Genomic DNA, 138,297 nt, shown 5'->3' with positions numbered 1-138,297 from the left:
ACATTCCCAGTCTTGGTCCATGGGGTGGACAGCCTCCTCCACAGTGGCACCTGAGTGGGGGCAGCAGGGGCCACTGGCCCTATCCAGACTGGAGGGCTGGAGACTTTGCAGCCACACGGCCCTCTCTGTACGCCCCAGCAAGGACAGTGCTCGGGGGTCTGTGCCCGGGGGTCTGTGCCTGGGGCTCAGCAGTCCTGGTTGCTCGGTCCGTGTCCGGTCCGTGTCCGGAGCAGCTGGCCCCCTGGAGAGGGAGCGCAGGCCGTGGAGGGGGTGCTGAAATGGGGTGACCCTGAGTTCTTGGCACACCCCACCTCTAGAGCCTCCCGGTCCTCCAGTGAAGGTGACCTTGAGGGTGGCTGTGAGGTGAAGTGGCAGACAGTGGCACGCACCCCACACCCCAGCTAACGGCCTCACTCTACAAGTGCCCTCGGGCTCCTCCTGCAGCCCAAATGATGTTCCAGTTTCTTCTGCTTCTGGGTCAGCGTCCACTAAGTGACCCAGTGACAGAAGCAGACCCAGAGGGAACTGTGGTCTGGGCCGCCTCGAGCCGGGACTTGCCACCCCAGACACCTCACAGGTGGGTGGGAAGGCCGGTCCCCACTCCGCCCCCACGAGCAGGCTCAGCATTCCTCTGAGCTCCCCACGCCCTGCTTCCTGCCCCACTCACACCCCACGGAGCTGCTCCCGGCCACCACCACCCCTGCCCCACCCTCGCCCTGCGCACCATGTCCAGCAGGGGCCTGTAAGTCAGGCCCAGCCCGGGGCTCTGCTCTGCCCCACCCCTGCCCCGCCTGGCCTCTCCCCTACCTGGCGTCCCATGCTTAGGAAGAGCTTTCCAGGACCATGTCCCACTGTACCTGGACCCCACCGTGGCACCTGGCCACAGGGCAGTGTCACCTGGCCAGGCACCCACGTGTCCCTGGAACAAGCTCCCCCAGGAGGGGCTTCCGCCCTCATCTCCTCACACTGAGCGCTCTAGTGGGCCGAGTGCACGGTGGAGGTCGAGGGCATAATCCAGCAGCCTCGAGGCCCTGGTGTTGGAGGACAGCGTGGGTGACCAGGACCCGGGTAACTGCCCGTGGCTCTGCCTTGTCCAGGCCCTGCAGCTGGCTCCAGTGCCCCATGTGTGGGATTCCAGAGGGCATCAGGGAGGAAGTCTAGAAAGGGGAGAGGGGCTCAGTCTGCGTCCTGCCACCCCTGCCCCCCAGAGGAGAGCTCCAGTCCTGACCTGGCGCCTTGGAGAGGACCGTACTTGGAAACAGGGTCTGTGCTGGTGTGATTAGTGATAACAGGTCACGCTGGTGTCCTGTAGGAGGGAGACTCGGCCACAGACCCCAGAGCCGGCCTCGAGCCGACGGAGGCAGAGCCGGGCAGCCAGGAGGAGCTGGGGCAGGGCAGAGCCCCGGCCTAGAGGTGTGGCCTGCCCTCTGTCCTCTGGCTCCGGCACCAACACCATGGCCCCCTCAGTCCTGAGAAGCCACTACCTGGCCACGGCAGCCCTGGAGTGAGGCTAGTGCCCTGTGCCACGCTGGTGCCGCCCTGAGCCTTCCCAGTCGGGATCCCTGTCCCCCGTGACGACACCCTGCAGGGACACACACCCGGGATGTGCTGCTGCCGGTTGCTGATCACAGGGTCACAGTGGGTGGCAGGTGCTGCCCAGCGCACCTGCCTGACAGAGTGCTATGTGCCTGGCCTCGCTGGGCACGGTTGAGGGGCCCAGTGGCACTGGGACCAAACCTACCGGGCTGGCAGAGACCGAGAGTGGGGACACTGGCCCAAGTGGGACACGCTGGCTTGGGGTCCTGGTGTCATGGCTCTTGTGTCCTGTGGTATATGAAAGGAAGACGGCCATTTATCTGTGGAGCCCACGCTAGAGAGCCACGGCTTGCTGAGGCCATGCGGGTCAGGGACAATGGGCAGCGGGAGTGGGAGAGACAGCAGGAGGGGCTGCGGGCCCTGCCCCCAGGGAGTGACCAGCAGCAGGCAGCTTGGAGCCAGCCAAGCCCTGCCCTGGGCTTCACAGCCGGGGGTCCCGGGGGGCTGCGTGGTTCCTGGAGTCAGTGCGGCTGGTGAGCACACGCCGCCCCTCCCCACGCCCTGTGCCTCTGACGGTCTGGAGGCCAGAAGACGCGGGGCCTAGCAGGGCCGCAGCCTCAGAGGCTCCCCCTGACTGCCCAGCTCCTGGCGGCTGCTGGCCATTCTCGGTGTCCCCAGCCAGGGCACATCCCTGCAGTACCTACCCTGGTTGCCACACAGCCTGCTTGCTTCCCGGTGTCTCTGTGCCTTCTCCTCAGGACACCAGTCATCGAAGGCAGGGCTCACCCTGCTCCAGCATGACCGCTCGTGGCTTCCTACCCCTGCAGCCACCCGCTTCCCAAACATGGTCGCAGCGGAGGTCCCGGTGCACGTGCCCTGGGGAGCATGGGCTGAGCCTGGGCCTGGGCACACCCCAGCATCTGTGGCCAGCAGAGCCTGAGCAGGTGTCCCCAGGCCTCAGTCCCCAATGCTCCAGGAAACACAGGTTAGTCTCCGACTTGGCAAAGCTCTGTGGGAGTCCAGCCCACACAGTGGTTGGCCTCACCCTCGCTGGGCCTCCACTCTGCCTCCTCTCCTGCGGACGACTCCAGCAGGGCCAGGACTCTGCCCCAGGAGGAGTGAGCACGGGGTCGCGTGATCTCACGGGTCCCGGGAGGGGTTTGCCACAGCTCACGAGTCCCCAGGGAATGGACGACTTGACACGTGTCCCGGTTTGGACTGGAGGGTCTCTGACTCGGCCCGTGGTTTCTCACCTGTGCCATGGAGTCCTGCCGACAGGGCTGAGCGAGTGGGGAGCCGAGGTCTTCAGCATCCTGTGCTGCAGCTTCCTTCCTCCTGGCGTCCACTCCCTGGTCCTCCGTGGCCCTCCGTGGCCAGTGTGCTGTGGCAAGACTCAGCCCAGGCAGCAAGCCACCTCAGCCCCTCCCTGTCCTTGTTGTTTTTATGTAATTTCTAAAGGAGTTTTTGGAAACTGAGAGGTTCACAGAACACAAAATCAGCCATTTTAATCTAAACAACTCAGTGGTATCTCTACCTTCACAGGGTTGTCGCCTCTGTCCAGTTCTGGAACATTCTCGTCACCCCAAAAGGAGACACACCCCCTCAGGCAGCACCCCGTGCCCCAGCCCTGGTGATGGCCATCTGCGTTCCGTTGGATCGGCCCCTTCTGCACGGCTCCCCAGGTGGAGGCTCAGGGGGGCGTCCGTGAGCCAAGCCTTGGGTTCACCTGTGCTGGGTGGACCCCCTTCAGCGGCTGGCCTCCCCCAGCATGTGGCGACGCACATGTCCTCCGCCTGTTCACACCTGCTGCACATCTGCCCAGCTTCCACCCTTCCTGAGTGTGGGCAGCGGTCAACAACCATGCCCAGGTTCTGTCCACACCTCTTTTCTATTCTGTGGGTCATGAGCCTGGGGACAGAACTGCTGGGCCTCTTGGCTGTCCCTGGACCTGACCTGAAGTCCTAAACGGGTCCCTCAGCCCAGTTCACCGCAGTCACCTCGTCCAGTTCACACCCTGGCGAGGCTGGTTCAGCCCGGGGCAGAGCAGGACGGCTGGGAGGCTGGGGGAGGGTCAGGGTGCCCTGGACTCTGTTCCTAGCACCGTGGGCCAGGGGGAGTCAAGAGGCATGGCCTGGGCGGGAGGCTCCTGCACCTGAGGGGGCCACACCAGGTGGGCACACCTGAGCCTGCCACCACTGCCGCACACGAGAGCACGGGGGAGTGTGGCCGCTCGCCCGGGGCCCACAGCTGGGGTGGCACAGGCTTTCCCACGGGACCCAAGACGTGGAATAAGGTGGCCGGCACTCCCTCCAGGGCACTGTCCAGGAGACTGCTCAGGATCCCTCATGGCTTTTCTGGGGTCAGAGTGAGGATGCGGGTCATCATGGCCAGTTGTCAAACTATCCTTTTCCTCGATCCTGCTACAGGGGTCTTAGATGGAACAGGTGGCCACAAGGGGGGTGGCTGAGGAGTACCAGAGTCAGGGACCGTCCACAGCCCATAGTCAGCAGCATGGCCAGGATGGCCAGTGCCTCCCACTACCCCACCACCCCCTCGGGCCACTCAGACTCCACGCTGGCCCAGCTCTGCGGCCAGCTCTGAGCAGCCCGGTGTCCTCGTGTGCTGGACCCTCGGGGCACCCTTTCTGTGGGAGTGTGCTGGGGAGGGAAGTGTCAGCACACCTGGGCAGCCAGCTCCCTGCTCCCCTGGACCGGGAAGTCCGTCTTCTCTTGTGGCCTTGACCACAGCCTAAGTGCCTTAAACACAGAGGTCCTCTTACAGCCCGGGGGGCAGGTTCCCAGACCCCGACTCATGGCCGCAGTCACCGTGTGAGCAGGGCTGGCTCTCCAGGTCTCCGGGGAGAGGCCACTTCCCACCCCTGGCAGCTGCTGGCGGCCCTTGTCCCTGGGCCCACCCTCCACCTTGGAAGCCAGCAGCAGTGGGCCTTCCCTCTGCACCTCTGCCTCTCTGATGGCACACAGGGCCATCCAGGGCCATCTCCCCTTTCCAGAGCCTTGACGTTTGCACCAGTCCAGTCCCTGTGGCCCTGTAAGGTCACAGTCCCAGGTCCCTCCTGGGGACCAGCGCGTGGGGACCTCGGGTGTTGTTCTGCCCTACCTCCTGCTCCCCATCACCCTCCAGTGGCCTGACTCTTTCTGACAGGGTCCCTGGCATCACTGCCTGCCCACCACCCTGCAGCAGCCCCGTGGCACTCAGAATAACCCAGAACCTTCCCCCTGCCCACCCCCTGAGTGGCGGGCCCCCCTCATGTCACCACTTCTCCAACACCATGGCTACCCATGGCCAACCCTGGTGGGGGCCTGCCACCTAGAGGAAATCGCCTTCTGTCCAGTTAGCTCCTCAGGCCCTGGTCATCAGCCTGCCCCTCCTGCCCTCTTCCCCAGCAGCCTGCGGGACCATGCAAGCAGAGGTGCCCGCAGCACGATGGCAGCAGCAGACCTTGGAGACGGCCACCGGTGGCGGACCCTAGAGAGTTAAAGTCAGCCCTGCCGCTTCTTGGCCAGACTCGCTGTCCAGTGGCCGACCAGTCGGCTATTCAGAAACACAAAGCCTTGGGCACAGTCGGGGAGAACAAAGGGGCTGTGTGCTGGTCCAGGCGAGTCCTCGGGCGAGAGTCCTCAGAGTGCTCATTATGGGCTTCCGCAGACGGAGCCTTCCTGACCGGGAGACAGGGCCCTCGCGGGGTGCTGGCGGGGCCTTCTCCACCGGGGGTTTGGAGTCTCGCTTATCTAACCTGCCCTTTCCCCATCCCAGTTTGGCCTCGGCCCTTGGCAGCAGAGAACAGCATTCCTGGCCCAGCGCCAGCGTGGGCCTTGGCAGCAGGACACAGGCTGCTCCTTTGGGGAGCAGGACCTCTGGGAGCCTGTGATGAACGGACGGACGGCAGAGACACAGGGAGCGCCGAGGCCAGCCAGGCCCCAGCACGCTTGTCATCTCTGATCTGGTGGGCAGGAAGTTCAGAGGGCTCTGGCGTGGCTTAACTACAGCAAAACACGGTTAATTACCTCTGGGGAATGTGATGGGGCCTTATTTTACCCAGGGCTAGAAGGTGTGGCACAGCCAGGTAGATGGAGAGCCAGGGAAGCCGAGGCTCCCGTTTAGTAGGACGAACAGACTGGGGGAGTTTATTTTCATTTGCCCTGTCAGGAGCGTCTCCCAGGGACCGTGGAGACCAGAAGCGTGGCCTGCAGAGGCAGCATGGGTCCGGCTGGCTGAGGGAGAGCATCTGGGGGTGCTGTGGGGCCAGCAGGGAACTCGGAAGACTTGGGGAGGGGGCAGAGTCAGGAGCCCTGCCCCCCACTCCCAGCAGAGACGCGGATGTTTGGGGCAAGGCATCTGTGTCCCGGTTAGCTTGCTTTCTACGGCCTCCTGCGCGCCCCCGACCCCATGACCCTGCAGGTTGGCTGGCACCTCGTGCACAGGGAACAGTTCCCTCCACTCTGGCACCGACACCAGGACTTTGCCAGCTCATGACACATCCTGTTCCCCAGTTCTGGCCTGGCTTGTTAAAACCCTCAGAGTCCTCTGTGAACTCCCAGGAATGAAACAGCCGGAGGGGCCCAAAGCAGCCAGGACTCATTCCAACGGATCAGCGACTCCCGCCTGGCAGAACAGGCCTGCGGAGCAGCTCCCTCCTCCCGGCTTCCACACTGTCCTTTGTTCCTTGTGCCATGTTTTCAATACTTGGCCAAAGGTGGTGCCCATGTGCCCTGCACGCATCATGGGCTGGAAACACAGCTGCCACTGCAGAGCCGCGGCTGTCACAGCAGTGCTGCCCTCAAACAAAATCACTGATGACTCCTGACACTGTGCTTTGATCTGAAGACTCACAGTCCTTTTCTTTGTTTTTTGTTTTTTTGGTACTGGGGATTGAACCCATGAGTGCTCAACCACCGAGCCACATTCCCAGCCCTTTTTTTGTATTTTATTTAAGGAAAAGGTCTCACTGAGTTGCTTAGGGTCTCACTAAGTTGCTGAGCTGGCTTTGAACTTGAGATACTCCTGCCTCAGCCTCCTGAGCCGCAGGGACAACAGGCGCGCCCCTGTGCCCATCTCACCAATCATTTCTTAGTAAAAACGACAAAGCCTTGCCCTCAACATGGAGTCTCCCTGCTACTGGACAAATCCCCCTGGAGGACCCAGGTGACCCCCAGGAGGCTGTGGGGAAGGCAGACACGACAGCCAGTTTGTCTCAGGAGTGCAGGAGGTGGCTGGATCAGGACCCCCCAAAGCCAATGTCCCATAGACCCTGAGTAGTGACACAGAGGGGGACTACTCCTGGCCATGCCCTGCTTTCCTCTTGGCCCTGGAGTAGAACTTGGGAATGGGCCAAGGAACTGTGATTGCAGGAGCACCACTGGCTCCCTGTGAAGTCACCTCCCCACTGTCCTCCTTCCTAGACACTGAGAAGCTCAGCCCGCCGTGACTCTTTTCCTTTGCATGTCCATGAAACCAGCTTTCCTATCTGTGGGAGCACATGCGTGTGTCGCGCGCGCTCGCACACACACACACACACACACACACAGAGAAAATCGGAGATTTGTTGAAAATGGCACTGAATCCAGAGAAAATGTGGAGATAATTGGCACCTTTTTATACTGAGTCTCCCCTCAATAATTGAGAGGTATCCTTCCTTTTATTTATGCCTCCTTATATTTCTCTCAGTACTTGGCAGTTTTCAGCATAGAAGTATTGCACATCTCTTATTCAATTTGTTCTTAGGTCTTTGGTGTGTTTTGCTTCCCTTATAAATGTTGGCATTTTTTCTTTCAATTTTAATGTGCTGGGGATGGAAGCCAGGGCCTTGTGCACGATTGGCATGTACTCTATCACTCAGCCACATCCCTACCCGCAAGGGAAACTTTCAAGAGTTTACTTTCTACTCGTTCATTGCTGGTACATAACCAAAATTTTAATGTTGATCTTGTATTCAGCAACTCAGCTAAAGTTACTAATTAATTATGGTAGATTGTGAGTCAGTTATTTGAACTTTCTGCATTATATCGTGTCTGAATAGCAACAGTTTAATTCCTCTTTGCTAAACCTTACACCCTTTATTTATTTTTCCTGCCTTATTGCTATGGCTAATTCCTCTATGATGATAATACATGTGGCAATGAGGGAGATATAGAAGGGCTTAGCCAGCCAGGACAGATGGCAAGTGAGGAGGTCAGGGCCAGGGCCACGTGGAGAGGATCTTCTAAGAAGGTCAACTTTCTGCTTGACAAAAGCACTCCTGGACCCAGGCGGGGGACCCAATCAGACAGATGCTTTTCTAGTCTGTGCTGCTAAGCAGGGGATTCAATAGAAAAACTAAAACAGACACGTGGATAGAGGGAACACCAATCAATAATAGTGAAGAATGCAAGGACAGGGGAGGAGATAAGGAAAGGAGGAAATGCCGGAGACCACAAAAAGAACAAGCCCAAACTTCCCCACCAGAGTCCCAGCTCTGAGCCCCCTTCTTTTTGGAGAAGTCTATCCCTGTCACTTTTGCAATAAACCTGCTGCTTGCTCGCTGTCTCCGTGTCCCATTCTTCAACTCTTTGCTGAACGGAGACAGCCAGTTGGGCAGCCCTAGATGGTAACAGCGAAGAGGACAGAACAGCTTTGCGTCCTGGTCTCACCCCTCCCACCACAAGCTCATGGAGGATTCGTGGGAGAGGCAGTGGCAGCATAATCCCAAACCCCCACATGAAAATAGAGAGTCCGGGTCTCTGGCAAGACAAGGACCCAGGGTTCCCCTGTGGAGATGGGTTTTCCAGGGACTGTGTGACAGGCGACAGGCCAAAGATTAAAGGCTGGAGCAGAGGTACGAACCCAACCTCTTCTGTTAATGCAGACAAACGGAGATTTGCAGGAACAAAACAAGCCACTGTCCTCACTACATATTGTGTTTTCAAAACTATAGCCACTTTTCACTTAAAAATAAGTTGTTTATGTGAAGATGTCACAGGACCTGCTGGCCCTGTGTGTCTGAGGGACACAGAAGTGGGTGGGAGTGAACCAGGGCAAAGACAGTGGAGCAAGTGAAGGAAAGTGTTTAGGTCAAAGTGAGGGAGAATCCTGGACCACGAAACCCCAAGGCAGGCACCCTCCTTGCTGAAAAACAGCACAAGGACATCCGTGAGATGAGAGGGCTCCTGTGGCCAGCCTGCTCTCAAACCACGGCCACCACTTCTCCTAGAAAGCCGCAGCAAAGCACCTCCCACGCGAGGTCACCCTAAAGGAAGCAAGACTAAAGAGCAGAGTGACGACTGCGGACCAGGGAGCACTCCAGGAGGATGTGGCCACGGGCACAGACAAAAACGGCCACCTGCCGCTTCAAAAGCCAAAATGTCTGAGAAAATTAAAAAAAAAAAAAAGAAAGGAAGAAAGAAAGAAAGGAAGAAAGACAGAAAAGGCCCAAGTAAAATCCAGAGGAGAGGTGCAGACTCAAGACGTGAGCTGGAAGGTAAGTACATCCTCTATCGGTGGAGACTGGCCTAGAGGAGGCAGAGCAGTAAATTGACCCCATTAGTGACATTGGAGAGAAACACAAGATGATGAGGAGACACCTTTAAAACTCAAAACAACCACAACAAATCCAGAAGGAGCGACGGGAGAGTGAGAGAAAGGGAGACCTCCAAGCTAGGCAGAGGCCCAACGTCCGGATAACGGGGGTCTGAGGAAGACGGCCAGGGCCAGCGGACCCCAGAACTCCAGCCCAGGAGGCCAAGACACACACGGCTGGCCACATCCACCCCCTGGGCTTCCCGTCCACATCTCGGGCTCCGGAGAGAGGAGCCGAGCCTCGGCAGACTTCCTGTGGCACCGCCCCGCAGTGGACATGGAGTGACGGACGTCAGAGGCTCTAGAAAGCACCTCGGAGCTGAAGTCTGTCCAGCCAAACGGCCACCTCGATGCGAGGAGCACAGAGGAGACGCTGTGTGCTGTGAACGTGTCCCCGCAATCCTTCTGAGGAGCCTGCTGGGGAGGGGCTGTGACCACCCGAAGGACCAAGGGGACATGGACACGGGATGGCTGGTGACCTGAAGACAGGCAGGTTGGGAAGTACCAGCATGAAAGGAGATGTGGTAAAGGGCAAGGGCTGTGCGGTGTGGCGGTGTAGACGGTATGCAAACGCACGACAGGGGACAAGGGGGACATCTGCTGAAAGCCGAGTGCCTTTGTCAGCAGTCACACTGGGTGGTGGCATTAATATGCTCTCCTGAGACTACTGTCTGTGTAACCAGAACACAGCCAGCCAGCAACGAGGGGCAGCCGCCCTCTCCCCGTCGGGTCCTCAGAGGGACCTTGTTGTGGAGAATGGAGAGAGTCAAGCCAGGGTCCAGCTGGGGTCTCCACTCCCAGAGCCAGGAAACGGACGCTTCCAGGGCTGGGCAGAAAGTCGACAGGGGAGCCCGCGACGTCTTGGTGCCTTGTTAGGGTCTGTAAACAAGTCAGGATGGCGCCTGGCGTTTTGCAGAGGGAGTGGTTTGTGAAGTTAGGCCAGCGAGCCATTAGGTGTGGAGATTCCGACTGGTTGACTGCTGTATCCAGCTTATGTAAATTAGATCAGCTGTGCGCAATGTATATGTGCCCCTCCTGTCCTACATAAACGGCTCCCGCTCCTGCTGTGTCAGTCTTCACAAGCTGTCCCCAGCCGGACTGTGGCAGTGCCTCAGGAGCCCGGAGCGAGAGGACTGCCGGGGCCCTCAGCAGGGCCTGGCGTGAGTGGGGGGGTTCTCTCTGCTGCAGGATGGGGGGCTCCCAGGCCATGGTGTCGGGAACTGCGACAGACTTGAAGCCACCAGATCTGTTTAAACCCAAAGAGTCCACAACGGTATTTAAAGAGGAAAACAAGTGAACTGATCAGTCACAGCGTCAGGGTGACGGGGCAATTCTTTCTCTTGAAAAAGAGGTCAGTTGGAGTAAGAATTGGACTTCCTGTGCTGTAGGAAGGGCCCCGCTATAATCCCACAGCAAACGCGGGGGAAGACCTCTTTGTAAATCACAGATTATTCCGACTATTTGATGAAAACAAAATGGTCAATTAACCTCATACGCCCCATGGCTCCCGACATCACAGAACAAGGTGCCAGCAGATGCCTGTGTCCAACCCAGGAGCAGACACCGCTGCGAGCCTGGCGGGTGACCGCGCTGTGGTGTGCCAGCCAGCACACCTAGCCAAGCCCAGGCTGTGGGAAATTCCTCTGCTTGAACCGCGTGGGCACAGCACAGATTGCTGGCAGGAGCACAAAGGTGAGAACACTTGCGCCACACCAGGCCGACAAAGAGTGAGCTTCCTGGGCAACGCCCCAGGGTGGGCACGGGACGAGCCTCCGGGAAGCACGAGCAAGAAGTGTGCTCACAGACAAAGCCCCTGGGCGCCCAGAGAAGAGGGCTTGTACTGGGGTGAGGCCGGTGGGGGTTCTAGTGGGCCACAAAGGCTGCTTCTTTGTTCTTTTCTTACCCCTGGTAAGCGGGCGTGCGCGTGTGTGTGTGTGTGTGTGTGTGTCTTGGAATCAGGGTATTTATTCTTGTTTTGCATGGCTTTCTGTATCTGTGTTCTACTTTTACAATATGGAGGTTAACAAGAGTGGGGGGTCCTGTGCTGAGCTGTGTTCTCCCAGCCTTCCTGCATTGAAGCCTGTGACCCAGCGTCTCGGCATGTGACTGCATCTGCGACGAGGCCTTTCAAGAGGTGACTAAGGTACAGTGAGGATGTTAGGGTGGGCCCAAGTGCAGTCTGACTGCTGTCCTCAAAGAAGAGAGAATTTGGGGGATGGGGTCATGGCTCAGTGGAAGAGCACTTGCTGCATGTGTGAGGCACTGGGCTCAATTCTCAGCATGATGTGAAGCAAACACATAAATAAAGTTCCATTAATAACTAATAAAAATATTTAAATAAAAAAAGAGGGAGTTTGGACAGGCCGAGAGACACCAGGGACACCTGTGTGCTAAGGGGACAGCCATGGAGGTGCAGCCGGAGGCCAAGGAGAGAGGCCTCAGGGGAGATTAACCCTGTTGGCTCCTTGACCTTGACTGCCCAGCCTCCAGGACTGTCCCGGAAATTGGTAGCACTGCTTCCTCCTCAATAACTGCCCAGCTATCCTTCAGCAGACTGAGCAAGAGTACTGGGGAGGTGGAGTCTCAGCCCCAGCTGAGGGGGGACTGCAAAGTGGGGCAGAGGGCGGGGAGCAAGAGCCCAGACCCTGCCACTGGGGACAGGAGCCAGCAAGCCGGGGGCCACACTGGAGCTTGCTTGTGTCTTTCAACAGACTTTTAAACTGAGCAGGAAGTACAGAGAGTTTCCACACGTCCTACCCCCAGACCCACACCCCCCACCGACATCCCACACCAGTTGGTCACGATCCAGGAACCTCACAGGTACGTCATGGTCACCCAGAGCCCTTTGCTGCTCTTTAGAACAATTTTGTTCTCCCTCCCGACTCCACGCTGGCGTAGGAAGGCGTCTCCTGGTCCAAAGTTCTGGGGCATGAAGCAGGTGAAACCACAGAGAACAAAAGGAAAGGCTGGGGTGGAGCCGAGCACCCTCCGCGAGCTGGCGCTGGCGAGAGGCAGGAGGCCAAGGGCTGGAGTGGGCACGGGCTGGGACGGCGAGGGAGGACGCCTTCCCTGGGCGGCTGGGCCTGAGGAGAGACGCTGTGGCTGAGGCGACCGACCCAGCAGCCTGAGCGAGACAGCTGGGGGCTGGGAGGAGGCCGCAGACCCCAGCCTGGCCCCACAGCCAGGGGCTCAGTGTCTCTGTGCTGGTTCCCTGAGTTTGCGGAATGAAGCCAGACATTCTGCAACCCCAGCATGTCTGGGAGAAAGAATGAGAGAGGATGACAACTGGCCAGTGCGGGTCGTCTGGGCCACAGGAAAACACCAGGGAAGCCCTCTTCCTGCAGCCGCAAAGACACCCGAGAGGCCACTTGAGCAGGTGACTCAGGTGCCACTGAAGCCTTTCCACCAGGGGGCAGCTGCAGGGTGGTGGGGTAAATGTACCTTGTCTTCTCCTCGGGCCTCGCTGGGAACAGAGCAAGCTCCTCCTGAGAACCAGCGACATCCAGGTGGGGCTAGAGGTGGGCTGGCAGCAACGTCCCTGTGTCGTCCTCTTACATTCAACCACGGTCCTGTGCCATGAAAGGTGAGCTCAGAAGAACTCTCAGAACTTGCTGCCACTTCTCTGCAAACCTAAAATCATTCTAAAAGAAAAAAAAAACCATTATCAAAAACACACAAAAAGGGCTGGGACTAGAGCTCAGTAGGTAGAGCACTAGCCCAGCACAGAGATCCTCGGCACCACATGGAAATAAATAAACAGAATCAAGGTGTTGTGACCATCTACAAAACAAACAGACAAAGTGTGCCACAGCAGGAACCGTGGGGGCTGAACCAGCGGGAGAGGGCCAGGGTGGTGTAGGGACCGCAGAGTCGACTGGGGACTCTGCGAAGAGGACATGCAGCTCTGAGGGGCAGAGGTCAGCCAGTGCCTGCCCTTTCATGCATGTGGATGACGAAGATGATGCTGGTGAAGATTAGGATCGCAGTCAGACAGCCGCCCAGGGCCCTTGGCAGTTGCCACTCGCCTGGGTCCTTGCTGCTTCCTTTTGTCTTCAGGACAAGGAGCAAACAGTGATCCCCTGGTCTCCATGGACACTAGGAGACACTGGTGACTCTGGATGGCAGTTGTCCCTGGTTTCGGACAGGTCCCCTGCTCCTCCTCCTCAGCACTCCTCCTGGGTGGCAAAAGTCTGGCAGGCACCTCCAGCTCCCAAGGTTCCAGCTGTCCAAAAGCTGGCGCAGTTGAGGGCCCACCCCACACAGTCTGTCCAGCCATGCCCTGGGCAGGGAGGAACGAGTCCTTGCTTCCCCAAGGTTGAAGAATAACACCAGAAAAGCACGCCGAGGCAAGGTCAGAGTAGAAATTAGAAGTTTATTAAAGGACGGCAGAAAAGGCTTCTCCCAGAGGAAGAAGGGGACCCAAGACGTGGAATCCTGGAAGTGTGGTTGTCTCCCCTCTTTATAGTTTTGGTGATGGAATGTAGGTGGGAAGGCCCGAGGGGTGGGACACAGGTGGGCCAAACAAGTAATCTGGGCCAGAAGGACTTCATTATCACTTCTTGGGATGGGCTATCTCCCAATCTGTTGGGGGCTGTTTCCTGGGTTCCATTAACATTTCTTTGGGGTGGACTTTGGCCTAGGGCCTTTCCATTCCCTGCTTTTCCGGAATCATTTTAGGCATGGCCTCCATTTTAGGTCTCACTGATATTAGACCCGATTTACCTAACTACACTGACTACCTAACTTTAAATCTGGCTTCAGAACTGCTGGCCGCCCTGGGCTCAAGCGGGAAATTGCTAGCATTGTTTCCTCCTCAATAAATTCTTAAAATGGTCACTAGATCTGCACCAAAGCCACCCCCACCCCCGTTTTTTTTTGGTACCGGGGATTGAACTCTGGGGCACTGGACCGCTGAGGCACACCACAGCCCTATTCTGTATTTTATTAGAGACAGGGCCTCACTGAGGTTTTGAACTCAGGATCCTCCTCTCTCAACCTCCCAAGCTGCTGGCCACCGCGCTAGGAACAAAGCCCCTCTTAAAACACACGGAACAGAAATGCAGCTCCTCAACATTTCAGCCCGGGAGGAAGGAGCTGATTCAGAAAAGCTGCTTTTCAGAGCCATCTCCCCCTCTGGCTTCCTGGGCCTGACTGGCCAGCACAGCTGCACCAAGGGACCAGTCTGTCTTCGTGTCTGGGATGGCCGCGGCAAGCCTCACAGCTGTGACAAGAGAGGCTGCGGAGGCTGTCAAAGCCTCCGCATGGGCTCAGTCCCGCTGGCCCTGGGTCCCTCCTGGTCCTGGAGAGGATGATGCAATGTTTGTGTCCTGTGTTGGCAGAGCTAAGGCCCCTTCCGTGTTGATGGGCTGACCTCTGGTGGCCGACCTGGACATTGCCGGGCGCAGACAGCTTCTGACCAACTTGTATGCCGAGTTGCATCAGCCAAGGAGCCACTAAGAAAGTTGAGATCCGTTCAGCCCCTGGGGCTCCACGGTCCTGGCTTTGTGTGGGGGGTGGGGGTCAAGGGACCTCAGTAAGTCTGCCTCGGATGCTCAGCTGCTCAGCGCTGCGGGGACTGTGACTGACCGCCTGCAGGAGCTCCTGGCTGGTGGGAACTGGTGGCCAGGAACAACCCTCCCAGCGGGTTCTGCCACTGTTGCTGAGCCCCGGCCAGTCTGTGCTGACCCTTCGTGCTTCGGTCCTCTCCGTGCTCATCTTCAGCCCGTGGAAGGGTCACTTGTCTCTGGGCAAAGGCCCAAAGTGCCTGGGACTCAGGCCAAAGCGTCTGATAGGAAGAGAAAACAAACATCCCTCTCCTCTGAAAACCATCATCCCCAAGTGAAGTGTGTGACAGGGTCTCTGGAGCTTCATGGGGGCACGGGCAGGGTGCCCAAGGGTCAGAAAGGGGCAGACAGGAAGGAGCAGGGTGAGGATGCTCAGCTTACTTGGTACCCATGACCGGATTTTTATTTTCTATTTTTTGTAGTTGTAGATGGACAGAATGCCTTTATTTTATTTGTTAATTTTTTTTTTTAATGTGGTGCTGAGGATCCAACCCAGTGCCCCACCCATGCTAGGCAAGTGCTTTGCCACTGAGCCACGGCCAGCCTCCATGACCTGTGGTCGGTTTCTCTTCCCCATCTCTTTGTATGCCTCTCCACCTCTCTATTATCATGCAACGTATATTAACATGACGTTTCATGTGTGCCTCTGAGCAAAGTGGATTCTAGTACATGGTGTGACTGTTGCCACCTGCTGGCAGGCCGTAGCATCGCAATTTCCAGGTCTGGATGGTGGGGCTTGGGAGGCATCACACCAAGTCAAGGTTCATAAGGCAGGAAAACAATGATTTTAATGTCCTTTAATGTCATAATGACAACAGTTAGCCAGTGAACAGGCTGCAAGGTAACTGCGACCCTAGTGTGCTCCCACGTGAGATGGCAGGCTCTTGTCTGCTTCAGATGTGTGTCCCCTAAACCCACCCACACAGCTGTCTCTGCTGTCCTGTGGAGTGATCAGAGGTGCCACAGAGAAATGCTGGACACAGGACAGAGCAAACTGCTAATTCCAGGTGTGTTCTTAAAAAGGCCAGAATACTGAGCCCAGCAGTGCAAGATGGAGATGGTGCTGACAGTGAGTTGGATTTAAAAAATAATTTTTTTTCAGTATTGGGGATGGAATCCAGAGACACTTTATCTCTGAGTTACACTCCCAGGCCCCTTTTATTTTTATTTTAAGACAGAGGCTTGCTAAGTCACCCAGGCTGGCCTGGAACTCGTGATCCTCCTGCCCCAGCCTCCTGAATTGCTGGAATTACAGGCATGGCTGCCCAATCCACCACAGTTTCTAAAATCCCTCTAACATCACCCTTTTGAGCACTTGGTACTTTAATCCTGCTCAGCCCAGGAGCCAGCTCAGTTTCCCTGCCGGTGACCCCATAGCCAGCAACCTGTGCGGAGGGCTTCCAGCAGCAGCCTTGAAATGCCGCTGTCTGGTACAGACGACTGCAAAACTCCCCATTCCCAGGAAGAGCACTTCTCTTGCTGTTCAACCGCAGGCTCCGTTGGAGGCCATCTGGAGGGGCCAGGTGTTGCCTTCATGGAAGCTGGTTCTGAAACCTCCATCCCGGGCGTGGAGCTAACCACATCCTGCTGGTTTTGGTCCAGCTGGTGAATGATGCAATCCACAGAGGACAGGTAAATGCAGCAGAGGCCGTCCTCCACCAGAATCCCGGGTAGGCAGCTGCAGAAGGCATGGCGGGTTCATACCAGGAAACCAGATCCAAGACTTGGCAACCTGTCGTCCAGTATTTCATAGACAAACCAGAAACAGATCGCTGGCCTCTGATTTCCAAGTAACCCAAGATGTTCCCAGTAACAGCACTTCCTCTCATGGCGCTGGTCCACGTGATCCATCCTCTCTCACCCCATCCTCCTTCCTGCCTTGAGTCACTTGCCTTTGTGTCCCCAGGACAAAAACATGGCCCCATTCATTAAATGTAAATAAATCATTAAAAATGAAGAAAGTCCCCAAATGGCTCAGAAAGGCATGCAGAAAATGTGTCCCTGCTATAGTCAGAGGAAGGGAACACGTGAGATGGTCAGATATGGTCTTCATCTGTATGTGGGTCGTCCTCTCCAAGACCAAGAGCCACAAGCTTTTGATAGCAGCACTCAGGTGAGATGCAAATGAAGAATCAAGGAGTGGAGACAGAGGTGCACTGGATCAGCAAGAGCCCTTATAGCTGATGCACGAGAGGCTGGTCGGCTGCCTTCTCAGGGAGGCATGGGTTTGGTCTTGAACTTGTGGAGCTTGAGAGTGGCTCTGCACCTGTCACTCTGGCTCTCACATCCCCATTAAAGACTTTGGAGTCAGTTCTCCTCTCACTCTTTTCTTACCTCTGTCTATTTTTCCTTCCTTTTGATCCATCCTGAGAAGGGAGGGTCAGAGCAGAGCAGAGGGAAGCGCTCAGCACTGGGTCCTGGAAACACTGACGAGGTTATTCCAGGGAACTGGTGGGAAGTGACCCCAGCAAAACAGAGCACAGGTGACATCCCTGCGAGGGCCTCGTGCTCCCTCTGCTCCAGGCCCATCAAGTGTGTCGGGCGTCCCCGTCTCCCACAGGCCCCTCTGCAACAAGCGAGAGTTGACTAGTGATTTTACACAGTGTGCGCATTTCTCCACTGTCCATTATCAGGGAAACACCAATCACAATACTAACAAAACCGTCACCTGCCTGTTAAAATGCCCAAACACCAAAGGCTAGTGAGGTGGGGGGGGGGGTCTTTCCATGTAAGTGGTGTGTTGACTCCTTCCCTCAATTAAGGCACTGAAGAGCAGCCCCCGGTGACCAGGACTGTGCAGAAGTCAAGATGTGGTGGAGGGGGACCTAAAAGCCAGTGCTGATCTTTCAGAAAGTAGGTAATGGACCCACTGACCAGGAAGGCCCGAGTCTGCAGTCTCCTGCGGGCCTTTGGGAGCGCATCAAGCCTCCTGACACCACGCTCGCCTTCAATACCAAGTCAAAGGTTGCTTGTCGGGCTGTGACCAGGTGTCCAGCATGGCTTCTGTCTTTTTTCTGATCTCTGCACGGTTTTCTAGTTTTGGAGTTTCTCTCTTTCCTGTCTTTGCATCTGATGACTTACAAAACGTCCTCATCTTCATGTGATGTCTTGAGATCCAGTGATAACGGTAAGAAGTCAGGAGACTCTGCCCCGAGCTGAGCAGGGAGTGAAGCCACAGAGATCATGGCTGGCTGACAGTCAGAGGAAGTCACCCCAGATGTCATCAGTGGTCTGGGGGAGGGAAGACTCTCAGTGCCTTTGAGGTTCTCTCTTTGTTTCTGTTCACATTTTCTGAAATTTGAAGGTGCAAATGTATTAATGACACACTGAAAAACTCCACTTGAAAATGAAGTAGAGCTGCATTTCCAGGCTCCGGTGACTCCTATGGTGTGGGTATGAAGTGCCCCAGGGACTCAGGAGAGCTTTGTCATGTGGAGATGCTGAGGGACTGAGGGACCTTTAAGAGGCAGGCCTCATGGGAAGTCCTTAGGTCACTGGGAAGCTGCCCTCAGAAGGGATGAAGCCAGCTTTTGTGGGATTTTGAGCTCTTGGGAGAGTACATTGTTAGAAAAGGAAGCCTGACTCTGAGTTGCTCTCAGACTCCCTGTTTTAAAATGTGATCTCTTCCTCCTGTGCGCACTCTGTCCCACCATCCTTCATGGGCTCCTATCAGAGCTGGCGCCCTGATATTTAAACTTTGATCCTCTGAGCTAAACCTCTTTTCTTTATAAAGTAATTTGCCTGTTATTTCACTATGGTAATGAAAAAAATAGACAAATACAACTAGGTTATTAGGACTGTTCCTACCATTTGAAACAATTGAAAAATGTGGGATAAAGACTGAAACAGGTCTTCTTAAAGGCATGAGAAAGCTAAATAGGAAGTAAGGAATTATCAGGCCTGAACATGGGAAGTAGATATCAAGAAAGGTCACTGGGTGGGCTGGGGTTGTGGCTCAGTGGTAGAGCACTTGCCTTACTTATGTGAGGCACTGGGTTTGATCCTCAGCACCACATAAAAATAAAGATACTGCGTCCATCTACAACTAAAAAAAAAAAGAAAGAAAGAAAGAAAGAAAGAAAGACAGGAAAAAGAAGAAAGGTCACTGGGCTCTGAGACCCCTTTTGCTTATAGACACGAGCCAGTCTTAACAGCCTCCAAGGGCAAGGCAAAGCCACAGCCCAGAGAAGGGGACCCCAGAGAGACCTGCCAGGTTCTGTTGAGGTCTCAAGAGCTCTGCCGGAGTGGCAAAGGCCAGGAACCCCGGGGAGGCACTGAGCACTGTGTGCCCGGTGGAGAGGGGATCCCCAAGACACTGACCACACCGCTGCCCTTCCCGGGACTTTCAGCCAACATTAGCCCCACGGGATTATCCAAAGGCCTTACACCACCACCTGGACTGGAAGTGCCTGTGAAAGTGGTTCCTCACTGGAGGGACTGCAACCCTTCAAAGCATACTCACAGACAGTTCTCCAAGGATAATGAGCACAATTACTGAACCACAGAACGACAAAATAAAAGACAAGGTTGAAAATATCCACAGGGAATGTGGAACTATAAAAGCTTCCACCAGATTCAAGAAAGAAAGAAATACGACTTTGTCCCATTTTATCATCAGCTGTCATCAACCAGGGTTGAAATTATGTGGACAGTTAGACTGACTTGCTGAGGCTAAGACAAGAACCCAAGAACCCAGCAGACTGACCAAAAGGCAGCAAGAAGAGACATGGAGCCTGAAGGAGAGAGGCTGAAACCTGAGAGGAAGTGAGAGGGGACACTGCGCGGTCCCTGGGCGACACACAAGGAGGAGACAGGGAGTGGAGGGGACACTGCGCGGTCCCTGGGCGACACACAAGGAGGAGACAGGGAGTGGAGGGGACACTGCGCGGTCGCTGGGCGACACACAAGGAGGAGACAGGGAGTGGAGGGGACACTGCGGGGTCCCTGGGCGACACACAAGGAGGAGACAGGGAGTGGAGGGGACACTGCGCGGTCGCTGGGCGACACACAAGGAGGAGACAGGGAGTGGAGGGGACACTGCGCGGTCGCTGGGCGACACACAAGGAGGAGACAGGGAGTGGAGGGGACACTGCGGGGTCCCTGGGCGACACACAAGGAGGAGACAGGGAGTGGAGGGGACACTGCGGGGTCCCTGGGCGACACACAAGGAGGAGACAGGGAGTGGAGGGGACACTGCGGGGTCCCTGGGCGACACACAAGGAGGAGACAGGGAGTGGAGGGGACACTGCGCGGTCGCTGGGTGACACACAAGGAGGAGACAGGGAGCAAGGGTCCTATGAAGGGAAAATGACTGAGAAGTTCCCAGACATGACACAGCCAAGATTCACAAGAGCAGCCAATGCCAAGTGGGATAAATCAAAACAAACCAGTATCCAGATGTACTTTAGTGAAACTCAGAATAATAAAGACATAATCATGAAAGCATTAGAGGAAAAAATTACTTCCAGGAAGATCTCTGGAAAATCTGCAAATACACACTTCTAGGCAGCCCCTGGATCTAAGAAGAAAGGGAGATCAGAGAGTATTTTTTTTTTAAATTCTTTTAATCTTGAACATTTTGACCATAGGATTATAGTCTTTTTTTTTAATATTTATTTTTTAGTTCTCGGTGGACACAACATCTTTGTTGGTATGTGGTGCTGAGGATCGAACCCGGGCCGCATGCATGCTAGGCGAGCGCGCTACCGCTTGAGCCACATCCCCAGCCCCAGAGAGTATTTTCTACTGAATGAAAATCAAAGCCTAGCACATCAAATTTGGGAAAGAGCTGCAGCAACATTCAAAGGAAAACAGAGAAACACAGAGATCTCCCATCAATGAACTTAACTTCAAGGCTAAGAAACTAGAAAAGGCATCAAATTAAACCCACAGCAAGCTGAAGAAAGGAAATAATAAAGATCAGAAAGAAAACACAAGAAGTATAGGGGGAAATCGGCGAAGTTCTTCAAGAAGACTGATGAAGTTGATAGACCTCCAACTTGACCTCAACAGATCAATGGGGTGTAGGGAGAGAAGGGAATTAATGGTATCAGAGAGAGAGAGAGAGCAAAAGATACCAATATCAGGAATGAGAGAGGGAATATTACTATAGATTTACAGACAGAAAAATGATAATAAAGGATGACCATGGGCAACATTTTGCCAATGAATTCAATGACCCAAGTGAAATGGACAATTTAGCAACTACTAAAGCTCCCTCAAGAAGAAACAATCTGGGCAGCCCCATATCTGTTAAAGAAAATGGATCTGCAGTTAGAAAACTTCCCCCAAAGGAAACTCCAGGCCAAGTTGGTTTCACTGGTGAATTCTCCTAAGCACCCAAGCAGAAGTAGTATTGATTCTGTACCAACTATGGGTGGATATCATTGATTCTATACCAACTAGAGATGCGTGGTATTGATCCTATACCAACTACATGTTCTATATCTACTATAGCAAAACTATTTAACAAAACCCAACATCTATTTCTCGTAAGAACTCTTGAAAAATAAGGAATAACAGAGAACTTTCTCATCCAGGTAACGGTCGTTATCATGCCTCTCAACAGCTGACAGGCGGGATGTCTAGAGGGGGTGGCTGGGCTTCTTGCTCCCGGTCTCACTAAGCTGGCACTGAGGCACTGCCTGCCCTGTGCTCACGATGACTCAGGTCCTCCTCCGAGCTCCTGTGGTGGTGGTGGTGGCAGAACTGCCTTTCCCAGTTGTAGGACTCAGGTTGCCACCCCTGGCTAGCTGTCAGTCCTGGATCTGCCACGTTCCTCGCAACAGAAACACTCAGGGTCACTCCAGGGGAACTGGGCTGCAGGAAATCACCACACAACAGACAGGGACACCTTGTCCTTTGGGGTCCTGTGACGGCTCCTCTGACCTTACGGGTCTGCAGAAAGAGAGAGGAGCACAAGCCGAACCCTTTATTGGGAAAAAGACATTCAAATGAGGCTAGGGGTAAAATTACAAGGGAACAGGTGAGTGAAGCTCAGCCCCTCTGGTGCCGCCTACTCCCAGAGCCACTCCCAGGGTCACACCTTATTATCCGAGTGAGGAAATAAATAAAACAAAGACATTGTGTCCACCTACAACTAAAAAAATTAAAGAAAAAAGTACCAAAACATGAAAAGATACCCAGATATTTAGATATTAAAAACACCCCATAGGGGCTGGGGATGTGGCTCAAGCGGTAGCACGCTCGCCTGGCATGTGTGCGGCCGGGTTCGATCCTCAGCACCGCATATAAAATCAACGATGTTGTGTCTGCCAAAAACTGAAAAATAAATATTTTTTTTTTTTTTTTTTTTTTTCTTTTTTTTTAAAGAGAGAGTGAGAGAGAGAGGGGGACAGAGAGAGAGAGAGAGAATTTTAACATTTATTTATTTTTTCTTAGTTCTTGGCGGACACAACATCTTTGTTGGTATGTGGTGCTGCTGAGGATCGAACCCGGGCCGCACGCATGCTAGGCGAGCGCGCTACCGCTTGAGCCACATCCCCAGCCCCCTGAAAAATAAATATTAAAAAAAAAAAAAAACATCCCATAAAGCTGAGAATTTGCTTCCAGGCACTATGGAGCAATAAGACTGAATTTACCTTTTTCCCTTAAAATACTGAAAAACTGGGTGTAATATATGAAACAATGGCTTTGATTTTGTTTCTCTTCCCCGCCTCCCCTTTTTTTGGTATGGGGGAATTGAACCCACTTAACCACTGAGCCACACCCCCAGCCCTCTTTTTGTATTTTATTTAGAGACAGGGTCTGGCTAAGTTGCTAAGGCTGGCTTTGAACTTGCCACCCTCCTGCCTCAGCCTCCCAAGCCACTGGGATTCCAGGTGTGCGCCACTGTGCCTGGCTCCTTCTCTACTTTCTTATTCTTTGTTTTATTTTACAAAGCATTTGGGGAGCATCTTCATATGTTTGTTTCACTAGAACAGAATCTCCCTGAAGCTGGCAGCTAGGTCTTGTGTTTGGTATGTCATGTGGTGTAGTACATGTCCCACGTGTTGCAGTATTCAACTGATGTTGTTAAATGATTGTCAGTCAAGTCAGAATCATGACCTCACTCAACAGCATGTAGACTCTAAAGTTTGTACATTGCTTTTGATGTTTTGTTATTTCACTTGATTCTCTCAAGATTTCTGTGTGGTAGGGGCTGGTTTATTATTTTCATTTTCCATGTGGGAAATGTGTGAAGAACCGTCTCATCTATCCCACCCCTGGGTGACTCTTCCAGGCTTGATGATCATTGTGAAGGTAAAAAGTTGGCATTTAGTCTGTCCTTAAGAATTTCTTTTGTTTTCTGAACTTCTACTTGGAAGCAGCAGAGGGCGCCTGACCACATAAAAGATAGTCTAAAAACATATTACCCTGGAGAATCCATTGTCAAAAATTGTGACTATCACTAAATTAGGGGCCTGTATTTAATCCTTTTATTATTTCAGGATTCTGATCTCACTTTAGATGTTCCATTCTACTCCTTTCTCAGTAATGAGAATTTCAATCTCACGTAAGTCACCATGACATGTGTAATCCAAGAGTCTTCCAATTTAGCTTCAAGATTCTTTCAGTTAATAAAAGTACTAAACCCTGCATCATCCTAAATCTTCTAAATACAGACTACACTCTTCCTTTTGCAGCTATGAAGAGGGGACCACTGTAATGCATTGCCAACGGACATGCTGTAACTGAAGGGCTGATTTGCTTCAAGTGCGTTGCCTTGAGGTGACCCAGTATTCTCGGAAAGCAAGGAAGGATTAGGGGTGTTCTCCAGGTCACAGCACCCTAGAGGGCATGCTCAGGACTTCAGTCTTCGGTAGTCCGTCTTGGGGATCATATCTGCGGCTGAGGTCAGGTTTTGTGAGTTCTCCGCAGCGCCCCACATCGCTCGTGGAGTGGTGGCAGCCTTAACCCAGCTCCCCCTTCTTCCTGTCGTCTTCCCAAACCTCACCGCCCTTTCTCGGCTCTTCAGTGTGAAGTGGCCGACCGGACCCAGGGCTGAGTCCTCTGGCAGCTCACGCACAAAGGAAGAAACCAGGAAATTCCGGTTCGCGCTTTCCCTTTGCCAACTGTCTTGCGTGTCCTTGTCCTTCGGTCGCCCCATTTCCTCGATTACAGCCCAAAGACGACGCCCGGGTGGAACTCGCTCGGCTCTTCCCACCGCCATTCCCGACCTCCTCGGGCTCACACCCTGGAAGGTTCCCAGCGCGGGGGGCGGACCAGCTTCTCGGCCTCAGGGCGACAGCGCCAGCCCCGCGCGGCCAGCGAGACGGCCCGGTCCCCGAGGAGCGCGGCAGCCCAAGGCCCGGCCCGCGGGGCGAGGAGGGCCGTCCACTCCGGCCGCGCCACCTCGCGCAGGCTCTCGGACCCGGGCGGACGACGGCGCCCCGCCCCGAGCTCACGCTACAGCCCCGCGCCGGAAGCGGCCGACCCACCGGAAGTGACGCCAACCGCGCGCGCGGAGCCCCGCTTCCGGCCGGCCGCGCTCCTTCCCTGGTGTGCTGGTTTCCGTGGCCGCAGCGCCATGGGCAAGAAGGGCAAGAAGGAGAAGAAGGGGCGCGGCGCGGAGAAGACGGCCGCCAAGATGGAGAAGAAGGCGTCCAAGCGCTCGCGGAAGGAGGAGGTGAGCGGACCGAGCCTGGGGAGCGGAGGGCCTGGGCCTCTCCTTCTCCTGAGGGGCAGGTAGTCCTGCACCAGCGCCCAGGAGCCAGCGCGTGGGGCCAAGTAACCGCGGCAGCCTCCGGAAATGTCGGGCATCCCGCCGAGTGGACGGCCACTCACTGCCCTGTTTCCCTGTCCTCCCGCCCCTCACCCGGGGACCTCAGTGCTGTCCGTGGGGGAGACTTGGTGCTTTCTGTTGACCTGTGCTCCAGGCCTCCCTCACTGAGGTGGTGGTCATGGCCGCGGTGTGGCGCGCGTTTGTGGCATGGCAGGACTGGGCTCTCTGGGCTTTCGCCCTCACAGCTGCCTGAGTTAGGTAGCACCGGCTCTTCCCCTGGACCGTTGGGAAGCCCGAGACAACAGGTCACACGCCCAGGAAGTGGTGGAGAGCTGGGATTTGACCAGATACTCCCAATCCAGTCCAGAGCTCTTGGCCACTCCTTCACACCTTTCTCCTTAAGATGCTCATCTCTCCATTTGCTCATTTGTCATATAATAGGTTGGTCTTTTCCTTTCAAATGGCTTTAAGCTCTAATAACCTAAGGTTCCTGACCAATTAGGTGCACAGGCTATGCAGGTCTGGGTTGGGTCTCTCCATTGCTACTAGCTGGACAGCCTCAGAGGAGCAGGACTTTCCTGCCTAGGGTTGTGGTATAGTCAGTTCATCTGTGTGACCTCTGAAAGCAGTGCTTGGTACTCAGAACCTCATCTTTATACATTTTGCTGGGACTCCCAGTTGTGCTGGGTAGATGATGATACCACTGTCTTCCACAGAGAGAGCTTCCCTCGGACCTTCCACGCAGTCTTGATTCTTTCTCAAAACAAACCCTTGGGGTCACTGGTCAGATGATCAGGCCAACCCCACAGAGGATGATCTCCTTGTCTTCAAGTTAGTTGTGCCATATAACACCTCGTTATGGGAGTGATGTCCCATCATTTCACAGTCCTGTAGATCCTCGAGAAGGCAGTGAAGTCTTGGAGGAAGCTGGGAATTCTGCCACGGAGCCCACATGCCTGACCACCTGGCTGATAGCTTGTCTCTGTCCTGGCCTCTGACACTTCTCCAACTCCCTCCCCAGGCTAACTCCTTCAGCCATACCACCTTTATTTTGATGTCTCAATTGCACCAAGTTCTTCCTGATTATGTTTTTTTTTTTTTCCTCACCTCTACCTGAGTCACATTCCTCGTGATTGGCTCTTTTCGACTTACAGCTTATCATCATCACCTGGAGAGACTCTCACTGACTACACTATCTGTACCACCCAGCCCCTGCTCCTTCCTGATTATCAGGAGCCTCAGCTGAGGCTAAGAGGTGCTGCCAGAGTAGTAGGAACAAGTGCTGCTGATGAGGGTTCAGCATGCAGGCATGTGGTGGGGCTGCTGGAGAACTGGGGATGGTGGGAGATGCCCCACCCTGTCCTTATGATTGGTGACACTGCCCCTCCCAGCTGTACACATTTTCCTATGTCTGGGAAATCCGGACAAAGCCTGACTCCCAACAAGAGGCACAGTGGGACTCCTTTGTCCCACTGAGATTGGGTTACTAACATGGGTGGCCTTGGTCTGTGGGGCACAGTGCCAGCTGCACACCAGGGCTACTCCCTATCCCACCCATTTCCCTCTTTGCAGCCCATTCCTTCTTCATCTTCCAATAGTCCCTTCTTCCTCCAGGTCTTCTGTAAACTTCCATTTGTTCAGTAAAATGTCTTGAGTGTAGAATACAGTATATTTTGTCAGGGACGTGGTGGTCCTTGGATGGCTGCAGATAACTGACACAAAGGAGCAGAACCATGGGTGCTTCCATGGCCTGCTGGTGAGCATAGATTGGAGGAGCTACCTTTGGATTCCAGTTTGTATCCAGGAAAGTGAATGCTTAGCTCTCAGTCATATCTGAGAACTTCTTGTGGAAAAACTTCCTTCTCCCCAGGAAGACGGCCTTGAGAATGGTCATGGTAGTAGTATTTGTCAAAGAAAGGGTGGGGAGGATGTTATCTGAGTTGTTCTTTGCCGCAAAGGTGGGCAAATAAGCTGTGACTGAATCATAATGATAGTTTTAGTGTCTCAAATGGAGACAGGGACCACCAGAGAGAGGGCAAAGGTGCAGCGGGCCTTCGATCCTGGCCTGTCAGCAGGCCCAGGAGGCTTGGTGTGAGCCACCCTCCGCCAGTATCAGCTTTGCATTGTTGATGTCAGGGTGCCCTGTGTGTGTTCTCATGTCTTTAGCATAGGGCAAAAACACCTGAGTTGAGTGCGATTACCATTCCCACCCCTGCAAATCACCAGTGAAACCTCTCTTGTTCAGAGAGCCAACCTGATGTCATCTTGTTGGCGCTCAGTCTCCTCTCCTAAATGGTAGCCCCAATATTGCCTGCAGTTCCCAGTCGCCTGTGTGCTTTCCCACCCGACTCAGATTGACTTTTGGTCATCACATCAACAGATCCCAGTTCCAGCCAGGTGTGGTGGTGCACATCTATAATCCCAGCTACTCAAGAGGCTAAGGCATGAGGATCCTGAGTTTGAGGCCAGCCTGGGCAACTTAGTAAGACTGACTTAGGAACAAATAGAAAGCTAGGGATGTCGCTCAATGGCAGAGCTACCCTGAGTACCACGTACCTTTAAAAAAAAAAAAAAAAAAAAAAAAAGGATTCCAAAAGATCCCAGTGTCTGCCTCTGGGCATCATTTTGGTGTCTGGTAGGACACTGTGAGAGGAACATGGAACTCCCTAATGCAATATTACTGTGACAGTGTGGCCACCCAGGTCTTTTTTCCGGAATAGTTGCTTTGACAAGAGATCTGCCCTCCAGTTTTCCCTAGTCACTTTGTTTCTTCCTGCAGGCAGGGCTTCCCCTCCCCTCCTGATCTTGCAGGCATAGCTCCCCATCTGTTTTCTTCACTTCCCTACTCTCCTGCTTTCTCTCTTTTCTCTCTTTGTGTCTTATTCTATTTTTCAGTCCCTGCTCACATCAGGGCACAGGTGTGCAGAAGCCTCTGTGATACTGGGAGTCAGCATCCCTGACACAGGAGGCTCTTATCAGGGCTAAACACCCTGGCAGCTGCTAACTAGAACACAGGTCTGGTCCCCAAAGTAGTTGGCAGGTCCACGTGAAAAGGGGGGTTTGAGTCCCCTGGCATGTAGGAAGCAGGGGAGTTTGAGAGCCCTAGACTCCTCACCTTTTCTTTCTCTAGGGAGAGGAATCCTATTTATTTTTCAAAACTGGGTGGCACCACAAGGACTAGGACCTCTTGGTCATAAACAAACTCTCAATGACCTGCTCTCACAGGTCCTTTCCCATCAAGGCTGAATTCAGGGTCGTCTGCCCTTTCTGCCCCTCTGATGCCTTCCTTCCATTGCCATCTCCTTAGTGGCACCAGTCCCCTCCTGCCCCTCCACTCCACCCTGAGAAACCAGCCCTGACCTTTCCTGGGAGACTTTATTCTTGGACAAAATTAGGACCAGCTAATGGGGTTTATACTCTTGAGAGAAGTACCTAATGGAGAAGGAAGTCTCAGTGGTGTGTCTGTCCTTTTCCTAACAGATTTGGATTATGTGAGGAAAAATTCTGGGATGAATTCATAAAGCTAATTCATCTCGGCTTACCTGGGGAGATGTGATGGTAGACCTGGCTCATTGTTGCCCTGCAGGTGGGAGGCTAGAATTAGATGCTAAGGAATAGGCGTGGCTGATGGGTATGTATCATCCCCCAGGTGGCAGCGTATGCAAGGCAGGCAGCGATGCCATCCTAGGTGTTACAGCTTTGCTGTCCATAGGGAGTAGACAGAGCACTCTGTCACCTGCTTTGCAGAGGGCAGGAAGCGATACACGGTTAAACCTGTGAATTGTGACAGAGTCCAGTTGCATTCTTTTTTTTTTTTTTTCCTTTTTAGTTGTAGATGGACACAATACTTTATTTACTTGTGTGGTGCTGAGGATTGAACGCAGTGCCTCACACATGTGAGGCAAGCACTCTGCCACTGAGCCACAACCCTCATCCTAGCTGCATTCTTAAACAGGCTGACAGAAGGTTTCAGAAAATACACTCTCCCTCTGACTCAGCAGAGAGAGAGACCCTGATAGTCATGGCTTCAATCTCTCAATCAGCCCCAGATATTAGGAGAAAATTGCAAAAATTAGAACAGGGACATCAAACATCTGTAGCTACTCTGGTTAATGAGGCCTTGAAGGTATTTAATAATAGAGACAGGGCAGAAGCAAACTGGGGTAAGTTATTGGCTGAAAAAGAAACAAAACCCCCAGCTTTTAGCTGCCCTATTATAGTCCCCTCCAGGTGACCTTAAGAAACAGGCCTCTCAGAAGGTTGGAAGTCATTGATAGCCCCTGGGGCCCACTCAGTATGCTTACTGACACCAGAAAGGCCATAGGCAGTGGGAGTTCCCTGGTCGTCCAGATCGGGCGCACCTGGGTGGCACCCCAGCTCAAGGCCTCTGTGGGCACTGCTGGAAGATGAATCTGGGGGAGTGATGGGCCTGAGCATTGCTGCAGCTCCACATCAGTCTTGCTCACTGTGGTGGGTAGGAAAAGTAAGTCACTTGTCCACCTAGAGCTGTCTCTTCTGTCCTGCCTCAGCTTGCTGGTCGTCTTCAAGCCTGGATGTTCCATGGTAGGAATAGATGGTGGACCTCAGTGGAGACACTTCACTTTTCTTCTTACTTGCAAAATGGCTCTCCAGCTGCCTCCCATTCCTATCTTTATGTTCCAGAATGTCCTGTCCTTTTGTTAGGAAAGAACCTACTAAAAAGATTAGGAGCAAGCATCTCATTAACTAGAAGCCAGATTCAGGTAGAAGAGCCCCAGTGCCAGGCATTCCTCTGGGGTGGACTCTAGTGATGGCTCTCTCAGTAGAGAGACCTGTACATGAAGCGTGGGAGAGAGACAGACGGAGCTTCCCACTGGGCTCCAGGTGCCAGAGGGTCTGACCAGGTAAAGACAGCTGGTTACACCCCTGCCTTGGCCTTCCCAACTTAGAAGTCCTTTTATATGTGACATTTGTGAAAGGCTGGGTTTAGCTTTAAGGGTTCTAACCCCCAAATTGTGCCTGTAGCCTATTCTCTAAGCAGATCCAGTGATATCATCAGTACTGCAGTCAACCAGACCTAGAAGATGGCCTCTTGACAATGCTGAGGTTGAGCGGTTTGTAGATGGGAGTAGTTTTTAAAAGGGCATCAAAATGACCACCCTGCAAGTATTTGGGCTCTCTGCCAAAAATTCCCTACACTCCCTATGTGTACTTCCCTGTGTGCTCTTCTAGTTACCACCCTCCCTGTCTCCACCATAGCCAGGCTCCCAAATAGTAGTGCACAGCGTCTTCCTGCCTTACCATCATTAGTCAGCCAGCTCTTAATTGAACTCTTAATTGGTCACACTTTGACCTGCCTGCATCTCTCTAATAATTAGTCTTGGCAAAAAAAAAGTTTACCTCATCTCAAACCCAGAAGGGCGGCTTTGGTCCTCTGTTACTTGATTCCTCTTAAATGGTGTGATCAGCTACCCACTTCTTAAAACTTTGGATTTCCTTGGTTTCTGTGACATCTATCTGTTTCCTTTGTTTTACCTTATTTAGTAAACTTCCCTGCTTGGTATTGTGCTAGGTGTCTGGGATGCAAAGATGTTATAGCCATAGATCATTCAGGACTAAGAGGTTTAGGCAGATTTCTGAAATTTTCCTACCCTTTTCAGGTTATTTTGCTGCCTTTTTGTTTCTCAGCACTATGTGGAAATGCTTTAAAGACACTGCTCAGAAAGATGGAGGTTCAGTAAGCCTAGCCTTGGAGACAACAGGGACTGCGCAGAAAGGAGCTTCCAGGGAGAACAGAGCTGAGAGACTGAGTGGACAGTTGACAGATGGAGGTGGCAGGAAAGACAGACCCTTGCATCAGAGCAGCCTCAGGGCCATAACTTGGAAAAATCTCTGTGCATTCCTTGACCTCAAGAACTATCTCTAGTGTGCGCTCTGGGCAGGGTATACCTCTGAGCTACACTCCTGGCCTGAGACTGTTTCTGGTTTCAAAGATTGTGTTTTCCCTGAACAGATAAAGCCTGCAGGTTAAGAAGGTTGAGTGAGATTGGCTTGGAATTTAAGGGATTTGTGTGACCTTCTTGGGTGCTGGAGATTGAAGACGTTCCCTAAAGTGTGCTGGACAGGGTGGACCTCGGCAGTGCTCACTTTCCTGGGCTGTCCCTTAGAAAGAATCTGAGATGATGTGATCCAGAGAACAAGGCACACTTCGTTAACTAGGTCATTGATCGTTGTCCTGTGTCAGCTTCCTGTGTCCTCCTTGTGCTTAGTAGACTTTTTAAAAGTTGCTGTTTATCTGACCTGTGCTGAGGAAAGGGGTTTGGGTAACTTTTGAGGCCCATGGAGCTGTGTGCAGAGGCCAGTGTTGGGTTGGTAAGAGGGAGGTTGCTCTGAAAGTGTCTTAAGTGCTAGAAGGACATCTGAACTTCCAGCTCTGCAGAATGTGGGAACAAAGTGTGCGAGCCGGAGGAATGAAAGAGGCAGATCCCAGGTCTCAGTGCGAACAAGGTGAGGGAGTGCGTTTGCGAGGAGACTGCAGGCCGCTTTCCAGATGACTGGCCTTGCACCAGCTGTGGGAGTGGGGTGTACTTGGTGCCTGCAGGGAGTGAGGGCTGGGCAGGGCGGAAGACTGGCCTCCAGAGCTGCCCAGCTGTGCCAGTGCATCAGCACCTCAGCTTTAGGTCTGCGGCCACAGCTGGCAGTAGGGGTCTCTGAGCCTCTATGCAGGCCCTGTCCCAACCTGACTCTAATGCTTCTCTGTTGGAGCTCATATTTTATCATGGGGGTAGGTGGGGGTGTGAACAGGACAGACAAGATCAAGACAAAGACCAGGTACTGTTATCAAACGGGGCAGGCGGGGGCACCCTGGGCCTGGGTGCTGAAGTTAAGGTGGACAAGTGCTCCACCACTGGGCTGTGTCCCCAGCTCTGTGTTTTCTGAATGTGTTCAGCCCTGTGCATTTCAAACCCAGGGAGAGCAGGTTGTGATTCACAGATGTGACTGGACCAGTCTGATCCAAGTGACCTTGGAGGAAAGCTGGCCAGGCTTTTGGCTCCATGGCAGGTTCTAGAAAGAGTCTCATGTTGGCTGCTTGTGTGCCCTAGGAAGACCTGGAAGCCCTGATAGCCCATTTCCAGACACTGGATGCCAGGAAGACCCAGGTCACCGAGACACCGTGTTCCCCGCCCTCTCCACGGTAAGCGTGCAGGCTTCCCTGCCTTCTAGTTCTGTTTCCCTCTCTTCCCTAAGTTGGAAAGTGACTTGACATGGATACATGTTCTCAGGAATGGTTGAGCACTCTGAACATTTCCCATGAGCACTTGCTGTGGGTCACTTGCCTCTGCAAAGCTGGGGACAGGCTGTGAGCTCTGCTGTCCTGTAGGGGCCTGGGGGTATGGCTCAACACAGCTGCTCCTCTTAGAGTGGGTTTGAAGGCACTATAGTTGGTGGCACCCATGGGTGAGTATCACCCCCCCCAAGCTATTGTTTGGCTTTGAAGGTTTTTAAAAGTGTTTTAAAACATCACAGGTGTTTGTTCTGATGCCTTTAAGTTCTCACATGAAGCTTATTAGATATACATTGCCATTTTTTTTTGAGAGAGAGAATTTTTTTTAATATTTATTTTTTTTAGTTTTCAGCGAACACAACATCTTTGTATGTGGTGCTGAGGATCGAACCCGGGCCGCACGCATGCCAGGCGAGCGCGCTACTGCTTGAGCCACATCCCCAGCCCCCTACATTGCCATTTTAAGTGAGCGTATTAATGGTGAAGGAAATCTCAGGTCTCTTGCAGGACTTCAGACACCCATGGATAGAGCTGGTGTGGGCTGAAATGAGCAGGCATTGGTTTCCCTCTGGCTGCTTCCTCCTAATTTCTGAGTGCTGATTATTTTCTACTTCTGTCTGGGACCCTCTGCTTCTTTGTTGGTTACTCACAGAGCAGAGGCAGGACATTGAGTGCATCAAGCTCTTTAGTTCCTAACCTAGGGAGGCCCAGCATTCTTATGAGAAGATGTTGCAGCCTTCAGAGTAGGGAAACGTGTAACTGCCAAACACGTAACCTAGGCTTGTTTTGTTCACTTGAGGAATGTTTGCTTCAGTCCTCAGAATGAGATGCAGCTTGCAGGTCCCGCCTGGTGGCGTGTCAGCCTGGGCCAGTCTTCAGGAAGTTGGCTCTGCTGTGTGGTCTTTGCCTCAGCAAAGTCAGGACTGGCTCTGTGCCTGCATCCCTGGGCCCTTGGGCTGGTGGCAGGGTGCAGTGAGCCCCTGAGCAGAGTGCTGGTGGTGGAGCAGCCCCAGGCACACATCCTGTTGTTGTATAGTTCATTCTGCTGGGGACTGGGTTTTATTTTTCCTTTAGTTGGTATGTTTTCTTTGGTAGATGGACATTTTCATTTGAGTGGTTGAAGCAGATTGGATATTTTTAAGGCTTCTTTGTGGGTACTGGCGCTCCTGAGGAAAGCTACTTGGAACATGGGTTGTTACTATTATTAGTTTTGATGATGTTTTAGAACTTTTTCTAAAGAAAAAGCTTGTCCCAAAAGTCAGATTAAATGCCAAGTATATAAAGTGCTGGCTGTCCCTGTGCCAGCTGGGCGTGCCTGCCAGGCAGAGGGAGCTGGTGTTGGATCATATGGTGAGATGAAGACCTTGTTTGGTAGCCTTCATAACTTCTGACCTCCGTCCTCTCAGCTGTGTATCATTAGGAACCCTTGACAGTTACAGGTTTCTAAGAAGCATGGCCCTGAGTGTGGCCTAGGGCCAAGGATGCTGCACTCACTGGGTGTCTGTACCTCTTGCTGCCTGCGCCTAGGTGGTGCCTGGGTACAGTGGGGCCTTGTTGCTACTTTCTGCTTTGGGCCTCATACAGATTCTTGTGTTAGATACTTTGCCACAGAAAACTAAGAGATGTTAAGAGAAAACAAAACAAAACAAAACTAGGGGTGAGTGGGAAGCATTGTTCTTTTCTAAAAATGTGTCATTGTAGTTGTGTGTGTGAGACACAGTTTGCCGTTTTAACCTTTTCTTCAGTTCTGTGGCGTAACTCGCATTCACAGTGCTGTGCAGCCATCTGCATGGCCGAGTATCACATCCTGCCCTGTACGAGACGGCTCCCTGTCCTGCTGCCATGCTTGCGTCGTCTCCTGGGCTGTGGAGGCTGTTCAGATGCTGGCACCACACCATGTTGGCACTGAGGCTTGGCCTTATCTACTTTGTGCTGGTGGATGCTTGTGAGCAGTGCTCTGGTGGACATGGCTGCAGGTGTTCCCTGGAGTTTCCACTTGGGGGCTGCCGATTCATGACGTAGCTCTGGATTTAGCTTCTGAGGGATGCCAGACTGTTCCCTTGCAGCTGCACTGTTTTAATACTGGTCTCTTTACTGGGAAATTTCCCAGACTGTGAAATCTTTCTGTGCATAATAAATCTCCAAGAGAAAAATAGAGGTTTCAGATTTCCCCAGTTGCTTGACTTTGAAATAATTTTCCCTTTGCGAAGCAGCTTCTGGAATGAGTAGTGTGGACCCACCTGGGGACTCCACTGTCAAGGATGCTGAGAGCAGGGCATTCTGCCACAGCCACGGCCTCTTGTCCTGCTTTCTACTGAAGTAGTCAGACTGTGTGTGCAGCTTCCCCAATGGCTATTATTTTGTCCTGTGTATGCAGGACATAGAGTTTGACATTTTCTTGGCAGAAGGCCCCTGGGACATACTGGGCTTTAGGAGCAGCTTTGATTATGATTTAAGGGGCTAGGCCCCCAACAGGGTAGGTCTAGCAGAGGCAGCGTGGTCAGAGGTCTGAGCTTCTGCCTGCCTGCTCATGTTTTCAGCCAGTTCTGAGTGAAGTGGCCCAGACCAGGGCTCTTCAGGTACATGAACCTGGTATCTGGCTGATGGCCTCAGGATGGCTCCAGGGCCTGCTGTCTCTGGTAAAGCATGCTCATGGAAAGGAGCCTGGCCTAGCATGGCGTGTGTGCTCATCTCTGCTTCATGTCTATTGCAGGTTAAATGCCTCCCTGTCCGCTCACCCTGAGAAAGATGAGTTAATCCTTTTTGGAGGTGAATATTTCAATGGCCAAAAAGTAAAGTATACCTTTTTTCTTTTCCTCTCAACTTTTCTTGGGTGTCATTTGAAGCATAGTTTGATATGAGCGTCACCTTCACGATCCTCTCTTACATCCTACTTCCTGGGTGTCAGGCCTGGTGCATCCTTGACAGTCACCAGGGCCAGTCGGGGACTGAGTGACTGCAGGCAGAGTTCTGCAGGGTGTTTGTCCCCAGCACTGCCTGCAGAGGTGGGCCTGCTTGGTTCTCTGGTGGTTGCCAGGACTGCTCTTCCTTGTGGTGGCTTTTCACGTTCCTACCCTTCAACTTTGGTTTCCGGTGCTGGGAATGGATCCCACAGGGCTGCGCACGCCAGGCAAGCTCTCTTCCACTGAGCTGTACATTTCCAGCCTTCAAGGTGGTTCCGAATGAAAAATAATGCTAATAAATTGTGGGGCTTTTATTTTTGAGTAGTCTAGAAAGCCCTGTGCATGAAGCAGAAAGCTGTGTTCACTTACCTCTGGCCTGCGAGGAGTTCTGTCAGTTCTTAGCCTTCTCTGCCTTTTCATGCATTCAAAAACTAGATTTGAGCTGGATGCAGTGGCATATGCCTGTAATCCCAGTGACTGGGGAGCTGAGGCAGGAGGATTGTAAGTTCAAGGCCAGTGTCAGCAACTTAGACCCTGTCTCAAAATAAAAAATAAAAACAATTGGGAATGAAGCTTAGTGGATTCAATCCCCAGTGCGCCAGATGAGTCAATCTGTCCCCAAAAAGTTAGGCTTGGGTTTGGAGAGTGAGGGTCTGGCTGATCAGCCAAGGCAACTGGTGCCTCAGAGCAGTAAACTGTGAGCATTTGGCTTCTGTCTGCAGGACCTCTGACTTTGTGGGAAAGAGCACCTAAAACAGCCCTTTTGTTTTCTACTTTCAGAGCAATGTTCAACAGTGACATGAGATGTCGGCACTCTATTATGAAATGGGCTGTGCATTAGATGGTTTGCTCAGCTGCGGGCAGATGTCAGTATTCTGGGCGCGCTTACGGCAGGCTAGCTCAGCTGTGATATGTGGTCGGTTGGGTGTGTCAAATGCCTTTTCACTCAGAGTGGCAAGCAAATTAACCTACAGCAAGTTGTGGGGCGGCTGTCCTATTGTCCCTGCAGATCTCAGGACCAGCGCCCTACCTGCCTGTGTTGGTTTATAGTCCGTTGTTGGAGGGGACAAGCTTTCTGGGGATTTGTCATAGTGTCCTCCCCACATGCTGTCACTTTCTTGGAGCATGTCATTCATGATACTGAGGTTCTTCTTCCTTCCCACAGACTCTTCTGTATAACGAGCTCTATGTCTACAACATTAAGAAGGACACTTGGACCAAAGTTGACATCCCTGGTCCACCTCCAAGGCGCTGTGCTCACCAGGTAACCAGTACTGACCATCCTCCTTCCTCCATCCTTCCCAGGCTAGAGCCAAGGGTAGACACTTGCAGAGTCTGTGGAGGACAGGTAACCTCGTACTGATCTTGGGCTCCGCTGTTTTCTAACCTGAACTCTTTACTAAGGTTCTTTGCTTATAGTTCTTTACATGTGAGAAGGGGAGGTGGGGTGAAGATCATGTGAAATACCCACGTGTGAACAACTCAAGTCTGGCCTGGCACATGATAGGCTAGTAAAAGGCTTGCTTCTCTTGTAAGTAAGAGAACCCTATAGGCCCAAGATCTGAACTAAATGTTGCACAGGAGGAGATGAGATATCCAGGAAAGGGCACTGGAGGAAGGAAGATAATTATTTTAGAATGAAGTGAGTCATGACAAAGAAGTAGTGTGGAGTTAGCCTGTTTCTGCTCTTTGCCTCCTAGGAAGGAGTTCCTGGGCTCCATGGTATGTGGGTCTGTCCATGGTCCTCGCTGCAGCTTTGCCCTGAGAGCAGTGGGGCTCGCTCGCTGCCCAGGAGGAAGGCAGGGAGCGGGTGTGAGGCACAGCTCTTCTGCCTGGACTGTGTCGGCAGATAGCTGGCTGCAGTGGAGACCTAGGAGTGAGAGAGAGTTGGTCTCCTGAGTCACTTGATGGTTGGTTCCCCCAAAGTAAACTGACCAAAACACACTGAAATGAAATTTATTTTCCATAAAGAAAGAATTTAAAAATTCCAGATGGGCCTGGCATACGAATGAACATGGTAATTTATGGGGAAGAGTCAACGTGTACACACTTTTATAAAATAAGTACAATTTCACTGTGTCCATTGAGCCACAGAAACTGTTGGCCTCCTGCTAAGCGACAGCTCCTGCCACTCATCTGTGCAGGCCTTGTAGGAGTCCACTGTGTCCTTGCTAAAGAGAGTTACTGAATGGCTTTTATATGCCAGGCCCCACTGTGGGTGCTGGGTTGTGGCCACAAGCCTTAGCTGTGTTCCTGTTTCTTGCCTCATGTGGTCCTGAGGGTGTGGGGCATGGATGGACTTGGCTGTCCCTCAGCAGAATCCCAGGCTGGTGGTAGAACCCATTCACAGCATGCTATTTTATGTTGGAGTCTATTGGTTGCTGCTTCTGGCCTTTGGGAAGAGGGTTGTGAACTTCAGGTTTTCCATTTATTCCAGTTAAAACCACAAGGAGGTCCAAATGCCTGGGACACAGACTCATGGGATGAGGAGGAAGTGGGTGCTGAAGGGAAGGCCTTGCTCTGTGCTCTGAGTTGTTGAGGCATGTACCAGGCGCTTGGTTCCGAGGCTGTGTTTGGCCTCCACTGGACCTGGAGAGTGGTGGTGGTTAGCTTGAGCAGAGCTTCAGGAGTGTTAGACACCTGTGTGCTACATATACATCCGGAAGGTGGTGTTTAAAACTGTTTGTTTACTTCTGACCAGGTACATAAATGGTCACACAGATGATAGCTGGGGGAGTAAACTCTTATCAGTAAGCTGGACAATGCCGAGAACAGATAGTGGTCAGGGAGCCAACTGTGGTCAGTTCCAGCCCAGGACACCTGGGTCTCCCCAGAAGGGCCAGGTTTGTCCTGAGGGCTGCATGATAGTTCCAACCAGACCTTCAAGTTATGTCCTCTAAAAGGAAAACACTTATCCTTATTTGGGAGGGATATCAGAGGAAACAGTTTTAGTGTGCTTTTAAGTCTTTTAATCCTCAGACTTCCTTCTTGACCCTGAACCTCTTATGTTTTAAGATAAATTTCTTCCTTTGGGTATCTCTTAGCAAATGATTGGTTTTTCTCCTACATCAGCATGATTCAGAGTACTGTGTGCTGGTGGTTAGGTCAGTTTTAACTGGCAGTGAGCTTATTAAGAGGGTCCTTCTGCCAGACAGTGGTCCATTCTGTTTGTTTAATAATTTCAAAATGGAAAGAACATTGAACTTGTCCTCAGTTGAAATTTTGAGGCTGCTTTGTTGTACTGGGGATCCCAGGGCCTCACACATACTAGGCATGCGTTCTACCATGGAGCCACGTCCCCAGCCTTAAAACCTTTGGGTTTGAATTATAAGCTCCTGTTGTTAGTGCTCTAGTTAGCCATTTCATTCTTCTGTTTTTTTCTTAATCAAAAAGTTTTCCTCCATGTTTTTCCTGTTTAATGACTGACAGGTCTATATAATGGTCTTTACCCTAGAGAGTTTGTTCAAGATATAACGGGCCAGATTATTTGAAATAACTAGAATTTCAGTCTGTGTCTTCCTGAACTAGAATTAACATGTGTTTTGAAAGTAGCATGGCTTCTCTGGTGTCTTTGACACGCACACAGACTGATTTCTGTGGGAAATCTGGGCAGGTGCTTGGCTCAGGCGTTCTTGGTGCTTTTGGAAGACTCCCCATGGGTGTATGTTTCTTTTGTGAGGGGGGGAGCTCTGTATTCCTCAATTCTTTTGGGATGACAAGTAGAGATTATGTTTTATCGTGCATTTCCTTAATAAGTAAAAAAGTAGTTTGGCAGAAGTACAGATTTAGTTTGTCATGGTTTATTTTTACTGTGCTCGTGGTAAGGGTCTTTCTGCAGGTGTGAGTGGAGAGTGGTCCCTGGGCTTTGCTCTTTAGTGGCCACTCGACAGCAAGCTTGGCTTCTTGAGCTCAACCGTTCTGCTTGTGTGGGTGGCCGTAGGTGACCACAGTCCTTTCTGTGAACCTTTAGGAGATGGTGCTGAAGTTGTGAAGTTTGTGGACATAATGACTCTATTGCCTTTCATCTAGCAACTCTGAAAACATTCTTTTTTTATTATTAGTTGTTGATGGACTTTATTTATTTATTTATATGTGGTGCAGAGAATAGAACCCAGTGCCTCACACATGTGAAGCAAGCGCTCTACCACTGAACCACAACCCCAGCCCTGAAAGCATTCTTGAAAGAAAGTAGAAAGGTTCCAGGATACTTAAAAATCTCAGCATTACATCCAAACAGAAACAGTGTTTTCTTTAAGAATTTCTTCTTTTTTTAAAAATTCTGATTTGTTTTATATGACAAAGGAATGCATTATAATTCATATTACACATAAAGAGCACAATTTTTCATATCTCTGGTTGTATACAAAGTATATTCAAAGTATATTCACACCGTTTGTGTCTTCATACATGTACTTTGGATAATAATGTCCATCTCATTCCACCGTCTTTCCTATCCCCGTGCCTTCTCTCTTCCCCTCCCACCCCTTTGCTCTATCTAGAGTTTTAATTATTTTTATGTGGTGCTAAGGCTCAAACCCAGGGCCTCGCACGTGCTAGACAATTGTTCTACCACTGAACACAACCCCAGCCCCTGATGTTGGTTGTTTTAATCAATCATAGTAATAACCATTATTTATCAGGTGGCTAGTGTGTGCCCAAATCTGTTAAAACACTTCATGAACTAGATTTCTTTTTATAGTCATGTTTGTTGAGATATAATTTAAATTACAATTTGTCCTATTTAGTTTTATAGTTATATGAATTTCAACAACACAAATATTAAAAAATGACAACATATATAATGGATATATAGTACTACAGTCAAGATACAGAATGTTACCTTGTTCTCCTTTCTTTTTTTAAAATAAATAAATAAATAATAAATTATTTGATATTTATTTAAATATATTTAAATAAATAAATAATAAATAAATTGACCCAATGGATTATCAATATAATTTGCAAAGAAAATAATTGTTAGATAGGTCATGTTCATTTTGTTTGTCCTAATAATTCTTTGGAATGTAATGTCTATTTAACACATAGCACACCTCAATTCAGATGAGACACATTTCAAATACTCAGTGGCCTCATGTAACCAGTGGCTGCCATGTTCCCTCTTTTCTCCATCTTTCACTTTTGGTGAGACATATGCTGTAGGCTGCATGATAAGTCCCCTGTTATGTGGTGTCTTGTTGAGTTCCTTCAGAAAGGGACACCAAAGAGATGAACTTAGAATATTCTAAAGTAGAATGAGGTGATCTATTCTTCCCTAGAAGACTATTAGACTGTTAAGTTGGTTTCTTCATGCTTCAGTTAGGTCACCTCTACAAGGTTTTCATAATGGCTCTCTCTTCTTTCACCTCCTACCTCTCCAAGTCTACAGAAGGAAAGGTGCTTCACAAAATTTGTTGGTTTCCCTCAACCTTGCCCTTATCTTTATAAATACCTTATTAAACAATTTTTACCCTGATTGATCTCTTTCATCCTTGACTCTTGGATAATGGTTTTTTTAATTATAAGAAAGTAAGATATACCTCATCTCATATCACAGGCAATGTATATACACATACCAGATTAATTATATGTTAAAATATTACGCATAGAATGCTAAAACTTTTAAAAGAAAATATTTGGTAACTTTGCGAAGAGAAGTGGAAAATTAAAAAATAAACAAAAACCTGAAAAATCAGATGACATTGTAGTTAAAATTTTTATGTGTAAAAATTTATCAAAAATGGTTGAGAGACACGAATTGTATTGCCGGTCATGTTTGTTTGTTATTTAGCTTGACTTGGTTTCTGCTTTGATGGCTTTTCCTTTACTGTAGTTCTTCCCTTTGCAGATTTTCATTGTTTTCTTCATTTCCTCCTCGTGGAATATTTTGCCAAAAATGTTCTGTACTGCAGGCTTTCTTGCTGTAAATTCTTTTAGCCTTTGTTTATCATGGAAGGTTTTTATTTCATCATCAAATTTGAAGCTTAATTTTGCTGGATGTAAGATTCTTGGTTGGCATTCATTATCTTTTAGAGCTTGGTGTATGTTGTTCCAGGATCTCCTGGATTTCAGAGTCTGGGTTGAAAATTCTGCTGAGATCCGAACTGGTCTTCCCTTATAAATAATCTGATTTTTCTCTCTTGTGGCCTTTAAAATTCTATTTTTAATCTGTATACTGGGCATTTTCATGTGTCTTGGTGTAGATCTGTTGTAATTTTGTACACTTGGTGTCCTATAGGCCTCTTGTATTTGTTTTTCTAGTTCATTCCTTATGCTTGGAAAATTTTCTGATATATTTCATTGAAGAGATTGTGCATTCCTTTGGTTTGAATCTCTGAGCCTTCCTCTATCCCAGTGAATTTAAATCTGGTCTTTTGATGGTATCCCATAATTCTTGGATGTTCTGTTTGTGATTTCTTATCTTCACTGTGAGGTCAACTTTATTTTCAAGATTGTATATTTTATCCTCATTGTCTGAGGTCCTGTCTTCCAGGTGGTCTAGTCTGTTGGTAATACATCTGTTGAGTTTTTAATTGGCTTATTGTTTCTTTCATTTCAAGGATTTCTGTTTTTCCCCCAGTAATCTTTCTTTCTTCAAGTAATCTCTTGCAGCCTGTGTTTGTTCTCTTATCTCTTTGTTTTTGCCTGTATCTGCTCCCTTAGGTCATTCTTTAACTCCCAGGTCACTTTAGTTATGTGTGTTCTGAACTCCTTCTCTGACATTTCACCTACTGCTCTATCTATGGTGTCTATTGTTGTGGTATCTTGGTTTGTTGGGGACACTTTCCTCCCTTGTTTTTTAATGATGTCTATGTGTCTTCCTCCCTTGCAGTGTAGATCCGAGGTATCACAGCTTCTGCCCTATTGTCTTATAGTGTCCCCATAGGTTACCAATACCTCACTTTTAAGGGAGAGATCAATATTACAGCACTCAATGTGCCCAACGTGCAGCCATATATCAGTTAGCTTCTGTTTTTACATTTAGAGTTTTGTCACTATAATCAGAAATGATGAGTCAATAGGTTTGTGACATGGTTTACAGTTTCTGGTGGTGGAAGGGGGGGGCCTAGAGGGTTGGCTGAGATGTTCATGAGGTAGGATGTGGAATATGGAGGTATTAGATTGTATGACTAGTGAGAGGGTGTTCATAAGAAGGTGGCTGTTAGTAGGAGAAACGAGGGAGAGGCCACCCCAAGCAAGACTCCCTGTCACCTCAGCAACAGGATAACTGTTAGCACCCCTAGTAGAGAAACCTCTGGTGCAGCCAGGCCCACAGGGACCTTGGTGACATCTTACCAGGTCCTGATTGTTGTCCCTTGACAGAAGCAGCACTATCCCAGTTACATGGCAGTGGCAGCCTCAAGCCTATATAGGCACTTGATATTGGGCTGTGGAGCCATGCTTTGGTGAAAAAGGGACCCCAGCCCCGGTGGCTGGCTCTCCGGATCTCCAGGCTGCAGGGTGATGGTGGTGCTTGTGGTAGGGAGCAGGCCTTTCCTCTGGATCTTCAAACTGCATGTCGGATTTGTTGATTTCTGTTTACAATTTTTCTTTTCAATAATTCCTACACTTTGTTGTTTCCTTCCTTTCACTCTGAATCTGATTTACTTTTTCTAGGCTTCTAAGGTGGAGGCCTAACTTCTTTCAAATGGTTCCTTAAAGCTGTGCATGTCCCTCTGGACATTGCCTCACTGCTCCTTGTACACTGGACCTGCTGCTGTGTTTTGTGTCACTCTGATTGAAATAAGGTGCTTTAGATGTCTTCTTTGACCCATGGTTACAGAGGTTAGAAGTGTGTTGTTTAATTTATGAATATTTGGGGATTTTTCAAGAGGCCTGTTGTTATTCGTGTCTAATTCTGTTGTGGAGAGCACTTTGTATGATTCAGTCCCTTCATGTTTGAGATTTACTTTTTGGCCTAAAACGTCTTGTCTGGGTGCCTGTCCTGTGCGGGTTGCTGAAGCACTTGTTTTCTCTAGCTGTTATATACAGCGCCTTGTTAGGTGCGCCTTGTTAGGTGGGGTGGCTGGTGGTGGTTAGTTCTTCCCTGGTCTTGCTGACTCTGCCTGATGACCTTAGCTGTCCTCAGGTTCCTTTGTCTGCTGTTACACAGCTGCCTCCTTATCGCTGGGCTGCCTCCTTATCTCAGGCTCAGGATTGCCTGCTACAACTTTTTTCTTCCTCTGACTCTTGACCTTTTTGACCCCTGACTATTTAAAGTGCACTTCTTGTGAACAGTGCTATGATTGTGTTGTGTTTCACATCAGCTCCCAACTCTGTGGTCTTTGCTTTTTAATTGGTGTGTATTCTTCTCATCTTCAGTGTAATTACTGATTCTGTCATCAGGTTCCTGCTGTTTTGTCCCAGCTGTTCTGTATTTCTATACTTTGTGTTTCTTCCTGCCTTCTTTTGCCTTTTAATATCTCATTTTAGTTTTCCTCTTGGCTTATCAGCAGTTCCCCATTTGTTTTGTTTTAGTGATTGCTCTGTGGTTTGCAGTGTACTTGCTCATCTTATGGTGGTCTGTTTCAAATACTGTGCCACGTCTCATAAACTGGAAGAACTATGGTGGAGGCCCACATGTTTCCTTCTGTTCTTTGTGCTATTATTGACAAATATCTTCTGTGTATTTTATAAACCTTACAATGCAGTATTACTCTTTTTGATTTAGACTTGTTTTTTAAAGAAATTTTAAAAGGAGAAAGAATCTTATGTTGACTTATTTACCTTTTCCAGCATCCTTCATTCCTTTGTGTAAATCCAGGTTTTCTGTTGGTAATGTCCCCAGTCTGAAGAACGTCTCTGGTCATTTCTTGAACAGGTCTGCTGCAAACAAGTTTTTTTCAGCTTTGCTAGAGAAAAATGTCTTCATTTTGAAAGTTATTTTTGCTGGATATGGAATTCTGTTAACAGTATTCTTTGAGCATTTGAGAGAGGTCCTGTTTTATGATATTTTTTTCTTTTGAGAGGCTCGTGGTTGTTAGTGTGTGTGTGTTTATGTGTGTGTGTGTGTATGTGTTTGTGCTGGGTGGGCCCAAGCCTTGAGCCTGCTGTGCAGACCTCTACCTTTGACCCCCCACCCCCACCCCAGGGCTCCAGCCTTAGCTTTCCTGTACCAGGCTGCCCATTTGGCCGTTCGTTCCTAACTTGCCTGTGTGTTTCATACCTGTCTTTCCTTCCCAAGGATGCTTAAAAGATTTCTCTTTATTATTGCTTTTCCTTCAGTTCAGTTTTGCTCTATCTTTGATTTTCTTTGAGTTGCATATATGTTAGACTGTTTAATGTTATCCAGCCTGATAATCTTTCCCTCTCCCACTCTTGTTTTTTTAAAAATTTCTGTTTAATTTGGTGTAGTTTCTGTTTGTCGTCTCCAGGATCAGTCTGTGCTCTGAACTAATGAAATGTATTTCATTCTTAGTCTGTATTGAAAAGCCCTAGCACTTGTGTGGTTCTTGATCACAGCTTCTATTTCTCTTATGTTGTTTTCTTTTAAATCTTTGAACGTAGTGTGTATTTTAAAGTCCTTGTCTGCCAGTTCTCCCATCTTTGCCACTTTGGCCAGCTGTGCCGACTAGCCACTTCTAGGGCAGTTCCGTGGACTGAGCTTTCTCCTTCCTGGGTTCACATTTTTTTACTAGTACTGTGTGGTTAGGTGTTGGGCTTTGTAAAAGCTGCCTGTTTCCATCTTTCAACAGAGGGTGAGTATTGTCTTGATGGACTGTGAGAGCGGTGGCCTGCTCAGTCCATCCTGGTTTGAATGGACTGATCCGACTGGGTGGTAACTGTAGGCAAGTAGGCGTGGCTGAGGAGGTGAGTTCTCTGCCCCGTGACCCTTCCCCCTTCTGCTTCCTGATGACCACCATGAACTTGGAGCTGTCCTCTGCTGAGCCCTTCCCCTTGATGTGCTGCCTCACCTTGGGCCCAGAGCAGTGGAATTGGCTTTCTCTGGAGACTCTACTGCCAGAGTCACCAGAGGAGCAAGTCCTGTGGGCCTCACGCCTAGAGCCCGTGTCCTCCTTTTTGTTAGCAGTGTCTAATGACTGTTGAGGAATACCCCTGCTGCAGCTGTTGGAGACCTTGTGGGTTTGCCCCCTGCTATCCTCAGGTCCTTTGCACTGTTCAGCCCAGGGAACGCTTCCCATGGTAGTGGTCCAGAGACCCCAGCTTTCACTCGTCATGATCCATTTTGTGTACTGTAACACAGTATCATAGTCTGGGTAGTTGTATTAAGAACAGAGGTTTATATCTCTCAGTTCTGGGGCTGGGAAGTTCAATGCTGAGTGCCAGTCTCCAGTGAGGACCTAGGTGCTATGTTATAACATGGCAGAGGGCATTGAGCATCAAGAGAGCCCACTGTTTTGACAAAGCCCCCCTGCCATCACTGGTCACTGGTGATGGTGGAGCCCTAGGACCACAGCACCAGAGAGAGCCTGTTTTCAGTCTGTCGTGTGGATGAGGGCCTTTCAAAGCATAGCCACTCCTACCTTTCAGTCTTCAGAAGTGAACGCTAGTGATACTCCACAGATGTTTCTGTATTACACGTGCATTTTTTAATTTCTGGGGGTAGTTTTAGGTGTGTAATGCTAGGAAAGGGTAATGAGGATTGAAACAGCTTTATTGTAGATATTTAATAAAGAGAAAGTAGGGTTGGCTTGTGTTATAACTATTATTATGCTCCATTTTAACAGGCTATGGCATTGTGTGACTTTAAGTGGAAGCTCATTTTGCAATCTAGGAGGGCATGAAAGTGTAGTGGAGTTCTGACTGAGGACAGTGTGCCTTGCAGAGGATTTCAGGATTCTTCCCCCAGAGGCAGGAGATGTTGGCTGGTTCCCAAGCTCTGGCCCTCTGGGACTGGCTAGCTTCTCTTGCCTGGCCTGACTTGTTGCCTTTCTTTTGACAGACCGTGGTGGTACCTCAGGGCGGCGGACAGCTGTGGGTCTTCGGTGGGGAGTTTGCGTCTCCCGATGGAGAGCAGTTCTACCATTACAAGGACCTCTGGGTCCTGCACTTGGCCACCAAGACCTGGGAACAAGTCAGGTAAGGTCCTGGACAGGAGCCGAGCCCTGGACTTGCCCTTCTGTGCCAAGTTCTGCACAAGGGAGCAGGGCTGGTGGGGCCCTGGTTGTAGGCCCCAGTGGTGACCGAGCTGTGGAGGAAAGGCTCATGCTGTCTTTGGACCCCCACAGGGAGGCCTGGATGAGGAAGGCTGCTGGCTGCCCAGTGGTGCCCGGGCTGCACTGGCAGTGTGTTTGAGCCTGTTTCCGTGCTCCTCCCACGTCACCTCTGGTGCTCCTTGCGGTGGGCCCTCTGTCTTTTCCCAGGTGTGGGGTGGTAAGGCAATTCTGGGGCCCAAGCATGCCAGAAACAAAGCCGATCCCTTGAGTGTGCTTTTCTCAAAGGAAGTGCTCCTTCTGAGTGGGGTGGGGGTGGAAATGTGGCGCAGGGACCAGGGACCAGCCTGTACGTTCCTCCTCAGGAAGCTAGGCTGGTTCTGTGGTTTGCACAGCCCTGGCAACTGGGCCTGGCAGCAGCCACTGAGAATGGAGGCTCTACCAGGCTCTTTTGGTAATTTATCCTCTGTCTCCCCAGACAGAGAAAGGTACAGCCCACAGCCGTGTTGGCCAGGCTTCCAACAGGCCGACATTAGTACAGGGCTGAGGAGCCCAGTTGCACTTCCCTTTCTTGTGCGGCACTGGGAAAGGTTACTCGGGAGGCACCACAATCAGGAAATTATTTCATATTAAAAATTGTTTTTGCCACTTATATATTGAACCTTAACTCAAATTTGTGTAGACCCAGACCATGTTTATTCTCTTTTGTTTTGCTTTAATTATTCCTTTCAAAACCCAGTTGTGCTTATTTGCTTGTTGGGTCCTTTTTGAAAAACGTATTCTTGATGTTTAGTGCATTTTATCAGCCTCGGCAGTTTCCATCCATAACTAAAGTGGGCACAGGTAGCAGTCCTCGAGAGCTTTCGCTTCACCTGGTAGCTCCCCTTAGGCCTACCGTTGACTGGCACCACTGTGGGACATGGCTGCAGTGACACTCTGAGCCATTTGTGGCATGAACATTTTCTCCTGTCTGCAGGATTTGCTGTTTCGTTTCTCTTCCAAGGACACAGGAGCACTCTTGAGGTGTGGTCGCTCGGGGTGGCCCTGCCACTGTCCTTCTCACCTCAGTGTGTTCCAGCAGTTGGGCTGGATTGCATCTGCAGGATGCAGAGGCAGCTGGCTTAAGCAGGAGGTGGTACTAGCAAGCAGCTCATTACTTAGATGCTTCCTGTTGTGAAAACAGGAGAGGTTTAAAGTGTATTGCACAAACTGGGGAAGCCTTTTTTTTTAACTCAGGTGAGAGTGCAAACCTTAAATGTAGCTGCCATTTTTTGCTTCTTGGTGGCAGCCTGCAGGACGGTGGCTACTTTATGCGCTTTATTTTTTCAGTATAGATCTCTGTGTGGAGCTAGCTGGTAATGTTTTCTTGTTGAGAGCCACAGCTGAGTCAGAATGGCCCCTGGCATTTTGCCAGTAGTATTGGTTGAGAGGCAAGCCATTAAGATGATGCTGGATTGATTCAGTTGTATATTAGACCTTTACTGTCCGGTAATAGGATGGCTCTTGCTGCGTTGGAGGCCTGCTACGTTGGAGTTCCCATTGAGTTCTCCCGGGGTTCCGAGAGTGAGTGTGCGCACAGCCCGGGAGAGGGAGTTCCGGTTGGTGTGTGGTGTGTTCCTGAAGGAGCGGCATGGGTGGCGTTCGGGAGAGTTCCCGGGAAACGTGTGTGGAGTGTGCTGGTGGAGTTCAGAAATAAAGTTTGTTCCTGCTTGAGTGGCTCATGATTTGTGCCCAGCCAGACTGTGGCAGTTTCTGACTCTGAGTGGCTTGAGTGTTTGCTGATGAGGGAGACAGGGAAGGTGGACAGATCCAGAAATACTGGCCTTGGTAGCCAGGGTGCGATCCCTGGTCCAGGAGGGGCACATGTGAGCATCTTGGATTGGAGAGAGAGAGCTCATTTTGAGTATTAATTTGGAAGTCAGGAAAATGAGGCTCTCCCGTCTACCTCACTTGTGACTGTGGCCTGCCATGCTGGGTTTGTCTTGCTGGGCTCATGCATCCTCTACACGGGCTCATCAGAATAGACTCTCTCACGAATGTGAATCTTGAGAGACTCGTCTCTTGCATGTGGCCGGGGTCCATTCACTTGTTACAGAATCATCCTGTATTTGGCCTGTATGTTCTGAAAGCTACTGCTGCAGTGCTTATAGGTGGTCCTGTCCTTTCCTTGTCTGGTGATAGACAACGGTGTACATTGCCGTGAGTCTGCTGCGGCACAGGGTGAGGCTTTGTGCTGTGGCACCCTTGTGTGATGGGCAAGCATCTTCCAGACTCCGTGCTGACTGATGTGACCAGCACCCGTTCCTGTGGCATCTCCAGCCTCTTGCTCTTTCTGTTCCAGTGGGTGTTTATTCATTACCTTGACAGTGAGTGGTCACTTGTGCTTGGGAGCGTGATGGGCACTGGTGTCATACCCCCATCAGAGAACCCTAGTGCTAGTGCAGTGTCAGCTGCCGCTTCCTCTGAGGATGTCAGACACATATGAGTGCTTTAGCAGCTTTTGGGAGATTTCCTTCAGGCTGTCTGGAGTGAGAAGGGCCCATGGTGGAGTCAGCAGCATAGCTTCTGTGTGCCAGCCATGTTTGTCGTCTCCAGTGAGGGGAGGGAACAGTCATCAGGGTGGGGCTCAGGCTCCTGTTTGGTGGAAGGCTGCAGAGAGAGGGCTGGGAACAAGCATGAGGCTGCGTGGAAGGTCTGTCTGTTCACCAGCAGGGCAGCTGGACCTGCAGCAACAGAAAGCCTGGCCACTGGCCTCTGCAGATGTCTCTCCACAAGATAGATGGGCCATGGGGCCAGGGCCTGGCCCCTGGGAGTAGCCAGGGACAGCAGGAGGCGCCTTCCCCTGCTGGCAAGTTGCTGAACAGAGGCTATCACGCAACAGCACCTGTTCAGTGGGTTTTGTGGCTGCTTTGCTGTGTGACATGCCATAAGTGACTTCTTAAAAATGTACAGTTCAGTTGTTTTAGCATGTTCGGAGTATGCAGCCAGCACTGTCATTTAGAACATTCCCATCCACCTGAAGAGAAACTCCATGCCTTTCCTCGTAGCCTCCCTCGGTCTTCCAATTCCCCACTGTCTGTCTCCATGGGTTTGCCTGTTCTGGGAATTGCACATGAATGAGGTCCTGCAGTACACGTCTGTTCTCTTGTGCTTGCTGTCACTAGGTGTCACACATCAAGGTCGCTCATATTGTAGCAGGTGTGAGATCTTTGTTCCTCCTTAGGGATGAATGACAGTCCCCTACCTGGGTGCCCATCCGTCTGTTATTGGACCCTTGGGTGGTTTCCACGTGTTTATATGTATCAAATTGTTTAGTAGAGGAGCAAGAAAATTTTGTTTGTTAGTGTGTGTGTGTGTGTGTGTGTGTGCGCGCGCGCGCGTGCTGTTTCTTCCTGATTTGAGGAAGGAGCCAGCATTTGGTCTGTAGCTAAACTCTCTGAGTGTCAACGTGGTAAAGCAACTTGTTAGTGCCTAGAAAAGACTTGTTTGCAAAACGAGTCGGAGGTGTTTTTCAGCCCTGTGTGGAGGGCAGCAAGGCGTCGGCTGGAGTCAGTGGTGCCACATTCCAGTGTGGAGCTGCCAGTGGCACCCAGATGCTTCCTCTGCCCAGGTGAGCTGGGTCAGCTCATGGCCTGTACTTCTCTTGGGTGTGGACTGTCTGCTACATGTCTGCAGCTGTTCTATGTAAGGAGGCTCATTGTGGCTAGAGTGTGACCAGTTTGTAGCAACACTAAGGGAGTAAAGCATGGGATATGTGAAGTTTAAAATGTGTTAGGACGGGTAGCCAGTTTTTGACACATCTGCAGGTGCTGAGGCCTGAGCTTGGTGGTTGTTGACACCACACTGTTATGGTCAAGTTCTGGCTCTGCCATATACTGCCTGCTGGGCTTCTTGGCTTATAGGTGGGCCTCGATTTTCTCATCTGTGAAAGAGGAATAAAGGTAATACGTGCACCATGAGGTATAAATGCACACAGGAGAACCGTGCCCATCCTGAATGAGCACTGTACCAGTGGTGCTTTCACTGTTAATAGTCTTGGTTTGAGCAACACAGGGACATTATATGTCCAGGCTGCCTGTATCTGAGAGATGGCTACTGATCCTGCCTGCTGGGATTGAATACCCTCGCTTGTTTGGTGGGTGTGGTGCAGGAAAAGTAGGGCCAAGCTGCAGAGGAGTGCTTTGGGGAACAGAAGGGCCTGCTCTTGCACTGTGTCCTGCTTGGGCTGTCCTGGGCCTGTGCTTGCAGGGTGCACTACTGGACCTGGTTCCCTGTTGGATGAGCTATGTGACCTCAAATCTCAGGGTCATGATAGGAGCTGTTCCTGTGCCCATCAAAGGCCTCGGGGCTGTACTGTGTGTTTAGAGCTGTGAGTTTTATCACGTGTGCTGAGTGCTTGGCTGTTTGCTTGCTGAGCCTGTGTAGCTATCTGATGCTCAGACATCTCCTGTGAATGTCATCACAGTGGCCCAGTAGGTGGCCTGGTGACAATGGCTGGCAGTATGCCCCATGGGAATGCCATTCTGTGCACATCCCCCAATGAGCTGAGTGCTCTGGCACCCACAGCATTATATTTGTACTGTATATAGACATCTGCCTGAGTGGGTCACACTGATTTGTGAGGACTCTACATTTAGGACTGACAGCAATTGAAAAGCCTGGCCTTCTTTTCTTCTCTTGTCTTTTTTTGGAAGGGGTGGCTTTATTTTCCAAAGGGAAATAGATTATTCTTTTAGTTACACAGTGGCACTTGACTGCTGCCACGAAACATTGGGCTGAGTCCTTCATTCCTGACAAAGCTGGAGGCTGAGACACCCAGGGGCTTTCTGTTCAGGAAGCTGGCAGAAATCAGTCCCCAGTCTCATGGACTCTTGTGGGTCAGAGGTAATCAGCTGGCCGATGGGCCTTGGCTCCCATTACTGGACGGACACTGGAAGCATCCAGGGTCTCCTCTGTGTCTGTTGTGGAGTAGACGTACCTGTGAGCACAGTGGCTTAGAGTTGAATGAAAGTCTCTTCCTTGGATCCTTCTTATAAAGTGACATATCAAAACACTTCTCAGAAAGGAACGTGGCCCTGTGCCCAGTGTGTGGAGGGCATGTGTCTGCACTGTCCTTTGCCTTGGGACAGGGGCAGGTCACTGAGAGCTGGGCCTGTGCTGTGGTGAGAGCCAGATAGTTCCCAGAAAGCCTCCTGTGGTGTTGTCATAGTGTGCCCCAGACCCTCTCTTCTGAGCCCTGTCACATTTTGTATTTGTAATTGTGAATTGTGGCAAAAAACCTGGTTACTAAATTCGTGGGTGATAGAAAGCCAGGACAGAAAGCAGGTAAATTGGTTAACAAATTCAGCATCCAAATCCATCTTCAAAGAACCAAATCTTTCAACATGGAATTTACATGTAAGACTTATGTAAGTCTAAGATATAGGAGCTGGGCCTGAATAGCCCCCTTAGAAGAGAAAGAAGGCTCTGCTACACTGTGGTCCCCTAGGCATCAGTAGGTGATGAGGCCCCCTGAGGGGCTGAGGCCTGTAGGATGCAGTGTCAGGAGGAGTGCTTGCCTCCGCTGACATTCTGTGGACGGCGAGGCTGTGAGATTCTGTAGGGCACATGCCATTTGTGGAATTTTACATGTCCATTTTGGGGACAGCTGTATAGCGTGCACAAAAATAAATGAGAAATGATGCATTGTAGAAATAGGTATCAACATGTATGATTCAGGTTGTGACTACCACTCTGCAGCCTGGAGTTGAGCCACCTCGGGGTCAGTGAGAGGGCCAGGTGGTTGAGGCTCATCCTTTGCCACGGTCTTGGGATCGTCCCCTGGTGGCCTTGCTGGCTCTTGACAAGACCCTGCCCTGGTGTTAGCTGTTCTAGCTCTCCAGGCAAGACTCCCTGTGCTGTGCTGCAGCCTGCAGCCACGCCCTCTCTTGCTGTGAGCCAGGCTCGTGCTCACTGGAGAAGGCTCAGGAAATGCAAGAAGCTGGAGAGAAACGAAGCCCCTGGAAGCCTGTTCAGAGATGTGTTGAGTCACCTGCTTTTCCATTACTGTTTTACAAGCACTTCCTGTGAGGAGAAATATCTTAATCTGAATTTTAAAACTCTTGCTCAGATGGAGGTGCATGGTCTGTCTGCTTTGATCTGTAGTTCTTAAATTAAAGGTTGATTATGTTTTTGGTTTCCATTATTTGTATATTCTTAAGAATTACTTCTTTTTTCTGTTGCTTTTTTATTGCTGTGTATTTTCACGTTTGTTTTATTGAGGTATAGTTACAAAAAAATGCACACCTTCTGGTGAGTGTCAGCTGCTGCAGGTGAGATGCAGAACATATCCACCACCCCACCAAGTCCCTTCCCAGCCCCGTCCCCTGCAGCTGCCATCAGCCCCAGGTTAATCTTGTCACGCTCTCGTGTTAAGTGGAGTCATGCATGGTCTGGAGCTCTGTCAGCACTGGCTGTGTCTAGAGATGTGTGTGTGTTGCCCAGAGTGTCCACCTTCCACTGCACCCTGCGACTGGGAGAAAGCCTCTGTGAGTGTGCGTTAGCCTTCGTGTGACCCAGTTCTTCCTGGTGTGCAGGAAGCCCTCAGAGTGACTGTAGGGCTCAGGCTCCTCCAGTGCTGATGGACACGTGGCGTTTCTTCTCACGTGCTCTCATGGTGGTGGCAGGAAGCTGTGTGGCTTTAGTTTGCATTCCCTGACCACTAATGATATGTTGAGCGTTTTTGTATTTTTATTGACCATTTTTACGTCTTTCTTTTTTTTCCACTGATACCTTATGAACTTCCTATTCATATTTTTGCCGTTTTTGTTTTATGGATTTTTTTCTCTGCCAGGGATTACACTTGCTGGGCAAGCACTCTGCCACTGAGCCACACTCCCAGCCCTTTAATTTGAGAGAAGGCCTCATTAAGTTGCTCTGGCCCCAGGCTTGGGATCCTTCTGCCTCGACCTGGGAGTTGCTGGGATCATGGGTGCATGCCCTCTGTCCGGTTGTGCCAGTGTTTTATGGGGTTATTCATTATAGCATTAAGAGGGAATTGTGTGTACGCCTGTTAGTGGTGTCAAAATGCATGCACCTGGCTCAGTGGTGCATGCATTTTGACATTTTTTATTAGATGGAACGTACTTTACTATGTTCTGCCCAATAAATCTTTATCTACTTCAAGGCCACAGAGATTTTCTTTTGTTTTATACTAGAAGTTTTATAATAGCTAGCTAGACTGTCAGGATGGTTTTAGTAGCTTGTGATCAAATTAAATGGTACTCATCAAGTACTTAGAACAAAAAAATGTAAAATGTCATTTTTTAAAAAGCAACTGAAATAACTCCCCCTCCCCTTTATTTTAGATCAGCTGGGGGTCCTTCTGGCCGGAGTGGACATCGGATGGTGGCATGGAAAAGACAGTTAATCCTTTTTGGTGGATTCCATGAGAGCACAAGGTTGGTACCAACAGCAGAAGTCTTTCCTGGAACATTTAGGGGCAGACCTTTTACCATTCTGAGTAAACATGGAAAATACTGCCCTCTGAAAGCAGGGCCAGCTCTCTGGGCACATACAGCTTGGCAGCCATGCAGGGCAGCTGGGGAATGAGTTGGCAGTGCACCGATTACCTGCTGTGTGCAGGGCAAGATTAGCCAGCCCTTCCTTTTTGTTTCCAGGTTCTAAATCAAGTTTTGCAGAGGTTTTAACTTGTATCCATTTTAAAATCAGAACATTTTTAAAAACTATATGTTATCTTGTTTGAAATGATCTAAGATGTACTTCAGACCTACAGAAAAGCAGTGATGCTCTAGGAGATGTGGTTTGACTTCCAAATGCCAACCCTCTGCGTTTGCTTGGGAGCATTGCTCTTAGCTGACCTGCAACATAGAATTCCATTACTGACAGCGCCCAGCATGAGTAGGGTAGTCTGTCCTCTGTGGGAGGCGTAAGTCTGAGTGGCAGCCAGCAGGCCGAGGCCATCCTCACAGCTGCGGCGTGCAGGGGAGTGACCCACCTGGCACCTGCATTCTCATGCAGGATTTGTCACTTTGCACGTGTTGTCGAGCCACCTTGCTCTTTCCATTCCAAGGAACAATGGTTACTTCTGACCAGGGTAGATCCTCTCCTTCGCCTCTTGTTGAATGCTATGTCACGCAGAGCTGGAGAGCAATGTCCTGTTCTGTGACAGTTACCTGGTGACAGCAAGTCTCCTCATTCCCCTTCCAAGTTCTGTCTATGGGCTGTCTTTTTGTGTGATGTCCCTGGGCATTGAGCCAGGTGGGGCCCCAGGCTGTTCCTCGTGCCTTGCCTAGGTTGTGGACACGGACTCTGCTTCTGTCCTTCAGTTCTGGGGATGCTGTGCCCCCTCATTCACACCCCTCCCTTTCAGTCCAGAGTCTCACCCCAGTTCTTGCCAAGCTATGGATAGCTCCATCCTCATGATTCAGTCAGACACCACAACTCAGTGTTGGTGTTATAGTCGCAGAGAATAACCTAATGTAATTATCTGGGAGATTGCCATTTTGTCAGTGGGTAGAGGAAATGTGGTATGACTTTCAGGTTAAGTTAATCTGATTCTGTGGGCTGGCATCATTTCTAGTTTTCAAATGCAAACTCACAAGTTTGCAGTCCTTCGTATGAGTTTACGTGTGGAGCAGACAGATAACTTAGTTCAGCTTTAATTTAAATCAAGTGCACTTCTCAGTGACCTGTGTCCTCCGTGGTCCCAATGTGATGGCCGGTGTTCCTCTGTTCCACCCAGGGATTACATCTACTACAATGACGTGCATTCCTTCAACCTGGATACCTTTGTGTGGAGCAAGCTGTCCCCATCAGGAACCGGGCCCACGCCCAGGTCAGGCTGCCAGATGTCCGTCACTCCCCAGGGCAGCATAGTCATCTATGGGGGCTACTCGAAGCAGGTGAGACCTGGTGTGCAGGAAGTAGAGGAATTTCGGTCTGCTGTGTGTCAATGTCACCAGTAATGGAAGCTTCCAAATGAGGGGACGACATTTGTTTAATATAAACAACTCTTGAATTTGAAATGGATAGACATAACGTCAGTCTCTTTGTCTTACCTACATTGAGATTTTTTAAGTCCTTTTGATGGTCTAGTCTGAATCGTCCTAGAACACTGCAGTGTGACTAATTCTGTTTTGAGGTCTTTCTCCCTAAGGCCTAGAGACTGACAACCATGTGGTATTCTGTCGTAGAACAGGCGGTGCTCGTTGATCTTCCTGGGGATCCCCGCTCACAGACTTTTATTCTTATATCTGCAAGCGGCACCAGCAGCACGTTCCTAGGCATGTGCACTGGAGTCCTGGTCTGTGGCGTGTGCTCCTGGGGCTGTGGGCTGCCCTCTGCCGGCAGCAGAGTTTCTCCTGCCCTGCTGCTTGTCTGCATGGGGCCAGCCTCAACAGGTTATGAATCACATGGCGGTTTTAAGTCCTTTGCTTTTGAAGATTCTGAAATGCACAGTGAACTTGCAGACTGCACAGCAACTACGTGCATGCCCACACAGGCCCTGGGCTGTCTGTTCTACTGAGCTGGTTTGGCCAGGGGTCTGTTCACACTCTGTACCTACCTATCAGTCATCTTCTACATCATTCACAGGAAAGTGCAAACTCTGATGAGTGCACACCATCAAGTAGAGATCGTTGGTGCTTTGTGACTGTAAGGCCACCTGTGTGTGTGCTATGGCCCACCCTCATCCTGCCAGGCTCTCCTGTACCTCTTGCTTCCCCCAGAGGCACGTGCTGAGCTTCTTCTCATCGCTAGATGTGCCTGTTGTGCAGTGTTCAGGTCATTGCTTCCACACCTCTGTTTCCATTGTGTTGATGGACTCCTGTGCTGTTCTCCGTCAACTGTGTGTGACATTGCATCAGCACTTTGATGCAATCTTTGTTTTTGGTTTTGTTTTGTTTTGTTTTGTACCAGGGATTGAACCCAGGCGCGTATAAATACTGAGCCACATCACATTCCCTAGCCCTTTTTAAAAATATTTTGTGACAGGGTCTTGCTAAGTTGCTCAGTGCTGGCCTGAATTGGCGATCCTCCTGCTTCAGCCTCCCAAGCTGCTGGATTATAAGTGTGCGCAACCACACCTGGCAATGTTTTAGTTTTTCTTAAGAAATACCAGGGAGGGAACCTTCTGGGTCCCTGAGTGGAGCTGGGCTTGCAGGTTATACCTAAACCGCCTGACGGTTCTGTTGCTCTGCCTTCCTGGCACCACTTGCCTGTGGGTCCTGCAGCGTCCTCTGCACTCATGGCTCTCTGTTTTGGCCGCATTCCTCTGACTCTGCTGCTGTGTGCCTCTCGTGAGCTTGTTGGTGTCCCTATGTCTTCCCTGCAACCTGCTCCCCACCAGGGCTTCCTCTGCCCATGAAGCTTCACTGTGGTTTAAGAGGCAGGCCCTGTTCTGCCAAGGAGCAGAAGCTCTGCCTTGATGAAGTCTAGTTTGTTGTGCTTTAAGGTCTTTGCTCTCCCTACCTCAGAAGACCTGTCTACCTTCAGTGAGGGAGAGCCTCTCGTGTTTCGTGAACTTGGTAGTTCAGCTGTTGTTTTGTTCTGCCATCGACTTGCCCCATCTATGGAGTGTGAAGGTGCTGAGTCCCATGTGTCCTGTGGGGGTCAGCTCTTCCAGCACCGACTGTCCAGAGGGCTTTCCCTTGGGGTGCCTGGGGACCCCTGCCGTGGGCTCACCCCCTTCTCCTCCTCCATTGTTTGGTCAGCCCTGTGGGGCCACCCATGCCTCCTGACTGTTCCTCCTAACACATCTTAGGGTGGGCAGCTGAGCTGTCTAGGCCTTGTCCTTTCAAACTCATTTTGGCTGTTCTAGGTTCTTTGTGTGTCCACATGAATTTTAGCATCAGCTTGTCAGTTTCTACTTAAAAAGCAAGAAGGCACCCTCCCACCTGCCTGTTAGGAATGTTGACGAGGGTTGCTCTAGTCCGGAGGCTAACGTCCGGGATGCTGACATCTCGGAGTCTGCAGCTGTTGCATGTGGATGGCCTCCACGCTTATTTTGGTTTTCTTTAATTTCAGCAGCATTTGTGGTTCTCAGTCATACATGTCTTTTGTTACTTTATCGATGCTGTTGTGATGGGGGATCTTGAAATCGGACTTCCCAATTGTTCTCTGTTAGTGCCTGAAAACATCTTATCCTCTGTGTGCTTGTTCCGTGATGTGAGAACTCACCAGACTCGCTATTTTCAGTAGATCCAGATACACTGAGATCATGTGAACAGTCACATAATGTGCAGGGGACAGCTGTCCTGCTCTTCCTGACTGCTAATCCGTTCTCTTGTGTCTGAAGCAGGGCCTCTGGTGGCATTAGGTGAGGTGTGTGTGTGGTGACCCTCCTAGCACTGTCCTCATCTGGCAGGGACAGCACCAGAGGTCTTCACAGATGTCCTTCAGGGTCCAGCTTCTGGCCTCCTGTCTGCTGGGGCCCTTCATCGTGGTGAGTGTCTGGTTTTGTTAAGTGCACTTCCTGTGTTTTAATGGTCATGTACCTATTCTTCATTCATTTGTCCACGGGCCACCTTGATCGACTTCTTGTTGTTAAACTAGCCTCATATTTCTGTCATAGCCCAGTCTGGTACAGGTGTGTCTGTCCTCCCCATGTGCCTGAATTTGCTACTATCTTGTGAAGGATCTTTGTGTCTGTGTTCATCAGGGTGCGTCTCTGTCATCTGTCTTTGTGGTGCTTTTGACAGGTGTTGGAGTCCTCTTCTTGCTGTGCAGTGAGTTAGTCGGTTGGGGTCCAGCTAATGCCTTCCTAACACGACGGGGTCTGTTTTGATGAGAGATGAAACTTCCAAGGTGATAAAGACCCAGCAGGCAGACACGTGTGCAAGCAGCAGCCATCCCTCAGTGTGCCTTTGGGGTCGAGGGTCCAGAGGAGGTCTTCCTGTTAGAGACTGGGAGGGCTTCCTCAGGCTCTGCAGCCTTTGAGCCAGCCTGGAAGAGCAGGTGCCAGGGGACCCTGGACAGGGAGAGTAGCGGTGGTACCCGGAAATAGCTTTGGTACTTCGTGATCTGCCTCCATGGACACGTGGACAGCCAAGGACAGGCCTGCTGAAGGCAGTGCCCTTCTTCTTGTCTAATATGGACCTCAGATGTGTCTGCCTGGGGTTTGGGAGAAAAGGTCTCCCTCAAGAGAGCAGCAGGATACCAAAATGTCACTGGTATTGGAGCTTCTGGATTGCCGGGGGCATAAGCAGGCATTGGGGTCGTGTGACCCTAGAGGATGCATGTGACCTCAGCCAAGAAAAGTCCTGACCTCCTGAGGCCTGTGACCCCCAGCTCTGGGTGACGGGGCTCTGCCACTCTCCCAGGAGATGCTGGCTCCCGTGCTGCAGGGGACACAGGCGATCCCAATCACCTCCTGGCACACCCAGCTGCACGGTCCTGACCTGTCTGCCCTGTTCTTAGCAGCAGATCAGGGCGTGCTTGCTGGGAAAGAGGTGGGAAGAGCATCTCTGCCTTCTGGCTCCATTGCTCATGTGGTCACAGGGCTATCGTAGAGATGGTCTCAGGTGCACTAAGGACGCCGTCCTGTGGGAAGGAAAGAGGACAAGGCCTTGTCTAGTGTGGACAGCGGGGCAGTGGGGTTCCTCAGCTGCAAGGGTTGGGACTGAGTTGCCAGGCAGGAGGCGTGGGTGCATGCTGGCTCCAGGAGTCAGCCTAATGTGGTGTCCCCTGAGAGTCTGTTGGCTGGATGGGAGGACAGGACTTTGCTCAAGCAGTATTTAAAATGGAACTGGGAGACGTAGTTCTTGGATGTTCTTTCAGTCCTGCTGACTAGACATGGAGCTGTGCTTTCCAGGTTTGGGAAGAAGAAGCTGTTTTGGCAGCAGCCTTTTCAAACAGTGCACCTGCTGGGAGTTGTCCACATGGCAGGCCACTGCTTATCATCACCCTCATCGTGTGCTCCTCAGTCCCAGTCCTGTAGAGTGACGGCTCACTCACCAGCTGGGTGTCTCCCCTTGGCCCCGCTCACCCACCTCTCATTGCTAAGGGGCCTCAGCCGCCTGCACATGTGTGGCGCTCTGACAGAGACGTGGGGACTGGCCTGAACTGCCTAGCCTGGTGAAGGTGATTGAGCAGCCACCTTGGGTGCCCTGACAAGCAGGCCACAGTTGCAAGGGTAGCTGGGGCCCTTAGAAGGAATGGCCTCCTGTGGTTCTGTATCCAGACATCTGTGCGGGCCGCCCAGGTTGAGGTCACACTCGTGTCCCAGGAAACTCTGCTGTCATTGTGCCTGGTTTTTAAAAATTACCACGGATTTTGAAAGTCCAGGGGTCATGATAAGGTTCTGATGAGTGTCATAGAATGGTAGTGGTGTGCAGGCCGGGGTCTGGAAGGCAGCTGCATCTCTGCCTTCAGAAAGAGCTGGGTGTTTGTGGAGTAGCTGCCCATGATGATTGGGGTGGTTGGATGGTGGGCAAGTCGTCAGCAGTGCCACACGGCAACCTCTGGTCCAGGCACTGGTGCCCGCTGTACTTCCCAGCTCCGCCTGTAGGTCCCGTGCTCAGCTCTTCTCCCATCGGGCCCTGAACCCTAGTGCTTTCTCAGTCTTGGACCTTGTCCTTTTTTGCTGTGGCCCGCTGGTTCTGATGTGCCTATTGGGACTGGCTGAAGTGGCCTGTGGAAAGCAGGTTCCTCCAGGGAGCATGTCCCTTTGCCCTCCTCACATTGCTTTGCACCTCACATTTGGTGGTGGCTGCCTCTGTGGAGCCCAGGAAGCCCGCGCCACTCTGGTCCCCGGGAACGGTATTCTGCCTGCTGTGTTGTGGCTCTTCTCCCTCTAGCAACACCCATGGTGTGATGCTCTTGATGGCTCTCCAGGGACCTGGTCCAAGGGCCCTGGGGTGGCCAGCTGAGTGAGCTGAGGCTGCAGACAAAGGTGGACAGTGGGCAGTGGAATCCTGTTAGGGAAGTGTCATGTGTAGCTACTCCTTTCCCCGACTTCCTGGTTCGGCTGATCTGAACTCTGCTGTCTTGGCCAGACTAGATGATGACAGAGATGGTGGAACTGTGTAAACTAGTATTATGGCCTCTCCCTCAGGTGCCACTGCATCCCCTGATGCTGAGTGCACAGGGTAGGTGGCCTGTGAAACTCACTCAGGTTCCTGTTCCCTGGCTTTAGCGCCATTTCTTCCCCAGCTACTGTGAAGGGCTGGTCTTAAGAAAAGCAGGCCCTGCCAGAGGCTCTGTTTCCTGGATGGCGGTCTAGTACTTCACATGTTCCTGCAGAGCTTGGTTACTTGCTAGTACTGTGAGACTACCCTCGTGGAACTAGCCACACAACTGACAGCTGCTGTGGCCAGCATGATGGGACTGTGTGGTGTGCCCAGCTTGAGGGCTGTGGTGGCTGCACTCGATGCCGTAGGTGGCCTCACCCAATTCCTTTTCCTTTTACAGAGAGTCAAGAAAGATGTGGACAGAGGCACCCAGCACTCAGACATGTTCCTGCTGAAGCCTGAGGATGGGGGAGAAGGTACTGCTCTGCTCGCAGGAGCTGGCTTGGCTTCACTGTGGTTTGAGAGGCAGGCCCTGTTGGGCTACGGGCAGAGGCAAAGGCCACCTCCCTCTTGTGAATGTAGGGGTGGCAGTGAGCTCCTCGCACACAGCTCAGAGCTGGGCTGGGCCACCCTGCCCCAGGAATGCTGTGGTGCCTGGTCTGACTGGGTGGGAGAGCACCTGTCAAGGGCCCAGTGCCATTTAGTCACCCATGTCCCTTCCATGCCTGACACGTGAGGTGCTTTGAGATAACTATGGATGAACCTTCCGGGCAGTTTTGTGTGCATACATTCTTGGGATCCCGAAGGTGCAGAGCCAGGTGTGTAGGAGGTGTGGGGTGAGAGGCCAGGGCAAAGGTGCTGTTGCTTTGCAATCCTTTCTTGGCATTTTAAGGAACTTTTGTTCTTGTTCAAGATCAAGTGAGTGACAACAGGAGGTGGAGTTCTGGAATGCTCCTGAAGTATTCCCCTCCTGAGAGGCGGGGAATCCCGTATCTTCCAGAAGAGATGGAGTGACCACCTTCCAGGCCGTAGCCCTGCATCTTGGGAGAGAGCTAGGTGGGGTCTGAGGCCTGGGTTCTGGTGCCAGGGCTGCCTCCATGTGACAATGTCCTCTGACCTCCTTGGAGGAAAAAAATGAGGGGATTGCCACGCACAGTAGCTTTACTTGTTCCTGCCCTAGAATTCTTCAGTCTCAGGACTTTCCTGCACCACATACTTCTCAGTTGGCCACAGTGTCCTGCACTTGCAGGTGAGGGTGTTTGCTCCTCCTGTGAGCTCCTTATATACCAGGGCACTTGGACCTGAAGGCTGGACTCTGCTCACTGCTCAACCCCAGCGAGAGAGACTAGAAAGTCCTGCCTGCCTGTGCGTGTGTACTGGTGGTGTAGCTCTGTACCTTCTGGTTGTGATGAGTTGGTCGTGGCCCACGAGTAGTGGGCCCAGAATCCCACTTGTGGGGGGTGTCCACAGCCATGTCCAACACTACCCAGTGGAATGTCTGCTGTTACTTTTTAGTTCGTTAGGGGAAAGTGTCTACCCTTTTTTCTGGAAGTGGTGGAATTTGCCTCACACTTTACACAGACCAGGTTTTGAGAGCTCGCACCCATGAGGCACCTGCCAAGGCAATGCAAGGCAGACGTCGCCAGCAGGAAGAGGCACCAACCTGCGGTCTAGTGTGCGCCAGGCAGAGGTTCAGTGTTGTCTGGTCCCTTGTGGGACTGTGCCCCCCCCAGCCGCCCACAGGGACCTGCTGGATGTGGACTTTCTGGAGACCCTCCTAAGACCCAGGCAGCCCTCCTGAGGTCCGCTTCTGTGCCCCTACGCTTCCCGCACTGACCACTAGGTGGCAATGTGAGGAGGGCACGGAAGAGTCACACAGCTGGGCCTGAGGAAGGACAGAGCCCCAGGGTGGAACCTCGTCCTGTTCTGCTTCTGCAAAGGGAGCCTCACAGTGAGGCACGGCCATTTGCCTGCACCGACCATCACTGGGCGCCAGGGCTCCCCAGCCTCCTGTGTCTCTTGCCTTTCTTACCTTCTTTGTTCTCTATTGACAGGCAAATGGACATGGACCCGGATCAGCCCTTCAGGGGTCAAGCCCACTCCAAGGTCTGGCTTTTCGGTGGCCATGACCCCAAATCATCAGGTGCTACTCTTTGGGGGCGTCTGTGATAAGGAAGAGGAAGAGAGCCTGGAAGGCATGTTCTTCAACGACCTGTACTTCTACGATGCTGCCAGGAGCCGCTGGTTCCTGGGACAGCTGAAGGTGTGAGCTCTGGCCTGGAGTGCCCAGGCAGGCAGGCAGGCAGGCTGCAGCTGTGGTGGCCAGAGCCACCCTCACACCTCAGTACCTCTTCCAACCCACAGAGCATCTGTGTACCCTCCCAATGGGAGTGTCCTGCTTCCACACACATCCCAGCTGACCAGGCTTGGGGCTCTGGCCTGGTGCCCACTGGCACAACCTTGCTGTCCTTTAGAGCCAGAAGCTGCCCAGGCCACCGTCTGATGATGGCACTTGTGGTCCTCTGCAACAGCCTGTGTGTCTGCTGCCTAGGCTTGTCCCTGGTTTCCCATCACCCTCTCTGCTGTCCTTATCAGAGCAGCTGCTGCCCAGGGCTGCCCGAGACTGGCAGAACAGTGGTGGCAGTCCCAGAAGGGGACTTGCAGTCAGCCCCACGGTCTGCGTAAGCACATCAGCATTTCACCCCACATGCCCACTGCAGTGCACCCGCCTGCCACAGAGGCACACTGCTGTCACAGGTCTGACGGAGTGAGTGGCACACGCTGTTCTGCACGTGGGGCCTCTGCTGGGTGGAGAGCTTCCTCCCCAGACCCCAGGGCTGGTTAGTCTTGTCCTCACTGTTTGGTCTCAGGCCCCCTGGTGCTCCTCGAGGTGAGACTCTCAGCAGTGTCCCTATGGTGAGCTGAGTACCTGGAGTGTGGCTTTGCCCTGGGTTGGCCTGTGGAGAGTGGTGCTGGAACTTCTGAACACAACATGGCAGCAGACATCATCTCAGGAAGATGCGTTCTCTGAGAAAATGACCACCACCCCTTAGCAAAAGGGTCTAGGCAGGCTGCAGTGAGGTCTAAGAGGCCAGCGGCAGGGCAGATGGTCGTCCAGCGGAAGGGGGCCCAAAGGAAAGCTGCATGGGAGTGTTGGGACTGCAGGTTCTGCTTCCCACATGGCACCTGTTGTCAGCAGGTTTTGTTGACCCACTCATCACTCTGCTGGCCCTGGTGGGCTTTCCCAAGGCTACCTTCAGGGCTGTAGGAGCCAGGGTACTGCTGGGGTTCTGCCTGGCGGCCTTCTGTGAAGATACCACTCTTGCCTGCCCACTGTCTCTGCTGCCTGAGAATACAGGGATGTCTGTGGGACTTTGTCCCTACAAGTCCTTTGTGGTGTGTTGGGGGGCAGGGCCGCCCCTGCTCTGCTGCTCAGGTCAGGCACTCTGCTCTCATTCCCTTGTCAGGGCCCCAAGTCGGAGAAGAGGAAGCGAAGGCGGGCCAGAGCAGAGGACCACGAAGGTGCCAGGGAATTGGAGCGTGGGGCAGCCAGTGCCCCCGAGCCCCTGGAGGTGGTCAAAGAGGTGGTGGCCGAGGATGGGACCGTGGTCACCATTAAACAAGTGCTCACAGCCCCAGGCTCAGCAGGCTGCCCGCCCCCAGAGGAGGAGGATGGGGCTATGGAGGCTGGCCCCAGGGTGGAGCCCTGCCCACGCTCCAGTACCATGCTGGCCGTTAAGCATGGGCTGCTGTATGTCTACGGGGGTATGTTTGAAGCCGGTGACCGCCAGGTGACTCTAAATGACCTGTATTGCCTCGACCTCCATAAGATGGAAGAGTGGAAAGTCTTGGTGGAGATGGATGCAGGTAAGCCAGAGTGGGGCGGGGGCGGGGGGGTCTTTACCTGGAGGGCACACACCAACTGTTGGGCGGGCTTTCTCCAGTACGCCTGCCCCTGTCACCATATCTGCCCTGAGCCAGGAGCCTCATGGGGACTTGGGCTCTCGCCAGGATACCCTGAGAGCCTGCCTGAGTGTGGGCTGCAGAGGGCACTGGACACCAGCTCTGGACAAAACTTCTGTGGGTGCACCTAGTGGTTCTGCTGGAACTCAGCCGAACAGACCCTCCTGTGTCCCGGAGCTCCCAAGTGTTCAGTCTGTGGCCCTGTCTCCATTACCCAAACTGCCTTGGCCCCTTGAGTCCTCAGGTCCCCGTTTTCCCTCAGACTGCCATGGGATCCGAGTCATTTTTATGAAGACTCTAGGTAGAATGCGGGACTCCGTGTCTGGGGAGCACCAGATCACAAAGTTCAGGCCCTGCTGCTGTCTCCTGAGGACCAGCTGTCACTCAGCAGGCCACGTCCGTGGAGGGAGTGGTGTCTGCTCGTCCTCTGTGTCCCCTGATCTCTCTGCTCTTGAAGTCCAGGAAGATGTTGTCTCTTCTCTGCTGGCCCTGGGTGTCCTGGGGTGTCCAGGACAGGGGAGTTGGGTTTCATGTCACAGTTTTGGATAAGAAAATGGAGTCCTGTGAGTTGGCCAGCTCCTGCGTGCAGTTTTTCCTGACACCCCAGGCTTCAGAGAGTCTCTGTTCTTTTTGTTTTTGAAGAAACTCAGGAATGGCTGGAAGATACGGACTCAGAGGAGGACAGCAGCTCGGCTGAGGGTGCTGAAGGGGGAGATGAGGACCAGGACGAGGACAGCGGGGAGGAGACCGGCGAGGAGGAGGAAGGTGAGGTTCTCCTGGGATCGGACTTTGTTCTGTGCTCTTGAGGAAGCCTCAGGTAAACCAGCGCCCGTTGAGGGCGGTACTGCTGCAGCCTCTGCAGCCGCACGTGACGGCTGTCTTCTGCATTGCTTGCCCAGGCTCCCACAGCTGAGTGTTTCCCGCCTCTTCTCCTGGATGGAGCAGTGGCATGGACCATCCACCTGGGACTGAGCAGTACTGGCTGGAACTCACCTGGGACAACCTGGGGTGTGACACTCTGGAGAAGAAAGTGCTGGAGGTTAACTGAGGGTAGCTGAGGCCCTTTAGCATCACCAGGCATCATTTAAAATAAATTGAGTGTGAACTAGGCCTGCAGTCCTGTTCTTCAGCCTGGAGCATCCCCGCAGTCTGGCCCGGCCTCTGCCTTCCTGTGGGTTCTACCAGGTGGGTGGAGTGGCTGCCTGCGTTCGGGGTGAGGCCACTCAGAAAGGACCCCAGCCAGCCTGTTTCTGTTCCAATAAACCCGGACTAGGTGTCCTTTGAGGGGGTTTTCCTTCTGCCAAGGGGACACCAATGTTCTATGACCCCATGCCGTCACACTGGAGTCTTCAGTACCTGGCAGTGGATGAAGCAGCCGTGGTGCTCATGTGGTCGTAGTGCCTTCAGCATGGAGGGCCTGCTGCCAGGCCAGTCCTTCCTGCTGCGCAGCCTCCTCATGGGTTTTGGGAGAGAGCTCCAGATGCCGGCGGGCCCACCATCAGCCTTCTTGGGGAGCAGGCGGTGGAGCCACACACCCCCACCCCCCACCCCGTGCCTTTCCTCCCTGGGCGCAGGCTGTTTGCAGAGTGACAGCAAGGAAGGGAAGCCAAGAGCAAGGACTCCACGCCTCTGCGGCCTGCCTGCCCAGCACCACTGCCCTGGAGCAGGTGGGGCCTCCTGGCCCGGAAGCCTGTGGGCCAGCATGGTGGCCAGTGCCTGCTCTGGGGCTGGAGACCAGGCTTCCTGTGTCTGGTTGAGTTGTGAGTTGGCCTTTGACTTCACGCTGGTGCGGTTTTTCCCTTTCATCCAAATGTCTTCACAGTGACGTGCTGGCCTGGTGGTTTCTGTAGTGCGGCATAACCCTGTCACCTGTTTGTCACCCTAGAGTTAACCAAGAGGTAGGCTCAAGCACAGAGTTCTAATGGGAAAGGGTGGGGCCCCGCTTGGCTGGAAACAGCCCCCTTTTCCATCGTCTTCTCGTGCTGAGTGTGCACTATGGAGATCAGGGTGGTCTTAGGGCAGGGCACCTCACACCCGTGAGGGGGAGCTCCAGCCAGCACATCCACAGCAGGGTCACTGCAGCGGGTCTGTGGGGCTCCTTGTTCTCTTCTGAGGGCAGCTGAGCTGGCCACATAGGTCACGCTGTTAAGATGAGCTTGAGGGGTTGGTTGGGCTCAGTTGAATAAAACGGAAGGGAATCACCAGCTAAGCTTGGAAATCTGATCATTGAAAGTTTGGTTTGGTTTTGGCTTTTTAGATGTGACAGTAGTGTTTATTCAGTTTGACATATTTTTTTCTCTCTGAATCAGTACAAGCAAGAACTTTGGGTAGTTGATCCTTAGAAATACTTTAAGGGAGCTGAGTGTGGTGGCCACATCTGTAATCCCAACCACTTGGGAGACCGAGGCAGGAGGTTTGCAAGTTTGAGGCCAGCCTCAATAATAGAAGGCCCTGTTTCAAAATTAAAAGGGGATGAGGGTGCAGCTCATTGGTGGAGTGCCCAGTTCAATCCTAGTACTGCAAACATTGATGAGATAACCTTTAAGGGACCAAAGGCTGGAAGCCCCCCCTAAGGTTAATAGCTAGCTCCTGTCAGTTTCAGGTGACTAAATGAGAGCAACACGGAAAGCCTTCTCAAGTCTGCTGTCATGGGGTGTTGGAACCAGGTGATGACGTCATGAGAGGAATTTGCCTGAGGAGGGGATGTCTGTTCTCTCCCACGGAAGGAGAGGTCAGGCGCCGGCCCCCACTGCAGTCTGCACCTGTCTGTGCCGCAGGACCTTTCCAGTCACTGCTGCAAAGCAGCGGGAGTTGGAGGCAGAGCTGTGGGGCCCTAGCACGGCTCCACCCTAGCTCTGCTCCACCCTAGCTCAGCTCCCCGGCGCCGTAGGCACTTCTGCCTCAGCAGGCGTCCTCGTCCAGCTGCGCCTGGTCACTGAGGTCTGACTATGGCATCCTCAAGGACACAGCAGTCACTGGGGGAAATGGAAGCACCAGCAGTACAACAGGTGGCATGATTGGTGCAGGGACCAGGGTGGTGGCCTCCCAAGTCCAGCTGAGCCCATCGGTCCTCTTGTCTTCGCCCTGAGGGCCCCTCTAAGCCCCCAAGGCTGCAGACCCCCCAGAGGCTGGCAGAGCCACAGGGCAGGAAGCGGAAAGACCAGGGTTGTCCTGGGTTGTCGTGGAAGAGCTCCTGAGCTGGGAGCACCAGGCCTCTAACTGAAGAGACGCATGGAGGTTTGGTAATGTTAAAATAGGGTTTCAAGATACTGCCTGCCCTGGTTGGCTTTGTCCTCTGCTTACAGAGGTGGCCCATGCTGTGGCCATGTCACCTATTGGTGCCTCAGAGACCAGGGCATCCTGCATCTTGTCAGCCCACGGAGAGGTGAGCCGGGCTCGCTGCCTGGAGAAGGACCCAGAAAATGTTAGGCTGGGCCGGCTTTTCCACTCATCAAGGGCTCCTCCAAGCCACAAGGAGCGCGGCTGTTGGGTAACAGAAGCACAGTTTTTGAACGGGCATTGGTGTTTGTCCAGCCTTTGGCAATAGAAGGACCTTCAGTAAAGACACCAGTTTATAAAGAGGTGAAACAAGTTTTCCACAGTTTCAAATGACATTTATTTCTAAAAGGAGCAAACTTTTCCTTTAATTTTGATAGTGCTCCTTGATTTCAGTGGTAAAATACATAGCAGTGGTATGATTTAAACAGTACATTCATTAGAGAAGGTTTGTTTCCATTTTGTAATTAACCAGGCCGTTTCCAGCTAAAAAACAAGAGGCCACCCTAACTAGCTGCTCCATGGAGAACCCAGTGCCCAGCAGATGTTACCTTTGGCTATGTGTGTGGGGGTGCAGTAAGCAAGGGGTTTACCTGCACCAGGGAAAGAACTGAATACAAGAAAATGCAGATTAAGACGGTTCTAGGTCAGAGTTCACAAAAAGGCATCTACACTGCAGCCAGCAGTTTCACGTCTGCAGCAAGGGTCAGTGGCCGTGCAAGGCTCACCACGCCATGTGGGTCGAGGCAGCTCAGTAGAAAGGTGGGATAGCCTTTCAGGGAGCTTCTGTCTGCAGGCTGGGTGGACAGCACCTGGCCCCGATGGCTGCCCACAGCCTGTGGCATGCAAGCTGCATCTGCTGGGGTGTGGCATGCTCCGGAGAGTGGGTCTTACACAGGGACCTGCATGCAAATAACTGGGGACTCCTGGGCACTTGGCCTCAGATGGAGGGACTGACAGAGGGTGCCCTGCACCCCACCCCACCCTACTGTGCCTTCACACCTGTCTCCTCCCTCCAGCCTAAGTCCACATCTGAGGAGCCACCCTGGGCAGTGGAGATCAGCCCTCCTTGCTGACCAGCAGCCGCTAAATGGACTCAGCTGTGGAAGGGTCATTTGTGAGTGAGGAGTGGTGGGACAGTATGAAGTGGATGGCAATCTAGAGAGGGAGACAACCCATTGGTGTGAGTGACATTGGCGGGTGAGGTTGAGCACAGTGCTCTGTTACATCCCGCCACACGGAGGGCTGCAGGGCGTGCCTCCGGCCTCCATGTGATCTGACCTCTGTCCCAGGTGAGGCAAGGTCACCAGAGCAGGCAGAACGTGGTGTGCTCATGGTGCTCCTGCAGGGAAGATGAGCAGCATCCAGCGGAGACCCTGCCTTAGCCACCTTGGGTCTAGGAGGCTTTCCTGGTTTGGGCTGCAACTGTCACCAAGCAGTGGTGGCAGCTGGAGGCGCATGTCCCCATGTGGCGGTGGGTGCAGACCTGAGGGAGCCCACTGGAGCCCGCAGCCAAGGTGGGATGTTGGTTCCTGAGCCAGGGCAGGCAAGGGCGTGCGGGCCAGGCATGGCCAGAGTGAGGTAGTGTGACGGTACTGCCTGCCCTGCCCTCCCAGAACCCAGCACCCAGGCTCCACACGCAGCTTACCGTCCCAGTGGGCTGCTTACTCTCTGCATCTTGGGACTCCTCTGGGCTTTCACAGAGCAGCACAGCAAGCCTTTGTACCTGGCCGGGCTGAGGTTCCCGTGTTCCAGCCTTCCTCCAAGAATCATGCCCAGGGTCCTCCAGGGGCTGGACCCGTCCTGCCACACACTGCTCCCTCCTACCTGCATCTCTTCAGGTGCCATTGTCCTGCAGCTCCCCAGGAAGGGCCAGCACAGGGGCTTGGGGCTGCAGGCTGTTTTCCTGCCTTTCAGACATCTCCATCCCCGAGTTGTACCTCAGGCACGCTGCTACGCTGGGAAAATGCAGGTCAGCTTTTTTCTCCGAAACAAAGGCAACTTTACTGTTTCTTGCTTCTTTTAAGGCTGAGTTGGCGACACGTCTTGGCACTTGGGGACAGATTGTTTTCTCAGTCTGCACGACCTGCCTGGCAGGCCTGGGCAAGGGGACAGAGCTGGGTGCACACCTGAGTTCCTGGGCAGCAGAGCTCAGACTCACTCCCTCCTCTGCCTGGAGTCCAGGAGGCGGTCCTCGTCCTGCGCAAGGTGGAGGGGGACCTCCTGAGAAAAGTCTGTTCACTCTGCTCTGTGAGGCGCAGATGCGTCAGCTATGCCTTCCGGTCGGCGGGGAAGCCAGGAGCCACATAGCACGACAAGCTGTGGAGATGTAGGAGGGTCTCGTAGGCACCTTTATGCTGATTTTCTGAGACCAAAGGCAAGAAGGGTGGAAGACGAGACCTGTGAAGAGTTAAAGAAACAGCTTTATCTAGAAGAGAGAGGTGCCCCTGGCGCTGTTGTCGTGAAGTGTTTTATTGCACAGGTGAAGTGACATGAGTAACCATCCCGTGATGTTTTGGAGCAGATCAGAGGTCCTGGCCTGTGCTGCTGTTAGCCCTGGAGGGCAGCCCTGGCCGCTGCAGCCCGCAGGTCCTCGTGGGTACAGGCCTGCCAGAGAAGTAATACTGGTGCTGACCCAAAAGTGTTGGACAGCCCCAAACCCAAACTAAACAAGCACCCAAAGCCGAAATGTTTCTTGTGTCTCCCAGATGCTCTTCTCGGCACCCAGTACCTCAGGCTTGGCACCTGCAGGCTCGGGACCACGTCCTTCCGTCTTCATGTGGGGTGCCCTGTAGTCTGTCTAAACTGGAGCCATTTTGCGGGTGAAGAGGAGCAGGGAGGTTGGGGCCAGGGTGTGTGGCCACCCTGTCCAAGTGCCACAGCCTGAGGAAGGTGTGGTGGGGGAGCCAGCGCAGCCTGGCCTGAGACTTCACTGAGGAATCCTGGGCTTAGTGCATCCAGGGAGGACTGTCTGTCTGCTCACACTCGTGCAGCAGGGTTTCAAAAAAGAGCAGTTTATTGGCTGGGCGATGGACTGGGCTGTGCAGAAGGAGCATCAGGCTGTGTCCCTGTGGGCCCCACCCCTGAAGAGTCTGGGCAGTGAGCACTGCCCTGGGGCACCATGCAGAACTTCCCGTGCCACTGTCTTCCCCTTCAGTTACATCGGGCTCTGTGCTGCAGGCTTCATCTTTATCTTTGGGGAACCTGTGTGCTAGCAGTTACAAAACCTAGAATCCAAAAGATGGATGAGCGCTTTTCTGGAATGACCCATGCGTGTTACATGACTGACAGAAGTCCAGTGTGCAGGGAGTCCTCAAAGTCTCCATGAAGGACACTGCTCAGCTGTGGGAACACAGCGTCATTCTCACTCCCGGCAGCCCAGTAGCAGGGTCTCAGGAAAGACACGAGGTTCCTCTCTGCATCTGGTTTCCCCTCCTGGAGCAGGCAAGAGGCTGACAGGAAGAAAAATGGTTCTTAGGATGTGGCTCTGTGCACTGGGAGCCAGAGTGGGACCTGGTGCTTGGCCCTGCCTGCTGCCGTGCTCAACTGGCCCCACAATGGCCCACCAGGACCCTGTGGGGGAAGTGGGGGTTCTGGACAGGTGCAGCCACCGGTGCATGCACCAGCTGGAAACCAGCTGTCTAGATGCCAGACCCAGTGGATCTTGGCCTTGCTCAGATCCTCGGACTGCACCAGGAACAGGGGAGATGGCTTCCCCTCTGCAGTTGCTGCAGACTGCAGACAAAGCTCTGGGCAGGGTCTGGTCTTGTCGGTGGTGTCACTGGCAGCAGAGAGTGCTGTGCTGGCCAAGCATCTGCGAGCATGGGTGTGGAGGCACATGTGCCCCTGCCCAGCCTCAGGTTTGTGCTCTGCTTCTCACATACCTGTGGCATGGCCTGCAAGGAACCACCTACGTTTGTAGGTCCCCTTTGTGTCATGCAGTTACTGGAATGTACAAAAGAAGTCTCATTGTTTTTACAAAGAGTTGCAAACAATTACAAAACACATCCCAACATGGATGATTCTTAGAGCTGCAAAGAGCAGGAATCTTTATTTGGTTCACTTCAGGTCTGCAGCAACCACTTGATATTAAAAAAGAGGAACGGAAAGATGTACAAAAGATGTAATATCCCTTTAGAAAGGAACATTGTCAGAAATGGATCATCTGCTGAGCATCCCTCCCTCTCCTGTGCCCCCCAGACCAAACTGTGAGAAGGAACGGGGAGTGAATGGATAACGGAAAACAATAGAAACTGAATGTGACTGCAACATGCTCTAATCTTTAGTTTATTTCTGGTTAAAAATATAGCAATCCAGTGCAGTGTAGTAAAGAAGCTCTGCTCGAAAGGCAGCAGAGACGGCTAACGTAAGCAAAGCAAGGCAGGGTCCATGAGACGGACGAGCGCCGGCCTCCCAGGCATGCACGCAGGCTCCTGCCTACGGACACGCCTGGGCTGCCCTCGGCCACCAGGCGGTCTGGCATCCCTCGTTTGTTTGGATAATGGAACGACCCTGATAGAGAAGGCAGAAACGTAAGGAACCTGTTTTTGTTTGACCGAAACGAGTTGAACATTGCACATTGGGGAGGTGTCAGGTATGCAACAACGTCTAGGAAAGTCAAGCCACTGGGTTTCAATGACATTCCTGTCCCGGGGCCAGAACTGCGCTGGAGTAGCACTGAGGCATCTGGAAGGAATATGCATATCTGTTGGGGAAGTGGAGGCAGGCACAGTACAGAGATGTGAGAACCGTGGAGGTAACAGCAAGAGGTGACAGCTTCTGGGGCGTCACTGCCAGGGACGGAAGCCTGAATATACATCCTGCATACTAAGTGCAAAAGTGCCACATGCTCAGAGCCCAGGCATGATGTCAGACTGTCCATGGCACAGTGGGCCCCAGCCCTCACGCCTGGGGCACAGCCCCGCAGCACTTGGCTGTGCCAGCCAGATCTGGGTCACCCCGGACGCCTGCAGCACAGCCTCCCTGTGTGTGCTGAGCGGACGGCCGACGGTGACGGTGAGTGGGTAGGGTGGGGCAGGGAGGACTCTGTGTTAAGACTCGGTGTGGGGAGGTGGCCTCACAAGGAGGCCATGGGGCAGTGCCAAGAGGAGGGAGGCCGTGGTCTGGTGTGTGGGAGAAGAGAAGCGTGGTTCTCCTTCCCCTTGAGGATGCAGCACAGATTTGAAGTAGAAAAAGGCCTGGGCTGCTCCCAGCAGGACAGGACACCCTACTCCCCATGCTTGGCGCCCATGCTCAAGGCCAGCTGCTCAGACAGAGGAAAGCAAAGTCACTCGGCCTTCCGTGTTAGCCTGGCTAGCTGGGTACCCTGTGAGCGCTTCCTCGACCGCCACCTCTGTCCACACCCAGCGGGAAGGGCGAGGACCACGACTTCTCTGCCGCTGGTATGCCGGATCCCTTCTCTTTCCACGTCAAGCGGGAGGGTCGGCGTGCTGGCCTCCTTCTGCCATGCCACACAGCATAGTGTTACACAAGCAAAGAATTTGGCTAAAATCCAAAAAACATTACCCAGAAAAAAAGGCAAACTGTGAGTAATACCCAACCGTGGTGTTCTTCTGTGAAAAGACTGGAAGTCCTGGGGCTGTCCGAGCGGGGCGTTCCCTTTCCAGTTCCCCTTTGCATACCGTTGCTTCTGCGAGCGGGACAGTCTCTCAGATGAAGAAGTTGATGAACAGGATGGCGACTCCAATGTTGAGCAGGATCACCATGGCCACCAGGATGGGAGCTGAGCCCTGGAAGAGAGCACAGGTGGGTCACCATGTGTGCTGGCGTGGAGGCTCCCCAAACACCCTGTGTCACAGTGGTTAGTCAACAGATGCCTCCAGCTGCTAGGACATCGAAGCATGGTTTCACAGCACCCGCCCGTTCGCGGTGGCCAGCCAGCACCAGCTGTGCTCCCACGCCGAGTGGCCCTCAAGTTCAGAGCCCTTCAGCAGTCCTCCGTGAAGTCACCTTCCCATTAATTCACTCACACTCACAAGCCACCGCCCCTGAGCAACCGCAGCAGCTGACTTCAAAGCCACCAGACTCTTGTAGGAGCCCAGCTTCCAGGCTCCATTCAGGGTGCTTGTCTCAGGTGCAGCCCAGCCCTCCCCATGCCCTGCGTCAGTGCCTGGCCCTGGCCCTTAAATTGCAGGCTGCCCCTGTTGGGCAGGGACAGGTGGAGGCAAGGCCTCTGAGGTAGACCACAGGAGAGGATGCTGGCAGCTCTGTCCTGTGAGGCTGCTCCTCAAGACCAATGTCACCGCAGTGCTGAAGGCACAGTGACCTGCTGCACCAGGGAGGGGCAGGCCACCTCCTGGAGGGGGGCACAGCAGCCCAGCCCCGGGTGTGCCCATAGTGGTGGCCTGATCCCAGAAGACCTCTGCCCCCTGCCACACACACACACACACACACACACACACACACACACACACACGCACGCACGCACGCTACACCCAAGTAAAGAAGTGGCTGGGAGCCTCCACATCTCCTGGAGTGGAGATGACCTGCGCTAGGGTCCCAAGCTGCTTCCCTGCCCCTCTCCTCCCCTTGTGTCCAAATGTCAGAGCCATGATGAGGTTGGTTTTCCCAGACTGGGCAGGACCTGGTGGCATCAGGCTTGCAATACAGGCGAGGGAGGGGGCTGGAATGCCTCTCCCCGGAAAGGAAACGCCTGCTCTTCTCAGATGAGGCTGGAGGAGTCTGGCAGTTCCCCCAAGGGTTCCCTCCTAGGTGAGGACCCAAGAGAAATGAAAATGAAACGCATCCACGCAGAAGCCTCACGGCTGCTCGTGGCAGCAGCACACTGGCCAGAAAGTGGCAGCACACCATGCGTCTCAGACGTGAGCAGCTATGGCAGATGTGGCTGCCCGTGCAGAGGGTATCCACAGGAAGGAGTGCAGCTGGCGTGTGCCCCAACAGTGGGCCGGGTCTTGATGCTGGGTGAGGAGAGCCCAGCAAAAAGCTGCTCACCATATGATCCTATCAGTGTGAAACGTCCAGCAGGGGCAAGTCCCAGAGTGGGGACAGAGGGACGGCCCAGTGGTCTGCAGTGTCTTTACAGAGGATGGCAGTAGTCGAGAGTCGGACAGTTGTGATGGGTACACAGCCTAAATACACCAAAACTACCAACTGCCTGCCCTGGACAGGTGAGCCGTCTGGTGTGTGAATTCTCAACATAGCTGTCAGCTAAAACGATGGGTACCCCCTCATGGAGGAGGTGGCTCCTTCGCAGTCCTCTAGATGCAGTCTCACAGGGCCACCTGAACCCTGGGGTGTCCTGGAGGCACAGCTGCAGCCCCTCCCATGCACATGTGGGCTCCCCATACCCAGCTGCAGAGGAGCAGCCTGATCGTGCCCTCGCCTTCCTCCTGTCTGGCTGCCAGCCAGCCTGAGGCTCTTTCTGTCCCCAAGTCAGGCAGTTCTCCCAGCTGCATGGCCAGCTGAGTGACATGGTTGTCCTTGTGGTCAAGGAAGGTCCATTCTTGCCCCGGTTCCCGGTGCTCACCTTTCCAATACCTGGTGGCCAGGCCCTCGCCCTCCCTCTCCTGGCTCACAGGGCTGGGTGTGCACTATTATCCTGTCGAAAGGCTGCCTAATGCTGCTGGCTGTCATCCTGTGGTGACACAGCTCTTGTAGGGCCTGGGACGCTCTGTGAGGCAGGGTGCTGATGGAGAGTGTGCCACCACGCCACTCCTCACGAAGGGTCTTTGAGAGCTGGACAGCCGGCAGCCAACTCACCCACGATTGCAAAAGATGCCCTCAGAACCCAGCCTCAGGTGTCCGGCCCACTCAGCTCTGGAGCTGGGCCTCTGTGGCCCCCAGATCCACTGGCCCACTGGGCTCCATCTGCATTGTAGGCAGGGGCACCCTGGTCTGGCTGCCTACCCTGCCCTGCAGCTCACAGCCTGGCATTGAGTTTGCTCATTGGACTCTGGGCAGCAGAGATTTGCGGGGGGGAGGGGGGGGCGGTGTTGGGAATCAACCAGGTTGCTGAACCTTAGCTGTCCCCTGCCATGGGGGAGTCCAGAGCTGGCACCTGTGCCACAGCCTTTCTTCTACAGGGAATCAGGCCCAGAAACACTCAAGGGTCTAGTGGAGGCTGTGGAGTTCACTTGCTGGCAGAGCCGGAGGGAAAGCCTGGACATTCCTGTCCACGATAACTTCACCCTGAATTGCCAGGACCTGGGGCCTTGCATGGCCAGGTTCCTTTCCACCCCTGCTGCCCTCACAGCAAGGAACCCTGGACAGCCCCAGAGAAGCCGGTAGATCAGATGCTTCCATCAGGGCGGGGACTGCCGTTCTGCCCACTTACCCTAACTGTGGTAAGGGGTAGAGTCCCTGGATGAGGGGAATGCTGCTGGACAGGACATCCACCTCTGGCCCTGCTGCCAGCCCAGAGCAGCCTGAACTGTGGAGAGCTGTGCCCCAGGGAGGGGATGCAGCAGGCCTCAAGGACCTCAGCACCCACGTCACCCCAACAGCCACTCACTTCCCCACCATGAATGTTGGTGGAGCAGGCCACCTCCCCTCAGACCCAGTGACAGCCCCCAGAATATGTCCCCAGGTTGTGGGAGCAAGTGAACAAGACCCTGCCTGCTTTGGGCAGGAAGCTGGGACCCCAGGGTAGGCCCTGGAGTCTCCATCTTGGCTCCTGGGGCTGAGGGGGAATACCAGCCATGGCTGGGCTGCAGCCCCTGCCTCTGCCTGCAGCCACCCCACTCCAGAGCTGGCCGAGGCTGGCCCCACGTTGGCACGCCAACCAGAGGGGGCTTAGTGTCGAAAGCACCCAAAAGATTCAGTGGGCTAAATATAGCGTCGATCTGCACCTCCCACCCCTGCCCATCACTCCTCCATCCCAAAATAGCCCCGCGCAGGCACCCTGGCTGCTGCGACAGGGAGGATGAGCGTGAGTGCCAGCAGGAGCCACGCGGGCTGCTGTGGGTGTCTCAGGAGGGGAGGCGCTTTAGGGACCTGCGGAAGTGGCCTCGCAGGCCGCAGTACCTTTGGGGTAAACAGAGACTATCGCTCAGGAGCCCTGCTGTAGCCACGGCAACACACCTGCAGGGGGCCCCCTCCTGAGCCCACACTGTGGGTCCCACCCCCGCCTGGGTGAGCCCATCTCCTGTCTGCCCTGTGGAGTAGCAGCCTTTAGAATTTTTTTTTTTTTTTTTTTTACCATTGAAGAAAGAAACGAAGAGGTCTGGGCATTGCCTGTGCCTATGGGCAGGCAGGCTGGCGTCCTGCCGCAGACCTCTGGCCTTCTCCATTTTACCTACCCTGCATCCACATGGCCCTCAGCCAAGGAAGCAGGTCCTGGCTCCCCTCTGGGTATAACCTGTGCAAGACCCTGAGACCCCCAGCCCCGTCTGGCTCTGAGGCAGGGGCTATTTCCCCCAAAATGCCCACCCTCCCAGGGAACTCAGGTGGGGAAGATCTGCCCGGATGAAGCATGAGTCTCATGTGAGGTCCTCAAATGGGAGCATGCCCCGGCCTCCCACAGGGTGTGAGCAACCTGGGTGGTCTGAGCCTGACCCCAAAGGTCAGGATGGGGACGTGCCGGGAGAATGGGGAGAGCCGTGGCTGCCGGGTGAAGGAGGTCAGGAGCGACGGGGACACCCAGGGGCTGTCCTTGGACTCTGGCTTCCTGGGAGCAGCACAGACATCTGCTTCCTCCCATGGCCCGGAGAGTGCCTGGCCCTGCGTCCAGCACAGACGAAAGGTCTTCAGGGCCAGCCCACTGAGGCACTCTGCCCTGGTCCTCTGCCTTCCTCTCGCCACTGACCCAGAGCAATAGGAGACCCACCCCTGGACAGGCGCTCGAGAGAGACCTTCAGGGGGCCACAGGTCAGAAGCTGGGGGACAACACTGGATTCCCACCCCTGGGGCCCGGGAGGCCGCCACTTACTGTGCTGGACTTGAGGTCATCCCCGTTCTCCTCATCGGACTCCAGTGCGACAGGCAAAGACTTCTGGGGTGGGGAGAAGGTCAAGTCCCAGCGCAGCAGCCGAGGCTCAGGCCGGTCCCCCAGCCGCAGGCTCTCCAGCTTCTGCACGGTAGGCTCCACGCAGGAGGCCGGCCGCAGGTTCTCCTTGTTCTGGGACTTGGACCTCAGTCTCTGCAGCCCGAAGCCCCGGTCCTCGGAGCGCCGGTCGCCCCCCGCGCCCCGGCCGTGGCGTCTCCTCTGGGGGTGCGGCTCTGGTGTGCAGGAGTCCATCCTCAGCAGAGGCTTCATCTCCAGCTTGTAGTTGCTCAGCTGCTCCTCGTCGGGCTCCTGCAGCTTGGCACCCCCGGAGCCAGGGTTGCCCGCCCGGTGGTGGGAAGTCCACGAGAATGTTGGGGGGGATTCCGTCCGCCGCTCCCGGGGCTTGGGGTTCCCGGGCTGCTTGTGGCCCGCACCCCGGGTGCGGAAGTCCTCGGTACCTTGGCTACTGCGCAGGGCGCTGCTGCGAACGCCCCTGCAGCCCCCTGCCTTCTCCTCACCCCAGCTGTTCCGGGTGTAGTCCCCTCCCCGGCCCTCCAGGAGCATCTGGATGTCCCCGCCTCTCTCCTCGTCCACTGAGACCTGTCGTGAGAAGTGGGCCGCCCTGCTCCTGGAGGGGGCCGGCGGAGGCGTAGCTGCGGGGCTGGCGGGGAAGCTCTGCAGCGGGCTGTCATCCGGGGTCAGGTCTGAAGGGGTGGTGCCCTTGCGGTACAGCTCGGGGCTCTCCTGTTGCAGCGGTGTGCCGGTGGACAGCACCTCGATGTCATCACAGGAGCCCTGGTGCTTCGGCCTCTGGTACTCCAGCCCTTGGTGAGGAGAAAGAGACACAGTGGGGGTCACCCTGAGCCTGCTCCTCCAAGGCCCCTGCTCAGGAAGGTCCCGGGGCAGGGTGCTCCCTGCTCAGGGGAGGCGCAGGGGCAGAGGGAGAGACTGGTCATAGTGGCTCCCAGGGCCCTTTGGTGGGGCACGCTACCCAGCGTGCACTCTAAGGATGCCTGGGCGGCCCCAGGTCACAGCAATGGCAGTGGACAGCCCTCAGCCTGGTCCCTCATCACACACTGGCTGGCCTCCTACAGGTCCTGAGGCTTGGTGAGGCCAGGCGTGTCATGGTGTGACTACCAACCCCACCTGCCTCAGGCCTGTGCCTTCCCCTGGGATCAGGACCAGCATGGGGCCAGCATGAGGCTAGGTCCGGCCCCTCCCTGCATTGCTCAGGCCTCCATAGTGAACAGACATCTGCCTCAGCCGAGTCCCAGCCCGAGCCTGGAGGCTCAGACAGCCAGGCACCCACACTTCTTTGGCCAGCAGACCTCCGCAGGGCTGGCACTCAGCCTCTGATCGCTGTCCTCAGCCCCGCACAGGCCAGGCCCCAGTGACAGTGGCACAGTCACTTCACATGTCAGCACAAGACTGTGTCCCTGATCTCATCTCAGATGCCCAGGCAGCAGTGAGCAGGGCAGGGTGGTGACCCTGGCATGTGGCCCTGGGCCAGGGGCAGCCCCCTAAATTGGTGTCCCCATGCGTGAGTCATGGGGATGTGGGCCAGGCAGTCTCAGAGCCCCTTCCAGTGACTAGTCCTCTGTGGTCACAGGGCTGGGGCTACCTTGGTATCCACACAGAGAACCAGGCTGGGGATGGGTCCCTGCAGAACCACACTAGACCCGTGTGTCCACCTCCCAGCCTGGGTTCCCACCTCGCCTGCTTCCCTTCAGGGCCCCACGCTCAGAGCCCCCATAATCGTGCCTCACCACGCCACCCCCTTGGTTGGGGTTGGGCTTCTGAGGGCCACCATCCTTTGCCCAAACACCAGGGGTCTGGCAAGCTGGGACACTGAGCCTGCAAGTGGCCCTGTGGCCTTTCCTGTGAGGCCTGGAGGAAGGCTGGCACCCCAACTGCCAGAACTGCCGTGTGGGGAGGCGGCGCGCAGCTCAAGCTAACGGCAGAGCTGTGGCTCCTGGAGACGTCATGAGAGGATCGAGGCCAAACCTGGAGCAGGTGCAGCTCAAGGCCAGAGCCTTCATCTTGTGTCCTGCTCTTGGGCTCTGGAGCATGGGCAGCATCACAGAGTGCTGTGGGCACTGGACACTGCCCGGCAGAAAAGCAGGCTCCTGGTTTGGATGTCCCCACTTCCCCAGTGAAGGCTTCAGGTCCTCCAGGTGCAGGTGGCTTATACGGGATGGCCCTCTCCCCGGCTGAAACTCTGGGATTTGCTGTCCGAGCAGGTGCAGCTCAGGGTGGGGAGTCAGGCCCTGCTCTGCCTCCTGGCTTCCGGGACCTCGGGCAAGCTACTGCTCCCAACCTTGGCTTCATCTGCCAAGAGGAGACACAGCTTCTGGTTGTGAGGAGTAGCTGCAGGATGCCCAGTGGCCTCAGTGGCCCCCAGTCCCTGGTCTGGGCTCATTTGCCTGTAGTACTCTCTACACAGAAGGCTCAGCACTAATCAGAGACGCAGGATCCAACTCCTGGCAGGAGGCACTGTGGAAGGAAGGCCCAGGAAGCACAGCCAAGAACCCCAGAGGCTCCTGGAAGCAGGACCCGGTGGACAGGTCCCTGGGCCAAGGCTGGGAAGTGTCCAGTGCCCACAGCGCTCCTGTGATGCTGCCCATGCTCCAGAGCCCAAGAGCAAGACACAAGATGAAGGCTCTGGCCTTGAGCTGCACATGCTCCAAGTCTGGGCTTGATCCTTTCATGCTGTCTGCGTGGAGCCAGGCTCAAGCTGCCTCAGCAGCCCGAGCTTCAGTTCTGTCCTGAGGAAGAGGGACGCTTCCAGGAGCCAGCTTCTGGACCGAAACAGCAGCCAAGGCCTGGCCAGCCGGACCCATGGTCCTGGGCCCAGCACCCGCCTCCCAGGGCTCCCGGGGGCCACACACCAGGCATTCAACAGCAGACATTCTCTCTTGGGAGTCCGAGGGGTGGGGTTCTGAAGCCAAGCTGCAGTGGGGCTCTGCCAGGGCTCCAGGGGAATCTGCCCCTGGCCTCTCTGCGGCTTCCTGTGAGCACTCCTGGGCTGTGGCCACACCCTCCTGGCTTGGATGTCTCTGGGCGGTATTTTAAGAGAACTCCAGGCTAGATTTAGAGCTTTACTGATCCACGATGATCCCACCTCCCCATCTTGGCCTTAACTGCATCTAGGTAGCCCTTCCTCCCAACAAGCCGCAGGTGGACGATGCTCCTGGGCCATTCAGTGCACCCAGGAGCCTCAGACACTGTGGCCCTCCCTTTCCCTCACAGATGGAGAAACTGAGGCTCTGAGAGGCCAAGAACAGGCCCCAGCAGTGGAGTCGGCTTGCGACCTGTGCATGGGACCTGGGCAACCCATGGGTGGGGACTGTGCACTAAGTCCTCCAGGCTTCTTCGTGTGGCTGGTGTCACCAGGCGCCTAATGGTCTGAGCACAGGGCTGGTGGCCTGTGTCCACCCGGCTCACACACCTGGGCCCAGTGTGTCCAGAGAAGAGGCTGGGGTTGAAGGACGAGGGGTGGGCAACTCACAAGAATGCAGACCTGTCAGGACGCCATTTCCTAGCCCAAGGTCACAGCTGAGGTCCCATCAAGGACAAAGCAGAGTCCACCGACTCAGTCACAGGCAGTGGGACCAGGGGTGCTCTGTGTTCCTGACTGTACCTCTAGATAGGAGCGGCAGGCTCAGCCAGGACCCTGCACCCACCAGGGAAGAATGCGGAAGGATGATGGCCACATTCCATGTCTGGGCCGGGAACACCTGGGGAAGGCGCCCTGGGGCCAGTACAGGCAGGACACCAGAGAAAACAGATAGTGAGGACCAATTTGTCTGCTGGCCCAGTACTGACCCCTGGCTCCATCCCTGCCCCAAGGCCAGGAGGCAGCTCAGGGCTGCAGGGTTGGATCCATCCCCAGACGCCAGCAGCTTTCCACTCAGCCCTCCCGTGTGCTGGTCAGAGGTGCAGACAGGAGGGAGCCCTGTCCCCTGGGCTTCCCAGAGAGGCCAGGTTGGGAGCCAGTGGGCCATGACTCTGACCTCTGCCAGCACAGCCCTCTACCACACTCCACAGCAGGCCTTCATGACCCTGGGGCCTGTCGCATGGAGTGCAGAAGAGAACACACGGTCCCCATGGGCCCCTGCAGGGAAGGCTGAGGTTCCTGAACCTGATGGGACATGGAAGGAGCTGCTGTCCAGTACTCAGAGCCTCACCTGCCAATGCAGCAGCCAGTGGCCACACAAGGCCATTTGCATCTAAAAGCAGACAAGTTAAGACTGAATGAAACTAGGGCCAGCTCCTTAGTCTCTCACCACGCAAGGCTAGTGGCTGCCACGTTACAGCAAACAGAGGGAAATATCCATTATCACAGAATGTTCTAGAAAGATGGCAGCAGACAGGGAGAGGCAGCACACCTGGAAACAGACACATGGACCCTGGGGCCACCTGAAATTTTGAGGAGGCCCTGCCGGGACATGCAGCCCCAGTAAAAGCGGTGGCCACCAGTAGGATGTCAGCTTCTGGGGCAGAACCCGTGTGAGGCCAGCTGGCTTGTGGCACAGGGACACATCTGGTGCCCTGACCACCCGGCATGCACCCAGCCTTCGAAGCCTGGGGGGCAGCAGACTCACCGTTCTCCCGGTGCTGGAAGGAAGGAGAGAACTCTTTGGCAGTGATCCTGGCGATCCGGGCTTCCTCCTGCGCTTTCTGAGCCGCCGTGAGGGCGGCCTCGGCCTTGGCCCGCGAGTGGGAGGTCCTGGGGGAATACGGGAGGAATGAGAAGGGGGACGGGAAGCAGAGGTGGTGGGGTTGAGGCCTCGTGCCCACGATCCTGCACACCCAGTAAGACCAAGAGTGGAGGCTGGTGCGCTGCGGCTGCCTTCGGCCCTCCGGACCTTTCTCATTCATTCAACAAACATCACTGGTACTCATCCCCCAGCCCCGACGTGTCAGATGTGCTGCAGAACGTGCGTGTTCTCGTTATCGACCAGCGTCCTGCATGTGTGCACAGGGAGCCCAGGCCAGGGTGGTGCCACACCCCAGGGGTGCCATGACAGGGGACACCAGTGAGTCCTGCAGCAGGAGGGCCCCGATGCCCTCCTGTCAGCACCCCCCATCAACTCTGGCCCAGGACGACCCTAGGTGTGGGTGGGCGGGCTCCGCGCTGACAGAAGGAGACGCCAGTGCCCTGTGACGGCAAGCAAGCTGGGCGGCTGTGGGCTGCCCCCAGCTCTGCTCTGGCGGCCTCTTCCCACTCAGTCCTGCAGGCTGGCCAAGGCCACAGTGGCCAAAGCACCACTGCCCCAGTCTGGGGACTGCAAGTGTAAGATCCAGGTGCCAGCAGGCTCCACGTCTGGGGAGAACCGCTTTCTAGCGCACGGATGACACCTTCCCACTGTGTCCTTGCCTGGAGAAAGGGGCGGGGAACCCTCTGGGGCCTCCTCTTAGAAGGCGCTGATCCCATTGTGGGGTCTGCACCCTCATGACCTGGTCACCTGCCAAAGGCCCTGCCCCTGACACCAGCATGCTCAGGACTGGGTTGGACGCCTGTTGGGGACACACTGAGTCCTCTGTAGCCCTAAGCTGCCTGATCCCTCTCCCTGCAGCACCTGTCACTAGGGGTCCATGGGCTAAGCCTGGAAACCCTCGAATCTTGGGAGAGACCCGGTTTGCTCTCTTCAAAATCCCTCGGTGCTCACAGGAACAACTTTCCTGGAGAAGGTGACTCTGTCATGGATGCAGACACAGAAATATAAACCGCCACCAGACATGCTTCCAGGGAATGAAGCAAGGCAGAGGAGCCCGTGGCTCCCAGGCATTCCTGCCCTGGCTCCGCCATACTGCTGGGAGGGAGCCCCAGAGACCCGGGAGGAAGCCCTGGGCCGGAATTTGGCGTTGGCAAGATTCTGTCCTCGCATAGTTTTATTTCTTGGAAATGGGAGAATCTGTAATTTCTCAACATAGTTATGGCTGCATGTCCCATGGAATATGAGGACCACCTTCTAGAAGTTCCTTGAGAATCTGGTGTTTGTAATCACACAAAATAGGGGCAGGGAGTCAGAGATAAACCTGTTAATAAAGCACTCATCAATACCTGACTTACTGTCTCTGATGAGCCGGTGTCAGCCATTGCTGCAGGCCTGCTGGGCGCAGATGACCAGCATGTGTGCTAATATTGGGGCTCTCTGCTGCAGTCCCCACCTGGGGACTTTGCGGGACATCTACACTCACCTACACTCGTCTGGCAGCCTCAGGGTGGCCACCCCTGCCTGCCGCTGCTCAGTGCCTCCTCTGATGCCCAGATGGACAGCCCCACTAACCAGCAAGAGCAGCGGGGTGCCCTGAGGTCTGCAAGGTGGCAAAGTTGACAATGCATTGGTCCAACATGGCTTGCCCTTGGGGAGACACCAGGCCTGGCTGGAGCCTCAGGGAGCCTGGGTGGCCAAGGACCCAAGGCAAGCGACGCACCCCCGAGTTCACTGACCGCCCAGCCGCCAGCCTCTCCCATGGTCCCTGGGTCTCCTTGGCCACAGCGGTTTCACTGAGAAAGAACCCACAGGCCTGCACCCGCCTCAGGGTGGTTCCCAGGCACGCAGAGCTGTGCCACTGTCCAAGGTGCTCCTGCCCCAAGGGGACCCGTGGCCTCTATCGGCCACCCCCTCCCAGCCAACAGTCCATTTTGTCTGCACTCATCCTGAAAACCTCATGCCAAATAGACTTTTTCAGGTTTTCTTTCTTTTTACTTTTCCCTCACCAAGTGGAAGTCACATGACATGGAGGGACACCACCCACTGGCCTTCAGCGCGTGTGCAGCCATCACCTCCAACACTGCATCACCCCCAAGGGAGACCCTGTGCCCTTAACTTTCCCTCCAGTCCCACCAGTGACCTGTGAGGTTCTAAGCCACCATTCAGTGCGGACAAAACACCTGCCACTGTCTCAGCCAGGGCTGACCTCAGGCTGCACCGCACGGCTGCTGGGCAGCTGGGCCCGGTCCCCTCCACTCCCGGGTTCTTGCTGGGAACTCCTGCCTCACAGGGTTGTCAGTTGGTAAGGGAGACTCGAAGCTGCCCAGGCGAGTGTTCCTGAGGCCTCCACCCAGAGACTGAGCGTCTCAACGTCCCCCAGGAAGCTCCCGGTCACCTTTGTCCCAGGGTCTGGGGTAGGCCCCCAGCAGGAGGCACACAGTGATCAAGAGATTGAGCACTGGGAGGTGAGGCTGGGGACTCCGCGCCCAGGCTGGAGAGCTCGCTGTCCTCGGGCTGCTCACCCTGCATTGGCTCAGAAGAGGGGGCAGCCCAGGCTCTGACCTGGAGGAAGCCTCCCGCCCACAGGACTCCGGGGCTTCCTCACGGTTACTAATGCACACTCACTGTACAAACGACGGGCTCTGGGGGTTTCTGCAAAGACCCTGATGGGGGCCGCTGCGGCCACAGGAAGTGAGTGCAGCAGAGTCCACGCAGCAGGGCCCAGTGTGGCTCACAGCCCTTTCCCAGGTGGACCTGGATGGTGGGGGCAGGTGGCGTCCAGCGTCTTCTCTGACAAGAGGCAGGGCGAGCCACTCCATGTGCTCTTCCCGCCCTGCACACAGGCTGATCCTCTTCGCCCAGCAGGCCCTGTGGGTGTGGCCCCCAGGACCAGCTCTGCCACCTGGAGCGGAGGTGGCCGCCAAAAACTTGGATGAGCTCCGTGACCCCGCGCTCTCTGAGCCACACTGTGGGAAGAGATGTGCCTGGGACAGGTCTCCCTGCCCAGCTGGGATGGTGTGAGCTGACGTCCACAGCCAGGAGGAGGCACTTTACTGGCAGATGCCAGCTGGGGCCGGGCACCCAGTGGGCAAAGGCAGCTGGGTCCTCCTGCAGGGCGCTGCACACACAGGCCAAACAGGGAGTTCCCAGGCACAGGCTGGCCAGCCAGGAGGCCATGCAACCGAAGGAAGCCGAGGATGGATGATCAGAATGGTGCCCAGCTCGGACCAGAGCCGGGGGACCTGCACCCCAAGAGGAAGGTGTGTGTCCGCACGGAGGGTGTCAGTGAGCGCCAGCACCTCCTGCTCCTGCACTGGTGCCCTGTGCACACAGGCACGAGGTGTGTGACCACAGACGCAGGCACCATGAGGAGAACCTCTGTAGGTCAGTGACAGAAACAGCCAAGCAGCCCCAGAAAGGTGCCAGGGCACCAACATCCGTCAGACACAGACTCGATAAAACCGCTGCTGAAGACGTGGGTGCCCCGGCAGGTGCCCCAGAGCTGGGCTGCGTGCACCCGGGGTCACCTGCCGTCTGCAGATCTTGCTTGCTCCTGAGGGGTGCCTGTTGGGAGGCCGGAAGGAAAGGAGCCCCCAAGAGAGGGGAGCCCTGCCTCCACCCTGCCGAGAGTCCAGACACAGTTTTGACTCTTGTGCCTGTGGCGCTGGGGACGGAACCCAGGCCTTGCGCCCGTGAGGCAGGCACCCCACCGTAGCTACACCCCGCCCTCTTTATTGTGGGAGTCTGCTAAGTTGCCTAGGCTCAGAGAGCCCACGATTCCCCTCCTCAATCGGCCTCCCGAGTAGCTGGATGACGGGCTGTGCCGCTGTGCCCCACAGAACACGGGGGAACAAGTGCCAGCCCAGCCCTTGGTTAAGTGGCCGTCCATGAGCACCCAGGAAACTTGGGCGCCCTGCACCTGGGCTCTGCCTGGCTCTCCTCCTGGGGCCAGGCTCGCCGTGGAGGCTCAGGCTGGACTCCAGGACACCCGCCCAGGCCTTTAGGATGGGCAGAGGGGCTTCTGCCTGCAGTGCCCGCCAGGACGGGGAGCAGGTACTACTTGGGGGCCAGGGCAGGACCTGGGGGTCTCTGGCAGAGGAAGGCCCCGGAGCCACAGCGAGGCTCCAGAGGCAGGAAGTCTGCTCCAGGTGCCTTCAGAGTGCCCTTTTCACCCCCGGCCCGTCTCCTGAGCCTGCAGGGAAGGGGCTTCCTGGTGGGAGAGGAAGGCATTCCGCCACGCCTGTTCTGCACCTCTGACTCCGCTGCCACGGGCAGCACTGGCAGCTGAGCATGGGTTCAGGACTCGGGCCCACTGGCTCTTCTCCACCACAGCTTTACCCCCGGAACTTCAGAGGAGGGCACACCGTGGCAGGTGTGCGGCCACGTCCTGCCTTCCTCTGACCACGGCAGGCATTGCTAGTCACCGCAGCACGTGGGAGCCCACAGACCCCCGAGTCACGCTCCAGGGACAGATGCCTTCGTCCTCATGGATTTGGCCCAGGCCTCCCGCCGAGGGCTGGCTTCGTCACACAGCACGTGCACCCTGCAGGCCGGCGGCTCTTCCTGGACCCCCTGCTCTCTCCCCCTCTCTGTCCCCCTCACCTGACCTGACTCAGCTCTCCCTGAGACCCCAGGTGCCACGGCCCCACCCCAAAGCCTCGGTGCACCTGCAGTTGAGGTGAGATCCCTGCCCAGAGCTTGAGAAGCCTCAGACCTGCCTTGAGACAGAACCGTCCTCTCGTCAACTGCTGGCTAACCCTGAGTCCCAGGAAAGCAGGGCCACCCTGTCTGGGCCCACCATCTAGGCAGTGGAGGGACAAAGCATCTCTGGGCAGCACAGATACGCCTTTCCCTTGAAGAAAAGCTGGCAGGAGAGCCAGATCCAGGTGAGACAAGGCAGGGCCAGTCCCTGAGCAGGGTCCTCTGCACGGCCCTACGGAGCCATCCACCCTCTCGCGGGCTTTAGTCAGCACCGAGGAGCTGCTTCCAGCTGCAGAGACGCGTGGCCATCGAGGGCGCTAAGTGGAGGGGGAGCAGCGTGAGGCCAGCGCCACTGCCTCACAGACACGCTCCACCCAGGCGCCCGCTGAGGCCCAAGGAAACCAGTGGTGGGTTGGGAAGTTAACAAACACCAGCGTCCCTCACTCTCTCCTCATGTCACTGTCCTGCTTCAACCTCCTGGCCAAGGACTGCAGGGGACACTCGGGGAACCCCCTCCCTGAGGCTGCGGGGGCCACCTGCTCGGCTCAGCCCCTCCCACGCAGCCCCCCATGGGCTCAGGAATGCCCACATTTTGCAGATGAGGTTAAGCTGCTTGCTGGGGGCCCAGGAAGAGTCCAGGACACAGGGCAGGTGAGGGGCCACAGTAACGGGGCCACCTGGAGGCCAGGCAGGGAGCCTCTGACAGTGCCCTGGATCCAGGTTCTCCTTCCCTCCCCATCCCCCGCATCTGTCCCCCTCATCCACACTCATCTGGGTGAACAGTGGCGTGACATCAGAGACAGGGCTGGTGGGGGACAGCCGTGGACAGAGCATCGTGGGCTGACTGGGAGCCCAGCCACGAGGGCACACCAGGAACAGGGCTACTGGAGTCCCCACAGCCCCCCGGGTGAGGAAACCGAGGCCCGTGGAGGTGAAGAGACGCAGCGGGTTGGCAGGAGGTCAGGCTGCAAGCAGAGGGACTCCTGCCCGTCACTGCAGGCCCCGCTCACCCCGGGAGGACGGGCTCCCTCTGCCTGCCTGTGGCTGCTCTCAGGTGGTACAGGGGCGTGCGAGAATCCACCCTGGGGCCCAAGCCCACGTGCCCACACGGGGACCTGGCTCGGGGGTCGCGCGGCTATCAGGGCAGATGCTGACCCCGCGTGACTGGCGTCCTCATGGAAAGGGGGGTTTGGACCCAGGGTCAGACCTGATAGGGCAGGCCGAGGACACGGAGCCAGCCGCCACCCGGGAGGAAGGTCAGAGGTGGGGACAGGCTCTCCCCGGCCACTTATTTCCTGTCTGGTTTTGGCCGTGCTCTTGGCACTGGGGACTGAACCCAGGCACTCTACCGCTGAGCCCCCGTCCCCCGTGTCCTTGCTAAGTTGCCCAGGCTGGCTTTGGTGTGCAGATCTCCCTGCCTCACCCTCCTGAGCACTGAGGTCAGAGGCGCGTGCCCCCAGCCTCCTGAAGACCACCCACCAACACCTGGGTCTTGAACCTCTGCCTCCCGTGCACCCCCGAGGGGGTGTGAACCCGGAGTGTGAACCTGCCTGTGGGGCTTCGCTTCAGCAGCGTGGGGAGGCCAATAGTGCGTGGTCTCCACAGCAGTGTCACCTGAAGCCACTGCTCATCCTCAAGCCTCCCTGGGTCCCTGGCCTCCAGCCAGCCCTGTTAACCCGGCGGCTCAGCCGGGCTCTGACTAGACCAAACTCCAGGGCAAAGACGCAGAGTCCCCTGCCCGGTCAGGAGGCCTGGCCTCCCGAGACTTTACTGTAGACCAGGAAACTGTCCCTCCCTGGATGGCCCAGGCAACCCCGCCTCCTGGAGGGAGGGGGCAGACAGTCCCACACAGTGGGGGTCAGGGGAGCAGCAGGCCCTGCCCCCTGCAGATGCCCAGCCAGGAGCCCAGGGCGGCGGGGCCTGACAGAGGGCAGCCCCAGGGACCCCGATCAGGACTCCCCAGGCCCTGCAGGCCAGCGTCAGCCAGGGCAGATCCAAGTGCCAGCCCAGGGCCCAGGATGGGCAAGTGCTCCCCAGGCTCAGAGCTGGCCAGCCACTGGTCACAGCAGGTCTCCCACAAGAGCCCCCTTCTCTGCACCCCACACAGCTTGGTCAGCCACCAGCTGCCAGTGTCTGTCCCAAAGGTCCACGGAGCTGGCCCTCCGACCACAGTGCTCCGGCAGTGACCCCCACATCACCTGTCACCCGCCAGGTGCCAACGCCAGAGACGGGAAGGCCTGGGTTTCAAGTCGCTCGTGAGGCCATCTTGCTTGAGGGCCGAGCTAGGGACAGGTGGGGACAGACAGGCCCAGCCCGGTGAGGAGCTCTGAGGGGGGACAGCACAATGGACATCGACGGGGTGAGTGTGCAGGGGCAGCGGGGGGGCTCACCCTGCCCGGGGAGGGCGTCCTGGAGGGGGCAGCAGTGAGAGGGTGGCGAAGGCCGGGGAGCCAGGGGGTGGAGGCCCAGGGGCTGGAGCAGAGAAGGGCCAGGCCAGCCTCCGTCCACAGGGTCCCCTTCCTCCCCCAAGGCCAGCTGGGGGCCCTGGAGGGCTGCGGACAGGAGGGACCAGCTCATGAGCAGTGGGCCTGAGAGGAGCCCTCGGCTGGCCGGGGGTGGGCTGTGTGAGCCTGCAGGGGCTCCCCAGCCGTGGCAGCAAGACTGAGGCGCCAGACACTGGCCCGAAGCGGAGCTCCTGGGCAGCCCACACGAGAGGCCCCGGGCCCTTAGCACAGCAGCCAGGTCCCAGCCCTCCACAGCCAACGCCCCTCACGGGCCACCCACAGCACATGTGCCCTCACCCTGGACGGCACCTCATGGCCCACCACAGCGTGCCAGCCCTTCCCACCCCTGCCCAGCTGTCCACAAGGACAGTGGTGGGGGGGAACTGTGGTGGAGGGACTGGGGATGAGGCCAGGTGCACCTTGCACCACACCTTTTCATGTCTATTTCGACACAGGACCAAACCCACTTGTCCTGGCTGGCCTGGACCTGCCCCTGTGCCTCAGCTCCCAGTTGGTAGGGGTCACAGGCGTGGCCACCTCATACAGTGACGGGCAGGATTTTCAGAATATTAGGAAAGTAGAACCTGCCTCAGAGCAAAAGGGGCAGAACAGAAACACAGGTCCCCGTGCCAGTACTGTGATGGCATTTCCCCATGCGCATCCCGGGGCTCCTGTGTCCATCGCTGAGGGTCTCCTGTGTCCACCCCCGGGGGCTCCTGTATCCATCCCGGGGGACTCCTGTGTCCGTCCCCGGGGGGCTCCTGTGTGCATCCCCGGGGGATCCTGTGTCCATCCCCGGGGGCTCCTGTGTCCATCCCCGGGGCTCCTGTGTCCATCGCTGAGGGTCTCCCGTGTCCGTCCCCAGGGGCTCCTGTGTCCGTCCCTGGGGCTCCTGTGTCCATCGCTGAGGGTCTCCTGTCTCCATCCTGGGGGGATCCTGTGTCCGTCCCCGGGGGGCTCCTGTGTCCGTCCCCGGGGGGCTCCTGTGTCCGTCCCTGGGGCTCCTGTGTCCGTCCCTGGGGCTCCTGTGTCCATCGCTGAGGGTCTCCTGTCTCCATCCCCGGGGGGATCCTGTGTCCGTCCCCGGGGGGCTCCTGTGTCCGTCCCCAGGGGGCTCCTGTGTCCGTCCCCGGGGGCTCCTGTGTCCGTCCCGGGGGGCTCCTGTGTCCATCCCCGGGGGGCTCCTGTGTCCATCCCCGGGGGCTCCTGTGTCCATCCCCGGGGGGCTCCTGTGTCCATCCCCGGGGGGCTCCTGTGTCCATCTCCGGGGGCTCCTGTGTCCATCCCCGGGGGCTCCTGTGTCATGGCCGAGGGGGTCCCATTGGCGCCAGCCCGACTGCTCCTGGTGCTCTGTGCCTGCCCTGGGCGAGCTGAGCTCCCAGTCTAACACCCTGGAGCTCAGAACCTGCTGTCTGAGTGCTGGCCGGCTGACGGGTCAGCACAGGGGATATCCACACTGCACTCGCGTGTCGCGTGGCCGTGCGACACGGGCTCCTGAGACTCCCTTCAGGCCCCGTGAAGGTGCGCGGGTCACAGATGAGCTGCGGATTCCCATCGCCTGGTCTGCAGAGCACCTCGCTGTGCCGTGCGAATGTTGGAAAATCTGACAGAATCCGAATGAGTGCGGCCAAGGTCCTCGGGACGAGGAAGCTCAGCCCCCCACCCCACCACGCTGAGGGCCCCAGGTCTCCCGCCCCAAACAGCCGGGGAACTTGGGGCGCGAACGCCACCCACCGTCATGTGCTGTCTCGGGTTTGTTCCCGGACCTCGTGCTGTACCTTGGAGACGGTTCCATGCCAGCCATCGCAGGCCACCTCAGGGGTGCCTCGGGTCATGGATTCTGCCCGAGCCGAGAGGGAGCAGCTCTGCCGTTTCCCGCCCCCTGCAGTCATGGCCTGGTAACCTCGAGGCTTGACCTTTGGCACAAATCTGTCTTCAGGATCAGTTCCCAGGAGTGCGACTGTGAATCTGAGATGGACCGAGATGTCCCTCGGCCTGCCCCTTGCTGGAGATGCCAGTGTTCTGCCGGAGACTGTGCCCATTTCCGTCCCCGGAGGGCCGTCCCCCACACCATCTCCAGTTCGGTGGACTGCGACCTTGTCTCCATCTTCCAGCGCTCCCAGGGGGACAGGAGAGTCCACCGTGGCTGCGGCTGGCGGTCCTGCTGTCCGTACGCAGACTTGCAGGTTTTCACAGTAAGGAGCCAGTCTGTGCCCTGCTTCCCGTTTAGGCACATTGTCTCTGGGCGTCTGTTCCAGTGTGAGGCACGAGGTAGGGATCCGACGTCCCTTCCCCTCAGTGGGCCCCAGTCGGCCTGACACCACCTCCTGAATGTCACCCTCCTCCTGCGGTGCCCTCTCGCGCCCACACAGAGCCTTCCCTGCCCCACGGCCCCTGGTCAGGGACACCCAGGGCAGACTCGGGAGGCCACGGCAACTCTAAGAAAGCCACTTCTCCCACACACAGATGTCACTGAGGGTCAGGCTCCCTCTGCCTGCCGGCTCTGCTCAGCACCCTGTCCCCGGACGTGAGGCTCACGGCCATCCTCCCCCATGCCACAGGTGGGACGCCAGGCCTCAGGAGACGGAGCCCTTGCCGACGGCTGATCACCTCTGGCTGGGCGCCCAGCAGCCCAGAGAGGAGGCCCTGTTAGGGCCAGCTGCACTCTAGGGGTTGGGAGTGGGGGAGAGGGATGCATCCCGGTCGCCATGACAACCCCAGGGCTCCTGGTGCCAACACTAGTTGGTTTTCAAACAGCCTCCACCCTCCTCCCCGGGCCTCCCCTCCCTCAGCCTGCCTGGACCTAACACCCCACTTCTCCCTCACCCCACAGCACCCCATGCACCAGGGATTGCAGGCATACTGCAGCTGCCAGGAGCCCAGGGACCCAGGGTGGACCCAGGCCACAGGAGGACAGGGTCAGCTGAGGTCTTGGGCTGGGCAGAGCACAGGTTCACTAAGACAGCCCTGTCGGCCTGCCTCTAACGCCCGCCTGAAGCCTGACGTTGTGTGCAGGAAGAAGGGTCCCCACGGTGCCTGCGAGGGTTCAGGGCCGCCCGGGAGGGACAGCTGTCCCACTGCCAGAACCTCTCACCAATGGCGCTCTGAGAAACCCTCCCTACGCGCCCCTCAGGCACAGTCAGACCCGGGCTTCTATCCACGTCTGTGTTCCTGGGTGAGCACGTCACACCTGACGGATTCCACACACGCGCCAAGCGCGGGCCTGGCCGGGACGGCCCCACGGAGGTTTCCACCGAGGCTGCCTCCTCTGGTGGCTTGAGACCAAGCCCTGAGGGGCTCAGTGTCCTGTCAGCAGTGCCGGACGCACAGTGGGACCCCAGCGGCCCTGTCTGACCAGCCTGCGAACCCTGCAAGGCTCAGAGGAGGACCAACAAGGTTGACCTGGGAAGGGCCCCAGCTCAAGAGCCACTACTCCCTGGAAGGCCAGGCTGGCTGCAGGGGCCTGGGACAGCAGGGACAGCAGTGAGAACCCCCCTGCCAGCCTAGAACTCTGACCTGCAGTTTGCTTCTTGGAGGGTCTGGAGCCCGGGGCAAACGGAGGTCTCCAGGTGGGCACCATCCTTCATGCCAGAATGATGCTCCACCATGCTCCTTGGCGGAGTCCCCTGGCCACTCACCCTGTCTGCTCTTAGAGGTCTAGGAAACAGTGCCCGAGGTGGACTCCAGGGAAAGGTACCCACCACGTCTCCATGCCTGGGCGGCCAGACGCGAGGAGCAAGCCTGGGCCTGGACCCAGCCCTTGGACAGCAGGCAACACGCTGCCCACACCTGGGGGTCCAGACAGCCTGGCCTGGGCTCCGCCTGCTGCTCAGACACTCGCTGGGAGACAGGCAGGGGACCCCAGCCTTGCTGGGCCCCAGCTCCCCAGACAGAGCAGCAGGTCCCCAGGGCCCCCGCCCAGGGCACCCACAGGTGGCAGCTGACTTTGTCTCACCACTGTGCCCTGCTGCTCTGCTTCCTGCCTGAGCAGGTGGCTCTCCCACTCCTCATGCTGCCCACCACCCCGCAGTCCAGGCCTCCTCCTCCCCCTGTGGAAAAGGTGCCCAGCAGAGAGACAGCTGGGCACACTCCTCACGCCTCCACATGTGCCACCTGTGGGTCACCTGCCTGGAGAAGAGCTCTGGGAGGCCCAGGAGGCCAGCACTCTCCCAGGGCGCAGCCCGGGGTCCCGCAGGGGACGGGCCTCAGTCTCAAGCCCCAGGCCCTGCTCCTCCCAGCTGTGGCAGGGCCAGGCGTAAAGGTACCAAGGCCCTCTTAGGCCTGGCGCGGAGGAGAGCAGCGTGGCTCCCCGCAGGGGCCCCGGGCAGCACCCTACCCCCCACCCTGCAGGCAGACACTTTGAGTCTCAAATCCCACTGACGTGACGGAGGGTCCTGCTGGAGGGGGAGGCACCAGGGGCTGGAGACCACCCCAGCCCAGACACAGCCGTCGCCAGGCCCCAGGCCACTGAGGCCCGAGACGGGAGCAGGAGCCGGGACAGCTAGGAGCAGCTGGGAGCCGTTCCTGGCCGGCTTTCAGTCCCCAGAGGCAGCATCGCAGCAGGCCTGAGGACCGAGGAGGGGTTGTCACTGTCCGCAGCTCCCTGGGGACAGACCTCGGCTTGTGCCAGGAGCCAGCCAGAGCCTCGAGGGAACATCCCCATGGCTCTGCCTCCCCTGGGGCCTAAGAGAGGAGTAAACACCAACCAAAGCCAGTAGGCAGGGGCTGCCACCCAAGAGGCCGCGGCACCCGTCGGCCCAGAGGCCCCAGTGGTACCCAGAGCAGCTGCCCTGAGGAAGAAGGTTAGCCACTCTGCAGGACAGGCTGGGTTCGTCCCCACAGGCAGAGGCCCTGGCTCCTCCCTCCCCAAGTCAGAGGGGCGGCTGAGGCTGGGAAGGGCGTGGGCAGCTGGTGCCGGGCTCCTCGTGCAGGGAGCAGCCACCAAGTGCCAGCTGTCTGCCAGGAGCGAGACAGATGGGCCAGGAAGGGGATGGTTTCTGCAGGCTAGATGCCCTGGCTCTCGGCGGCGGCGGAGGTTTGGGGCAGGGGTCACCCTGGATACACAGCAGCAGTGGCCTGGGCCCTGAGATGCTTATGCAGGCACCAGAGGGGTCCAGCTCTGTCACTAAGCATCTGGGCAGGTCCCACAGGTGCCCCGCGCCTTGGCTTCCCCACCTGTGGCCGCAGCACCGTGAGCACAGGAGGGGGAGCCACCAGCACTCAGGTGCCACCCAGGGCTCCCGTACACCGCTGGCCAGCGGCACAGACATCTCTCCAGTGACGGCGCCCACGGGGAGCCCCCAGGACACTCCTGTCCAGCTGCCATGATGTCCTCAGAGCATGGCCCCATCCCACTCCTCAGCCAGCTCCAGGAGAGGGTCTGTGTTGGCACGCAGAGGCCGCACCGGGCTCACACCCGGGTCAGGAGGTGGACGGCAGCCTTGGCCCTGGTGCCTGAGGCCCAAGCTGCCAGGGCACACCAGCCGCGTGGCAGAATGGCCGCGTCACGCAGGGACAGCCGGGGCAGGGTGAGGTGCCTCGAGACGGTTCTGCAGGCGCTGGAGGACACCACGGGCCACTCTCCCCGGCAGGGCTGAGGAGAGACAGACGCGCGGGAGCCGAGGGCTGCGCCTGGCCGCTGGCCAGCACTTACGCGGGCCTCAGACGGGACGTGAGAGGAGCGCAGGAGGACTGTGGGCCGGAGGGCCCTGGCCGGGCACAGGCACGAGGCTCTGTGCTCTTGTCCTTCCTAAGACAGTGCGTACGCGGGGAGGTGTCCTGAGAAGTGGAGAGCAGAAGTCGCAAGAAAGAACCGCAGACGGCGATGCAGACGGGGTGACAGCCCATGGGAGAGGCCAGCAGCCTGGCCGTCGCTCCGGGAAGCCCTGAGCTTGGACTCCCCCCCAGCCACCAGGGCCTGGCCATGACAAGAGGGCAAGTCACTGGTGACAGCGCACAGGGCTGGCCACAGGGGTGCTCAGGACCCGACGGGCATCGTTCCGAGGCCCAGATGCCCCAGTGCATGCTTCTCAGCGCAGCACGGCTCCCTCAACGCGGGGCAGAGGGCTCTGCTGCCGGGGCACCTGCCTTCCTGGCAGCCGCCCCTCGGGCACCACCAGAACCCCTGGGCTGGCAGGGGAAGTGGCGCTGGCGCATCGGGAGCCCAGAGAATGACAGGGGCCGGGCTTAGCCTGTCGAGTGACCAAGAGGCATGGGCAGGACCTGGGCACGCCTGGGGCTACTAGGGGAGGGCAGCTGGGCTGGCCAGGAGGACAGGGCACAGGTGGCACTCGGGGCTCTGGGCCCGTGTGGCCCGTGTTGCTGGGGGGGGCAGCTGCGTGGTCACTGAGCATTTGTGGAGGAAACGCATGGCCTGCGCTGTGCTCCAGCTGGCCCGTCGCCAGGCTCCCAGAACGGCCAGTCCTACCCATCCTGCAGGACAGACTCCCTCAGCCAGGGCCACTCCACGGCCAGCGCGCCTTCCTCAGGTTCCAACAAGCGCCGCAGCTCGTCCACCATCACCTCCAAGAAACTCACCTCGAGCCTGCAACGCCATCGCTGGTCTGCTGCCCAGGGCGCATCCGCCCGTCCTGCCCACACAGGCATCTCTCTGGTCACCACCGGGTGCCCAACAGTGTGACAGCTGGGACTGGTGAGCAGGGCTGGTGAGGTTGGCAGCACCAGCCCCGGTGCTGGCTGTCACTGAGGGAGACGGGGTGCCCCCACCAGCATTCGATGGGGCCCCTGCAGGGTTTCAGCAGGTGGGGTGTCCTGCACCTGGGACAGGGGTCCCCACCCTGCAGCAGGAGGTGGAGGCCCTGAGTCTCCGAGTCACGGTGAGAGAGCACAGCTGATGTGCACTCCAGAACCAGGGCCAGGGCCTCTCTGTGTCGTGGGTATCGGGGGTCCTGGAGCCCTCCTCAGGTGACTGTGGGGACGCAAGTGCCTGGGGTTACGAGAGAAACTGGTCATGTTGAGATACTAAGTACTGAAAGTCACATTTTCCAGGTGCAGTTGTGCACCCAATGACCCCAGAGACTCAGGAGGCTGAGGCAGGAGGACCACAAGCTACAGGCCAGCCTAGACAGTCCGCCAGGCCCACCTGGTCTCGGTGGCACAGCATCCCTGGGCTCAGTCCTCAGTGGGGGTAGTGTGGCATCTGTGAGTTGGACACCTGCATCCTGATTGGCACATGAAGTAACAGCAAGGACGGGGGCTGGCAGTGTAGGACACAGCACAGAGGTGGCCCTGCCTTCCCAACAGGCTCAGAGACCCTGCAGGAGGCCCGAGGAGCTGTCCAGGGTGCTGACCCTGCAGGCTCTCCTGAGCCTCTGGGCCAGGAGCAGGCGCCCCGCCCTCAGCTCCTCCGCTCCCTGGCCCTCTACCCCAATTCTGCAAGGTGCAGAGAATTCTGCATCGGATGGTGACAGCTGCACGATGCATCAGACACCATGGAACTACACGCAGATGGCTCAGGTGACAATTTCATGTCACATGGATTTACTGCAATTCCAAAAATTAGAAAAAAAATTCAGACAACCAGGGCCAGAACACATGAGAGACTCACTTTCTAGAACTTCAAATCAACAGGCTGGTCTGCTGCCCTGGGCACCGCCTGAGAGTGGCAGGATGAACACCACCAGGTGGACACACAGGGTGGACGACACGCAGCCTCTCCGGCACTCACACCCGCCTATGGCCATGACAGACAGCACTAATCGATGGAGGCCTGCCCCCAGCCCAGATCGACCTCAGAATCCTTCCCAGCCCAGTGCACAGGCAGCCACCACCAATCAATCTGAGATGGCCGCGAGCCGGTCGCCTGGGGCCAGGCTGCTAGGCTGCTCCTCCCAACAAGCGCAGACTCAGGGTGGGGCCGTCTGGGACCTGCGTGGGTGCTCCAGCCGAGCTGCGCTAAGTGGTAACCGAGGTCGCTGTGCCTGGCACCCCGCCAGCAGTCGCTCCCCGTTCAGCACTTCACGTAATTACTCCTCAGGCACCAGCCGGCCACCCCACCGGGCCAGTCACTGACGGGATCCGGGTCGGGAAGGGGAGGACGCGGACTCCCCGGGTGGGGAAGCGCAGCTGCTCCCACCACCACGCCACCCGCAGGGGCCCGCCCTCCAGGACCCGTGACATGGCGATACCCTGGAGGGCAGGCCAGCCATCCCAGGCACATCCTGGGGACCCGGGAGGGGGAGGGAGGAGGGAAAGAGGCAGGAGTGGGAGGGAGGCAGCGCAAGGGCAGACGGGAGGGCGAGGCGGGCAGGAGGGGAGCCAGGGACAGGCGAGTCCCCCACGCTGACCCTGACCTGGCAGGGGGGAGCCAGGAGCCAGCTGTGGCCTGGCGCAGCTCTGGCACGATCACTCAGCAGCTCTGCGGCCCACGAGCCCCACGTGCTGCTCTCGCCTACCCACTCGGTCGGCTGAGCGACCCCTGAGGCCAGTTGGTGGCTGGCACCTGAGCCCCAGTGACACAGGAAAGGTCTCCCGCTCACAGGAGCCGTCTGGAGCAGGTGAGAGGCCCGGCCAGGCTGGGCAGCAGGGCAGCCGCACTCCAGGGTGCTCAGGGCAGACTCTGAGGTCCTCCTGGGGGCCACGGTGCTGAAGTCACCGATGGTCACTCGGGCCCATGTGCCCAGGTCACTGACGCCTCCCAGGCCTGGTGGCCAGGTCCCGATTGCCCACCCTCTTTCTTCCTCCCTGGGGGACCCTTCCTCCCTGGTGACTGGTCCCAGCCCGGGGACGGGGCTGCTCAGCAGAGGGGCCTGAGCACCAGTGCCCTCAGGGCGCCTTTAGAACCTGTTTAATGTCACAGTGTTTGATGTGACACGAGGCTGCGGTCCATTCCCTCCCAGGACTGAGCCATGCGAGGTCCTTCCAGCACGTTCTTCACCTGGACAGAAACCTGCCTCTGGGCACCCACGGCCATGCTGCCTGCCTGGACACCCTGCTCCTCGTCTCCCCGGGGCTGCGGCTCTCTGGGTCACACAGGGCCAGCCTTTTGTGCTGTCCTCCTTCCCTGGGCCCCATGTCCTCAGGGCTCACTGTGCAGATGCCGTGACCTGGGCTCTGGTCAGTCTGCAGGTGCTGCAGGCTGACCCCGTCCCCACACTCCAGGGGAAGAGCCAGCCCCGGCGGCTGCGTTCGGAACTGGGCCCTTCAGCGGGCTGCAGGAGGGCCTGGGTGGCAGCTGCCCAGGAGGACGGCTGGGCCTCTAGGAGGCAGGGGAGGAAAGGCCAGGACCTGGAGCTGAGGAGACCCTGACCCTGTGTGCGCTTGGGCTCCCAACTTGGGAGCCAGGAGGGAGGTGCGTCCCGTGGAATGGCCCTGGCCTGGCTTTTGTTTCCACGCGGGAGTGAGTCAGATGCCAGCAGAGGGGGCACACAGGGGGGAGGGGCAGGGCTCCAGGCACGGGCAGGGAAGTCCTGCAGCCCTCTCTCTGCCGTCCCTGACGGCACAGACTGCAAGCCCTCCTGAGGCCCAGTATGGTGTGCAGGGAGGGGACCCAGCCAAGGGCCCCTCTCCCCTTGGATGGCTGTCCATCAGGCCCTGCATCCGTCAGCTACCCTCACAGCAGTGCCGAATGGCCACACCCCCAACTGAAAGAGACCCTCGTGGTGCCCACACACCACAGCCTCCCCAGGTTGCCCCCTGCCCTCCCTGGAGACATTCCCGTGAAATGCAAGGGGTGAGCTGAATCGCACCTGGCCTCCGGGGCCCTGGCCAGGCCCAGCTTGGCACCCCCACCCCAGCAACCACACCAACCACGTGTCCAAGTGGGAGGAGCCACAGGCAGGTGGCCAAGGGCAGACTGGACACAGGAAGCAGACAGCCAGGAAGAGAAAGCAGCCCCCCCCAGCGCTGGCTAGACCCCAGGCTGGACGGGACGTCACATGAAGTTCAGCCCTCAGACCCCCGAGGGGGGTGAGCTGCACCGCGGCCAGCGCACCCCGCCTCACGGTGGGAAACGGAGGCTGCTTTGGCATGTCCACCACAGGGAGGACAGTGAGGGCTCCCGCACTGGGTCTCCTACAGGACAGGGACGGGGCGTGTTCTGGCAGGCGGCACCTGGGGCGCTGGGGGGGAGCCGCGACGCCATCTAACTCGGGTTAGAACTGACCCACAGGGACAGCAGCCGGAGACCCAGCTGCCCCAGGCAGGAAGTGGGGCTCCAGTAGGCAGCAAGCAGGGCAGGACCCTGGCTACGAGGGCCAGACGCCCTGCGGGGCTGGTGCCGAGGGCCATGGGGTCAGCTTGACCCCGTGACGTTGATGGAGCTGACAGTGACGAGCGTGCTTGGCCCCGAGCCAGGAGTCCCGCTGCCTAACCCAGGAGACCACGGGGCAGCTGGTGTCAGCCCAGGCCGCAGGGCAGAGGGGAGGCCCAGGCCCGGCGCTGACCCACAGCAGCCCCGGCCATCTCCTGCTGCAGCCGGCGGGCCTGGGGTCAGAATAGAGGGAACAAGGTCCCACCAGTCACCAGATCAGTCCAAGCCCCGGGGCCGTTTAAATGGTGATGGCTTCTCTTGGGAAGCGAGAGTCCAGGCTGTGGGTCCTGCACTGCCCTAGGCTCCACCCCCAGGCCCAGGGCTCCCTGGACGTGGTGCCTCAGGACAGGCTCCGTCTCCGCGTCTCCCGCGGTGCCTTTCTGAGCCAGGCAAAGGCCTCTGTGAGGAGAGCAGTGGCCCTGAGCTGCCATCTGAAGCACACAGGCTCACAGGAGGGGACAGGGACGGTGACCGAGCTAACCACACCCGACAGCTGGTCCTCCTGGCCCACAGGGCGAGGACCAGGGGTGCTGAGGTGTGGGTGGGCACTGGCCCAGACTCAGGCCCCCAGACTCAGGCCCAAGATCTAGATTTCCTGGGTGGCCGGGGCGGGTCAGCCCGGAGGCAGCCAGGTCCCTGAGAGGAGCCCGCCAGCCCCTCACCCACCTCCTCGTTGCCCGGGATTCTAACGTGCCCGTCTCTCTGCTTCGGTCTCTGATGGTGCCAGGCCACAGCCGCCCACTGGCAGGGCTCTGCTGGCCTGTGGCACCCTCCCTGGATTCAGGAGGCCCGGCCTGCACCACCCCAGCCCGGGCAGCACCGCTGCAGGGCATGACACCAGGGACCAGGCGAAGTGGCCTTCACAGACCCGCCAGGCCCAACGAGTGCCCTGACGAAGGCCTCGCGCTCAGGCGTAAAGCAGGCGGTTCTCCAGGGTCTGAGGTCAGAGGGCACAGTGAGCCCCAGAAACAGCCTGGGCACAGTGAGCGCAGACGTTCCCCGTCAAGAGAGGGGAGCGCTGGGAGGACAGGACACTAGTGTGGCAAACGCAGGAGGCCCGAGCGGTCTCTCTGCCGACCTGGTGGCCGCTGGGTGAGCGACGGGCAGGTGGGGTACTCCGTGTGGACACCCTGGACGAGGCCAAGTCTCCTCTGGTGGGATGGAGTGGGAGGTGCCAGAGTGGCTCGCGCCCCGCGGAGCGGTACCAGTTCACAAAGTCACTGATTTCTGGGGTTTCCATACAATATCCTCAGACCACAGCTGAGGGAGGAAAGAGAGACCACAGCAGGACAGGGCTGTTGTCCTGCAGACACGTGGACAAAGGTCTGAAAACGAGCTACTTCCAAGGAGGCGGACAGCTCGAGTGGCCTTCACACAAACCCGTCACAGTCCTGCTTTCACGAGGAAATGTGAGTGTGTCCCTTTAATGGGGACTAACAAAGATGCCACCCTCCGGTTCCACATCTTCCAGCGTCTTATCTCCTCCAGCCCAGTCACCAGACAGCCCGGGCAGCGGAGGGCACCGGGAAGTCACCCTCCGCCTCCGATCCAAACGCACACACCACGCAGCGTCTGGTCAGGGACACGGGGACACCAGCTGGCCACCACTCATGGAGGGACCGTCATGGAGCTGCACTCTCCGGACCTCTGCAGCCCACCCCTGCCCCCAGGCACCTGCCCACTCCTGGCTGCTCCTGTGGGAGGAGAGGCCTGGGGAAGCCCCTGCCTGACCTCCTCGGCCCTCACCCTGAGCAAGCAGGGTCACTCCCGGGGGACAGCTGACTCCAGGCTGCAGGGTCACTCCCAGGGGACAGCTGACTCCAGGCTGCAGGGTCACTCCCGGGGGACAGCTGACTCCAGGCTGCAGGGTCACTCCCGGGGGTCAGCTGACTCCAGGCTGCAGGGTTAGTGCCAGAGAGGAGGCACGCCCCGAAGCAGAGGCAGTGGGCACGACCAGGCCTCCCTGCCTGCCCTGTCCTTCTCCCCACCTGCACGGGGACCCCAGAGAGCGTGCTGGGCAAAGCTGGGTCCTCCGAGGTCTTTGTTTTAAGACAGGGCCTGGCTAAACTGCTCAGGCTGGTCTCAAACTTGCAATCCTCCTGCCTCAGCCTCCACAAGTACAGGATCTCAGGCCCGCACCACCATACCCAGCCTCCTGCAGGGTCTCTCGAGGTCCCTGCCCCAGGCTGTGTGCGCGTCACACTGTGTCATGACAAGCACTTGCCCTGCTGAGTGGGGCCCAATGGCAGGCAGTCACCACCCCACGTGTCCCCTCCGTGAGCATCCAGGGGATCACCCCTCAGCCACCCTCTGCAGAGCAGGTGACCTGCAGCAGATGCCATCTGAGGGCCCCATCACCCACCACGGGTGACCCCACGAGGACTGGGTCTCCCCACTGACTTTGCCGGAAGGTTCCACCTCACACCCTTTGCTATAAAGTCTGGGGGCCCACGGAGCAAACGGGCCCCCAGCCCCCTGGACAGGACTGACCACGTGGCTACATGTGGCCACTGGCTCCTTCCCTCCCTGTGACCCTCCCTGTGGTCCCACCTTGCGACGTCCACTGCGGTGGGCCAGTGCAGGCCTCAGTATCCCCCTGTGGGACGGCAGTGATGACACCAACCTCAGAATCCAAGTCCCACGTGTGCCCCCTGGTCTCCAGGACAGTGGGGTTCTCCTGCCCTCACTGTGGCCATGTCCACTAGCCCCAGGGAGGTCCTGGCGTGTCTGCAGAGGACACAGGGAGGGCGCTCCCCTCCCTTGGCCCAACAGCCCTGCCAGCAGCTCCAGGCATTGCCGGCAGTGACAGTGACCGTGTCTGCCCAGGCCAGACACTACACAGCTGCTGCTGGGCGGCTGGGTGGCCCTCACGCCCGGCCCAAGGCCCCGCCATTCACCTGCTGCTTCTCTCTGACAGTGGCCTCTGGTCTGCCCTCTTCCCCAAGGCTCAGCCCACTGGGAAAACCCAGCTCTGGGTCCACAGCTCAGGATGGCCCTTCCTCCTCTGAGTGACCGAGGTCATGGCCACAGCGCTGGGTCACAGCCAGGGCTCAGACTCACTTGCCCCTGCTGGGCCTCCAGAGTAGGGCTGGAGATGACATCAGCAATGACAACAGGGCCCGCCACACACCAGACCATGTCCAGGCTCAGAGAGGGTGAGCCACTTTATCTGGCTGCTCAGCAGCCATGGAGATGCTGGGGGTGGTCCACTGGGACCGAGGCCAGAGGCTGAGGCAGGTTCCAGCGGCCCGCGAAGGCCTTCCCTCAGCCACACTCTCCCTGCCAGACCCTTCAGCTTGCAGTGCCTGGGAGAGCACCCTGGAGGGGAACAAGGGGTGACAAGCTGCACACTGGTGCCCACGTCTGCACGGGCAAAGCAGGCACTGGAGTCAGCCAGGCCCCGCACCCAGGGCCAGGCTCCAAGCCCCCAGCGGCACATCTGGAACCAGGCCCATCCAACTGCACGGCACCTGCTGCACCATGGTGGGACCGAACCCTCTCTGTGATCCTACCGACGCAGAAGATGGGCCTGGGGTCAGGGCGGCCAGCGGGACTGAGGGTGCACACGTCCAGCCTCAGAGGTACAGCAGGCTGGGCAGGAGCCGGGGTGGAGAGGGCTCATCAAAGCTCACGCCAGTCTCTCGCTGTCTCTCCCCTCCGTCTGTCCACACGCGGATCAGAGAAGGCAGGTCCTCCCCAGCCCCAGGCTCTCCCTCAGACACCAAGAGCTGGACACTGTCCCAGGAAAGCAGGGGCCCTGGGAAGCAAGCGCACTGTCTCTGGTGCCTTCTGAGGCCCAGACGACACCACCCAGGACCCGCCGGGCCAGGTGCACCACCTGCAGTGCCTGAGCTCCCACGGGCTCCCACAGCCCAGCTGGGATCAGCCAGGTCCTCACACTGGCCCCCGCAGCTCCCCAGGAGCAGGCCCGCGTCCTCCCTGGCCCTGGGCTCCTGCTCTCTGACCATGCCGAGAGAAGTCCTGAGTCCCTAAGGCACCCACCCACGGCCACCTCTGGACCTGTTCCTCAGGGCCCTGCAGCCCCGCTCAGCCCGGAATTCACTGTCCCACAGCCAGGGCCAGAAAGCCGCGGGCCCGAGGCGCCAAGTCTCGCCTGAGCTCCTCCTGGCTGCTCTGTCCACGGGGCCGTTGCAGAGCCTATGGAGAATCTCAGGGGCCAGTCTGGGCAGCGGCACAGCCACAGGCACCCCACAGCCCCTCCCAGGCAGCCGCCATCCCCCGACAGTCCACAGTGAACACATGTAGATGCCCGGACAGACGGGGGCCCAGGCCCTTCCCGCCGCCTGCATCCCTGCCCCACCCTGCCCACGGGCCCCTAGGGCCTCTGAGGTCCCACGTGGCCTGAGGACCGGAGCCGGGCACGAGGGCCGCCTACCTGGACGCTGCGATCTCGGCCTTCTGCTTGGCGATGGTGGCTGCCCGCTCGGCCGCCTCCACCGCCCGGTCCACCTTCTCGCGGGTCTTGCTGGCGCGCAGCGGGATGAGGTTCTTGCGCTTGCCGCTCACGAGGATGTTCTGCTTGTACTTGCCCTCCTCCTTGGTGCCGTCGGGGAAGGTCATGCAGCCGTAGCCGTGCCGCCGGTTGCTGGCCCACTCGCCCTCGTACCTGAGCCCGTCCGAGCGCTGGCTCACGCCAAAGCCCGCACGCTTGTCGTTCTTCCACTCGCCCACGTAGGTCTCCGTGGTGGTGGCATCGATGTCGTCCTCGATGACCGCCAGCTCGGCCTCGGCCTCGCCCAGGCTGATGGTGGAGTGGACGTCGCTGGCCGTGGAGCTGACCGTGCTCATGCCCGCCTCGCTGCGGAAGGAGCTCTGCTTGCTGCGCTGGCTGGCCAGGCTGCTCTTGGACTCGGACTTGCGCAACTTCAGCCCGCTGAGCAGTGAGCGCCGGAACAGCCCCTTCTTCTTGCTCTTGAGGGTCTCGGAGTCGCTGTGGGCCACCAGCACGAAGCCGCCCCGGGACACGGCCGGACTGCCGGCCACCGCCGGGGAGGCGTCCGGGTGCAGCGCGGTGCCGTTGGTGTGCTCGCTGCGCAGGGAGTTGATGGACGTCCTGAGAGGCGAGCGGATCACTGCCGCCATGCCATAGGGGACGCTCTGCCGCACACCATAGCCTTGGCGCATGCCGCCGACCCACTGGCCCTGGTACGTCCCTGGGGAGACAGAGAGAGGGGTCAGTACCCAGGGCAGCGAGCACCCCGGTTACGGGGACAGGCCAGCAGTCCCTCCGCGGACGGCTCTGCCTGCACTCCCACCTTGGCTCACGTGGAGGCCCACGGAACACAGAGCGCTCACCACCTACACCCCGACGGTCACTGTCAGAGACCTGGCTCCTGCTCCCCACAGGAGGGGTCCACTCCCTTAGGGACTGGGGCGGGAAAGAGGCACCGCTCTGTGGCACCACCAGGCACAGGGCCCAGAGTGAGCCTGCAGCCTGCAGTGCACAGGGGGCCCTGGAGGGGCCCACAGCCTGGGGTGGCCACAGCACCCTGCCCAGGCAGCTGCAGGGACTCTGCTGGAGGCACCCAGGAGATGTCTCAGGGGGACAGGGCAGAAGGCAGTGAGTGGGGCGGTGTGTGTCCTCAGGTGACCTCAGGTATGACAATCAGCACACCCCACAACCCCGAGGAGGCCAGGGCTGTGACATCCGTATGCCCCACTCTCAGTAGCACTGTCCCAGGAGCCGGAGGTGGAGGCCCCCGCACGTCCAGAGGCGAGGATAAGGGAGTGCCACTCGCCCCTGCCAGGGACCCGCGGCTGTGAGGAGGGAAGCAGCCTGCGGCCTGCACCACGGGAGCAGGTCGTGCAACAGGAAGAGCCAGACACAGAAGGCCAGGGCCAGTGGGCCCAGGGACGGGTCCTGGAGGCAAGTGGTCCACAGAGGAAGTCGAAAGGGGCTGCCCAGGCTGGGTGAGGGGCTTCTGCTGGTGGGTATGAAGTTTCTCCTGGGGCCATGGAAATCGCTGGACGATGTGCCACACGGCAGCTGACCTAGTGCCCCGAGGCTGCACGCCCACACAGGCTGGAGACCTGGGGCAGCGAGCAACGCTGCCAGCCCGCGGAGGCCAGGAGTCCAAGGCCGCCTGGGAGAAGAGGTCGAGATGGCGAACTCCATGCTGCCCAGGGCACAGTAAGAAGGCCTGGCAGGCCTGGCTCTGTGACTGCAGGCCAGTTTCCTTATCTACACAACAGGAGCCAGCGCCCGGCACCCACAGGTCACTGGAGCACGGCCTGCCCACACGCAGCCCGGCCGTGCTGGTCCTCAGTCACCCTCACAGCAGGGTCCCACTGGGTCCCACGCCTGAGCAGGGCACGGCACCTGCGGTGGCCACACTCCCTGCCCCTCCCTGCTGCCTGCCACCAGAGCCACCTCCTCCATACAAACCCCGGCCCAGGGAGTAAAACCTCGAGGTTTGGGGAGACGGAGCCTGACACTGTGGCCCAGGACCCTCCCTACCTTCAGCACACCCCACATCAGGATGCGGCCGACCTCTCCGGCTTGTCTGTCCCTGAGCCTTGTCTGCAGACTCCTCTCACCCAAGCTGCCCACCCCCGTCCAACCCGCCAGGCCAGAGCAGCTCCTGCCCCTGCTACACAACACGGGCCAACAGTGCCCCTCACCCAGTACCCACCGTCCAGGGGCTGGCCGCCGTACAGGCTGCAGACGGGCTGGGGACAGCAGCGGGCCCCTGGGTGTTCCAAGCACATTCTCCTGCTCAACCAGGCCCTGATCTCCCTGGGGGCAGGGCCACGCTGCGGGTTCCTCACTCTCCAATGAGGTGGCCCAGACCCGGGCGAGGACAGGTGTGCACCAAGCCTCGACCTGGCCAGAGCCTCCGACAAAGGCCACGAGAGCCCTTTGCACCAAGAGGCAGTGGCACCTACCCTGCACCCCAGCTTCTGCCAAGTGGCTGGGGATGGGGGTCAGAGGTCAGCTTGCCCACACAAAGGGCCCAGGATGGGCATCCTCGTGAGTGGGACTCATCTGGAGCTGGGTACCTGCAGGAGAAGAGGGGTGTGGGGCCGGAGGAGGGCGAGGGTGGCCCAGCACTGTGGGACTTGTCCCAGCTGGGGGCGGGGCTGGACGTGGGCCCACCCGTGCTGGTCATCTGTATCCCAAGGCTGGGTCAGGCGGGGAGTTCTGGACCCCAGACAGTGCTGACGGGGACAGAGACCTGCCAAGGGAGGACGCTGGCAATAGGAACGGCCTTTCCCAGGGACGGGAGGGCTCCCCTGAAGGAACCAAGGCAGGCCAGTGGCAAAGGCCACGCCCAGAGCCTCTGGTGCCAAGGTCATCAGGAAGCCTCCACGGGCAGAGGCCACAGGCACAGGTGGACGGGAAGGGGGTACCATCAGGAAAAGCCCTGGGGGGAAGACATCAAGGGACCAGGACTGAAACCCTCGAGAGAAAGGCTGAGAGCAGGTCGGAGAGAGAAGCCCCGGGACCCAGGAGAGGGTGGCCGGAGTTCCCCCCTGGCGAGCAAGCTGGAGGACGAGTTCTAGATCTTTCAGAAACCAAACGAAAGGAAGAGGTGGAAGAGGCCAGGGAAGTTCGAGAACCATCCAGGAGGCCCGCGTAGGGGTCTCAGAGAGCAAAGGCGCAAAGGACCAGAGACACCAATAGGACTCAGGGGTCCACGGACACGGGCACAAACAGGGGAGAGAGCTCCAGCAAGACACGCAGCACGAGGCTGTGGGCCGCCCCACGCAGACTCCACAGACGTCCCGAGGCCAGGAAAGCAGGCGGCAGGTGCTGGACTGAGCAGCGAGTGGCAGAGGACAGCCGACCCCGACCCAGCGGTGGCCCACGCAGGCTCCGAGCAGAAGTGACTTCCAGTCCCGGTGCTACGCCAATCCATCAACCAAGTCACCAAGTCACACCAATTCACCTTCCCTAGTCCTTTCTCAGAAGCCACTGCAGGTGGACTCCACCAACAGGAGGCGGAAAGCGAGAGCAAGGGGAGGCGTGAGACCAGCACAGCCCGGGCCAGGGGCTTCCGGAAGAGCCACGGGGAGGGGCGGCCAACCACAAAGGCGCATCCGTGCGTGGTTCCAGGCGGGGATCTGGAGGGTGGTCTCTGGGAGCTGCACTGAGAGGAAGAATGGGAAGGCGCAGCTGTCGGTGACATTGCATGACGGGACAGCGCAGGCGAGGCCGGCCCGGGTGCTGGCCGTGATGGCGCAGTGTGACCGCCAACACAGCGGATCTCATGTCTGATTTTGTGATCTAACAATACTGAGAAGGCCAAGGAAGGGGGTTCTCAGCAGCTGAGTGTCCCCTGCCTCCACAGAAGTCACAGGGGACAAGCCGCCTGCTGCACGCACGCGGCAGAGGCACCCACCTCTGACGGGCGGAGACTCCGGTCCCGGGAAGGGGAGCTGCAGGAGGCCTAGGCCGCCTGCCTCCGAGCACTACCCTGTTTTCAGCTCGTCTTTCACTGTAAACTCTGGGCACATGGCCCTGTGCTGAAGGGCTGAAGGTCTCAGTGGACAGGGACAAAGGACACTTTTGCCAGAGCATCCCCGATGACACTGTTCTCCTCAGCTGCGGAAACCAAGTGTCAGGGTCTGCACCTGGCCGGGGACTGGGGACCTGAGCCTGGCTGGCAGTGTGGAGGCCTGCACACCTGGAGGCCGCTGGGCCTGGAGCCAGCACCCCATGTCTAGAAGACCAGGGAGAAAGCCAGAAAGAGCAGGCCAAGAGAGCAGGCCCGGGTCCCAGAGGAACCGCAGTGGGAGCCACCACCGCAGGCCAGAGGAGGCGGGGAGGGGCCAGGGGAGGGCGGCCACTCCAGGAGCCACAGCCTGCTGTCCAGAGACCACCACCGCAGGGCCAGCGGGCGTCACAGGCAAGACCAGACCCCAGTGCGCAGCACATGGGACCCCCACGGTCACCCCATGCCACCTGGCATTGGGAACCAGAGACGTGAGGAGCCACACGGGTGAGGCCTGACCAAGGACCACAGCCTCAGAGGCCCCGGCGGCATGAGGGTAGGCCCGTCCCACGTGCACCACGCGATCCCGGCAAAGCGTCCACCCTGCCCTCCGCTTCTTCTTCTTTAACCAATACTTTCTTAGAGCAGCCTCAGATCCAGGGAAGACGAGCAGGCGACAGGGTCCCCCACACACAGGCTCTGCACCCTGCCTCACCGTCACCTGGCACAGTGAGGCTCCGGCCAGGGGCTCAGACACTGCCTGGGGACCTCCCAGGACACTGAGGCCCAAGCCGTAGGGAGGTTGAGGCTGTGGGGGGTGCGGGAGCCCTCGAGGGTCCAGCCAGCCAGCAGGGTCCTGGGCAGCCACTGAGGCCCCTGTGCTGACTCAGCACCCCAGGGGAGGGGCACTTGCTGGTCCTGGTGCCCCCAGCCACAGCCAGCCCCTGTGGGGAGGTGGGCTGGACGGGGGGCCTCCCGAGGGTCCTGTCCTCCTGGGAGTTCGCGGCCACCTGCTGCCTGTTGGCATGAGCACCTCACGGAACCCCAAGACAAAGTCACTCCGAGGTCAGCACTGAGATGAAAGCAGGTCACTGTGCCACCCGCAAACACCAGCCACGCCCTCCTGGACCAGTCACGGCCTGGCCCTGGGCTCCCTCTCCAGAGGGGACGGAGACACCCTCCGAGAGCTGCCCCTTCCTGCAGCACGTCTGGGTGAACCCCACTGGCCCAAGGCCCTGGCCCTGCCCACACCAGGGAGTGCTGGGTGGTTCCACGGAAGTGCCCACTCTGGAGGCTGTGGGCAGTGTCAGGGGAAGCCTGGGCAGGCGCTGACCATCCTGGGGCAGGAGGCACTGAAGGGCTGCAGAGGCCTGGGGCCCAGCAGGCTGGCCTCCGACTCCCACAAGACCAGCCACTGCAGCTATTCCTGAGACATGCCGACGGGCCACCTACACCCCCTTCTGCAGGACCAGGGTGACCATCTCCCCCCAGCACCGAGTGGACGGGACTCCAGGCCAAACTGAGGCCTGAAGCTGCAGTCCCACCCAGTGCCCACTGTCCAGGCGGGAGAAGGCCCTGCCGAGTCAGTTCCAGGTCCCAGAGCCGGGGACCCAGCTTCCAGAGGCCCTCACAGCCCAAGGGGCCCTCCAGGGCTGGAGAGGCAGGCAGGGTGCCCGTGCTGGAGGACAGCCAGGGTCCAGCCCAGCCCCGGGGCTCGAGGGGCCTGCGGTGGGCCACCTGGGTGCTCGGGCTGCAGGCCAGTGGCTGCTTCTCTGCCCTCAGCGTCCCCCCAGGACGGGCACCAGGACTTCCCAGGGTCACTACACAGCTTCAAAGTCGAGACGGGAGCCCTCAGTGCGGCCTCCCCGCAGGAGACGGGGGCTCCGCACCCTCCACTCGGCCTCCTGGCCTCCTCCTGTCCCCCACCGACCCCGTCTCCCGGCTCTGCCTCCATCCTGCCTCTCCCAGGACTCACACGTCCCTCCCTTTGCCTCTCAGCTGACAGGACACTGCTCCTGTGAGGGCCTCACGTCACTGCCACCAAGCCACCTCCAGCCCCGAAAGAACCCTGACCTCTGCTGCGTTTCTGCTGCATTCTCCTGGGGTGCAGGTGATGTCCTCAGACCAGGCCCCGCAGCCGGGACGCAGCCCCCGACCGGAGATGGCCAGTCCTCGCCGCGCTGGCCAGTCCTCGCGCTGGCCACAACGTGGCTGGTTTGGTGCAGCCCGAGGGGGAAGGTCGAGGGTCTGCCCCCAGGCGCCTGGGTCCTGTCCCACCTCCATGGGGGACATGAAGGCCCCTCCTGCCACTGGGCTGCCCGTCCCTCCTTCCACCCACGCCTCGCTCGGCCAACTTCTCCCGCCACCCTCACCCAGTGTCACTCCTCAGGGGGCTTTCTCCAGGCCCCAGACACCCCAGCCTCTGGCCCCTACTCTGCCCTATCAGCACTGAACGGGGACAGGCACGGCCCCAGCCAGTCCAACCCCAAGCGGCCCTGGGCCCTATATTTACCAGGGTCCCAGACCCAGTTTGACGCGGACACACAGCTGGCGCTCAATAAAGCGCCCTTCTTCCCCGCCACCACGGCTCTCTGAACGCCAGCTGCGGCCTCCACAGAACTGAGCCGTGCAGCAGCGCACTGAGCCCGGCCTCCCTGTGAGCGGAGGGCAGGGAGCCCAGCTCTGTCCTGACACCCTCTGAGCACCTACTGTGTGCGCAGCCCCTGCCAGACAAGAAGGGCCCCAGCACAGCTGAGCTCAGTGCCCCGTGGCACTCACACGGCTCTGCCGCCTGCAGAGAACCCCGCGACTCAACGGTAAGACTGAACAGACGCTGTCCCCGTGGGAGCTGCCCATCTGAGGACACTCTGGCAAGGAAGGTGGCCGGGCCACTGCACACTGCAGGCGGGACCGGAAGGGCACAGCCGCTGAGCGAACACGGGTCCACGTCCCCACGGGGCCTGGCAGGTCCAGGGCCCCGAGGAGCAGAGGCTGCCAGGTGTTGGCCCAGCCACAGGCGGAATCCACCCGGATGTCCAGGGAGAGGACATCCGTCAGCACAGAAGGGGTGGTTCCAGACCCCCAGGGCTGCGGCCGCAGGACTCCGTCCCGTGAAGGGTCAAAGGGAGACCTCAGACACCCACATCCCGAGGGGCAGAGACGGGGAGCAGCTGTGGCACAGGGGTGACTCTCACGACCGACCCCTTCCTGCTGTGGGCCAGGCCAGGGACAGAAGGCCTCACACAGGCTGGGCAGGCGCTCCACCACTGAGCCACCCTCGCAGGCCTGAGCCGTGCATTTCAAAGGGACCTGTTTTACATGTGAATCACATTTTACTAAAGATGTCACCAAAAAATGTCACCAAGATACCAGGGGTCAGCTGTCCGGGTGTGGGCCTCACAGGCCACAACCAGCCCAGCCTCAGAGCCCCCGGGAGGGCTTCCTGGCCCCCCTCAGCACCAGGCCCTCCACCGAAACCCTCCTGGGTCTCCCTGCAGGAAGACCCCCGCCGCCTCCGCCTTGGGCACCCAGTTCTCATTTCCGGAAGCAGACTTGGCGGGAGACGGCGCTTCTCTGGGGCTGGGGGTCCCCAGGACGGCGGCAGCACAGCATCCGAGTGGCCCTCTGTGGATCCTACAGCAGCCCAGGTCAGGGGCTGGGAGTGCAGGGATCTGACCCGCCACCATGTGCTGTTGGTCCCGGGCTCCCCTCGCCCCACTGCCACTCCCTCCCTGGGGTCTGCGTCCTCCCTGGGAGAGGGCCACCTGAGAAGGGGCGGCCCCCGCGGGAGAGGGCGGCAACCAAGTCCACACTCACACGCAGGCCGCTGCGCTGGGCGGTGCAGGCGGGAGAAGGAGGCCCGACTGCGGGAGGCTGGCGGGCAGTGGGGTGCCCGGGTGCAGGCCGTGCAGGAGGGGCCAGGAGAGGTGCCTCACCCCAGGAATCTGGCTTCCCACCGAGCCGGACCTGGGCAGGGTCGGGCACTCGCGGAAAACGCAGGGTGCCACTGGGGGTCATGGAGGGGCCTCAAGGAGTCGAGCCCCCAGAAATGCACAGAGCATCCCAAGTCTGCAGGGACGTGCTCTCTCCTGGAAGAGAGGGAACAGCTCTGCAGAGGCTCCTTGAGCTCAGAGGACCCAGGTTCATTCGCTACCGGGCAGCAGCCCACCAGAGACCTCAAATTTCCTTTCTCTTTTTGGTCCCAGAGATTGAACCCAGAGGCATTAACCACTGAGCCACATCCCAGCCCTTTTGAGTTTTCATTTTGGGACAGGGTCTTACTAAGTTGCTTAGGGCCTCACTAAGTTGCTGAGGCTGGCTTTGAACCTGAATCCTCCTGTCTCAGCCTCCTTGAGCTGCTGGGGTTATAGGCAAGCGTCACCGTGCCTGGCTCAAATTGCTTTTCTTTTCCTTCTTTCTCTCTCTCTCTCTCTCTCTCTCTCTCTCTCTTTTTTTGATATATATTTTTGGCTTTGGTTTGGTGTACCAGGGATCGAACCCAGGGGAGCTTAACCACTGAGCCACCTCCCCAGTTCTTTCTATTTTTTATTTTGAGAAAGAGTCTCACTAAGTCGCTGAGGGACGTGCTAAGGTGCCAAGGCTGGTCTCTCACCTGCGATCCTCCTGCCTCAGCCTCTGGAGCCCCTGGAATTACAGGTGCTTGCCACCATGCTGGCCTTTTGGATTTTATTTTGGTACTGGGGATGGAGAGGAGGCTCTGCACATGCTAAGCGAGTGCTCTACCTCGGAGCCACACTCCAGCTCTTATAATCTAGTTATTTTCAGATGGGCCCTTGATAAGTTGCCCAGCCTGGCCCTGAACTGCCGTCCTCTGCCTCGGCCTCCCCAGTCTGGGATCACGGGCATGGCCACGACGCTCTGCAAAGACTCTGTGTGCATGTGTGGTGCCGGGGACTCGGCGCTGACCTCCGCTCAGCCAGGCGAGCCTCCACCACTGAGCTCCACCGCGGTCCTCCTGACTCCAGGATCTCCTGAGCGCACCCCAGGGACGCACACCTGGGGTTCACGTCAACGTCATCGGACATTTTTTGTGAAGGAAGTGCTGTGTCCACCGCATGAGTCACTTTTAAAACTCCACCGAAAGCAACGACTCTTGGCCCCATCACCTTTATCAAATCCTGGGACTGGGACACCACCTCTCTGCGTCTGGCTTCAGAGGTCCTGGACGGACCCCAGGGCTGAGGGCGCCAATGTGCAGAAACCACGCCCAGAAACAGAGGTCCTCCGTGTGCACTGGACCTCCGCCTCACCAGGAGAGTCAGAAAAGAACCCAGCTCCTGGCTGCACCTGGACCACCTCAGTCAGTACCTGTAGGTGGGCCCAGGGTGAGCACCACCTCTGTGTGGCCAAGACCAACACTAGCATGCTGTCACAGACCTGTCCCCAACCACTGGGCAGCTCAGGGGCACGCAGTGGCGCCTGCCCTGGAGCCCGGGATTCTGCACCCTTGACTGCCCCCCAAGGGCCATGGGTGGTGACTCCCACACGCAGCTGGCATTGGGAGGCACTGGCCAAGAGCCAGGGTGCTGAAGGTGGGGTACCCAGGCCAGCAGCAGCAGCAGCACCTGAAACATGCAAAAATACAAATTTGAGGGTGACATCCCAGGCCCAGAAAGTCAGAGGCAGGTCCGCAATCGGTGTCCTGACGCTCACTCACCTCCCGGCAGCTGATACACACTCAAGTGTGACAAGCACTGGCCTAGGTAATGACCACGGTGGGCGCTCCACCTGCCCAAGCCCTGCATGGCGCCGTGGCAGAGGCCAGGAGAGTCTGCCCCAGGGAGCCTCCCAGTGAACACCCGCGGCGGCGTTCCTGGGCAGGTTTTAGTGCTCCATCACAGACGCCAGAAAACAGGCAGAGAGCAAAGGCCTCCAAGAGGTCAGCGGCCCCGGCCTGGGGATGACCGTCACCATGCCCATCCTTCCAGACTGGACTTGGGCTTCCCCTGCCCTGGGCACGGCTGCTGCTCCTGCAGGACAGGCAGAGCTCTGCCCTGTGGAGCGTCCTACGGATCCTCAAAGTCCAGCAAGGAGACCCCTCGCCACTTAGGAAGTCACAACTCCTGGTTCTGGTATCTGTCTCCTCTTTCCCCATCAATGGTCGCAGCCAGCCAGGGACCATGCGCCACCGAGCTCAGCCAGGAGGACTCTGAGTCCCAGGAGGACTCTCGGCTGGGCCCAGGTTCCCCAGCTGTGTGACCTGAACCCAGGAGGACTCTGGAGCCCTTCTTGGATGCCTGGACACACCACATGGAGGACAGGGGAGAGGACATGGTGGGCGGCAGGCCACCTGTGCACCTGCACAGAAGGCCACTCACTCAGCAGCATCAGAAGCCCCCCTCCCTCGACCACTGCCCACACCAGGAGCGCATGGCCGCAGCCCTCGCTGCTGGGCCGGCCCTGTGCAGAACACGGGGTCTCTCACGGGCAACCACAGAGCCCACGACAAAACAGGGACTTCACGAGAGTGCCAAAGAGAGGCCGTGACATCGATTTCACGGAGACCTGGACGTGTGCAGTGACGGTGGTGAGAGAAGTGGCCAGATACGGCCACGTCCACTTGCATGTCCACCCGCTCCACAAATCCCGTGAGTGACCGCTCTGTGCTAGCTCCACATCAGTAGCTGGTCTCACAGCAGGGACCAGCCCCACACACGCCCCCTGCATGCCATGTTCTCTCCAGGCCACGGCTGTCCAACGGGCCCTTCTGGAATGATGGAAGGGGTCAGTGTCTGTGATGCCCAGTGTGGCAGCACTCACCACAGAGGCTCCCGAGCACCTGAAATGTGGCCAATGAGCCGCCTCCTTAAACTTCACTTTAATCAATTTGAATTTAAACTCACAGCCCCGTGTGGCTGGGGGCGCGTGCTGAAGGGGCCTCTGTGACTGATGGGCACTGGTGCTGAGCGGGGAGCCATGCCCTCTCTCTGGCGGCCTCCCCGGCCAGCCGGGCACCTGCTTCACCTGCTTCACCGCAGGGCCCTGCACACACCTGCGGAGGCGAGGCGGCCCAGGGCCCTGGAGGGCCTTAAGCCCCCAAGCTGGCGGCCGCGACACTCCCTCAGTCCACCAGGAGGTGGCGGCACCTGGCAGGCGCTCCGCCCCCTCAGAACAGACTGACAGTCGGGGACACAGGCAAATTCCTTGGAACGGAACCCACACGCGGACAGAGCAGGGCTGGGCACACTTCTGAGCCCGCCCGCGGGAAGTCCTGGCCAGGTGGTCCTCAGCGAGGAGTGCCCAGGGTCCAGGTGGTCCCCAGTGAGGACGTCCAGGCTCCAGGAGGTCACCTGCAGAGAACCCCACGGCGCAGGCCCGGAACGGCGCTCTCCAAGGTCCTGAAGATCCCGCCGCCGCTGCACCAGAGCCCCGAGGCGGTGGCCTCTCCCACCAGGACCCTGCGCCCTGGGCAAAGCGACCCACGAGGGTCTACCGTGGACACTCCGCAGGCGTCCCTCCCAGCACTCACAGACCTGGACGTACTTGTCATTTAAAGGCACAAAAGTTCCACAAAAATCACGAGCTCGAGGCGGATGGCTGTTTAGACTCGGGAACTGAGGAAGGCAAGGCCCCAGCCTCCCAGGTCTCCCTCTCCCCAGCCCCGAGAGCACCCGGCTGGGGCCCGCTCCTGCCTCCTGCCACCCTGCAGGCTGGCATCAGCCGGGACTCCCACCAGCACCCTGCCACTCAGTGCCTCTGGGTCTCGGCGGGCCCCTGCAGAGGAGCTGGTAGAGGGCGCTGCTCACCAAACCCCCTTCCCAGCCGTGAGGGAGGTCACCTGGTCACCTTCCCCCGTCGCCACGGAGCCCCTCAACACCCCACCCGTGGCCGAAAGAGCATCACTGAGAACCGCCGTCCCCCAGCCTGCGGGAGGGCTCTGGTGCTCTGCTCTGGGACGAGCATCTACTGGTGCAGTGTCTGGGTCCAGGGGACGCTTCCTCCTGACTGGGGTGTCTGGACTTCAACAAGCACCAATGCTGCACCAGTGGGCAGTCCATGTTGGGTGGAGGAGAGGCTCTGTCCACAGGCACTAGCCGCGTGCGGAGTTTCCCACGGGAGCGAGGCGTGCCACCCGGGAGCCAACGGAACTCCCCGGGCAGGCTGCAGGGAGCAGAGCACGGGGTGAGGGTGCAGCCACGGGGAGGGGGCACATGGCCGCTGGGGGCGGGGTGGGGACTGTGGCAGGTGTGTTGTGCGCGTGTGTGCGCAGGCGCCTGGGTGGCTCGTCGGGCTGTGGGTGGGTGTGATTTGTGTGGGTGAGGAGTCTGGGCCAGGGAGCGGCCCTGCGCAGGAGGGCGAGAGGCCGGGTGTGAGTGACTCATACCTTTCAGGATGTGGGCGGGATTATCAGAGGGGGTGACTTTTAGTCCCAGGGTTCTGCGTCCACAGCGCCCAGGAGGCACATCTACCTGCACAGAAAGCACAGCATCCGGCCAGCGGGGAGGCACGGGGGACTCAGGGCCCCAGGGACAGGTGGGGTGGCCGGCCTGCACTTGGGCACTGCTCCCAGAGGGAAGGAGAGATGGGAAAGAACAAGGATTCCACACGAGCAAGTGGACAGAGGTGGCCTGAGCCACCCTGAGCGTGGACCCGGCCCTCCCTCCCCCACATTCCTCACTGCGCCAGCTCCCCAGCCAGGATGGGACCTGCGGGGTCACCTCTGCAGGTGTGGAGCCGGGAGCCCGACACAGCACAGGCACTGCAGCCCGCTCACGTGTGCACGGGCACCCCATCACGCCTGGCCAGTGGCTCTAGTGGCCATCACAGTGGCACCAAGGACGGCCCACAACAGGCGCCTGCTGCATTCCTGCAGGTCCTCCTGCACACAAACGGCCACTCCTGGCCACTCACAGCTCTGTCACCAGCCCTCTGCAAACCGAGGAAACTAGCTCAGAGAGGTTAAGTGACTTGCCTAAGGCCACAGCACAGAGCTCCAGCAGGGTAAGGCTCCAAGGCCAGGTGGCAGATTCTGCGGGAGCGTGTGCCCTGCCGCCCAGGCTGAGCACACCACGCAGGCAGGCGGTGGGAGCTGCTCGGCTCACTCAAGAGCAGCGCCTGCCTGAGCCGGGGGAGGGTGAGCCGGGGGAGGAGCTGGCACAAGTGTCCCCAGCTGAAGCGCAGTCCACACCAGCCCCAGCTCCATGTGGGAGACGTTCGCCACTGCTGCATTCTCCATGAGGCCGCGTTTCCCCAAGTCAGCACTGGAGCTGGGCTAAAGTTCGGGAGCTCTGCAGTTGCTGCCCCCAAATTCCCACATCCTGGACAAAAGCCAAGTGGACTGGCGGTGGGACCTTCCCTCCTGAAGGCTCCGTCTGCCCTGACACAGGAGGGAGAAGGCGGCAAGACCCCTGCCCTACTCTGGCAGGTGACCACACCCCACTGTGGACACAAACAGGCATGCAAGTCCTGAGTGGTCACTCCATTCCCGTGAGAAGCTGGGACTACATTCAGAGAACTAGCCCCAGATGCCTGAGCCTGGTCATCCCTGGGCAGAGGGTCAACTCAATGTTCCCTCCTGCTAGGTGGCCAGCCAAGAGGGAGGACCATCCCTGAAGCTGGCACCTGTGCTCCCGCCTCAGAGCGCCTACAGGAGACCCAAGGACCACAGTCCCTTGAGACAAGGTGGACATGCCCGGCAGCTGGCAGGCAGGTGGGGTGGGAACAAGGGGGCGTGGCCCCAGACGAACAGAGCCTCTGCTGCCCCAGACTGGAACCCAGGACTCCAGCTAGTGTGGACAGCCTGGCTCACTGGCTTGGCCTGTACAATGGGCAGGACAAAGCAGGCACACAGGAAGCACTCTGGGGACTGGCTGGGCGCAAGGCTGGAAAGCCCAAGGAGGTGGCCCCGAGAACCTGCCCACATCAACCTGGAAGGGACGAGCTCACAGCCAGCCCACAGATGCTCCCTCCCCGCAGAATCGCCAGGGAGTCTCCACTCTTCTCCCCAAACAGAAGCTCCCTGAGGGCAGGGATGCCAGCCGCTGGCTTACTGCTGTGTTCCCACAGCCCGGAGCACCTGGTCACAGCAAGTGCCCAAGAGGTATTTGTTCAACGAGGGAAAGAATTCCTCAGGCCACCGGAGCTGCTCCAGGCCTGGGGGCATGACTTCACCACAGGAAATTCCTACCAGCGTCACAGGCCAGGAGAGGCCAAGGCCTCCTCCCACCTGCCCAGTGCACCTGGCCGGCCCCAGGACACGGAGCACACTCTGGAGCAGTCACCACTCACTGGAGCCCCTCTGGAGGACAGTTTTGCAGAGCAGTCCAGCCGGAGCCCTGGGGGCGACAACTGCCCTGGGCTCCCCCAGAGCCCAGCTGGGAGCGCCAGGCTGCCTGCCTGCCTGCCTGCCTGCCTGCCTCTGCCACCCACAACTGCTGCCAGGCCTGCGTGTGCAAGCGCGCGCACGCACACGCACACACACACACAGGCCCACGCCTGGCTCCGAAGCCTGGCTCTGAAGCAGGGCTGCCCGTTCCCTCCTGGCCCTCAGGCCCAGGGGCCGTGGGGCTCCATGAAAACAAGAGCGCGGGCCTCCTGGGACCGGGCTGGGCCTGGAGCCGGCAGGCGGGAGCATTATATAATTAACTGCCCAGACTCCGCCTCCTCTTTGGGTAATAACGAGCCCTGCCTTTCAGTTGCATAAGCCAAAATAATAATTACTCTCCAGCCCTCCATCACTCCTGGATGAGGAGGAGCGAGCTCTGGGCTTCCTGCAGGAGACTCGGGCACAGGCAGGCAGGGCGAGCACACAGACGCTCACGCTCATGATTTTATCCCCAGCAGAAGCACAAGTCATTGCTGCGCCTCACTCCCTTCCCAGGCATCCAGGCCTGCAAAACAGCAGAGAGGCCCTGAGGGAGGCGGGAGCCACCTCGGGGCAAGAGCTCCCAGTGGGGGAGGGGCCCGCCTGGGTTTGGGTCTGGCTTCTGAGACCAGTCGCTATGGCTCCCTGCTTCTCAGAGGCATGGAGTTGTGGGTACTGGAGAGTCCAGGCAAGAGGGCAGCTGCCAAGCCAGCCAAGGCTTCTGCACAGAAACCATCTTACAGGCAGTTCACTGGCTTCCGGCACCTGGCTCTGTCCGGGATGTGGTGGCATCTTAGAATGAAGACCCAGAGCCATCCCCCAACTAACGGTAAAAATGGTTCAGCCACTGAAAGGAGAGATTCCTGGGCTCTCGCTAAGCAGATGGCCTCCCTCCTCCCTCCAGCAGCCTGCTTCGACAGCGCTAGCCCGCGTCCAACCACCTAGAAGTTTACTGCCTGGCTGTTTTGGTTGGGGTTGGCATCCCCCCCTCTCGCGCTCCCAGCCTCCCTCTCCGTTGGCTAGGGTTGATTCAGGACTGAGGGAGGGCCTGGGCACCGCAGGAAAACAAGCAGAGAAGCTGGTACCTGGCTCCAGCCACACCAGGGGGGCGACCGTGTTGGAGGAGAGTGGGCCCTCTCCACCACCCCCTCCGCCCCTAGTGGGTCCCAGAGGTGGCCACCGGCCCAGCCTGGCCTTGCCAGCAGGTCTCTGGCCTGCTCTTGGGTGATGCGCTCATCCACTACTCAGGCAGCAGCCCTCAGCCTGGCTCTGCTGCTGGAGAGCCCCCGACACCCTGGAGTTGGCACCCTGACACCCTGGAGTTGGCACCCCGGCGCTGCCCCCCACCAGGCCTGGGGCAACCTGTAGCCAGGGCCACTGAGGCCTCCAGAGAACCCAAGAAATGCCCTGAGCGCCCACAGTCCAAGGGGAGGGAGAGGCTCAACTTCCCCGGAGATAAACAGAGGGGGGATTGGGGAGGGTCCCTCCTCCGACCCGACCCACCCGGCCCCATCCCGACCCGCGGGCACCTACCTCCATCCGAGTAGGTCTCCGTGCCATAGCCGTCCTGCAGCCCGTTGCTCCAGGTCCCTTCGTATTTGGCCCCGTTGCCCGTGCACTCCCGCACCCCGTAGCGCCCCTTAAATCCGTGCGTCCACTCGCCCTTGTACACCCACTTCCCCTTGCTCTCCAGGCCGATGCCGTGGCGCTTGCCCTGCGCCCAAGTGCCCTGGTACGTGTTGCCGCTGGGCCAGGTGTAGACGCCCAGCACCTCGAAGCCGTGGCTCCACGAGCCGGTGTATTCGCCTTGGCCCTTGGGGCCGGTGCAGACGCCATGGCCGTGCGCCTTGCCGTCCTCCCAGCCTCCGCAGTAGGACCCTCCATCGTCAAAATTAAACCTACCCCCACTGGACATGCATGTAACGCGGCTCGCGAATCCCGCAGGCGGTGAAAAAAACAAGGTGAGCGACGAGCCGGAGTCTTGGTTGGCTGCTGGCTTTTTGTTTTGATTCGCTTTTCGGGGAGCAATGGAGAAGGCAGCGCGGCGCGGCCGGCGCGGCGACTCGAGTCAACGGGGGCGAGTGCTCATTTTCCGCGGCGCCGCGGAGCCTGACCAGCGTCTCGCGCTCCCGCTGGAGACAGGACCGGAGGGGCGGGGGAGGGGAGGGGAGCGGGCGCGGGGGGGCCGCGGGCGGCGGCGGCCCGGCTCCACCTCGGCGCGAGCCCCTCGCCGCGCCCGCCCGCGCTCAGCCCCGGGCCGCAGCCCCCCGCCCGCCCCTGCCGCGCTGCGGGCGCCCGAGGGCGGCGGCGGGGCCCGCGGGCGGCGGCGCGGGCGGCTGCACCATCGCGGGCCGCGGGCCGCCGGGCGGCGGCGGCAGCAGCAATGCGGCGGGTCCCGGGCGGCGGCGGCGTGCGCGCCCGCCCGGCCCCGCCCCGCGCCCCCTCCCGCGGCCCGCGGCCGCCGCCCGAGCGGGGGTCCCGCGCGGCGCCCCGGCCCCCGGCCCCGGCCTGCGTGCGGAGGGCGGCGACCGCGTGACGGGAAGGCGCCCTGGGCCACCGCCCGAGCCGGCGCAGCGGGCCCTGCCACCGCCAGGCGCCCGAGCCCGGCCCGCGTGGGTGCCGCGATCCGCCACTCGGACCCGCAAGGCTCGCGGCGAACCACAGGTGGCTTTAGCCCGTGGCCAACAATCCTGCCCTTTTCCTTCCAGCCGCTGCGGTCCCGTGTAGGCGAGGGGCGCGCGATGACCTCCAGAAAACTGCACTTGGTGGGCTCCTTCCCCCCACGAGTTAGGGAAAGTCGGGCCACACGCACAGTTTTGGAGCAGAATCACCCAAATCCCGTGCGCCCTTGCCACAGGTACCCCCCACCCCAGGGCCGAGCGCTTAGGGAGGCTCCCTGGGTCTCCACTCTGGCTCTCTCCACTGGCTCTCCACTGGCTCCCCCCACCGAGAGATGGTGCCTGATTTCTGGATCTGAGCTTCCTGGGGCGGATTTCACGCGCATTTCCTGGACCATGAATTCGCAGGCAGCAGCCCAGGTCCCCAGCTCTGCTAGTAAGGGCAAGGCAAATGGCAGCGGTGGGTGCAGTGGGTTGCAGAAGCAGAGGCGCTAAGGTTGGGCAGCCTCGGGTGAGCCAGGCCAACCAGGGCTCCCTGACCAGGCAGTGGACCCTGAGACCCAGAGCAGGAGAGGAGGCTGTTCCAAGCCTCTTTAGCCAGGGACCCTGCACCCAGCTTCCCAATGGGGGGCATCACCTTTGGTTAAGAAGCTTTGGAGAAAACCAGCCCCTAGACTTCCACCTCAGCCTCTAGTCCTGGCACAGAGCCCCTCCCTAAAGACCACCAGGCAGGCGGGGACAGGGCCTCCCTCCCTGGCTGGGGCTGTGTGAGGAGCACTCTCTTCTGCCATTTATGCACTTTCTAGCTGGCTCTTCTGGTTCTCAGGAGTTCCTCTAAGTGCTGGTAGGCAGTCATGTTGGGTCCTGTGCCCTTGGATCTTATTGGAAGTGACCAGACTGCTCCCCAGTCCACCCAGAACCTTTTACCTCTCACCCACGGTGTAACTGTCCATTTCTGCACTTTAACTGGCTAACGTTGGAGATGATCTCTTATTTTGTTTCAGCTTACTTTATCTAAATGGGTATGGAATAGTATTTCAGGGCTGTTTGGTACTAATTAAAAATTATATGTTGTGACTATGTGGGCAACAGGCTAAATACTTGTCCTAGCAAAATTTAAGTTTGAGTCCTGATCTCAGGGCCCTCCAGCTGTGTGGCTTTGGACAGTCACTTAACATCTCTGAGCTCAGTTTTCTTGTCTATAAAATGGTGATAACACGGATTCCCTCAGGGCTGCCTGACAATTCAAGGAGCAGGCTATGGGCACCTAGGAAGCCTTGGGGAGCAGGGTGCTGTTGTTGCTAGTAGGTGGAGGATTCCTCCAGCGGTGCCCAGCCTCAGCCTGCTCCCCAGGCCCCGTTGAGATAAACGCTTCCATCTTTCTCAGTTCACTCTGCATTTCCTTCCTTCCATTTCATCTCCAACCTTTTTTGCTGATGCGACAGCCTTTCCTCACACAGCCGTGGACTGCAACTGAGATCCCGGTGAGAAGTGGCGACCAGTTCCAAGCAAGTACTGGCCAGCGCCTTCCACCCATGGACCGTGTGCACGCTCCCCGCTTGCAGTCCCCATCCCGCTCCACCTCCAAAGACCCTCCCTCATCCCCTCTGGTCAGAGGAACCCCAGCGTGGTGGGCTCCCTTCTCTGGAATGCAGATCTGAGAGGCACTTGTGCAATCAGGAAATCGTTCTCTGGAGAACAGGGCTGGCAGCATTGATCTCATTCTGGAGGAGACTCTCAGGGCAGTAAACACAGAACCACCCAGCAACCGGAAAACAGTCAGGAGCAAGAAAAACCTCGCCCCACGCAGGGCTCCACGGGCTCCGAGCCTGGGCCCGGTGACGGCCGGGCAGCAGCACCTCACACAGGTGATGGGGACTACTGTCTCCTTTCCTAGGCCCAGAGGGACCCACCTGACTGGGAAAAGGGCCCCTTTCCAGCAGTGGATGGCCATGCAGAGGACGGACGGACGCTAGCTGCCAGGGTCCCAACCGCACCTCTCTGGCCTCAGCTTTCTGGCCGCAACTCCAGTCACCCAAGGCCTTCCTGTCTGCACTGTCTACCACGAGGAAGCGGACTCCAGGCAGGACCTCCTGCAGTGTGGTGTTGACCCTCATTCCACCACCAGGTGAATCTGGGCTGGCTGTGAGGGCAGAGGTGGCACAGTGTGACTTCAAATGATAACTCATGAGCAGTGACAGCCTCTATCTCGTGCTCCTGGACACTTGAACTTAGAAGAGTCCGTGGTGAAAGGAAGCCCAAGCAGCCACGGACAGGCCCACAGGGAGAGAGGGCAGCTCCAGCCCACAACTGGATGCACCAAGTGTGGGCACTGCCTGGGGCAGTCCTCCAGCCCCGGCCAGCACTCCAGCTAAGTCACGAAGCAGCCCCCACCACACCTGTCACAATTGAAGTTTCTGAACAAAATAAATGTTTGTTGTTGCTGTAAGCCAGGGATCACAAACTGCAGCCTGTTCAGCAGATCTGGCCCTGCCTGTCTGTACCAGTGAAGCTTGGCTGGAGCGTGGCTAAGCCTTCTCATGGCTGTGGTCTCACTCTGACAGCAGAGTGACCGTTGAGTGGGGCCAATCACTTACGCACTTACCTCTTGCTCTTTTCGGAGAGCATTTGGAAGCCCTGTGTGCTGGTCTGCAAGGGCTGCCGCAGCAACTCCACAAAGCAGGGTTTAGACGGCAGACATTCACTGCCCACGGTTCTGGGGCCTGGAAGTCCAGGTCAGCGTCCCAGCTGGCTGGGTTTCTGGTAAGCACCCTTCTCCTGGCTGGCAGATGCATCAGGACCAAGTCTCCCCTCCTGGCCCCTCAGCCTCTCCTCTGCCAGGCTGCCTTAGGTCTCTGTCCTCCAGGACCGGCTCTCTCTGCTCCACCACTGTGTGCTCTCTCCATCCTGACTGTCCCTTGCCTGATTCCTGACTCCTGGAAGAGGCTCGGCTGGGGTCAGCTGGGGCCAGGCCTCCACTCCTGGTGAAGCCAGCTGTGGTCCAGGCGTGGGGTCCCACTGTGACAGCAGGACAGCGGGAGGAAGACAGGATCGGCTTTTCTAGTGCAAGGAGAGGAAGCTCACTCTGAGCCAAGAGTCAGGACGTGTGTTCTGTCGATGGGACAGATGGTTTGAAACTGAGAGTGAAAAAGCTTTGGGAAAATGGGAGGCTGATTTCACTTCTTACTTAGCGAGAACTAGAACCTTCCAGAATCCCAGAGAGCACTGCCATCAGGCATTCAATTTCAAGATGAAGATGGTGAAAAGAGAAGTGGAGGGAGGGAGGGAGGGAGGAAGAGGAAGATAATGTAGAAGAGATTTGGATGGGTGAACAAGAAGGAAAGGCTGTGATGGTGGTGAAGGGAATGGCAATGATGGTGACGATGATGACGGTTGTGATGATGGTGATGGTGATGGTGGTGACAGTGGTGAAGTGATGGTGACGGTGATGACAGATGTGATGATGGTCATGGTGATGGTGATGATGGTGATGGTGGTGAAGATGATGGTGATGGTAATGACAGATGTGATGATGGCCATGGTCATGTCATGGTGATGATGATGATGAGATGGTGATGGTGATGATGAGATGGTGATGGTGGTGATGGTGGAGGTTATGAGATGGTGGTGATGATGGTGATGGTAATGGTGATGGTGGTGATGGTGATGGTGATGGTGGTGATGATGAGATGGTGGTGATGGTGATGATGGTGATGATGATAGTGATGGTGGTGATGGTGGTGATGGTGGTGATGGTGATATTAATGGTGGTGGTGGTGATGGTGATGGTGATGGTGATGATGGTGATGGTGATGGTGGTGGTGGTGATGGTGATGATGGTGATGGTGATGGTGATGGTGGTGATGATGGTAATGGTGATGGTGATGGTGGTGATGGTGGTGATGGTGGTAATGGTGATATTAATGGTGGTGATGGTGATGGTGATGGTGATGGTGGTGATGGTGGTAATGGTGATGGTGATGATGGCAGTGATAATAAGGAAGGTGAAATGGTGATAATCATGACAATGATACAATGATGGTGATGACAACGACGACAATGGTAAAGAATCATGTCTATGTGCTGGCTGGACTGAGCACTTAACACTTATTATCCTACTTAATCCTAAAACAACTTTATGAGAGGTATTATTATTATCATTGTTTTAAAAAATAGAAAATTGGACTGGGGATGTGGCTCAAGCGGTAGCGCGCTCGCCTGGTATGCGTGCGGCCTGGGTTCGATCCCCAGCACCACATACAAAACAAAGATGTTGTGTTCACCGATAAAAAAAAAATAGAAAACTGAGGCTTAGACAGGTCAAGTCACTTGCTCAAGGTGGAAATGCGCAGGCAGTTAAGTCTAAAGCACAAGTTTTAAAAACATGTTTTAGTGGTAGGTAAACACAATACCTTTATTTTATTTTATGTGCTGCTGAGGATCGAACCAGTGCCTCACGCAGGCCAGGTGAGCGCTGTGCCACTGACCCCAGCCTCAGCCAAGGTCAGAGCACATTTCTGCAGCCACTGTACTCTTCTGTCTCAAGTGTGTAGATGCCCCCTTCTGCCTTAGCTTTTTCGTTGCTGTGACTCAAGGATGGGACCACAACAACAGTTGGGAGGAAGGTTTATTTGAGGGCTCTCAGTTCAGAGGTCTTAGTCCACAGAAGGCCAGCTCCATTCCTCAGAGCTTGAGGTGAGGCTGAGCATCCTGGCCGGACAGTGTGGTGGAGGGAGCAGCTCACAGCATGGAGATCCGGGCGCAGGAGAGACTCCACTCTCCAGATACAAATATGTACCCAAAGACACGCCCACTGCCCCTCCTCCAGCCACACCCACCATGCAGTCACCACCAGCTGATCCCTGGCAGGGGTTAATCACTGACTGGTGACACTGTCACCAGCCCTTGTTTCTCCCCTGGACCGTCTTGCAGGGTCTCACGTGGGAGCTGGGGGACACCTCCCAGCTGAACCCTAACACCTTCCTAGGAAGTTCGAGCCGCTGTCTGTGGTCAAGCTGCACATTTGTCCAAATAGTGAGTCACTATATGGTGAATGTCCACGTCATGACCACCGAGTCGGGAATCAAGTGTTGTCTGCATCCCAGACCCGCCGAGCCTCCCACCCACAGCCTCCTCCTCCCAGGGGAACAGTTCTCCTGCCGGTGGCTGTGCAGCCTGGGCACCGTGGTTAGCCGCACTGTTTCTGAACATGACGTAACCAGAATCGTCCATTATGAATGGTCTTCTGTCCAGCAACGCGACTGAGACCCTTCTCTGTGGGTTCGCTCACTCTCTTCGCTGTGTGGTCTTCCGTTGGCACGTTCGTGCCAAACATCACTCTCCATGCCACTGCAAGGTGACATCTGTGGCTGGGTCACCCTCCACCACCACAGGGAACACCTGAAGCAGCGGCCTCTACAGCAAGTTCACCAAGATGGAGTTCAAGGGCATGGTCTGCACCGGCTCAGTTCCAGGGAGAGGCACCCTGGGCTGCATCCCGCCAGGCACACGCCCGTGGGTGGGGACGAGTTTGCACAATCAAACGGAAATCAGAGAGAGAGACTGGGTTCCCACAGTGACCCAAGAACTTTCCACAAGACCCGCCTCTCAAAGGTCCGCCACCTGGGGACCACGCCTTCACTCACATTGGCCCTTGGGGGGACACAAACGCATTCAGTGTGTTTGTGTGGCCATTCGCGCCTGGCCTGTGTGGTCTGGAAGGTGCCCCTCTGGACTCACCTGCAGCACCTCTCTCCAGGGCCCAGGCCAGGTGGGCGTCTCTCCTCAGAGCCCCCCAGCACCCCGTTCCGTCCCCGAGCTACAGCACCCGTCACTCTTCCATGTGCTGACTTTGCCCTGCGGTCCTGGGAGGACCTCTCCCCTCGGCACCCGGCACCGTGCCGGGGCAGAGGACGCAGCCTTGCCTCTGTCTGTTGATCGTGAACGGTGACGAGGTGAGGAGACCGCTGCAGTCTCCAGGGCTTACTGATCTGAGCTCATTGCGTACAGCAAAGGGCACGACCCGGGTGCCTCTGGGACCCTCGCCCATGGCTCCCTCTGACCTATGTTTTGACCTTGTTGGACACCAGCTGGAATCACCAGCACGGCTCTTGGGGACACAGCCCGTGGGCTCTGGGGAGAGCTACGGAGGCCTCACTCGCCCTCCTGCTCAGCACATGGCTGGGGAGCACCCAGAGACACCTGAGAACCACTTTGCCCACGGTGGCTTCTACTCGTTCCCCCGATCTTCCTCCAGAGCTTGTGTGTGAGCAGACTCTAGGACGAGGTGGCCCGTGGCTTCCTGGCGCCCTTTCCCCTAAACCGCCTCTCCAACCCGCCTCTCCAACCCACTCATCCCATGGGGGACCCCTGGGCAGGTGGGAGGCCAGGAGAGGCTGGGGAGGCTGTGGGTTCGTCCCAGGTGCAGAAGTCAGAGGCTGGGCAAGGGCTGTGTCCAACGGTGACACAGTGACAAGGCTCCAAGGCTGGGGAGAGGCAGGCAGAAGTCACAGTAGTGGGCTGGGCCCTGGTACACCTGTGCCATCAGGGACGTGGTCCTCAGGGCTCCCTGGTCAGTGCTCCCTGGCCTCGGGGCAGTGCTCCACCTCCTGAATCTCCAGGCCCTGCCGCCCCGGCGTCTGCTGAGCCCTCCGCCCTCCACCCTCTCACCCCTGCACCCACGGGCTTGGGCTGCATTCTGCCTTCCCAGGCCATGCTCCAGCCGTGGCCTCGGCTTGGTGACCCCTTCCTTCAGGAAGGCCGCTGGCCCTCCAAAGTCAGAACGGGTGCTCCTGCCCTGGGCTCCGTGGCCTGGGGCCGTCCAGATCACGGCACCTGTCTCATCCTGCAGGCCTGGCTGACCCCTGCCTGCCGAGTCCACTTGCAGCCCCGCCTCCGTGTCTCTGTGCCCTGGACACTGGAGACACGTGCTGGGAGAAGAGTGGAGGGAGAGGTGGTGAGGCACCATCTAGGACACAGAGCCCGTGATGGGGGCTGGCTCCTCTTCCAGGCCTCCCCCAACGGCTCCCTCTGCCTACCCAGGCAGGAGGGCCCCTTTCCACCCCACCAGTGCCCACCTCACGCCTCCTCCAGCTGCAGTGGACAGTGGTGCTAGGACCCACTGCCCTTGGTGCAAGCCGCAGGCTTCCTCCTCTCTTCCCAGCTTTGCCCAGGCGCTGACCACCTGTTTCAGACCCTGTCGGGTCAGCCAGAGCTCTGACCCACTCACCTACCCAGGAGAGATCAGCAGATTCCCTTTTGGCCCAAATCCCTGTGAGTTTTTCACAAGTATCTTTGAGGAAAAAAGTTTTATTGAGATAAAATTCACAAACCGGACCCTTCACCCGCCTGAAGCCTGCAATTCGAGGTCCTTGGAAATCTGTCCTCAAGCTGTGAGCTACCGTCCCGTGACCCACCTTCTCAGCACCCGGAAATCTCCCTCCCCCCGCGTCACCCCAGCCCTGGGTCCACCGATGGCTCTTCCCCGAGGCTCTGTGCGTCCTGGAGCCCTGAGGCACGTGGCCTCCCGTGCCTGGCTGCCCTCCCTCAGGCTCTGCCTGGGGTGGGTCCAGTCGTGGCGTGTCTGCTCCGGGCCCTTCTGAGGCCCGTGCCCACGCGGACGGACCATGAGTCACTTGCTCACCAGCGGGTGGCCGGGGTGTCTGCACCCTGGCTGTGCGAGCCTTGTACAAGGTTTTGGACGGATCTGAACATTGACCCTCTCTGGTGTGTGCCCAGGAGAGGAGCTGCGGGGTCCTCAGTTGCTGCTGCTGTGTAGCCCAGCTGGGCCCGGGGCTCGCCCTCTGCGTCCTCCTGGACACTTGCTGTCTCTGTCTTTGGCGACGGCACCTGGCGAAGGCAGTGCTCCCTCCGGGCGGCTGTGCTTTGTGTTGCCCTGGCGACCAGCGTGCTGGGCGTCGTCCCCTGGGCTTGCTGTTTGACCCGTAGCCTCTTTGGAGGACCATCTGCTCAGCCCCATCACCCACTCTACGGTCCGCGCCTCACTGTGGCGCACAGGGTTTCCTACACGCGGGTCCGGGTCCAGGCCAGGCCCACGAGGGAAGCACCTTCGTCCTTCTGAGAGTTTTCCCTCTTCCTTTGTTTGGAGGTCCTGGGGATGGAACCCAGGGCCTGGTGCACGCAAGGCAAGTGCTTTACCAACCAAGGCCTCCCCAGCCCAGAGCTCTTTCCTTTCTCCAGTGTGGTTCCCAGCACAGCGTTTGATATCTATGTCTATCTATATTTTTTTCTTTTTGGAGGGAGGGCACCAGGGATTGAACTCAGAGGCGCTTGACCGCTGAGCCACACCCCAGCCTTATCTGTATGTTATTTAGAGACAGAATCTCATTGAGTGGCCGAGGGCCTTGCTGACGCCGAGGCTGGCTTTGAGCTGGCCATCCTCTGGCCTCAGCCTCCCGAGCTGCTGGGACTGCAGGCGAGCGCCACTGCTCTCGGCCAGCGTTTGATTTTGAGGTCTCTCTTTCCCTAGGTTGCTGCTTCTTCTGCTGTGTGGCCCGGGGACTGCCCAGCCTCCGCGTGGACAGTCCTGCCTGCCCTTCCCTTCTGCCCCTGCACTGCCTCCTCTCAGTCCTTGTAGGACCAAACACCGCAGGTGACAGCCATGCCCTTCAGGTGGCCTCCACACTCTGAGGATTCAAGACCATCCCACCCCACGAAGCGCCTGTGGCCAGGAGTGACCGGCTCTGAGCCAGGCCATCCTGTCCCCACTGTGGCCAGAGCTGAGAGGACAGGCGAGGGTTTCCCAGAGAAAGGGCCCATCCCAAGAGGCAGGATGGCCCCCAGGAGGCTGGAGGTGGGCAGCAGCATCACAGCAGGCCTCAGGTCAGCTCCAGCCTCTGGTGGCCAAAGACTGGCGTTTCCTTGAATCTCCGCCCGCGTCAGCCCTGCGAGCGCCTGTCCGCCTGGAGCGGGCAGAAGCTGGCCTGCCTGGGGCCCACTGGGTTCTTGGTGCTCTGCCCCTGCCCCCAGACCCTTCACCCCAACACCAGCCACTGAACGTCCCTGAGACAAGAAGCTGAGCTGGTGACCCAGACCACAGGCCTCGGCCAGCCGGGCTGAGTTAGGGCTCTGAGAAGCTCAGCAGGTCAGCAGCAAGGGCCGATGCTGGTGGGGGGAGGCGGTCAGCAGAGGAATCCCTGGGTCACTGGGGGCTCCCGAATGTCCCCACTCTGTGCCTTGCGGCTGTGTGGCTGTGGGCAAGTTGCTGGGCCTTTCTGAGTCAGCACATGTACAATGGGAAGAGGAAATCCCCTGCTCCCTGCCCGGGGTGAGGCCAGGCACACTGCCACTGCCACTGTGGCTGCTCACCTGGTGGCGAGTGATGACAGTTGCCGTTGCCAGACGGACACGATGTGCAGGGACCACCCTGACCCTGTGTGGAGGCAGCCAGGAGGTGGGGGCGGAGCGAGACGGGGAGCCTGGGCAGCCTCCCGTCCAGACACGTTCACAGCGTAGGGGCTCCTGTGGTGACCAGGTGTCATCATAGAGACTGAGCCGAACAAGACGGTCACAGCGAAGGACAGGCCAGCGTCCACTGTCGAGCGGCAGTGATGGCGGGCGGCAGTGGTCTGGTTGGCCCAGCCACTTTTCCGATGCCACTGGAGTGTCTTACTGCGTCAGGACGAGCTGCGGTGGCCGCCCTGGGTCCCGGGCTCCTGCCACTTCATCCGGTTGCCTTCAGGAGCCCCACTCCAGGGTGGCGCGTGTCTGTCCGTAACTGTGAATGACAGCAAGCGTCCGTGGGCTCACACCCTTTGTGCAATGTCCCAGAGTCACCTCCTATCTGGGCTGTCGAAGGCAGAGGTGGCAGAAGGCCCGCCAGCCCTGGGGCCCGAGTCCCGGCCACCCTGGGTGTCCTGCTTCTCTGCATAGATGTGGGCGTCAGGAGCTCTGGACACACTGATGCCAAGTCCCCACGGTGAGTCACCCAGGGCAAGGGGAGAGCCTCGCTTCCTGTTCCGATCCCTGCCCTGGGTCCCCAGCAGCACTTCCTGGAGTGAGGGATGCCAGCTGAGGGGCACACAGGTTCCACCTCGATGGCAGCAGAAACACTAGCAGCAAGCCGAGCGGAGGGACCCAGGCAGCAGCCTTGCAGCAGACAGGCCCCAGGGCTACCCTGGAGCCCGGGTGCCCCTGGGGTCTGGCACTCTGCAGCCAGGGAAGGTGCCGCTCCGTGTGGCCAGGCACCGCTGGGCTGCTGCAGCTGCAGGGTGGGCACCGGATCTGTGGCTGGCCATACGTGGCCACAGCCACTCCGGCCAGCCCACTGGGATGGACAGGTTCACCTGAAGGCGAGGAGGGTGGCTGCTGGCACAGGGCCAGGGGCTGCCTGTCTGGGTCTGGCTCTGAGCTCTGCCTCGTCCTGGGGGGTGGCTGGGCCACTGGGAAGGCAGGAGGCGGAGCCAGCAGGCACAGCTGCTAGGACACCGAGTCACTGTCCCACATGTCCCCACGGGGGTCTCTGGTCCTTCCTTCAACAGACGCCAGAACGTGCAGGGGCGCTTTTCATGCCTGCCGCCGCTCAGCCCGCCCCAGCGGGGTCACCTGGACTCCCGCTCCATCACAGGTCCCGCAGGTCTGGGGCCAGCTCTGCACTTCACAGGCACACTGCCTCCGCTGGCCCTCAGACCCCACCTGAGCAGCCAAGGCCCTCCCTGGACCCTCAGCCCCTCCCTGGACCCCTCTCAGGAGGCCTGCGGCAGGCCAGGCGGGACGCCTGCTTGTCCCGCTCCCGGATGTGGCCGGCCAGTCTCCGGCCTGGCTCCTGCCCTCTCTGCAGTACCTGAATCAGCCCTGGTCCTGCGTCCAGCTGGGCTGTCTCTGTAGCCAGTTCTTGCCAACCTGATCCCCCTCCCCCCAGAAAGGATCAAGGAGGAGGCTGTCCTCAGGGAGGCCCGGTGGCCGAGGCCCAGCGGAGGTGGCCCCCGTGAGGGCTCCAGGGCTGGCCTGCGGCCTCGGTGCCCTGGCGGCTGCGGACTGTGGATGGAGGGAGACCCCGTCTGGCTGCGAGCGACTGTGCAGCTCTGTGCTGGGAATCGAGCCGGTGCCGCGCCAGCCTGCAGATGCCCGCCCGGCCTGGAGCCTGGCGGGCGGTGGCTTTCCCCTGGGTGAGTGGGGAGCTCTGGTTCCCACGGAAACACGAGGTCACGACGTTTGGGCACAGTTCACGCTCTCAGAGGCAGGTGGGTGTGGTCTGAGTTGGTCCTCACTCAAACCTGCAGGGCAGTTTCTGCACCGCCCAGTGCCAGGACAGGACGCTGGCGAGCCCCCTCGCCGCTGTGCTGCTCACAGGGCATCTAGTGCCCCAGCAGGAGGGCTGGGCCCTCATCCCACCTGGGCAGAGCATCTCCTGAGGGTGCCTGGCCCTTCCGAAGGGCCTCCAGGTGACCTTCCGGAGCAGCTGTGCCTCGTGAGCAGGCCCCAGGGCCACGAGCCCCGAGGACCAAGAGCCAGCCCAGGGGAAACCGCCCTGGGCACAGAGTCGTCTCCTGTGGGGGTGGGTCCTGGGGAGGAGCCATGGGGTGGGGCGGGGGGGGGGGGGGGGGGGGGACAGGCCAGACTGAGAGCTCCCAGAGGAGGAGAGGGCTGGCCCCGTGCGAGAGGGCACACCCACCCCAGGAGACTGACAGCGTGCAACACCAGCCGCCCAGCCTTTCGGGTCAGGAGGAGCAGCCCAGCACCTGGCCCCACGTCTGGCCCCACATCCAGCGTTGCGGCCCCTCTGAGGAGTCCGATGGGGCCCATCAGGGGGTTCTGGTGAGGAGCGTTGGCGCCACACACCACGAAGGTGGGGGAGGGACCTAGGATGAGGCATCCGGGGAGCAGGCCGGGCCTCCATGGCCAAGGAAGCGGCCTGAGGGGTCCAGGACAGGAGAGCGGCGTGGGCCTCCCTGTGGCAGGGGTGCAGGGCGGCATGGGAAGGAGGGGGTGTGGGAAGGAGTCGGGGCTTCGGGCCTCCTGCAGCACCCAGGGAGGGTTCCAGCCTCGGGGGCAGCTGGTCCTGCAGCAGAGGGAGGCCGAGGCCGGGAGCTGCCGCCACCCCACCCCAGGAGCGCACAGTCAGGCTCTTTGGCACATCTGCAAGCCCTGGTCCCTGTTCCAGGTCAGTGCTGGACCTTGAGCGTGTGACATGAGGCTCAGAGGCACCCGTGACAGCAGCACATCCCAGGTGTGCACCTGCCACCCAGGGAGCGTGCCAGCCTGCGGGCGGCTCAGCCAGGCCCCAGAGCGTCCTCCTGTCCCCCGTCAGAGCACACTGGAGAGGTCACATTGTGAGCAGTTGGGCACGTACCAGACTGCACGTACCACCCGATTAACAGATGCTCCTCTCTCCTGGGTTTGCTCAGAGTGTTTTTGAAGATCAAAGTTGGAGAGAACTGATATCTCCCCAAATCCTTCCCTCCCCGCTCCCCAAGGAGACTTGTGCTCCACGTCACTGCACGCCGCCGTTCCTGGACCCCTGTCCACCCCGTTCTGTGCACCGACCCCGCAGCTCCGTCCTGGGGGCTCCGGGAGCCAGTGGAGGCCCAGGTGTGCAAGCAGCTCACTGGTTCCACTCAGGGGAGACTCGCGTGGCCACCGTGCTCCCTGGGCTCCCAGGCTTCCCCTGCCCTCTCTCCATGGAAACGCCTCAGGTGGTGGACCACACTGTCCCCACCAGCCTGCGAGGCCTGGCAGTGGCAGGACCTGGGGCTGGACAGGCCTCAGACTCTAGACCCACTGACCAAGGGCAGAGGCAGCGTGGCACCTGTGCCCACCAGGGCCCACTGAGGTGCATGCCTGGCTGGGGCCCCTGTTCTGGCCTCTCCCTCCTCCCTGCTCCCTGCTCCCTGCTCTGGGATCGCCCACTGTGGGAAGCCAGCTGCCTGCTGCAGTTCCCATGGACTCCCACAGAGAGCCGGTGAGGAGCCAGGCCCGCCAGCAGCCCGGAGGGTGTGGGGGTGCAGCCTCCGCTGGGGGCGCCGCCCCCCACCTGCCCGGGGACCCCAGCCAGGCAGCTCAGGAAGGAGCTTGGATCCTAACCCACAAAAACCGTGAGGTGCTCATCGATTGCTGTGGTGAGCCCCAGGGTTTGGGTAGCTGACACACCCACCGGGCGTCCGCAGTCCCCTGAAATAAACTCAGGGGCAGCCCCCATCCATCACAGACTGCCCGGGGCCCTGGAGTTGTGCCTGTCCTGATCTGCCCCCACCCCTGCTTCTGTGTCCAGCTGAAATTCCCTTAGTGTGAAATTGACCATCTTCACCACTTGAAAGTGACATTCACTACAGTCAGCGTTGTCGACCACCTCCCAGGAAACCCGTCCCGTGAGAAGCCACTGCCACCCCACCTCTGCCCCCACCCCCAGGAAGACGCAGGTCAGGTGAGGCTGAGCCGGGCCAGGCCTCTGGACCTCAGGCAGGGCAAGTGCTGGGTGGGCCTGGGGGAGCACGCCCCGTCTTGAAGGTCCTGGTGCACACTTCATGAGGTCCAGTGCATGACGTGTGCCAGCACGTGCGTCTGTGTGTCTGACTCATGTCGACTTGTGCATCTGTGTGTCATACATGCATGTATGTTGTGCACACATGTGTGTCACATGCCCGTGTGCTGGCACAGGTGCTTGTGCACACGTGTGTGTGTGTGCACATCTTACAGATATGGAGAGCTTATTTTGGGCTCACCGATATTGTAAAAGCTTTTTTATTTATTGACCCATTCAATCCTCACAGTCACCCTATATGGACTCCTCCCATTATCCCCACTTTACAGAGGAGGAGCTGAGGCTCAGAGAGGCAGAGTAGCTTTCCTGGAGCCCCACAGTGGTTGGACAGTGGCCAGCAAAGCCCGGGGGGCCTGAGTCTGGAGCCCCTGCTCTGGACTGAGCCATCTGATCTATCTGAAGGTTAAACAGCCTCTGATCCAAACCCCCCTCCTGCCTAGTCCACGTGCTCTTAGCTCTCAAGGAAGGGAAGGGGGGGTATCTTGTGAAGGGGCTTTGGGGACAGGTCTGGCGGGGCCTCCCCTTCCCTGGCTGCCTGGGGTAGGGGACCCGGAGTCCTGCAGACCTTTTCCGTTCGGTGCAGGCGCAGGGAGCTCTGAGCTTCTCTGGTGGCTCTGGCCAGCACTTGCATCTGACTGGAGTCCCGCCTGTGGTCAGGGCTGTGGCCACCCCAGGCCACTCCAGCCTGGCTGCTCGTTCCTCAGGGGGGCGGTGGCCTTTGCTGTGGAGTGCCAGTGGAAAGCAGAGAGCCAGAGTGACCGGAAGGCTCATCCTGCAGGGGAGCAGGCCCCGGGGTGCCGCACTCAGGCCTCCCTGGGCGGCTGGACAGGTCCAGGCTCCTCCTGCACCAGAGCCGGGGATGGGGCTGCTTGGAGTTCTCCTTGGATCAACCTGCTTTCCCCCGCGAGTCTTAGAAAATGGTTCCGGTGTGTGGCATATTCACAGGAGGCAGCGAGCAGACAGATCTGGCTCCCTCCCTGGTCCCGCCACAGCAGGAGAGGAGCAGAGGAGCGGCTCCGTCGTGGTCCTCAGAGCTGAAACGGGGCAGCTAAAATGACTCTTGCAACAGCTGCCCTCGCAGCAGGAGTCCAGGCTGGAGGTGGACGGGAATGTTCTACGGCTGAACCCGCTGCTGGTCACACGGGGTCTTCAGGTGTGCCTCAGTGGTGAGCCCTGGGCTCCATCCCCAGCGCAGCAGAAACAAACAAGACCCCCTCTCTGAGCTGCACGTGTGGGTGTTCAGCAGCACCAACCTTCACCCGCCACCCCTCCCCACCCTGCTCCCAAGCCATGGCCCTCACCGACATCTGGGGGTTCCTTACTGATATCTCCAATTTCCCAGGAGATAGTAAGTCCTGAAGCTGGATGTGGGGGCCCCACCCTGCACCCTCCTACCAAGCAGCCCCCTCCCAAGTCGTTGAAGCTCAGGTCTCAACTTAGTCTTTAGCTTGTTTTTCCAATTGGTTTAATGCAAACACCTTCCCAAACCAAGAAATAACAGTTGTGCCTAAATATAACCCAAATATAGGGGATGCCCAGAAGAATCCTCCCAAGGACTTCTGTGCATCGTGACTGTATAAAGCAGATGTCAGTGGACAAAGGTGCAGGATGCTTATGAAATCTGGGACATTACGTTAGAAATGCAACTCCCAGGGCCATCTGCGTTTTGTTTTATTTCCTGTATGTTTACGGTGCTGATTCAGTAGAGACGCATTATTGAAGTGGTGGGATAACAGGAGAACTTGTGGTAGACACCGATCAAGCCGTCTCCTTCTACTCCTGGGAATACAGGGGACGCCATTTCCCAGCCCCCCTTGCAGTTGAGACTGTCATGTGACAGTCTGTTCAGTGGGATCCGGGCTGTGACAGTGGACACCCTCCCCGCCTGGCCTGAGAAAGTCCCAGCCATCCCTACCTACCCGGACGCCAGGACTCACCCCAGACACTGAGGCCCGGGGGACGGTGGACCCCCACCACTGAAGGGGCCTGGGCCACCGCCAGCTGCCAATTGAGATTCGTGGAGAAAGAAAGCCTGGTGCATGGCTTCAGGCCAGGGCGGTGGCGCAGGCGACCTCCTGGTCCACACCTCAGGCACGGAAGGTGCTTCCCGCTTCTCTCGAGTCCCACCACCTCTGTGTCCCCCACGTCAGGCACGGTCCCAACTCAGTTTCCTACGTTACCTCCTCTTCCTGGGCTTCTGAGCTTGAGAGCATCCGACCCGCTCAGGACACCCAGGATGGACGGCTGCTTTCCTCCTGTCAGACGTTCACATCGCGAGCTGATCCCAGGCGGTCTCACACCGCGGGCAGCAGACACTTCTGGACGTCTGATTTCTGCTGTCGACTGAGCAACCTGGACGCCTGCCTTCCAGGGGGTCCTTGTGGGAGACGTGGCTCCGCAGGTGAACCGGAAGTCTTCAGGGCTCAGGAGGAAGAGGCTCCGAGCAGTCCCCTTCCTCACTGTGTCCTGTGGCGGCTCAGGGACCGGCCAGCTTTGTTCATGTTTGAACTGTGCAGCCTCCGTCAAGACTGCGGGATCTGCCAGGCACGGTGGCCCACGCCTGTCATCCCAGCGGCTCGGGAGGCTGAGACAGGAGGATGGCGAGGGCAAAGCCAGCCTCAGCAACAGCGAGGCGCTAAGCAACTCAGAGAGACCCTGTCTAAATAAAATTCAGATGGGGCTGGGGTGTGGCTCAGTGGTCGAGGGCCCCTGGGTTCAGTCCCCAGGGCCAAAAATAAAAAAAGACTGTGGGCTCTGCAGCAGCCGTGTGGACACGTGAAAGGACAGGCTCTGCTCCAAGAGACGGCCCGTACTCAGCTGCGGGCAGCTGGATTCCACCCCCAGGCCGAGGTCTGCGGCCAGGCTCACCTAACTCTGAGAGCCTGGGGCTGGACAGGGGAGGGCTTGAGTGTTCAGCGCTGCTGGGTCCAGTCCCACCTGGAGGCCGACCTGCGATGGCTCTCTGGGCGAGGGTTGCTAGCTTCTCCTTGGTGAAGAGGAGACTACAGGAGTCCCTGCCCTCCCCGAGTGCTGGGGATGGCCAAGCTGGCCAGGACAGGCTGCCCAGTGGCTGCATGCTAGTAGACGAGGGCTCTTGTCCCTCCGGAAGGGACGGGGACCTGCTCCTTCCAGCTGGGGAGGCAGGAGCCGGCCCTGGAGAGAAGCAGAGGTAATTACCGAGGCAGATCCCCTGGGGCAGGAGGGAAGGGACTGAGAGCCAGCAGAGGAAGCCAGGCAGGGAGGGTGGCCGGGGCCTCTGCAGCAGGAGGGACACGCAGACCAGTGGAGCAGGCTGTGTCCCTGGGCTCTGCCGTCCAGGCAGCAGGGAGCAGGTGGCTGTTAGCACTGTGTCCCCGTCCTTCACACCGCCGGGCGCACAGTAGGTGCTCCACAGTCACTGGATGGACAGATGGGAAGGAAGAAGGGACGGTTGCTGTCGCCCCCGACACTGAGCAGTCAAAGGGGCCGAGCCTGTTGTACAGGCGCAGAGGGCAGAGCGGGGCCACTCGGCCCATCACAGCGGTGCCTGCGGCCAGCCGGCCACCTCCCCTGGCCTGCGGGAACTCACCTGGGCTGAGGTTCCTCAATCCACAGGGAGCTGGGAGTGACCTCACCTCCCTGAAGCTTCCCCTGGGGGAAGCCCGGGCCCAGGTGGGGAGGACGGGTGCTCTGGGGCGCCCAGACGGGGACATCGGTGTGGACGACAGGAAATGCCCAGGCCAGGCCAGCACCTGCCCACCTGAGCTCAGGATGTTTCCCCACTTTACAGCCGAGGAAGCCGAGGCTCGGGGAGGCCGAGCCAGCCCTGGCTCTAAGTGGCATTCGAGACTGCCAGGGCCTGGTGGCAAAGCTGAAGGGGCCCAGGAGTGAGAAGCCAAGCTGCAGCCCAGAGGCCCATGTCCGAGGACCGGCTCTGCACGACTCCCCGACTCCGGGAGGTGGGGGGGTGAGGGAGGCCAGGAGGAGCTGGCGGCCACCTGGAGGCCACCGCCATGCTGATCGGAACCGGAGGCACACCCTGCGGGGCCAGGCATGTCTGGTGGTGGCGAGCAGTGGGCAGGTGGCCCAGCAGCGGGCAGGTGGCCGAGCTGGCCCTGGACGAGCCTCGTCTCCCTCCTGCAGGGGACCAATAGGAGGCCAGGGCTGAGGCCACTGCGAGAGGCAGGCGTGGGGAGGTGCTGGCCTTGGCCTGCGGGGGCACTCTCATGTCCACCCCGATTCATGCTAACGAAGACTCAGTCCGACCAGAACTGGGTTCCGCCTGGCCCAGGACTGTTCATGTAGTCACCCAACAGCTATTTACTGGGCACCGTGAGGCT

At 57.5% G+C, this 138,297-nt stretch overlaps 2 protein-coding genes and 3 long non-coding RNA genes across 10 annotated transcripts; 3 read left to right on the top strand and 2 right to left on the bottom strand.

The window, feature by feature from the left end:
* Nucleotides 1–10,055: 10,055 nt before the first annotated feature.
* LOC120887998 (uncharacterized) lies at nucleotides 10,056–16,633 on the top strand. Of its 2 annotated transcripts, XR_013431099.1 has the most exons (4): nucleotides 10,056–10,800; nucleotides 11,128–11,251; nucleotides 11,820–11,928; nucleotides 16,166–16,633. It is a non-coding gene; the product is annotated as an uncharacterized LOC120887998 (long non-coding RNA). The 2 variants fall into 2 exon arrangements; XR_005731444.2 differs by having other exon boundaries at nucleotides 10,059–10,800; nucleotides 11,820–16,633.
* Nucleotides 16,634–24,126: 7,493 nt separating this feature from the next.
* Nucleotides 24,127–64,756, top strand: Klhdc4 (kelch domain containing 4). 3 transcript variants are annotated; one of them, XM_005335437.5, is made up of 12 exons: nucleotides 24,127–24,300; nucleotides 31,479–31,570; nucleotides 34,374–34,452; nucleotides 35,729–35,827; nucleotides 45,464–45,600; nucleotides 53,021–53,113; nucleotides 54,418–54,577; nucleotides 60,084–60,159; nucleotides 61,738–61,946; nucleotides 63,151–63,550; nucleotides 64,289–64,411; nucleotides 64,546–64,756. In XM_005335437.5, the coding sequence occupies exons 1-12, from the start codon at nucleotides 24,202–24,204 to the stop codon at nucleotides 64,557–64,559; spliced, it is 1,581 nt and encodes a 526-aa protein (XP_005335494.1). In that variant the 5' UTR covers nucleotides 24,127–24,201; the 3' UTR covers nucleotides 64,560–64,756. The 3 variants fall into 3 exon arrangements, with proteins under 3 accessions (XP_005335494.1, XP_077888922.1, XP_077888923.1); XM_078032796.1 differs by lacking the exon at nucleotides 34,374–34,452; XM_078032797.1 differs by lacking the exons at nucleotides 31,479–31,570; nucleotides 34,374–34,452.
* A 6,185-nt stretch (nucleotides 64,757–70,941) lies between these two features.
* On the bottom strand, nucleotides 70,942–120,029 carry Jph3 (junctophilin 3). Of its 2 annotated transcripts, none has more exons than XM_005335438.5 (5): nucleotides 119,396–120,029; nucleotides 103,479–104,256; nucleotides 81,491–81,615; nucleotides 76,830–77,710; nucleotides 70,942–72,672 (listed from the first exon to the last, which is right to left on the bottom strand). In XM_005335438.5, exons 1-5 carry the CDS (start codon nucleotides 119,775–119,777, stop codon nucleotides 72,592–72,594), a joined length of 2,247 nt encoding a protein of 748 aa, XP_005335495.1. In that variant the 5' UTR covers nucleotides 119,778–120,029; the 3' UTR covers nucleotides 70,942–72,591. The 2 variants fall into 2 exon arrangements, with proteins under 2 accessions (XP_005335495.1, XP_040135221.1); XM_040279287.2 differs by having other exon boundaries at nucleotides 119,765–120,029.
* Nucleotides 120,030–132,059: 12,030 nt separating this feature from the next.
* Nucleotides 132,060–136,737, top strand: LOC120887993 (uncharacterized). 2 transcript variants are annotated; one of them, XR_005731436.2, is made up of 4 exons: nucleotides 132,060–133,556; nucleotides 133,709–133,861; nucleotides 134,924–135,131; nucleotides 135,507–136,737. It is a non-coding gene; the product is annotated as an uncharacterized LOC120887993 (long non-coding RNA). The 2 variants fall into 2 exon arrangements; XR_005731435.2 differs by having other exon boundaries at nucleotides 134,924–136,737.
* LOC144370953 (uncharacterized) lies at nucleotides 134,161–136,297 on the bottom strand. Its single transcript, XR_013431098.1, has 2 exons — nucleotides 136,159–136,297; nucleotides 134,161–135,151 (listed from the first exon to the last, which is right to left on the bottom strand). It is a non-coding gene; the product is annotated as an uncharacterized LOC144370953 (long non-coding RNA).
* Nucleotides 136,738–138,297: the final 1,560 nt, after the last annotated feature.

The sequence above is a fragment of the Ictidomys tridecemlineatus genome, chromosome 15, assembly GCF_052094955.1.
Source record: "Ictidomys tridecemlineatus isolate mIctTri1 chromosome 15, mIctTri1.hap1, whole genome shotgun sequence".
Lineage (NCBI taxonomy): Eukaryota > Metazoa > Chordata > Mammalia > Rodentia > Sciuridae > Ictidomys > Ictidomys tridecemlineatus.
This window is presented reverse-complemented; position numbering and strand designations above follow the sequence as displayed.

Excerpts from the sequence above, each read along its gene's own strand:
- Jph3 (XM_005335438.5), bottom strand. The coding sequence starts at position 119,777 with ATGTCCAGTGGGGGTAGGTTTAATTTTGACGATGGAGGGTCCTACTGC. Across the intron at positions 104,257-119,395 it reads GGAGACCTACTCGGATGGAG|GGACGTACCAGGGCCAGTGG; the intron begins GTAGGTGCCCGC and ends CTGTCTCCCCAG. Across the intron at positions 72,673-76,829 it reads ATGACCTCAAGTCCAGCACA|GGCTCAGCTCCCATCCTGGT; the intron begins GTAAGTGGCGGC and ends GCTCTCTTCCAG.
- Klhdc4 (XM_005335437.5), top strand. The coding sequence starts at position 24,202 with ATGGGCAAGAAGGGCAAGAAGGAGAAGAAGGGGCGCGGCGCGGAGAAG. Across the intron at positions 31,571-34,373 it reads TGTTCCCCGCCCTCTCCACG|GTTAAATGCCTCCCTGTCCG; the intron begins GTAAGCGTGCAG and ends TGTCTATTGCAG. Across the intron at positions 63,551-64,288 it reads CTTGGTGGAGATGGATGCAG|AAACTCAGGAATGGCTGGAA; the intron begins GTAAGCCAGAGT and ends TTGTTTTTGAAG.